General features: G+C 47.2%; 2 protein-coding genes across 4 annotated transcripts in view; both read right to left on the bottom strand.

Moving 5' to 3' along the window:
- The window catches only part of SINHCAF (SIN3-HDAC complex associated factor), a 22,382-nt gene extending 50 nt beyond the window's left edge, over window positions 1-22,332 (bottom strand). The window contains exons 1-6 of the mRNA XM_077266673.1: window positions 22,105-22,332; window positions 13,446-13,602; window positions 11,975-12,074; window positions 3,589-3,709; window positions 3,291-3,444; window positions 1-2,170 (exon numbers count right to left, since the gene is read on the bottom strand). The exon at window positions 1-2,170 is cut by the window's left edge and continues 50 nt beyond it. Of these exons, the coding sequence (XP_077122788.1) occupies window positions 2,053-2,170; window positions 3,291-3,444; window positions 3,589-3,709; window positions 11,975-12,074; window positions 13,446-13,573 (621 nt within the window). The 5' untranslated portion in view covers window positions 13,574-13,602; window positions 22,105-22,332 and the 3' untranslated portion in view covers window positions 1-2,052. The remainder of the gene's footprint in view (window positions 2,171-3,290; window positions 3,445-3,588; window positions 3,710-11,974; window positions 12,075-13,445; window positions 13,603-22,104) is intronic.
- A 24,142-nt stretch (window positions 22,333-46,474) lies between these two features.
- Window positions 46,475-112,452, bottom strand: DENND5B (DENN domain containing 5B). 3 transcript variants are annotated; one of them, XM_077266670.1, is made up of 22 exons: window positions 112,169-112,452; window positions 97,934-97,981; window positions 94,419-94,528; window positions 93,394-94,060; window positions 92,406-92,593; window positions 89,589-90,125; window positions 88,791-89,022; window positions 87,565-87,715; window positions 86,269-86,362; window positions 75,108-75,239; window positions 73,105-73,257; window positions 72,694-72,772; window positions 68,115-68,196; window positions 66,850-66,978; window positions 65,137-65,258; window positions 64,631-64,776; window positions 56,381-56,499; window positions 55,566-55,753; window positions 54,978-55,060; window positions 54,131-54,257; window positions 52,069-52,243; window positions 46,475-49,601 (listed from the first exon to the last, which is right to left on the bottom strand). In XM_077266670.1, exons 1-22 carry the CDS (start codon window positions 112,281-112,283, stop codon window positions 49,418-49,420), a joined length of 3,861 nt encoding a protein of 1,286 aa, XP_077122785.1. In that variant the 5' UTR covers window positions 112,284-112,452; the 3' UTR covers window positions 46,475-49,417. The 3 variants fall into 3 exon arrangements, with proteins under 3 accessions (XP_077122785.1, XP_077122786.1, XP_077122787.1); XM_077266671.1 differs by lacking the exon at window positions 97,934-97,981; XM_077266672.1 differs by lacking the exons at window positions 94,419-94,528; window positions 97,934-97,981; window positions 112,169-112,452 and having other exon boundaries at window positions 93,394-93,836; window positions 93,925-94,002.
- Between the last annotated feature and the right edge of the window lie 31,727 nt (window positions 112,453-144,179).

The following is a 144,179-nucleotide window of genomic DNA, read 5'->3' as shown; positions in this document are numbered from 1 at the left end:
AAAACCACAAATAAATGCTACAGGTATCATAATTATAAATACACAAAGCATCACATTGAAATAGAAATTTTTCCAGTTTGCCCTATTCACAATAGCTGCCCACAAACTATACAGTTTGCTTGAGGTATCCGAGGGATAAAGGGTTAAAGTAGAGTCAGTCTGTCTGAAGGAGCGCGAGGTCAGCCATAAACATTAGGGTACATTGAGACGACCGAGATCGGACCAAAATCCACACAGTGGCCGGCGGGTCTCCCGACAGGAAAGTGACAGCTTCATATACTTTTATGAAGTTATCTCCCTCGTGTCAGGAGACCCGCCGGCTAGGGATGAGCAAACCCGTGGAAGTTCTGCTATCAAAACCAGTGATTTGGGTGGGGCAGGGGAGTCATTCTGCAACACTTTTCCTGGAACTCCGAACATTGCTAATGGACTTCCAGGATACCAACACCGAACTTTTAAATTTAGGTTTACTCGTCTTTAACACTGACCACACCGTGCATTGTGGTCCGATTTTATACGGTTTGCCTGAATGAACCCTAAAATTTCCACCGACAACATGTTAGAGGAGATCACGATCGGGCATGTTGAAAAGCAACATGCGCAATCTTTTATTTCTCAGGTAAGAAAAGCTGATGCCAGAGTAGTCTCTCCCCAAGGAGATAAAACCATTCATGCTCTGATAATATTGACTTCTGCACACCAGAGTCACTTTACATAGCAGAGGCAGCCATGTTTTTTTTTTTTTTTTTAAATAGACGGGCCTGTACAAAATTGGCTGCAGTCACAGCCTACAAGTGACTAAAAATATACAAGTCTGTCAGTAAAGGATAACATTTTTACCATGTAGCTTACTGACCTGAAGCAGGTCAACATATCGTTCCCGCTGAACATCAGGGGGGGGGGGTAAATGGAAAACAAAAACACATATACATATCAGATCTTCATACATACACAGGTCGTTTATGGTTTTATTCAGATAGCCATAATAAAGGCTAGAAAACCCCAAATCCAGCCCCACGGCTCAAATGGACTAAACCTAGATCATCATAAAACCCTATGGTGATCGAAGATCAGTTCACGTGAAGTGTGCGAGGTATTACAGCCATCGGAATGTGTTCTAAGAGAAACTGGTCAGGTATCTGGTTGCTATGGGCAACAATTCAAAACAACTGTGCAGTAAAGCAGTTGGTCTCACATACCACAATACTATAAGGTTTCACATGTGGTAGACTTGTTGAATAAAAATAAAGTTTATATGTCCCCCACTAAAGAAACAAAGTCTAGTCACATGTAAAATAGATTTTTGTCTATGCACCAAATCCGCTGTCTGTGAAAACGGCCTTATAGACCAAAATATTGCATATAGTAATGATTGCTAGAGGTATACCACAGTCCTTGCCTTCTCATCATAATCTGTCGATAGGGGAAATATATAAAATACTGAAATAAAAAAAAAAAAATTTAATCTGTTTATACAGAATTTTTCTTCATTTTAAATCTCATTCTTTTAGGTTTTTTTTTGTTTTTAAACATGGGAAGGGAAGTAAAAAAAAAAAAAAAAATCCACAATTCAGACTTTGGTTGTACAAACAGGTCATCCATAGAGTGTAGTAGGAATAAAAAAAAAAAAAGTTAGGAATGCATAGCCAGTTTAAGGCAACAAGGAAAAGGCACGTCCAATGTCGTCCTGAGTAGTCGTGTCTTTAAGAACGTCATGGGTCCTCACCAAAAGTCACTCTGAAACCTCCAGGAGGATCCCAGTACAAGCTATAGGAGTTGATGGTTTCTATACACCTCATCCAGTTTGGGGTGGGGAATTTGCATCACAGTCCATTTAAAAACAATAAAAGTGGTAACTGGCAGACCATTATATAAAAATAACATAACAGGGGAATGGCCTCAAACACACATTATAAACGTCTTAAATATATATTTTTTTTATATCTACATACACAAAAAACTGCATAAAAATACAACAACAAAATAAAGTGGTGCATTAACAGTTTAGACCCTGCCCCTGAATAGGTAGTGTTACACATCGCGGTAACCTGCTCATCTGTTCTCGCTTTCCTCTGTTTTCTTATTACTGCAGCAAGGTTTGTACTGTTGGGCGTCGATGAGTATTTCACCATAGCGGCCTTTGTAGATTATCCCACAGCAAACTTTTTGCCTGAAATGGAAAGGGGGTAATACTTAAGTTAAAAAAATACATATATATATATATATATACACACACATATATATATATATTATATATATATATATATATATATATATATATATATATATATATATATATATATATATATATATATATATATACACACATACACATACACACACACACATATATACACACACATATATACACACACACACATAATATGCAAAGGCCGATGATTATGACCGTCAGGCAAGCGATAGTGTTAGGCTGTATGCCCACGTTGCGCTTTTTATGCGTTTCGGCCGCAGCGGAAACTCTAAAAAACGCATTCCCATGCAATCCTATGGGATTCCGCAGTTGCTGTGCCCATGCTGCGGATTCTCCCGCTGCGGAATCGCATAGCAGTAAAATCTGCAGCATGTTCATTATTTCTACGGAATCGCCACGATTCCGCCGCCATAGAATGTTGCTATGCCCACCATGCGTAAAGTGAGCGCTTCATGTGCAGATGGGTACCCAGTCTGGAGGAGAGGAGACTCTCCTCCAGGCCCTGGGAACCATATACCTGTAAAAAAAAACAAAAAACAAATTATATATATATATATATATATATATATATATATATATATATACTTACCTTCCGATGGCTCCCGGAGCCCTCCCGGCTCACAGCGGCGGCTTCCGTTCCCAGGGATGCATTGCGCGAATCACATGGGATAAAGTCGCGGTCACGTGTCAGGGAAGTAACAAAGGTCTTTTGCACAAAGCATCCCTAGGAACAGAACGTACCGGGAGCGCCGCTGAGGAGATCGGGGGCCATCGGAAGGTGAGACTAACCATGTTTTTTAAAATTATTTTTAACATGCATAGGCAGCATCAATAGTAAAAAGTTGGTCACACTTGTCAAGCACTACGCTTGACAAATGTGACCAACCTGTCAATCACTTTTCCAAGTGATGCTTCAAATCGCTTGGAAAACGCAAGCATTCTGCAATCTAAAAACGCTTGCAAAACATTCCAATTCCGCATGCGTTTTATCCGCGGCAGGGAGTTGAAGAAATGCTGCAGACATCTCCGCAGCATTTCTGCAACGTGGGCACATAGCCTAAGAATGCAGGCCCGTTACCTTTTCCAGTATGTTGGATCCAGGAAGGAGAATGTGGAGTTCCTGCTGGAAGCGGTGTGGAATTCAGTGTCAGTTTCTGTGTCGGAGTGGTTGCTACAAGAGGAGGAGGAGTGTGAGGGTGACGTACTGGAAGAAATGCTGTGTGCCCCAGAATCTGTGGGGGGGGGGGAACAAAAAAAAAAAACACAAAAAAACAACACTATCGGTCAGACTGCAAAAAAAATGTAGTAAATACAAACTGAAGAATTATAAGGCAATACCCCCCCTCAAAAAAAATAAATAAATAAAAAAATCTTACAAAGGCTTTTCTTCATCTTTAAGACCTTTCTATTCTTCATCCTCTGCGCAGCCAGCATTCGGAGCCGTTTAGGCCTGATCCGCAGAGCTTTTAGGTTGGGACCGCCACGAGCATCTACAACCTGCATGAAAAAAAAAAAGCAAAGCGTGGTCACATGGACAATTCATACTAGGCTACCGTCAATTTCTTTCTATATAAACCCCACCCAAAAGTAAGACGCACAACCCCTATTACAGTCAAAGTGTCATACCTTAAAAACAGCACTAAATATTTACGGTAACATGTTCCTGTTATGCCTCCTGGAACATTATGAATAAATTACCAAATAGGCGTCACCATACTTCTTGTCAAAATGGCGTGCGTGTCAGCAGTAGTTGGAAAGTTTCAGACTGTATGGTCACAACCCCAAAATGGTCAATTTATTCATAAATTTGAAAGGAATATCAAAGAAACGACACAGAATTTAGGCTACTTTCACACTAGCGTTAACTGCATTACGTCTCAAAACGTCTTTTTTCAGAAAAAACGCATCCAGCAAAAGTTTTTGCTGGATGCGTTTTTTCCCCATAGACTTGTATTGGCGACGGATTGCGACGGATTGGCATACGTCGTGTCCGTTTTACGACGGATGCGTCGAAATTTGGCCACACGTCGTCGGCAAAAAACGTTGCTTGTAACGTTTTTTGTCTCCGCCTAAAAAACGTGTCGCGACGCATCCTGCGGCATACGTCGTTGGCTACAATGGAAGCCTATGAGCGACGGATGCGTCGGGACACGTCGTACGACGCAATGCAGCGCTGCAATACGTTTTTTTACACTGAGCATGCTCAGAAGCTGGATTTTGTTGCCAATTGGCCAGACACCCCCAAATCTATATAAACCTGGCCTGGGCCTTCAACCCCACATATGCCAGCAAGACCCAGAGAGAAGACTGCCAGCCACAAGACCCCAGCCAGCCACGTATTTAAGTGCCACGTATTTAAGTGCCACGTATTTAAGTGCCACGTACTATAAATACTATAACTACGTGGATATACGTGGCACTTATATGCGTGGCACTTATATGCGTGGCACTTATATGCGTGGCACTTATATGCGTGGCACTTATATGCGTGGCACTTATATGCGTGGCACTTATATGCGTGGCACTTATATGCGTGGCACTTATATGCGTGGCACTTATATGCGTGGCACTTATATGCGTGGCACTTATATGCGTGGCACTTATATACGTGGCACTTATATACGTGGCACTTATATACGTGGCACTTATATACGTGGCACTTATATACGTGGCACTTATATACGTGGCACTTATATACGTGGCACTTATATACGTGGCACTTATATACGTGGCACTTATATACGTGGCACTTATATACGTGGCACTTATATACGTGGCACTTATATACGTGGCACTTATATACGTGGCACTTATATACGTGGCACTTATATACGTGGCACTTATATACGTGGCACTTATATACGTGGCACTTATATACGTGGCACTTATATACGTGGCACTTATATACGTGGCACTTATATACGTGGCACTTATATACGTGGCACTTATATACGTGGCACTTATATACGTGGCACTTATATACGTGGCACTTATATACGTGGCACTTATATACGTGGCACTTATATACGTGGCACTTATATACGTGGCACTTATATACGTGGCACTTATATACGTGGCACTTATATACGTGGCACTTATATACGTGGCACTTATATACGTGGCACTTATATACGTGGCACTATGACTGTCAGAAAATGTTCATTAAACGGTTAGGGGTGAGGTTAGGGGTAGGGTTAGGGTTTGGATCCCTTTATCATCATCCGTAGTTCATTAATCGGATGTATCCAGAGTCGCCTCCGTCTCCGTTGCTGCAGAAGCATCCTACGTCTTTCCGCTGCCGCCTCCTTCTCCCGCACTATGATATCCAGGCGATTCGTCTCAAAGATAACGTCGGTAACCAAACTAGCAATCCTCCCAAGAACACCTTCCATCGCTGCCACAAAACTAAAACCCTCAAAGATGGGCTGTAAAAACAGTAACTAAGGAGATTTTTGTGTACTCACCGTAAAATCTTTTTCTCCGAGTCATCATTGGGGGACACAGGACGAATGGGTGTTATGCTGCTGCCACCAGGAGGACACTAAGTTAAACACACACAAAAGATTAACTCCTCCCCTGCAGTATACACCCACAGGCTGGACAATCCAGAGCCAGTTCGGTAACAAAGCAGTAGGAGTAAACCAGTTAACAAAAAACAGAAAACATGTCATAGTCAAAACACAGACTGAAAAGAACAGTCGAGCCAACTAGGCTAACAGGGAGGGTGCTGTGTCCCCCAATGATGACTCGGAGAAAAAGATTTTACGGTGAGTACACAAAAATCTCCTTTTCTCCTACGTATCATTGGGGGACACAGGACGAATGGGACGTCCCAAAGCAGTCCCTGGGTGGGTAACCAAAAGTTATAAATGCTGTGCGTGCCTACGAGCTACAGATGAGACACAGCCGCTTGTAGGATTCGCCTACCGACGGAAGCATCTGCCGAGGCCTGAAAATGCACATGGTAGTGTTTCGTGAACGTATGAAGACTGGACCATGTAGCAGCCTTGCAGACCTGTGCTGCCGATGCCTGGTGCCGGATGGCCCAGGACGCGCCGACTGACCGGGTAGAATGAGCCTTGATCCCCGGAGGTGCGGCGTGACCCTTGACACGGTAGGACTCTTGGATGGCGGAACGAATCCACTTGGCAATGGAGGCCTTGGAAGCGGGAAGTCCCTTCCGTGGCCCTTCCGGAAGAACGAACAAGGCGTCTGACCTACGGAGAGACGCAGTCCTGGAGACGTAACGTCTGAGACCCCTCACTAAGTCCAGAGTGTGGAGCGCCCTTTCCGTGCGGTGGGAAGGAGCAGGGCACAGTGAGGGAAGGACAATCTCCTCATTAAGATGGAAGGAGGAAACGACCTTCGGAAGAAAAGTCGGACATGTCCGCAGAACCACCTTGTCCTGGTGGAACACGAGGAAAGGAGGCCGGCACGACAGAGCTGCCAGCTCAGAGACACGTCTAATAGACGTGACAGCCACGAGGAAGGCAATCTTCCAAGACAAGAACAGCAAAGACACTTCATGCAAGGGCTCAAAGGGGGGCTCCTGAAGAGCACAGAGAACTAGGTTCAGGTCCCATGGTTCCAAGGGCATCTTGTACGGCGGAACCATATGAGAAACACCCTGGATGAAGGTCCTGACCTGCAGCCTGTTTGCAATCCTTCTCTGAAAAAGAACCGAGAGAGCAGAAATTTGGCCTTTAAGAGAGCTGAGGGAAAGACCCAAGTCCACTCCTGATTGGAGGAATTCCAAAATGTGAGGGATAGAAAAGCGGAGGGGGAAATGTCCCCGCTTCCTGCACCAGGCGAAGTATGCCTTCCAGGCGCGGTGGTAGATGCGCATAGAGGAAGGCTTGCGTGCGCGGAGCATGGTAGATATCACCGTCTGGGGCAACCGTTTCTGCCTCAGTACCCAGGACTCAACGGCCACGCCGTTAAACACAGGGCCTCTGAGTTCGGGTGGTAAATGGGCCCTTGAGACAGGAGGTCTGCGCGGCTCGGCAGCCTCCAAGGTACGTCTGAGACCAGTTGAACCATCTCGGCATACCATGTCCTGCGCGGCCAGTCCGGAGCGATGAGAATGACTGGAATCCGTTCTGCCTTGATCTTCCTGATCACCTTTGCCAGAAGAGGGATTGGGGGAAAGATGTATGGGAGTCTGAAACCCTGCCATGAGAGAACGAGAGCGTCGGCTCCGAAGGCTGAGGGGTCGTGAGACCTGGCCATGAAGACAGGAACCTGGCAATTGAAGCGAGATGCCATTAGGTCCACGTCCGGGGTCCCCCATCGAGAGCATATCTGGTGAAAGATTGCGGGATGGAGAGACCACTCTCCGGGATCGAGGCTGTGGCGACTTAGAAAGTCCGCTTCCCAGTTTTCCACGCCCGGGATGAAGACTGCTGAGAGTATGGAATAATTCGTCTCGGCCCAGCGGAGAATGAGCGTCACCTCGGCCATGGCCGCTTTGCTGCGAGTGCCCCCTTGGCGGTTGATGTAGGCTACCGCAGTGGCGTTGTCGGACTGGACTCTGACCGCACGGCCGGAGAGGAACGGCTGAAAATGATGGAGAGCCAGTCTGATTGCCCGAATCTCTAGTATGTTGATGGGCAGCTGGGACTCCTGCGGAGACCAGCGACCCTGAGTCGAGTGGCGCTGGAACACTGCACCCCAGCCGAAGAGACTGGCGTCCGTTGTGACAACCAGCCAGTGCACCGGAAGGAAGGACTTCCCCCGAGTCAGGGAGGACCTCTTGGTCCACCACCTGAGGGACTGTCGGATTGGGCGAGAGAGAAGGAGACGGCGGTCGAGCGAGGCAGGATTCCTGTCCCATACTGCCAGAATGGCGTGTTGTAAGGGACGAAGGTGGAAAACCGCAAAGGGCACTGCCTCCATTGCTGCCACCATCCTGCCGAGAACCTTCATGGAGAAGCGTAGGGAGTGAAAGCGAGGTTGAGTAAGCTTCCGGACTTCTCTCTGTAGAGTGGATACCTTTCCCGGAGGTAAAAGTACTAAACCCTGAGAGGAGTCTAGGATCATTCCCAGGTAGGATATGGTTTGGGCCGGGACTAGGGAAGATTTTTTGAAATTGATTTTCCAGCCCAGGCGCAAAAAGGTATTTATCGTGATGTCTACCGCCTCTGAGCAGGACCGGAAAGAGGAGCCTTTTATGAGAATGTCGTCCAAGTAGGGCAACACCACTATGCCTCGAGCATGCAGAATGGCCACGGCAGCTGCCATGACCTTGGTGAACACCCGAGGAGCGGTGGCCAGCCCGAAAGGTAGGGCGACGAACTGAAAATGGTGCCCCTGGACCGCGAAGCGGAGAAAACGCTGATGAGACGGTAGAATGGGGATGTGCAGGTAAGCGTCTTGAACATCTAGAGATGCAAGGAACTCGCCCTCTTCCAGAGAGGCAATTACCGAGCGGAGGGACTCCATACGGAATTGACGTACACGGACGTACTTGTTGAGAAGCTTGAGGTCCAATATTGGACGTACTGAGCCGTCCTTCTTTGGTACAATGAAAAGATTGGAATAGAAACCTTGGTACCTCTCGTTCTGGGGTACCGGAATGATGACCCCGTCTTCCCATAGCGATCTTATGGCCTGAAAATACTGACGGACCCTTGCTCTGGGAGGAGGGGACTGGAAGAAACGAGATGGGGGAAGAGAGACAAACTCTATGTTGTAGCCGAAGGACACCAGATCGCGGACCCATCGGTCGGGAACTACCGAGAGCCACGCGTCCCGAAAGAGGAGTAGGCGGCCGCCAACTCTGTCTGTGTCCTTTGGCGTTTGCCAAAAGTCATTGAGGTGGAGACCTGTTAGGTCTGGGTCCTCGGGATCCCTGTTGTCTGGGTCTGCCTCTCCAAGAGGGAGAAGGTTTGTAAGACGGCTGGGAGGCCCTGTCCCTGCGCTGACCTCTCCCGACGCCGGGAGGCGCGGAGGAAGGATTGGACCAATTGGAGCCGAAACGGAAATATCGGCCTCGGCCCTGTTGGTTGCGAAAGGGACGAAAGGTTCGTTGCTGGGGAAGGAATTTGCTCTTTCCCCCTGTGGAGTCTGCGATTATTTTATCTAGTTTGTCCCCAAAAAGGCGTTCGCCCTGGTATGGAAGGGACGTGAGAGATTTTTTGGAACCTGAGTCCGCTTTCCAGTCCCTGAGCCAAAGGGATCTGCGGATGGTGACAGCATTGGCCGCTGCCTGTGAGGCACAGTTGGCCGCGTCTAAGGAAGCGGAAACTACAAAGTCCCCCACTCTGGCAATCTGGGTGGCCAGGTGTGAAACCTCGGGGGGTAGGTCGGCGTGAAGTGCTGTAGAGGCTAAAGACTCAGCCCAATGGGTCATGGCTTTTGCAACCCATGTGGCGGCAAACGAGGGGAAGAGAGAAGCCGAAGAAGCTTCAAAAGCCGAGCGAGCCATCTGTTCGATTTGTCTATCAGAGGGATGCTTAATGGACGCGCCCTCGGAGGAGGATAGAACCGCCTTAGTGGCTAGCCGCGACACTGGCGGGTCCACGGAGGGTGACTGAGACCACTCCTTAACAAGGTCCTGAGCAAACGGATACTTCAATTGCATAGCCTTTTGCCCTGAGAAGCGTTTATCCGGACGGACTCTATGGAGATCGACAATGTCCTTGAAATGAGGATGCATAGGAAAAAATCTATGAGCCTTAGTAGTTCGCCCGAATGACACGGGATGAACCGCCTTGGACGGGGTTTCCTCCTCTAACTGTAGCGTCTGACTTACAGAGTCTATGAGAGAATCTAGGGTCTCTTGGTCGTGACGATACTCTGGGGAACAGGACACGCTGGATGCGTCGTCCAGAAAGGATTCCCTGCTATGAGCTGGAGATGAGTGACGAGAGACTTCGCTCTCTGAGCCGGAGGGCTGATCACGGACCGGAGATATTACCCTGGACCTCTTTCTAGATGAGTGAGGGCTTCTGGAAACGGTACGACCTCTAGGCCGAGAGGGGTTCTTAGGTCGCGTTGCATCATCCGTGGAAGTGCCCTGGGTAAGGGACGGCTCACGGAGGGACTGTATCGTCCTTTCCAAGGATGCCACAGAACGAGCAAGGGAGGACGCCCATGCGGGGGTACTAGGCTCAGTACATTCCGGGTCAGAGGCCGGAGTATCCTGTGCTGCAGACATTTCGCAGGCGGAGCACAGCGGGGTAGTGTGACCTCGGGGTAGAGATACCTTGCAGGAGGTGCACACAGCAAAAATAACAGAGTGGGTCTTTCCAGTCCGTTTTTGCTTAGACTGTGACATCTTTTCCCTTAAGTGAGTGTACCGGTAGGGGAAGAGACAATCGTAGTGAGTACGTCTCACCAAGTTCAGCGATGCTTGGCAGGGAGATCCTGAGGTCCTGTGCGCTGTGGTGCTGCAGAGCCGCCAGCGCACTTCCTGGTCCAAGATGGCCGCCGAGATGTGGAAAGGGCGCTTCTCGGGAACGAGAAGCGCCCAGAGAGAGAGAGGGGGCGTGTCGTGGGCGGGCGGTGGATTCCCTGCAATGCGCGTCAGAACGCTGCCGTTGTAGCGCCGCCCTCCTTGTATGAAGGAGGGAGAATGATCGCCCGCGTTAGAGTCCGGCCCAGGGCCGGTAAACTGTGCCATCGCTCTAACAGAGCTCCGGATTGCCCGCCATGCTCCCATTATAAGGCTGCCCCGCGGCTGCAGCGCCGGCATAGAAAGGGGATAAGGGATCCCTGAACAGGCGTCCTCTGACAGCTCGTCGGCCCCCGCACTTACCTTGTGCGATAGGGCCGATGCTCCATCCACCTTCACCTTAGTAGGGAGAGGGTGGAGAGCTTCTGCCGCCGTGCAACATCCGCTATCTTCAGTGGTGGTGCAGTGGGCGGCTGCACGGACGCCATATCATTAGTCCGGCTGTGCCCTGGCTCCAGGAGACTTAGGTGGATGATTAGTCCCCGTGGTCGCCTGAAAAGGAGGGAGGGAGATCGGAACGCTGAGGAACCGTCGCCACACTGGAAAGTGAGCCAGGGCTGGCATCCATCGTCGCGGGAAAGGATACAGGAGGAACGCTCCGTGTACTTGCCCGTTGTTGGTTCGGGAGAGATCAGAGCTGAAAATTTGCCTGTCGCTCCCTTCCGTTAAAAATCAAAAAAATTGGTGGGGTCCTGAGGACCCAAGTGCCTCCTGAGACACTAAGTAAGAACTGGCTCTGGATTGTCCAGCCTGTGGGTGTATACTGCAGGGGAGGAGTTAATCTTTTGTGTGTGTTTAACTTAGTGTCCTCCTGGTGGCAGCAGCATAACACCCATTCGTCCTGTGTCCCCCAATGATACGTAGGAGAAATATAGTTTTCCATATTTTCCAGTAGCCAATCAAATTTGGGAGCCTCCCATTTTAAAAACGGATCAGTCGTAAAAACGGATGCAACGGATGGTAAAAACGGATGCAACGTATGCAACGCATCCAGTATTTTCGACGGAAACGTTTAACGGATTTGCGACGGTTCCGTCGAAATGCTGTATGCGTTGCATACGTTTTTCACTTTTTTGACGCATCCGTTTTTTCGGCAAAAAAACGGATTTGCGACGTAATGCAGTTAACGCTAGTGTGAAAGTAGCCTAAGAGAAGAGTTTCAGAATTGTTATTTTATGAGTAAAACTAGTATTTACTCAAACAGACATGGCGGGAGTGGTGAAACATATCTGCCTACGCATCTAGCTCCCCTAGGGGTGGCTAATGCTGAAAAAAAATTAAATAACAAAGAAGACGACAACACATACATGATTCCAGTTTTTCTTGGAGCCAGAGGGAAGTTTCTTCCATCTCTTTACCAATAGGACACAAGCGTTGCAGATATCACCGGTACGCATTTCTCGAAGGCTATAAGGCCGATGGATGGGCAGGACAGAAAGGAGAAAAAAACACAAACAAAAAAAAAAAAAAAAAAAAACACAAAACAAAACACCTGTTAGGTTAAAGTAATATACAGGAAACCTATTTTAAATAACCAATATTTATTAAATTTTACAATCAGAAATAAGACAAAACAATCACAATTTGGCTTACAAATTAGAGGATCAGAAAGAATTTAGTAAAATGAAAATAAACTATTGGGAGACGTTTCCCTCTAGTGGCATCAAAACATACTGTGCAATAGAACAGAAAAAAGAAAGTCCAACAGATGTTATAATTGATGCCACGATAAGGCGACTCCATCCCCATTACGAATCTTATAAAACCACAACACTAAATAAGACTAGACACACATAGGGAAAAAGAAACCTGTTCAAAAACCAACATGAACCCAAAATAGTCCCAGGGAGCCCAGACGGTCTCAAATCTGTCCGATCTCGCATTCAATAAGATTGTCATGTGTTCCATCCTGCGGATGTCAGCTATTCTATCCAATAACTTCTCATAAAAGGGGGAAGTAGTCTGTCTTCAATGAAGGGCAACCAAATGTAACAGCAGCCTGGTCGAATACCTCCTCATTCTTCTAGGAGAAACATTTAGTAGGTATATAGCAGGGTCCAGCTCAACCCCCACATAAAGAACCTTTTGTATTAGGGTTTTCCCAAAATCCAGCAAGCCCAGAAAATGTGGAACTGAGAACCCAAATGCTGAGCAACAACGCCCGCAAACATCTGGGAGCTGATGGTTCAGTCTGTGAAGGAGAGGGATACCAAAACATCAAAATTTCATATTTTCCATACAAAGGGTGCAGATATAGGATTCGGCTGCTCCCATATGTTCTGCCATCTTTGGGGAGACAGCACCCTACCCAGGAGAGATCCACATCTAATCATATAAGGAAGGTTCAAGGAGAGGGCCTGTCCGAGGAAACCCAAGATCCTGTAACTATCAGATATTAACCCCTTTTGTTGACGTGACTTTCTTACAAAGCCTCTCAAATTCCATCAAACTGGAAGAACTCTCTATTAGTTATAGCAAATTTAGATTCTATAGCGTCAAAACGAGAGAACTTCCAATGGGTTTCGATCCACCATCCGCATATCTAAAATAATCCGGCCAAAATCCCGGGTGGACCATTGTCTGTTCAACAACTGAACATTTTGATACGGATAACCAATATATCGTAATTACAAGACCTATCCGACAATATCCATTTATGGAGATAGGAATAAACCTTGAACTATCCAGCTCTTGTTGAACGACACACTGGCCGACGAAGGCACATTTAGTCAAGCACCATTACACCAAACATACAAACCAGCAAAACGATATTCTTACCCAAAACAATTCTGGAATTCGCCCTCATAGCGCTTGCTGTCCGTAAATCGGCTGCTGGAGGATTTGACTTTGCAGATGCAGCAGCCCCTGGAACTTCTGTAGGTCTTTGGTTTGTAAAATCCAATCATTTTATTTCCTTCTCCTGGATTGGGACAAGCTAAAAAGAGTAAGAAAAGGGTTCATTTCAGTCGAATTGAAGACTCTACTACATACATGGCGTTGTCCAGAGGGAAGTGTGTTATGTTCTCTTAGACTACGTGCACACGTCGAGTATTTGTCAGAAAAAAGGAAAAGTATAAAACACGTCACTTCTGTATTTTTTGCCCACTCCTGGTTATGGTTTACAAATACGGAGCTAAAAAAACCTCAATGTGTGCACATGACCTTAATGTGAGGAACTGCCAGAAAGAACCAACAGAGGAAAGAACAGGGCACAACCCCATGAAAACCAATATATAAGACATCTATAATGAGAGATATATACTCCGAGGTTACAGTTCTTTCCAGACCACGAGATATACCAGTTTAATATTGTGTGGTCTTCAGGTTCCTCAATACATATATAATATCTCATAAATGGGTGTGGTTGGGGTGTGGATATGGGTGTGGGGCCATTATACAGTATGGAGCATCATGTGAGGCATTATACAGTATGCATCATCATGCAGGGCCATTATACAGTATGGAGCACTGTGTGGCCATTATACAGTATGGAGCCCTGTGTGGCTATCATATAGTACGAAGCACTGTGTGGCCATCATACAGTATGGAGCATCATGTGTGGCCATTATACTGTATGCAGCATCCTGTGGGGCCATTATACTGTATGCAGCATCATGTGGGGCCATTATACTGTACAAATCATGCAAGGCCATTATACAGTATGCATCATCATGCAGGCCCATTATACAATATAGAGCACTGTGTGGCCATTATACAGTTTGGAGCACTGTGTAGCCATTACACAGTATGGAGAATCATGTGTGGCCATTATAGAGTATGGAGCATGATGTGTGGCCATTATATTGTACGCAGCATCATGTGGGGCCATTATACAGTATGGATCATCATGTGAGGCCATTATTCAGTATGCTGCATCATGTGGGCCCATTATACTGTACAAAGCATCATGCGAGGTCATTATACAGTATGCATCATCATGCAGGGCCATTGTACAATATAGAGCACTGTGTGGCCATTATACAGTATAGAGAACTGTGTGGCCATTATACAGTATGGAGCAGTGTGTGGCCATTATACAGTATGGAGCATGATGTGTAGCCATTATACTATACGCAGCATCATGTGGGGCCATTATACTGTACGCAGCATCATGTGGGGCTATTATACAGTATGGAGCATCATGTGGGGCCATTATACAGTATGCATCATGTGCGGCCATTATACAGTATGGAGCATCATGTGTGACCATTATACTTTCTGCAGCAATGTGTGGCCATTATACTGTACGCATCATCATGTGTGGCCATTACACAGTATGGAGCACTGTGTGGCCATTATACAGTATGGAGCATCATGTGGGGTCATTATACTGTATGCAGCATTGTGTGGCCATATTGTTTTCTGTTTATAATTATTGTTTTTGAAACAGTATGATCCGCAGTGCTAAATGGGTGTGGTTGGGGTGTGGATATGGGTGTGACTAGTTGTGAAATGGGTGTGGTCAGGGGCGTGGTCTAAAAATTGCCGCCGCGTTCTGCTCGCACCGCAACCTTTGTCCCTCTTTGCCTTATTAAAACGTCTTAAAATGTTCTCTTAGATTACGTGCACACGTCGAGTATTTGTCAGAAAAAAGGAAAAGTATAAAACACGTCACTTCGGTATTTTTTGCCCACTCCTGGTTACGGTTTACAAATACGGAGCTAAAAAACCTCAACGTGTGCACATGGCCTTAATGTGAGGAACTGCCAGAAAGAACCAACAGAGGAAAGAACAGGGCACAACCCCATGAAAACCAATATATAAGACATCTATAATGAGAGATATATACTCCGAGGTTACAGTTCTTTCCAGACCACGAGATATACCAGTTTAATATTGTGTGGTCTTCAGGTTCCTCAATACATATATAATATCTCATAAGCCACAGAAGCTTCACATGGCATCATAGGAGGAGATCAAAGCCCTGGATCAGAGGAAAAGTAAGACTGGATGAGCTCCTGAGCCTTCAGGGCTCCATCGGTTTCGAGTTAATGATGTTAATTGAAGATCACAGATGAGAAATGCGTGTAAGAACCTCTAGCACGATCTATGGACCCACAATTTATAAAGAAAGATCTACGGCTACAAGTTCTTGTATCACAGATTTGGACAAGGGCCCCAAATTGCTTTAAGGGAATCTGTCAGTAGGATAAACCCTCCTTAGTTCTCTACGAGCATACAGGTCATAGGAAGATTAATAAAATGAGACCTTGATATCTGCGAGTCAATGTCATCTTTCAGATTTTTCTTAATATGTAAACGAGCTGTTAAGATCTATGGGCTGGACATAGATCTCCCTGTGAATCTGCCTCCAGGGAGCATTACTAGTGTGAGACATGTAGATCAGGAGAGTAGACTGTCAGTCATGTCTGGAACGGCCAATACCCCTTTCAATTAAAATAAGTTCTGGAGGCAGATTCTTAAGGACACCCATGTCCCATCCATAGATCTTAATTTACTTGTTAATGAAAATCTGGATTAAGACACCGGATTACATATATCAAGATACCATTTTATTCAGCTTCTTACGGCCAGCATGCCCATGTAGAGGGTTGATCTTTCTGACAGATTACCTTTAAAGAGAACCTGTCACCATGTCAAAAGTGTGTATTTTATTTATTTATTTATTTTTTTTATTGTTGCTGCTTTACAAAATAGTTCCAGTTATATGGATTTTTTTCCTTTTAATACTACACTAAAATTTGCACTAAATAAGAGGGCCCATATTTCTGGAACAGAGTGTCGGATTAAAAAAATTAATTTGTATAATAAAGAGTAAAATAATACCACGTTTGACCTGGTAACACAAAACCTACTCACTCATTCATAAACAAACATTATTCATTAACATAAACCCCATTATACCAATATCGGTCACCAGGGAGTATTCCCATTATTGCTCCATAGACCACCAGGACGATATTAGCCCTTTCTTCTACTTGGGACCAAAAGGGAATCAAATAATGATGGGGTTGTCTTTGACTAAGATATTGATTAGTTTGAATTATCAATATCAGATCGTTGAGGCTCCGACATGTTATGTTCTGCAGATCAACTCCCATTTGCTTCAATAATAGCCATACTGTTATACTCAAGAACGGCCAATAGATCATGCAGGCGCTGTTGGGTCCCTGCTATGTATTTCATGCAACCACTGGCGCTTCAGGTCTCCACTGATCTGAGGTTGATGAATACAAGGATAATATTTGGTTGTGGACGACTTTCTTTTATCCTAGGCCATAAATGCTGGTGGCTTTTCCACTAACTTAGTCCATGGAGATGTTTTTTTTGTAATGATCCGAGTAAGGTTTACATGTGGTTAGAAGTTGTGAACTAGTTTCGATGTCAATAAGACCACAGCCACCACTTAAATGTGGTGCCTTTTTGTCAGCCTCCTGACACTGAGAATAGTCTATGAGTAAGCTGAGCAGGATAAGTGATTTGTGTGCGGTTTGGGTCATCGCTATGACCACTGACACATACGATGTGACCAACATGACCACAGACGCCATGACCTGACAGCTTGACATGTGGCCAACATCAATCTGACCACAGAAAAAAAAAAGAAAAATCAGTACAAGGAACAAAAGAGCAGCCATCAAGATGTCATCTTACACAAGCAGCAAGGGATAAGCCATTACTAAAGGAATCTGAGCAATGCATCCGTCACCACACAAGAGGACCTTTCCAGAGCAGGCCGGACACAATCGATCAATCAACAGGTTTGGATTTATTTTGTGATGCCCGTGTTGCCATCACAATGCAATCCCATGACGATTGTTAGATGTATGGCGACACTGATCTTCATGCCGACCTAGCCTAACTATGTATTGCCATTTTAAGAAGCAGACCGCAAAGCAGCAAACCAGTGGCTCAGTGGGACTAATAATATATATATATTTTATTTTTTAAGAGGATTTGTGCTAGGTTCACAGTTTGACATTTATTTTAAAGCAGATCCGCTTCAAAAACGGCAAGAACGTAGCATTGGAGGAGTTTGTATTTTGGGCAGCCTTTTGATCTGAGGTGTCAGAATTTGAAGCTAATTCCAGGAGAAACCTGCCTTACAGGGGTCGCAAAGTTATCATCAGGATAGGTGATAATTTGATGATTGAGGGGGAGGGTGTCCTGCACCAATGTGTAAAACGGGACACTTTTCTCCATGTTGGGCCAACGTCACAGGTTCAGTATTTTACAAGTCAAAACCAGGGGTGGGTGAAAAATGCAGAAATGGTGCACTTTTTTTTTTTTTTTAATACTTTTCCTCCGATTGTTCCACTCATGTTTTGGCTTACAAATACTGAACGTGTGAACAGGACCTTAAAATTGAGCGTCAGTGCACATACCCAACTATTTTCCCAACCATTCTCTATGGGGCTGCTAAGTGGTGCACTTTTTCAGCAGCCCCATAGGTAACAAATGGAGAGACGCTGAGGCATCCAACCTACCGTGCCATCTTGTAACGGAGCTAAAAAGCTTCCTGATCAACAGCGTTGAGCCCCTCACCCTCTTCCAACCAATAAGTCACATTATTACGAATGATGAGAGAACGTGCTCGGATAAGGTGTTATCTGAGCATGCTCAGGTGCTAACAGTGTCTTCGGCGTGCTTGAACACTACGTCTGAGTCGCGGCAACTGTCAAACAGCCGAGAGACACGCGGGGACATATTATTCGAGGAAACGGAAGACACTCCATTAGCACCCAAGCATGCTCGGAAAACACCTTTTCGATCACGTTCGCTCATTACTAGTTACAACCCTGCAGATAACTTGTATTAACTGGACAGCCCCTCTAAAGAAATTAAATGCAGCTCCTCCACCAATTGCTTTCCAAAACCAGAAAAAAAAAAAAAAAAGTGGTCAGCAAATTGGATTGAACCGAATAAGAAGTTTTTCAAGTGGTCTTAAAAGCAGAACCACCACCCACCACAAAAAAAAAAAAAAAGTACCTGCCTCTCTCTAAATATTCTGTGGCTTAAGGCTATGTTCACACATAGCGATTTTCTTTCTACAGACAAAACCTGCTCACTATGCAGTGAAGAAGCCGCTTACAAAAATTAAACAGGCTGTGGTACGGATTATGAGTGTCTACAGTACACCGTGGATAAAGTTAGTTTCTGACAGGCCAACAAGTCATTTATGCCAATAGTCAATCCTGCCAATGTGCACAATAACAGTTTTGTATTGGGGGGGGGTAAGGAGGCCCCAATCAATCATTGATGCGTGTCCATTTAAATTCACTTTTGATGGAGTTGCCCAGGGATGCAGGCTCGGATTCTATGGGGGGGTATTTACATGGCTGTCATTACATAGCAGGAATGATATTGGGGGGGGGGGGGGGGTCTGCAGTTACATGGCAGGGTTGACTTGGTGGGGGGGTCTGCAGTTACATGGCAGGGTTGACTTGGTGGGGGGGTCTGCAGTTACACGGCTGGGATGACATGGTGGGGGGGCTGCAGTTACACGGCTGGGATGACATGGTGGGGTGGCTGCAGTTACATAGCAGGAATGACATTGGGGGGGGGGGTCTGCAGTTACATGGCAGGGTTGACTTGGTGGGGGGGTCTGCAGTTACATGGCAGGGTTGACTTGGTGGGGGGGTCTGCAGTTACATGGCAGGGTTGACTTGGTGGGGGGGTCTGCAGTTACATGGCAGGGTTGACTTGGTGGGGGGGTCTGCAGTTACATGGCAGGGTTGACTTGGTGGGGGGGTCTGCAGTTACATGGCAGGGTTGACTTGGTGGGGGGGTCTGCAGTTACATGGCAGGGTTGACTTGGTGGGGGGGTCTGCAGTTACATGGCAGGGTTGACTTGGTGGGGGGGTCTGCAGTTACATGGCAGGGTTGACTTGGTGGGGGGTCTGCAGTTACATGGCAGGGTTGACTTGGTGGGGGGGTCTGCAGTTACATGGCAGGGTTGACTTGGTGGGGGGGTCTGCAGTTACATGGCAGGGTTGACTTGGTGGGGGGGTCTGCAGTTACATGGCAGGGTTGACTTGGTGGGGGGGTCTGCAGTTACATGGCAGGGATGACATGGGGGCTGCAGTTACATGGCAGGGATGACATGGTGGGCTGCAGTTACATGGCAGGGATGACATGGTGGGCTGCAGTTACATGGCAGGGATGACATGGTGGTGGGGGGGCTGCAGTTACATGGCAGGGATGACATGGTGGTGGGGGGCTGCAGTTACACGGCTGGGATGACATGGTGGGGGCGCTTGCAGTTACATGGCAGGGATGACATGGGGGCTGCAGTTACATGGCAGGGTTGACTTGGTGGGGGGGTCTGCAGTTACATGGCAGGGTTGACTTGGTGGGGGGGTCTGCAGTTACATGGCAGGGTTGACTTGGTGGGGGGGTCTGCAGTTACATGGCAGGGTTGACTTGGTGGGGGGGTCTGCAGTTACATGGCAGGGTTGACTTGGTGGGGGGGTCTGCAGTTACATGGCAGGGTTGACTTGGTGGGGGGGTCTGCAGTTACATGGCAGGGTTGACTTGGTGGGGGGGTCTGCAGTTACATGGCAGGGTTGACTTGGTGGGGGGTCTGCAGTTACATGGCAGGGTTGACTTGGTGGGGGGGTCTGCAGTTACATGGCAGGGTTGACTTGGTGGGGGGGTCTGCAGTTACATGGCAGGGTTGACTTGGTGGGGGGGTCTGCAGTTACATGGCAGGGTTGACTTGGTGGGGGGGTCTGCAGTTACATGGCAGGGATGACATGGGGGCTGCAGTTACATGGCAGGGATGACATGGTGGGCTGCAGTTACATGGCAGGGATGACATGGTGGGCTGCAGTTACATGGCAGGGATGACATGGTGGTGGGGGGGCTGCAGTTACATGGCAGGGATGACATGGTGGTGGGGGGCTGCAGTTACACGGCTGGGATGACATGGTGGGGGCGCTTGCAGTTACATGGCAGGGATGACATGGGGGCTGCAGTTACATGGCAGGGATGACATGGTGGGCTGCAGTTACATGGCAGGGATGACATGGTGGGCTGCAGTTACATGGCAGGGATGACATGGTGGGCTGCAGTTACATGGCAGGGATGACATGGTGGGCTGCAGTTACATGGCAGGGATGACATGGTGGGCTGCAGTTACATGGCAGGGATGACATGGTGGGCTGCAGTTACATGGCAGGGATGACATGGTGGGCTGCAGTTACATGGCAGGGATGACATGGTGGGCTGCAGTTACATGGCAGGGATGACATGGTGGGCTGCAGTTACATGGCAGGGATGACATGGTGGGCTGCAGTTACATGGCAGGGATGACATGGTGGGCTGCAGTTACATGGCAGGGATGACATGGTGGGCTGCAGTTACATGGCAGGGATGACATGGTGGGCTGCAGTTACATGGCAGGGATGACATGGTGGGCTGCAGTTACATGGCAGGGATGACATGGTGGGCTGCAGTTACACGGCAGGGATGACATGGTGGTGGGGGGGCTGCAGTTACACGGCTGGGATGACATGGTGGGGGGGCTGCAGTTACACGGCTGGGATGACATGGTGGTGGTGGGGGGCTGCAGTTACACGACAGGGATGACATGGTGGTGGTGGGGGGCTGCAGTTACATGGCTGGGATGACATGGTGGGGGGGCTGCAGTTACACGGCTGGGATGACATGGTGGGGTGGCTGCAGTTACATAGCAGGAATGACATTGGGGGGGGGGGTCTGCAGTTACATGGCAGGGTTGACTTGGTGGGGGGGTCTGCAGTTACACGGCTGGGATGACATGGTGGTGGTGGGGGGCTGCAGTTACATGACAGGGATGACATGGTGGTGGTGGGGGGCTGCAGTTACATGGCTGGGATGACATGGTGGGGGGGCTGCAGTTACACGGCAGGGATGACATGGTGGGGGGGGGGGCTGCAGTTACATGGCAGGGATGACATGGTGGGCTCTGTGCATTCCTTTGTTTTGCCTGTGCAGCAGCCTGGCCACCCACAGGGCTAAATCCCTGCAAAACTACAAGTTGACCCCCTCCCCCCAATGCTAAGCAGTGCATCCTCACTATGAGGGGGTGCACATACTTTCAGATGCAGGCACTTCTTGCCCGGGATGACACGTGTTGCATTGCATGCCTCCCGGGTCTCTGCTGCACTAGGTGTCATGCCGCCCCCCAGCTCGTGCATCACTACAGTCTGCGCCATCTGCACCTCCATGAGGTGAACAATGGAGGAAGCAGCTCGCAGCGCTGACACATGGCACCGACACTGCAGCGTGCACCTCCATCCCCTCCCCCTCCACAGACACTTATAGGCGACTTCTACCCAGTGCGACAATGTTACGTGCGACCATTACAAGTGACAGGAGAAACACGATGCACAAAGGATGCAAACAGCCAAAAACGTGCACAGCTGCCATCGCCAGAGGCCAACACGCGATATATCGCGACAGAAGCCGCGCGCACCGCTTATAACGCACTTACTGGAACTTTGTTTTATCTGTTGCAGCGTCCCGGGTCACAAAGTGGTTGCAGAAAATGAAGAGAAATGATTCCAGCGTCTACTGCGCCTGCGCCGTTCCCACGCTCAGCTACTCTTCAATCAAGCTCATTTGCATGTGGGCGGTGACGTCACTCTTCCCGCTTTCTCTATTGTCCTTTTATGGGAGAGGGTCTGGGCGGGAAAACGTGTGAGGAGGAATTGTCACATCCGTCAGGAGGCGGGCACGGCGGCTTCATAACAAAAGCGGTGGTTGGTCCAAGCTCAGAGCACTGGTTGAACTGGGGCTGCATAAAACAATGGCTGACAGGCCAATACAATCTTATAACATAACAGCAGTGTAACACAAAGTCTCCTGTTTTGATTTTCCTGTCAGAAAGCCATTTTTTTTGTCAAATCTGATCTCTGTCACTTTGTGAGAACGCTTCTACCTTCTACGTATCCCGCTGAAGCTGAGATTTTTTTTTTTTGGGGACGCGTTGTACTTTACATACGATACTTTTGCCTTTATCTATGAAAGTAGCTGAAAAATTTTCAGTTACAAACTTATATCCTTAAAACAGATCATCATACCACACACAAAAAAATCTATAAATAATGGTTTCCGTATGTATGCTTTACGTCAGCGTCATTTTTCAAGCTTTTTTTTATTTTTGAGGTGCTTGAAAATTAGTTTTTAAAGCAAAAAAAAAAACACTTCAGAAAACGCTCCGCTTAAGTTTGTTTTCCGGTTTGAAATAATTGTTGCTTCAAGTCAAGCCAGACATGTCACACAAAGCAAGGATCACCAAGCTACGACTTGCCTGCTTTGGACACGTCCTATGAAGAGAGCAAGCACTGGAGAAGGACATCATGGTTGGAAGAATAGAAGGAACAAGGCGAAGAGGAAGACCAGCAATTCAATGGCTTGAAACTATCAAGATGATGTCAAAGACCCTGATGGACCTATCTAGGGTCGATCTTCCTACAGAGTGTTCATCCATCAAGCCGCCATGGCTCGAGATCAATATGAAGGCCGTTAATAAATAATCATGATTTGACAGTGCTTAGTTTGGAATCAGTAAAGCGCAACATGGTTGGAAGAATAGAAGGAGCAAGGCGTAGAGGAAGACCAGCATCTCGATGGCTTGATATCATCAAGATAACGGTGGAGAAGACCCTAGTGGACTTATCTAGGGTTGCACAAGATCTATCTTCGTAGAAAGCATTCATCCATCAAGCCGCCATGGCTCAAGATCGATCTGAATGCTGATAATAATAATGATAATGAATTGACAGTGCTTAGTTAGGAGACAGTAAAACACAACAAGCTTTCTAGTGAAAACAACTTCAGGAAACGTTCATTCTTTGGGTCTGTACACACAGAGTCTTTTTACTTAGTTTTCGGAGAAGAAACGGAGTGGAAACGCACAAGTTTTTGAGGAGGGTTTCTGCTCCAAAAGAAATGCACAAATCACATGGGGAGTTTTTGGAGGACTTGTGCTTCCTGTAGCAGCATTGAAGAATTTTTCAAGCATTTTTGCTGTTTTTTTCCCCCTCCTTGAAGCTTTTTGATTGTCCAGTGCCTACTTTGGAGCGTTTTATGTCAGGTGCCGCTTCAACGAAGTGACATGCACTTTCATCTCTACAGTCAGACGCTTTTGAAATCCTGAAAGGACAGATTCATCAAAGCTTTTAAACCAGTATTGTGTTGTAAAAAGCGTTGAAAAGTTGCATAATTTTGGCGCAACTGGCAGCTGCGCTAAAATGATGCAAATTTTGTTTTTCTCACACCATTTTCTCCCAGCTCTGCAAAGTGGTCAAAGCTGTAGTGAGATGGGGATGTGACAAGTGGTGGCATTCGCTACACCACAAATCTTAGGCTGGGTTCACATTGCGTTAATAGCAGCCCGTTCAGCACATACGCTAACGGGCTGCTGTTAACACAAGTGCTGACGTTCCATCGCGCTAGCGCAGATGGAGCATCTGCTAGCTCCATCTGCGCTAGCAGTGATGGACCCAGAAACGCTGCAGCCCGCGTCTCGGGTCCGTCACTCAATGACGGCACATCGCTAGCGCACGCCCATTGTGGGCGTGCGCTAGCGATGCGTCTGACATTGCATTCAATGGCGGCGTTAACGGACTACATTATGCCGCGGTGTAACGTCCGTTTAACGCAGTCACTAAACGCAATGTGAACCCAGCCTAACTCCAGCAGGGACTGGAGTAGGATTTGTGGCGAGACGCACACATAGGTGTATGCAGCTTATCTGGTGCTCCTGATTCATGAAGAAGCATAAGCCTCTTCAAGAATCCGGAGTGTCTGACTCCAGCACATCTCATTAATAACGGTGTGAACAACGCTGCTCTTGATGTTTGTGGCTCGAAGTGTTTAAAAGATCAGCAAGTCCTGTTTGAATAGAAATTAATAGGAAGATTTTTTTTAAGCATTTCTTAGCACAATTTATGAGCGGAACCCACTTCAGGAAACAATCCTTCTTTAGCTATGTGCAGACAATGTCTTTTTCAGGTGGATTCCGCCTGAAACAGCGCTGCAAAGCCGCCTCAAAAGATGGACATCATGCACAGCAATGTCAAAACGACTTTGTTGTGCAAGTTTAGTCTTTTGTTACTCCTTTTGACTTCTTTAGGCCTTGTTCACACGATCCTTTTTTCGCTGCGGATTTTTCAGGTCCTGATTTGTGAAAACCGCAGTGCAAAACCTGCGGTGGTTTTCACTGCGGTTTTCAGTCCTTTTTCTACTGCGGATTCCACTGCGGGTTTCCAGCTGCATTTTCCTATTGGTGCAGGTGGAAACCCGCTGCGGAATCCGCAGAAAGATTTGACATGGTACTCCTTTTTTTCCGCAGAAAATCAGCGCGGATTTTCTCGCGGAAAAAAGGAACGTGGGAACAGCGGGGTTTTTTTCCATAGGGTAACATTGTACTGTACCCTGCATGGAAAAAGGATGCGGATCCGCAGCTGCAAATCCGCTGCGGATCCGCAGCAAAAACCGCATCGTGTGAACATAGCCTTAGACTTCAGAAACCCTGGAGCCGTTAAAAAAAAGTAATGTTCATTCTTCATGAGGCATTTGCTCGGAAGCCATCTGCTCTCTTAAAAGAAGATATAAGGTGAAGACACCTCTGTAAAAGTGAGAGCATGAACGACGATGGAGTCGCCCCAGGAAAAAAAACAGCTGGCTTTTTCCTGAAGTGACTTTGTGAAAGTCTATGACATCGTGTGCACATAGAGTTTGAGGAATTTTTTATTTGTTGAGGCATTTCCTAAAGAAGTTTTGAATAGTTTTTTAATAGGTTTGGGGATATTTTTTTCCTGTATCATTTATTTTTTTACAGCCTTCTAGTGTCTAGTTTGGAGTGTTTTCCATCATGAGACGCTTCAAAGAAGTGACATGCATTTTCCTTTTTTTCCCACCAAGTGTTTTTCAACTTACCTGTAGCGTAAAAAAAAAAAAAAAAACCCCTGCTAAAAACATTTTTTTTAACGGATTGGTCAGGAGTTTTTTTTCGAGTGGACCTACACCAAAAAAATCTCAGAAAACTACCATTAGAAGTAACATGAACTTTTAAGGGTCCTAGTAAATCCCCAAACCAGACCCCATTTTAACCCCTTCATGATCAGGCTATTTTCCAAGAACCATAACTTTTTGTAAAAAAAATTTTCCAACAATGTAGCCGTATGAGTTGCTTTTATCTTCATTTTTCTATCATATAGACCCCTCAAAATGACTTCAAATGTGATGTGGTCCCTAAAAAAAAAACGGTGTTGTAAAAATGAGAAATTGCTGGTCAACTTTTAACCCTTATAACTCCCTAACAAAAAAAAAAATTGTTTCCAAAATTGTGCTGATGTAGACATGTGGGAAATATTACTTATTAAGTATTTTTTGTGACATATCTCTGTGATTTAAGGGCATAAAAATTCAAAGTTGGAAAATGCGAAATTTTCAAAATTTTCACCAAATTTCTTTTTTTTTTCACAAATAAACGCAGGTAATATCAAAGAAATGTTACCACTATCATGAAGTACAATATGTCTCGAGAAAACAGTGTCAGAATCACCAGGATCCGTTGAAGCGTTCCAGAGTTATAACCTCATAAAGGGACAGTGGTCAGAATTGTAAAAATTAGCCCGGTCATTAACGTGCAAACCACCCTCGGGGCTTAAGGGGTTAACTATGTGTTGGTCCCTTTAGGAGACTTGAAGATGCAATAATCCGATCGCTTATACTATATAGCAGTGCATCAGCTTCGTTCCCACGATGAGCTTTTGGTGAGTTTTTGATGTTGCAGATTTTCTGCAACTATTATTTAAATTCGGTTACTTGCGTTTCTTTCATTGCATTTTTTGTGTGCGTTTTTATCTTATTTTTGATTCTGCAAGTTTTTGTCTCTTGTTGGTGTCGTGCTTTAAAGAAAAGCTGCTTTGTTTTTGATACTTCCTGGTATTTGGCTTTTACAAAGCTTTATTGATATACTTAGCTGTGGAATACATGCATTTCCGCCACAGAAATTCACTTAAAACACGTGTGTTTTTTTATCTGTGGATGTTCTGCATCTAATGCAAATCTATGGGGAGAATCGACACAGAAAACTCAGCGAATACCCGCAAGAGAAATAGATATGCTGCGGATTTTAAACAAGCACCGCAAGTCAGTTTACGCCGAGTAAAACAGAAGTACAGTGGGCAGGAAATTTCTATAAATCCCATCCATTTTGCTGGAAGTGTAAGACGTTGCGTTTTTGGCACAGCAAAAAATGCACCAAAAGCTCATAATGGGAATGGAGCAAATATTGGGCCCAGCTTGTGCCATTGTAAACAACTTCCAACTTTGAAGGATAAGAAAGCGGGACACATACCACAGCAATTGTTATTCTATGTTAAGCCACTTCCCTTACTTTGCCTAGTTGTCTATCTATATGCGCTCACATAGAAACATTACTTCTAGTGAAGCACACTAGTGTTCCCACTCAGTGTAGTACCAATTTCATGGCCCTCACAGTACATTCCTCTCACACACAGTATAGTGTCCCCCATACAGTATGATGACCACCACAGAACCCATCACAAAGTATGATGCCCCCACAGAGCCCATCAGAAAGTATGATGCCCCCCACAGAGCCCATCAGAAAGTATGATGCCCCCCACAGAGCCCATCAGAAAGTATTGTCGGGGTCGTAACGACAATATACCCTCATTCACCAGTCATTCCAAATTAAACTATAAGCATGTGGTACCAGGTAAGAATGAGTCAGACAGGTAGCTGGTTCAATCTCAGTGCATGCTCATGTGACTATATGTGTCAGCCACTATCATAGCAACTGAACTTTATTTTCCAAATACACGGTACTAAAAAGGAATGCAATAGGCGGGGTTTAAGCAGTATACGTCTAGTGCTCAGTCCTTCTGATTCGTCGGACGTCTCCTGGTGGATTCCTCCTCTTCTTTCTATTTCCAAGTTTCGATTTCAGAAGAAATGAAACTTTAACCTTTCAGATTCTAAACTGAAGTGAAGAATGAACACTGGCAGCCATCTTTAATACAGTTACATTTGCATTAGCAAGTGAAAACTTATTGTTTCACAGTATAAGATATATAAAAGTACAAAAGGTATATAAGAAAATATATTTTCACCTTGACAATCCCCCCTAAACACTAAGTTTTTCCCTTAAAGGGAACCTATCACCCCGATTTTTTTCGGTATGAGATAAAAATACTGTTAAATAGGGCCTGAGCTGAGCATTACAATAGTGTAGTTTGTGGACCCCGATTCCCCACCTATGCTGCCGAAATACGTTACCAAAGTAGTCGTTTTCGCCTGTCAATCAGGCTGGTCAGGTCGGATGGGCGTGGTTTCTTCCCCCAGATATTGCGTAGTTTTCCGTTGGTGGCGTAGTGGTGTGCGCATGTCCAAGGTCCCGAATCCTGCACAGGGGTGTAAAAATAGCAGCGATGTCCGTTAATCCATTAGTGGTCGGTGGGCGCGGCCATCTTCCTTTGGCCGCGCGTGCGCAGAAGCGGCGCTCTGCTGGCCGCGGCTTCAGGAAAATGGCCGCGGGATTCCGCGCGTGCGCAGATGGAGATCGCGGCGGCCATTTTCCTGAAGCCACGGCCAGCAGAGCGCCGCTTCAGCGCACGCGCGGCCAAAGCAAGATGGCCGCGCCCACCGATCACCAATGGAATAACGGACATCGCTGCTATTTTTACTCCCCTGTGCAGGATTCGGGACCTTGGACATGCGCACACCACTACGCCACCAACGGAAAACTACGCAATATCTGGGGGAAGAAACCACGCCCATCCGACCTGACCAGCCTGATTGACAGGCGAAAACGACTACTTTGGTAACGTATTTCGGCAGCATAGGTGGGGAATCGGGGTCCACAAACTACACTATTGTAATGCTCAGCTCAGGCCCTATTTAACAGTATTTTTATCTCATACCGAAAAAAACGGGGTGATAGGTTCCCTTTAAAGAAAGATCCTTCGAGACTGTCCATGTGATGGGAAAAGGGGAGGTGGATTTCTTCATCCAGACGCCTCAGAAACTCTCCCCTAGCGAGAGGCCTCCAGGCAGCTGAACCCTTCACTAACCTCACATGGAGTTCTCCCACTGTCCCTAAACTAAATCTCTTGGCATCATCTGAGAATGGGGGGTTTTGTCTATTCTCTTGAGAGGAATATACTTCGGGATCTCCCCTGGATCAGTACCATTGTACTCTGGTGGGTCTATTTCTTGACTGAGGAAGGTGCCAGTCGGAGTTGCTTTGGCAATAACCTTTTTATACAAGGGAATAACACAACAGAGGATTATCGATCCAACTATAAGGAGGGCAATCAGTACCAAACAAACTTATTGAAGGAATCCCTAGATCCCACCTAACCAACTGGAGAAGAAAGATGTGTCTGCTCCAGCATTCATGACACGTCGTCTTATTGTCCTAATTTGTTCAACTTCTTTAGAAACCTTCAGGTCTTTCGGATCTACATTTCGCCATTTAGGTCTGGCTGTCTATATTTCGTCTCGTAAGTCTTTGGTCATACCGTCAATGAATGTATTTACCAATTCTCTAACATCAAGTGGGTTTATGGGACTGTTCCTCATGTCTTCCCATTTCAGCTGTAACCGTCCAAAGTATAGCTCTACACTCTCTCCTTTGTCACATCTGTAGAAAATCTTAATTTGCGTCCTAGCACGTCACCTGTTTTTGTGCTCACTAACTACCTAGGCCTGCCTAGGTGCACTTATACGTCCATCATATGATCATTATTTGTCTGTAGAATGAGAAAGGTTGGTTCTCAGGGTCAGCCAAATATTTTTGCATAGCTAGCTAGTCAGAGGGCCTCCAGGGATAATACTCCTGTATCTGTCTTACCCTACCTGATGTGGTTGGTTCTCTGGTGGTGGGGGCGACATGACATGCTGTTCTACAGCTCCTTCCCAAAAGAATTACTGTCAGCCTACTCCTAAAAGTTAATGTCCCCACTATCCGCCAACCACAATCCTGTGTCAGCTTCTTATGTCACTACATGTGATCTTGTCTGGACAGGATTCAGTGTAATTCTCTTAGGTCGGGTTGCAGCACGGGTCATACAAGTGTTAGGGCTCAAACCCTCAACTATATCCTGAAAGGCATCTTGGCTAAAATTGACGAACCTTTGTTCCCTGTAATATATATAATTGATCCATTCAACATTTTTATTAATCTGCACCTGTGGGATTATAGAAGCAATGCCGGCATAAATCTGGTTCTGGGCTTTAAATTGGTCAGGCACCCCCCTTGGCACTCCAATGGCATCAATATATACTAATGGATCTTCTTCATAACTCATGTGGAGCTGATTGAGACTTCTCCTCTTTCTGGTAGGTTTATCAGGTACCTCTGGATCCCAAGGTAAAATCTTGAACTGCATAGCCAGTCTAACAAGGGTGCATTGACCTGTCCAGGCATTAGGCAACCTAGGACGGAGCTTACCATCTCCACATAACCAATAAATATCGTACATATATTGTGTATGTTTGATTAGTAAGTCAGTATCTAAAGAACTGTTCTCCTTGCAGTAACCTGTCTCGAAGATGCCTACTGGTGTACCTGTGGTGTCGTGGGAATTATAACAGGTGTAGTTGTCAGCTAATACGGTTACTTCTCCTGGGACCTTTAGTTTGGGTTTCTCATGAATTAGTGGGACGTAATCTGGGCAATCAGTGGGCTTCAAACCTTTCAACAGATTCATGACACAGGCAGTGGTGTTGTCATCAGGGAAAAGCAATGCATGTGTGTAGAGATGTGTATTCGCAGCAGCACAAGCAATACATCCTACAGAGATATTCTGGACTCTTACATTGTATCTCACCCATTCTAACCACAGGTTTTTTTCCTTGGGGCTGTTTGTGTTTCTATGGAGAAAACTTCTTGCCAACTGAGACCTGGAATGGGTATCACTTCATTAACTACATTTTGCAAACGCTCACCTGGGCCTGTTTTAGCTGTACTGGTAACAGGGGCCTTGGTTGGTCTGAAGCTAATATCCTGGAGCTGTATATGGCCTAAATTCCCATGGTATCCACTACTAAATACATAATTATAATGCCTTCCCAATACGAACGTCTGCAGATCAGCAGATTGGGGGTTTTCAAGATTCAGGAAAAGGGGGTGACAACTTCTACCCCATTTACAGCCTCTAGGTGATTGCGGAAAAGCTGTTAGATGCATTCTCCCACGATGACTCCTACCCATCCTATCCTTAGAGAACATGGCTTCGCTAGGTTTATATCCCCAATCATCTCCCATATTCCAGGCATTATCTGACCAATAATAACGGTTATTGTTGTCATTTCTGGTAACACACATATAAAACTGGATGATTCCCTCTACCACCCGTTCAGTCTCAAGGCACTTGACTACATCACAGAAATCAAATCGCCAGATATTCACCAGGGCTGTCAGGTTTACCCAGAGAATAGTGGGACCTTAGTATTTTCATTTACATTGGGGGCCGAAAAGGTAGGGGCGAGGATGGCCCCCAGTTCCAAGGTCAAAAACAACAGCAACATTTCCCTTCAGTCACTACTGTGACTAAACACTGGTTCGGTCTCTTTTACAATGTGAGGCGTGGATCCAGGTGCTCTTTCCTTCAAGTTTTACTGCAGTGGGGGGTGACCAGGATCACCGTGTGGGGTCCTTCAAATCTTGGCTGGAGACAATCTCTGCGCACAAACTTTTTCACATACACCAGGTCTCCTGGCACAAAGGGATGGTGTCCAGGAACCTTGTCTGGGTCTGGAAGAGAACTGAAGACAGTTAAATGCACTTTGGCAAGGTGTCCATGTAAGGCCTGCACATAGCTAGTCAAGTCCTGGTACTTGAGCTGCAACTGTTGTGGAAAGAAACATTCAAGATTGGGGCTCCTGCCAAACAGAATCTCATACGGTGACAGTCCTGTCTTCCTGTTTGGGGTATATCTTACTGAAAACAAAGCTAGAGGAAGGCATTCTGTCCATGGTTTACCAGTCTCTGCCATTGCCTTCTGGATTTTAAGCTTAAGAGTTCCATTTAGTCTCTCCACTCTTCCACTACTCTGCGGATGGAGTATGCAATGCTTGACTTACCCCCAGTGCTGCCATTACCTCTGACATGATCTATCCAGTAAAATGGGAACTCCGATCGCTTTCAATGACCTCAGGAACTCCATACCTGCATATGATCTCAGCCATCAGTTTCTTCACCGTTGTCTTAGCCGTAGCTTTGGCAACTGGGTAGGCTTCTGGCCAACCTGAAAATAAATCAATGCAGACCAACACATACTCATACGTCCCTACCCTGGCAACTGAATATAATCAATCTGCAGTCTCTGGAATTGGTTAAAGGGGCCGGGGAGTGTGTTTGGATGGGGTTTTCACTGTCCTACTCTGATTATGTGTGGCACATATCATGCAGCTCTGTACCTGCCTTTCTGCGCAGGTGGAAAACCCCGGGGGCAATCCATTGTTTCTGTAGAGTGTCACACATGGCCATCTTCGAGTGGTGCACATTCCCGTGCAGAACCTGTGCCATCATTGGGTACAGTACCTGTGGTAGGCAGACCTTTTCACCTCTCCCCCATAGTCCAGTGACGGTATCAGAGCAAGCCCCTATCTTTTGCCACCTATTTTTCTCCTCCTTACTTGCCTGTTCTTGTAACCGGGCTAAGATGTCTTTCAACACAAGTGGAGATGGTGGGGTGTCTAGGTGATGTACTTTAGAGGCTACAGGAGTGCTTGCTGCTTTCTTGGCAGCCTGGTCTGCCAGTGCGTTACCCTTTGTCCGTCCATCAGTGCCTTTGGTATGTGCCTTTACCTTTATGATGCCTGCTTGGGTGGGAAGCTGTAGTGCATTCATAAGTTGCTGGACTGCCTCAGCATGTTTAATGGGGTGGCCATTTGCGGTCAGGAAAGCCCTGGCTCTCCAGATAGGCCCATAACCGTGTGTAATGCCAAAAGCATACCTGGAATCAGTGTAGATATTTACAGTCTTACCTTCTGCTAGTTTGCACGCTTCTATGAGCGCCTTGAGCTCTGCTTCTTGTGCAGACATATGAGCTGGCATTGACTCTGCCTTGATTACCTCATGTTCTGAGACCACAGCATATCTGGTACAGTAGCATCCTCGGTCATCTTGGTGACGGGGTCCATCTACAAAAAGCTCAAAATCAGCATTAGAATAGGCACACTAGAGACCAGCCGTTTCCTGAGACATCAATTCTAGACAATCATATGGTTTGGAAACCTAATCTTGTTCCTCTGGATCCATTCTAGAAAGAAAAAGAGTGTCCTTGCTCATGTCACCTATTCCTCCCCCCTTTGGATCCAGGGGAACTAGGAGAAAAGTAGCGGGGTTCAGGACAGTGCACCTTTTCAAAGTCACATTAGTAGGCATGAGAATAGCACACCAAAGTCGCAGCTGTCCAGCCATGGACATGTGGCTAGGTTGTACCTGGTTAAAGATACTATATACATCGTGTGGGGTGTGGACCATCAGTGGGTAATCCAAAACAATCTCTGAAGATTTGTGTAGCAACAGTTGGACAGACAACACAGTCCAAACACAGGAGGGATTTCCTCTTGCCACCGTATCCAGGCGGCCACTGTAATAAGCAACAGATCTCTATTTGTTTCCATGAAGCTGAGTCAGCACACCTGTAGCATGTCCTGCATAGGTGAGCTCTGTCTGCAAGGCAGTCTGCAATACTGTACGGCAGTGCTCGGGTGTCTTGTAATCATATACGGGGCCTGCAATGTGTAACACTATATCACAGGGCAAATTCCCTCTTTGGGTGGACATAGCATCTCCTGGATGCAAGGGGCCATAAGTGGCAAGGTAGGCCTGACACTCTTGGGCTATGGCTGGGCTTCCCTTGTTGGCTATCTGTTGAGCCAAACCACCTCTATGTGACAGGGTAGAGTTAGCTGGGTTCACTATGGCTCCTATCTGGTGGGTAATTATGTCCCCATACCCTACTGAGAAAAGAACCTGGGATTCCTGAGGTGTGATGTAGTAGCGTGAATGACAGGGGAACCAAACTTCAGATTCCTGGAAAGTCTGGCCTTGTAAGTGTGAAGGTTTCACGGGAAGAGGAGATGTAGGGGCCTTTCCGGGCTGGGGGGTCTGCCATTTACACCGATTAAAGCAAGCCCTTGGTCTGAAAATTGACATAACGAAGCTGGGGAGGGACCATATTATCCAACAGGGAGCCCCCCTGTTGATCTTCAATTTGCTATATATATAAGCAGGTAAATCTTTTACCAATCTTTTAATTACTTACAAGTTTTTCTCTAAGACTAGGCACAGGTCTATTTCACTTCCAATTTCATACAGTACTTATTGCTTTAAACATAAATCTCTCAGCGTGTACTAAACCAAGGACAGAGAAAACTTAGAATGCGATACATGGCCCCCCTTCCCTCTAGCCCACAGCACCGAGGGGAGAAATTTCAAGCAGGTCGCGCAGGGATTCACTCACCCCCTCCCATCTAGTAACACGGAGATAAGAAAAATCACTGCATTCCACAGCGCACAAGGGAGAATACAAAAGCCCAGCTCTTTGCCCCCCTTTCTCTAAGTTCGTAGCACAGATGAGGAAAGAGGAGAAATCTCACAGTGGTCCGCTCCCTCCTCCCCCCTCCTACACAGCACTGATAAGAGTTCCGTATCTTCTACAAAGTAACAAATTGCAGCAGTTTTCAGACTTAATTTCTATAAAACTTTCCTATGATCCTCCGTGGTCTGGGCGGAGCCCCAACGACGGTCCGTACGCACAAACACGGCAGGTTTCCACCCAGGTTGGATTCTGCACAACACAAACAGGACACACCCACGCTTCTGGAGAACTCGTCCCGCCATTACAGGGCGGTGGCTGGGACTGCATTTTCATCATCAGTGGCACGGCGGCCATTTTACAATCTGTAAAATCACAGTTCAAAGGCATTTTATAACCAAACACGGGTTCTACATTGTCTGATCCTTCCTCTCCATCAACCTATTTTCATCCTTTGTTCTTTAAGCTTCGCGCAACTCGCAGATGAGCTTGCGCTTGTTCTAGCAATCCTTTATCTTTCAACATGCCCCTTTTATTTTCTATGAGATTGGGCCACATAGCCGGCTGCAATCTCCCTGACGAGGGCTATCCTACATGCTTATACAATCTCTCAACATTCCTGACTGCCTTCTTTCCCTCCCGTGACTCCACTATTGCCCTGACTTCCACGGCATCCTCATCTAACTTGTGGGGCACGGACTTCTTCTGCTTTAAGAGACGCAACATGACTCACAGAATACTGTGTCCTCCTGCAGTAGGCCACTGGCAGCGATATCAACACTTTGTTCTAATAAACACGGAGCCTCTCGCTCAACGTATAAGGAAAAGAGCCTCGCGCTCAATGTTTCCTGTCCCCTAACCTGAACAACAGTGATTAACAGACTATCCTGCCACCATATTCCAAACCGTTGGGAGGCGGTCTCCTAGTGAGAGCCCTCCACAGAAATACAGGTGGTCCCCCTCCGGGACGTCTTAAATTACCTAGTTGGTACAATATCACAGAGGCTGCGTCTCCTATCCCTTCCTCTAAGCCGCCCCACAATCTACAACTAGCTCAATCTATCACTCCACTTCACTACTAGACAATAGTCACAGGTAGGGTGGTTGAACGGAGTACAATGACCGGTGGAGGAGGTGTGGTGTACACGAGGACGCGCAGGATGCGACGTCTCTAAGTTGCTGGTTCAGAGCGTGGCACAGGATCGCGCTCGGTCTCACCACTCGACCGGTCACTCCCCAGACCCAAGGAGACCACAGACAAACCAATAACGGCTGAGACACTAGCAAGTGTGACACATACAGTGTATATGATCGCCACTTACCGTGTTCAGAGGGTGATCAGTCCTCGAGGTCAGCCACTACGGGTATCATCCACAGACATCCAGGCATGGGTCCAGGGGGTCTCGGATCGCTGGCCACGCCCCCCGTTGGGCTCCAAATTGTCGGGGTCGTAACGACAATATACCCTCATTCACCAGTCATTCCAAATTAAACTATAAGCATGTGGTACCGGGTAAGAATGAGTCAGACAGGTAGCTGGTTCAATCTCAGTGCATGCTCATGTGACTATATGTGTCAGCCACAGTCATACCAACTGAACTTTATTTTCCAAATACACGGTACTAAAAAGGAATGCAATAGGCGGGGTTTAAGCAGTATACGTCTAGTGCTCAGTCCTTCTGATTCGTCGGACGTCTCCTGGTGGATTCCTCCTCTTCTTTCTATTTCCAAGTTTCGATTTCAGAAGAAATGAAACTTTAACCTTTCAGATTCTAAACTGAAGTGAAGAATGAACACTGGCAGCCATCTTTAATACAGTTACATTTGCATTAGCAAGGGAAAACTTATTGTTTCACAGTATAAGATATATAAAAGTACAAAAGGTATATAAGAAAATATATTTTCACCTTGACAGTATGATGCCCCCCACAGAGCCCATCACACAGTATGATACCCCCCACGGAGCCCATGACATAGTATGATGTCCCCCTACAAAGCCCATGACACAGTATGATGCCCCCACAGAGCCCATCACACAGTATGATGCCACCCACAAAGCCATTCACACAGTATGATGCCCCCCCCACAAAGCCCATTCACACAGTATGATGCCCACCCACAAAGCCATTCACACAGTAGGATGCCTCCCACAGAGCCCATCACACAGTATGCCCCCCACAAAGCCAATCACACAGTGTGATGATCCCCCCCACACAGAGCCCATCACACAGTATGATGCCCCCCCACCACAAAGCCCATCACACAGTACGCCCCATTCCTGAGATATTCAAATTTGTTTTTTTTCTGGAACGCACTATGTGAAAGCTTGTAGTGCAACTTGGTGGTTCTTCATAATTTTTTCTGGGTGTGTGCTCTTTCACCCCTCTCAGTTGCTGCCAATCACAGCTCAGCAGTCACAGGCAATACTGAGCTATGATTGGCAGCATCTAGGAGGGAAAGTGCATGTCCCAAGAGAAAACTCTGAAGGAACAGCTCCGTTGCACTACAAGCAAAGATTTCACATAGCGCACTCCAGAAGAAAGAAATGTGAATATCTCTGCAATGGAGCGACATAGAGCAAAGCGGAAAAGAGCAAAAGAATCAGGGGAGCTCAGGGATTTTTTTTACAAGATATTTAAATCATTATATATTTTTAAGACAGCAGTGTTTTTCTTTTCACTTGTTTAATTAGGATGTTGGCCTTGGCTATAGTTTGGCATAAAGCCCAGGCCATTATCTGTAGTTGGCATGCACTCTAGGTACATGATTGGGTTACGACGGTGTAAAATCTCATAGATTCAGGATATGAAGGGTTAAGAAAACCCACAGCAAGGTGGGAGAAACTGGCTATAGCTAGATAGATTGCAGAGAGATGATGGGTTACGATGGCAGTCGAGGCCCCCATCTTGGTACTTAGGCTGAACTTCAAAGAAGACCACAATTTATACTGTGGTATTGCAGTATATAGTATAAGCGAAGAAATGATCACACATTCAAAATCCATAAGGGGACTAAGAAATTTTTTTTTTAAATATATATAAAAACAAACCTAAAGTTTAAATCCCCTCCTTTCCCTGCTTTTAAGAAATAATACAAAAAATTAAACTTAATTGGTGTCACCGCATCTATAAAAAGTCCAGTCTATCAAAATATAAAATTATTTAAAACATGATAAATGGCCCAATTTCAACGGAGACTGTGATTTCTGCTATATACAGCAGTGCTGTGGAATCACTGTATTTAGCACAAGCGATCGGACGATCGCAGCTTCAAGTGAAAAGTAAAAAAGAAAAAAAAAGTATTAAGACATATTACAAAAAACAATAAAAAGTTAAAATCAGCCCCATTTATCCACCATGGAAAATAAAGATATTAAAAAAAACATAAACAATACATGTGTGTGGTATCACCACATTCAGGAAAGTCCAATCAAAATATAAAATGAATTCCCCGATCTGTTAACACCGTAAACGAAACACATTGGAGAACGCCAAAATTACGTTTTTTTGGTTGCCACAATTCCATGAAAAATGCCGTAAGAAGCAAATCAAAAAGTTACATCTATCCCAAATTGGTATTAATAAAAACATTGTCTCGCCCCGCAATAAATAAGTTATCATACAGCTCCATGGCCCGAAAAATAAAAATATAACGGGTCTCTGAAAATGGAAACAAACCCCTCAATTTTAAATTTTTTTGCAAATTCTGATTATTTTTTTTTACCACTAAAATAATAAAAACATTGAACATGTTTGGTATCGCTGTAATCATGTTGATGAAGAGAATCATAATGCAAGGTCAATTTTACCACAAAATGTACACCGTATAAACAATTCCCCAAAAACTTAGATTTTTTTTTTTTCAATCACCTTGCTTGGAATGTTTCCCTTTTTTTTTTTTTCAGTACATTATACAACAAAATGAATGTCGTCATTCGGAATATGTCCTGCAAAATAATAAAAAAACAAACAAAACAAGCCCTCATGCAACTATATTGACAGTAAAAATTAAAAAAAAAAAGTTATGGCTCTTGGTAGAAGGGGAGAAAATCAAATGACGCAGACGGAAAGATTAATATGGCGCGAAGAAAAAACAAGTGCGAAACATTAAAAACGCGACAAAAGAGGAGTATAAAGTCAGAGGAGATGCGTATACTAACCAGTAGATGGAGCTGGAGACCTGTTTAAAAAAACAAACCTGCAGAAACATGCCAACCTTGTACAGGGACTAGGTACAGAATTCTTCCTCTGTGGCAAATTGCAAAAAGAAATAATCCTTCTTGCCAGGATGACGAGTCTGTGAAGAAAATGTTCCACTTGAATTTCACATGAATGAGTGCAGCTCTGGAGTATAATACAGGACAGGTAATATGTGTACTACTGATGATCGAGCGTACTCACTACAGGATAAAGCAGCGGGACGCTTGGGCACGGGTTACTTGAGTATTGTGGGTGCTCGATCACATACTGAAGTCCCAGCTCCACATGTTGTGCAGCTCTTCCAGCAGCCAATAAATATGCGGGCATGGTTTGCCAACCCAACAACACGGTAATTCCATAGCCATTTTCGCTACTAGCATTACTGTGATTGGCTGCCTAATCGAGTCATCGGGTAATGTAATGTATATACACAGTGACTGCACCAGCAGAATAGTGAGTGCAGCTCTGGGGTATAATACAGGATGTAACTCAGGATCAGTAATGTAATGTATGTACACAGTGACTGCACCAGCAGAATAGTGAGTGCAGCTCTGGAGTATAATACAGGATGTAACTCAGGATCAGTAATGTAATGTATGTACACAGTGACTGCACCAGCAGAATAGTGAGTGCAGCTCTGGAGTATAATACAGGATGTAACTCAGGATCAGTAATGTAATGTATGTACACAGTGACTGCACCAGCAGAATAGTGAGTGCAGCTCTGGGGTATAATACAGGATGTAACTCAGGATCAGTAATGTAATGTATGTACACAGTGACTGCACCAGCAGAATAGTGAGTGCAGCTCTGGAGTATAATACAGGATGTAACTCAGGATCAGTAATGTAATGTATGTACACAGTGACTGCACCAGCAGAATAGTGAGTGCAGCTCTGGGGTATAATACAGGATGTAACTCAGGATCAGTAATGTAATGTATGTACACAGTGACTGCACCAGCAGAATAGTGAGTGCAGCTCTGGAGTATAATACAGGATGTAACTCAGGATCAGTAATGTAATGTATGTACACAGTGACTGCACCAGCAGAATAGTGAGTACAGCTCTGGGGTATAATACAGGATGTAACTCAGGATCAGTAATGTAATGTATGTACACAGTTACTGCACCAGCAGAATAGTGAGTGCAGCTCTGGGGTATAATACAGGAGGTAACTCAGGATCAGTAACGTATGTACACAGTGACTGCACCAGCAGAATAGTGAGTGCAGCTCTGGAGTATAATACAGGATGTAACTCAGGATCAGTAATGTAATGTATGCACACAGTGACTGCACCAGCAGAATAGTGAGTGCAGCTCTGGAGTATAATACAGGACTGTAGTTTATCTGGTTTCCCCCAAAACTTACTGCTGGGGTAACTGGATTCTTGGTGTGACTGATTAACAAGGCTAGTTTTCCTTAGCACACATGAGTTTGATACTCATAAAGCTCTGGCAAAAATTAAGAGACCACTGCAAAATGTTCAGTTTGTCTGATTTTTCTCTGTATAGGTATATTTTTGAGTAAAATGTAAATTGTTCTTTTATTCTATAAACTACTGACAACCTGTCTCCGAATTTCCAAGCAATAAATTTTGTATTTATTTTCAGAAAATGAGAAATGGTCAAAAATATGCATTGCTTGCAGACCTCAAATAATGCACAGAAAACAAGTTCATAATCATTTGGAAACAACGATACTAATGTTTTAACTCCGGAAGAGTTCAGAAATCAATATTTTGTGGAATAACCATGATTTTTATTCACAGCTTTCATGCGTCTTGGCAGCTTTCCACCAATCTTTCAGACAGCTTTTGGGTGACCTTATATCACACCTGGTATAAAAATGTAAGCAGTTCCTCTTTGTTTGATGGCTTGTGACTATCCATCTTCCTCTTGATTACATTCCAGTGGTTTTCAATGGGGTTCAGGTCTGGATATTGGGCGGCCATGACAGGGATTTGATGTGGTGGTCCTTCATCTACACCTTGATTGACCTGGCGCATTGTCCTGCTGGAATAACCAGTCCTCAGAGTTGGGAAACATTGCCTGAGGAGAAGGAATCAACTGATTTTCCAGGATAACCTTGATTCATATGTCCTTAACCTGCCCAATTCCAGCCTTGTTGAAGCATACCCAGATCATCACCAATCCTCCACCAAATTTCACAGTGGGTGCAAGACACTGTGGCTTGTACACCTCTCCAGGTCTCCGTCTAACCATTAGACGACCAGGTGTTGGGCAAAGCTGAAAATTAGACTCATCGGAGATTACCTTACTCCAGTCCTCTATGGTCCAATCCTTATGGTCTTTGGCAAACTTCAGCCTGTCTCTCCTTTGCTTCTCATTGATGAAAGCATTTTTTCTAGCTTTACATGACTTGAGCCCTGCCTCTAGGAGCCTGTTACGAACTGTTCTTGCCGTGCACTTCACCCCACCTGCCATTTGCCATTCCTTTTATAGGTCACTTGATGTCATCCTGCGGTTGCTGAATGAAATTTGAAGATGACAGTCATCCCTGTCAGTGGAGAGTCCTCTGCCCTCTGCAGCTTCGTTGTCCCCAATATCTGCTGCTTGACCTTGTTGTAATGGACTGCCGTCTTAGAAATTTTAAGGATGGAGGCAACATGACGCTCACTGTGACCCTCTGCTAGTGAAGCCAGAATTGAGCCCTTTTCCTCACTCAAGACTTTTCAACTCCTTTGGCATGGTTCAAAGTTATGTTTTCATTCCTATTACTTCTGGGATATTACTAGCACTTGTTTTGCCATCCAGCTTGTCCTATTGCAAGAGGATTGTGAACACCACAGACGGTTTTTTTTTTATACTTTCCTTCATTAAATAAGATTTGGTTCAGGTGATCACCTAATCAGAAGCACATTAAGTAGAATGAGGTGAACTCTGGTTGGAATTCAACCGACACTGGAATGGAATGGCTGTCAGACATGGAGAGAAGCGGATTTTTATAAAACTGTGCAGTGGTCTCTTAATTTTTTCCAGAGCTGTAGACCTCTTTTCAGAATAGTGTTTGCTGCTCCAGGTCAGAATTGGATTTTAGTTGATCGAGTAGTTCTCCCTTGTATAAACATACTGTATACTTCTGACAGACTTTGCCACCTAGAAATGATTATGGAACTAAATATAAAACTAGAGCTTCGCTGATGGGAATGATATAAGACGCATCAGGGAAGAAAACATAAACATGGCCACGACACGTAGGAGTCACACTCTTTTCTCACCTGAGTCGCTCCCATTCCCAGACAAGTATGTGAAGAATGCGGCCTCTCGTTACTCGCTGCTCTGGGAGCGGAGGGGCCCCATGACCATATTTTAGAAAAGCCTAAATTCTGTTATACTTGACTTGTGAACTGCTGAAGTGAATATGTACAGGGGTGATGTAGCAGGGGTGTGCGGTCAGCTACTGCCTAAAGCGCCAGGGATGATTTAGGAGCTGGAGTGAATCATTTTCTAATTTAAAAGGGGGGTGTGAATACTTTTATCACGCAGACTGTGGCAGGACATTTATCTAGTGGGGTGTTCCACTCATGATAACTGTGCCCATTTTATTTTGCATTGGAAGAGGGCAGGATACCAGCATGGCGGAGTACATGGCTGACATTACATGGCGGAGTACATGGCTGACATTACATGGCGGCAGCTGCAAACACAAGCTGAATAGTAGGAATGTCATGGTGTCCTGTTCTTTTCTAGTTTGGGAGGGGGGGGGGGGGGGCGGCAACTTCCGGAAGCCTAGCTGCTCAGAAACCACAACTCAATTACTTGGGATTTTTGATGCAGTGTGTGAATGAGATTTAGTTGCATCCACTTTTGCAGTTGGTGCAGTATTCTGTGCCTACTGGACGGGATCGTGCGATTTGCTACCTACCAAGCGGGGTCTGCAGCTCCTCGTGTGTGTGTGTGTGTGTGTGTGTGTGTGTGTGTGTGTGTGTGTGTGTGTGTGTGTGTGTGTGTGTGTGTGTGTGTGTGTGTGTGTGTGTATATATATATATATATATATATATATATATATATATATAAAAAAATATTACATATATATCTGCACCTTATATCTATCTGTCTGTCTATCTAGAAAGTGCAGATTATGGGGTCCTTAAACACTGCATGCCCCAGGGATTTATTTTTTTTTATTTAAAGTTTTCCTGTAAGTATAAAAAATAAATGGTAATAAATAATAATATTTTAAAGTTTTCCTGAAAGTAAAAATATAAAAAAATATATAATATTATTTTATAAGTTTCCTGTAGGCAGTGGCGTAACTACAAAGTTATGGGCCCCGGTGCGAACTTCCAAATGGGGCCCCCCCCCGCCATAAAATTCAATGTAAGCCCCATAGAATACAATGCAGCCCCCCCCTCATAGTATAATGCAGCCCCTCCATACAGGGGCAGTGACAAAGACACGAGCAAATGGTGACGAGGGGGCAGAGGAGAGGGAACAAGGGGGCAAGGAAGACAGGCACTAGGGGACACATGGGGGCTAGGAGGCAGGGGAGAAGGATACAAGGGGTCTAGTGGGCAAGGGAGACTGACACAAGTGGGCAAGGGAGACTGACACAAAGGGCACACGGGGACTAGTGGACAAGAGAGACTGGCACACGGGGACACGGACTAGTGGGCAAGGGAGACTGACACACGGGGAATAGTGGGCAAGGGAGACTGATACAAGGGGACTAGTGGGCAATGGAGACTGACACACGGGGACAAGGGACAAGCACAAGGGGACAAGGGAGACAGGCACAAGGGGACACATAGGGACTAGTGAGCAAGAGACTGACACAAGGGGACAAGGGATACAAGCACAAGGGGACACACAGGGACAAGTGGGAAAGGGAGACTGACACACAGGGACTAGTGGGCAAAGGAGACTGACACAAGCACAAGGGGACAAAGGAGACTGACAGAAGCACAAGGGGACATAGGAGACAGGCACATGGGGACACACAGGGACTAATGGGCAAGGGAGACTGGCACACGGGGACACAAGCATAAGGGAGACAGGCTCAAGGGGACACACAGGGACTAATGGGCAAGGGAGACTGGCACACGGGGACAAGGGACACAAGCATAAGGGGACAAGGGAGACAGGCACATGGGGACACACAGGGACTAATGGGCAAGGGAGACTGGCACATGGGGACACAAGCATAAGGGAGACAGGCTCAAGGGGACTCACGGCCCCCTGACCTGCCAGAGCCGCTTGCAGCTGCGACCGTAGTAGTTACGCCGCTGCCTCACACACACACATACTACAGATATCACACACACACTACAGATATCACACACACACACATCATACTACAGATATCACACACACATCATATTACAGATATCACACACACACACAGACATACTACAGATATCACACACACACACACATCATACTACAGATATCACACACACACACACACACACACACACACTACAGATAACACACACACACACACTACAGATATCACACACACACACACACACACTACAGATATCACACACACACACACATACACACACTACAGATATCACACACACACACATCATACTACAGATATCACACACACACACACACATACACACACTACAGATATCACACACACACACATACACACACTACAGATATCACACACACACACACATCATACTACAGATATCACACACATACTACAGTTATCACACACACACTACAGATACCACACACACACACACACACCAGAGATACCAGCTCATATACACAACTCACAATCTCCTCTCTGGTACAGGGGTGGCTGATGTAAACCGGCTGCAGCTCCTCAGCTTCTCCTGACTAAGGCTAGTTTCACACTAGCGTCGGGAACAACCCGTCGCTGTGCGTCGGGCCGACGTTCCCGACGCTAGTGTGGTCTCCGCCGCACAACGGGGGCAGCGGATGCATTTTTCCCACGCATCCGCTGCCCCATTGTGAGGTGCGGGGAAGTGCGGGGAGGTGGGGGCGGAGTTCCGGCCGCGCATGCGCGGTCGGAAAAAGTGGACCGTCGGGAGCAAAAAACGTTACATGCAAGGTTTTTTTCTCCCGACGGTCCACTACCACACGCCCAAGCGTCGCAAAACGGACGCGACGTTTGGCAATGCGTCGCAAATGCGTCGCTAATGTTAGTCTATGACGAAAAAACGTATCCAGCAAGAACTTTTGCTGGATGCGTATTTTCGGCAAAATGACGCATTTGCGGCGTATTGCAGTTAACGCTAGTGTGAAACTAGCCTAAAGCGGCTCTGTCCCGCACCTCCCCCCTGCTCTCGCCTTCTGTCCCGGGGTTATTTTGGCTTTCTCTTAAAGGGAACCTGTCACCCCGTTTTTTCCGTATGAGATAAAAATACTGTTAAATAGGGCCTGAGCTGTGCATTGCAATAGTGTATTTTGTGGACCCCGATTCCCCACCTATGCTGCCGAAATACGTTACCAAAGTAGTCGTTTTCGCCTGTCAATCAGGCTGGTCTGGTCAGATGGGCGTGGTGTCTTCCCCCAGATCTTGCTTAGTTTTCCGTTGGTGGCGTAGTGGTGTGCGCATGCCCAAGGTCCCGAATCCACTGCACAGGGGAGTGAAAATAGCGTGATGTGCGACATTTCATTGGTGATCGGTGGGGGCGGCCATCTTCCTTTGGCCGCGCGTGCGCAGAAGCGGCGCTCTGCTGGCCGCGGCTTCAGGAAAATGGCCGCAGGATGCCGCGCGTGCCTAGATGGAGATCGCGGCGGCCATTTTCCTGAAGCAGAGATGCGACACCTCGTACACACCCGACTCCGCTCCGTACACCCCCGACTCCGCTCCGTACACCTCGTACACACACGGCTCCGCTCCGTACACCTCGTACACACACGGCTCCGCTCCGTACACCTCGTACACACACGGCTCCGCTCCGTACACCTCGTACACACCCGGCTCCGCTCCGTACACCTCATACACACCCAGCTCTGCTCCGTACACCTCATACACACCCGGCTCCGCTCCGTACACCTCATACACACCCGGCTCTGCTCCGTACACCTCATGCACACCCGGCTCTGCTCCGTACACCTCATGCACACCCGGCTCCGCTCCGTACACCTCATACACACCCGGCTCTGCTCCGTACACCTCATGCACACCCAGCTCTGCTCCGTACACCTCATACACACCCGGCTCCGCTCCGTACACCTCATGCACACCTGGCTCTGCTCCGTTCACCTCATGCACACCCGGCTCTGCTCCGTACACCTCATGCACACCCAGCTCTGCTCCGTACACCTCATACACACCCGGCTCCGCTCCGTACACCTCATGCACACCTGGCTCTGCTCCGTTCACCTCATGCACACCCGGCTCTGCTCCGTACACCTCATGCACACCCGGCTCTGCTCCGTACACCTCATACACACCCGGCTCCGCTCCGTACACCTCATACACACCCGGCTCCGCTCCGTACACCTCATGCACACCCAGCTCTGCTCCGTACACCTCATACACACCCGGCTCCGCTCCGTACACCTCATACACACACTGCTCTGCTACATCCACCCAAACCCCTCCTGACCTCACACAAAAGCTTACCCTCCTCCAGCATGATGACAAACAGCACTGCACTACTGTCCTGCACTACACGGAAGCCCTTGATCATGTGACTCCAACTCCTCCCCTCCTGTGACCTCATCACAGGTCCTGTGCGCACAGAGCAGTGGCAGCTATAGTAGTGGTGTGCGGCTCTCTGCGGTGGAGGGGCAGTAAGGAAGAATTATTTAAAGGGCCGGCGGCCCATTTTGTAGCTTAGAGTTCTTAGGAGCCCGCCCAGTCTGCTGGACTGGGTGGGCCCCTAAGCACTGCGGGCCCCGTCGCAATTGCGACCCCTGCGACCGCGGTAGTTACGCCCCTGCCTGTAGGTATTAAAATATATTTATGTTTTCCTGTAAGAGAGAGAGAGAGATATATATATATATATATATATATATATATATATTTTATGTTATTTGTTTACGTAAAAGGATAAAAAATATATATATTTTTTTATAAGTTTTACCGTAAGAGTATAAGAAATGTAAAAATATTTCTTTTAAAAAATGAAAAATACAAAAAGCTAAAAATGTTTAAAGTTTTCCTGCATGAGTATAAAAAATAAAATACCAATATATAAAATAAATTAAATAAAATTTACATCAGAAGCAGTTACATAAAACAGCACGACAATTTTGAGATAAAACACATTTTAATACTGAAAAAAAAAACAAAAAAAAAAACAAGAAAAACAAAAACCAGTGTCAAATTCATACAGTACAGGAAAGTTAATACTGATGTGGAAACAAAAGCAGCATTACCCAAAGCAACTTTTCCTGGTTACAGAGGAGACAGTAAAACCAAACATTTCCATGATACAGATACATTTAATCAATTAATGGATTAAAGAAAAAAAAATATATCAAAGACAAAAAATAAAAAACTTTCCTGGGTGTTGAAGTACATGTAATGCACTAAAACCGTGAAGGTACAGCAAATGTATTATTGTATTGCTCGGGCAAAAAAAATTGCCGATGCTTCAAAAGAAGTATCCAGCATGTGTGTCTATTACAAACACACAAACGTCGAGGTGTTAATGAACCACAAGTCCCAGTGACGGCTCATCAGCCTATAAGAGTATCTGAATACAAGATAAAGCATTTCACAATACAATAAAAGAGCAAAAAAACACACAAAAAAAAAAAAAAAAAAAACACTCCTGGCAAATGTTACAAAATGCAACAACGCATTTCAGGTTTTCAACGGAAGACGGGAGAAATTAAATAAAAATAACGTAAAAAAGGTGCAAACAAAAAAAAAAAAAAAAAAAAGTGGATCAACATATACAGTTAGTGGAAGTCTTACTTTTAGACAGTACAACCCCCTTATCAAATGTAACAAGTAGTGCAAAATATCTCTTATTCAACCCCCTCGCCTCCCCAAAATCCCAGTGTATGAGAATAAATAGGTAGATTTACAGTAAAATTAACGGTTTACGGATTAAAAAAAACAAAAACCTCAAAATAATACCTATAAGTATCATTTGATTGACAGATAGTCCCCTTAAAGTGAACACACCAGAAAAAAAAAAATAATAAAATAAAAAAAAATAAAAAAAAAATCACACCATGAGACTTGGAAAATCACAATTAGTTGCTATAGAATAAGTAATCTATGCAATAAATGCATAATATCACAGCTTCATGATTCTTCCAATGTAAAAACTGGAAAGTTACCACCCGTCATCCCCTAGCCCCGTTTACATGTATATTGAGATATGATTGACAAAAAACGCACAAATCCGGACAAGGGAATCGGGAATGTTCTGGGCCCCACGGACAGCGATTATTACATTCACAGACTAGGGATGGCCACGTCTTAATACTTGCACTGGTTTCTTGAGATATAACATAGGAAAATAATTATTTTTTAGGATTCTCCAGGTATTTACAACTTGCACCATTATCTCCAGGCATGCTTATCGGGTTGGGATGACATAACGGGGCACCGGAAATGTGTATGCGGTAGCTGCAGCCATTTTTTGGCGAGTTGGACTTAAAGAGATAATTGTGAAAATATATGAGTGATATGCTAAAAAAAGAGCCAATACAATATGTCTATGCAATGACAGTGCTGGGTAGAATGATAAGCCGCACGCTCAGCGACATCACTGGAATGAATGCAGGATAGGCCGCGCGCTCAGTGACATCACTGGAATGAATGCGGGATAGGCCGTGCGCTCAGTGACATCACTGGAATGAATGCGGGATAGGCTGTGCGCTCAGTGACATCACTGGAATGAATGCGGGATAGGCCGCGCGCTCAGTGACATCACTGGAATGAATGCGGGATAGGCCGCGCGCTCAGTGACATCACTGGAATGAATGCGGGATAGGCCGTGCGCTCAGTGACATCACTGGAATGAATGCGGGATAGGCTGTGCGCTCAGTGACATCACTGGAATGAATGCGGGATAGGCCGCACGCTCAGCGACATCACTGGAATGAATGCAGGATAGGCCGCGCGCTCAGTGACATCACTGGAATGAATGCGGGATAGGCCGTGCGCTCAGTGACATCACTGGAATGAATGCGGGATAGGCTGTGCGCTCAGTGACATCACTGGAATGAATGCGGGATAGGCCGCGCGCTCAGTGACATCACTGGAATGAATGCGGGATAGGCCGCGCGCTCAGTGATATCACTGGAATGAATGCGGGATAGGCATGATGGGATAAGCAGCAAGTTCAGTGATGTCACAGATTCTCATTATGGGATAGGCAGCAGGTTCAGTGAGGTCATCGATTCTGGTAAAGATGAATACCGCATGATAATCGACATCACCGGCACTAGTGAAGCCATTGGCTGCATGATCAATGATGTCATCTATTTTAGTGACCGGATAGGCTGCGCGCTCAGTGATGTCATCCGTTCTCGGGGATCTCACCAGCTCCAAGTAAGAAAATAAAAAGCTGAAGAAGAAGAGTCTGAGTAAAATGGACGTTTCTACCGCACACAGGCGCCTGTCATTTCACGGCTCAGAATATTTCTACACAACGGAAAAACAAATGAGCGTCTGGCGAACAAATAATAATCGAAGCACCGAGTTGGGGAGAAGAAGTTCTTGCAGTAATTCCACCATCCAGGAGGAAATTCAGGAATTAGAAAGGAGTAGAAGAGAAATCCGCCTGGAATATACTCCTCCTCTTTATAAAACTACAGCCGTATATACAGACACAGCGGGAAAATACTCTATTGTACTAAATATCTGATTCAAATATACTAACAGTGTGAAGACACCAGTGGCAGCGGCGGCAGCGCGGCTACGTACGGTGGAGCCGCCGGCTCAGCGCTCCCAGTGACTTGCTACTATTCAGTGTATTGCAGCACAGAACTCTGCAGCGCGGTATAAAGGTTCAGAGAAAACTCTGAAACGGAAAAAAATAAGATCCAGAAAAAAAAAAAAAGAAGTGGAATCTAATACTGTACAGCGTCCCGGACGCGTTCCTACACGTCTACGCCTTTAGTAAGCGACCCCTCCAGGACGATGTTAAAGTCTTGTAGAGTCTGCAGGACCCGGACGAGAGAATTAACCATCATGTTGTCCCTCAGCAGAGCGGTCTCCTCGTACATCCGAGTGATGGCCGGACACTCGGCCAGAAGGGGGATCCACTGGGCCAGCAAGTGATCCCTGGAAAGAAGGAAGATCGAAAATATCAGAAGTGTAAGATAAAAAAAATAACCTCATGATTAAAAAAAATAAATAAGGTCGGTGCCCTCCCTCCCTAACTAACTAAATTTGTAGTCTGTAGCTATGGAGATGCATAGTTTTTGTATAGGAGCTGTATACTCAAAACCGTAGGTGGTTTTTAACCCATTTAAAGAGGTTGTCTGGACACAACATATTAAACACCTATCCATAAGTCAGTGACCGATTAGTGGGTGATCACCTGTTGATAGGGTATCAATAAGCTGTGCCGTGACAATCCCTTTAAAGACGTAGGCACCTCTCATTATTTTGCACACCTTATAAGATGAGAGAATATTTATTTAATTAGTTTGAGCAATTACACATGCATGTATACCAAATGTGATTTTTATTCCTACACTTTTACATGAGGAAATAGGCAATTTAAACAATTTTTTTTTGTAAAAAAAAATAATATATAAATCAATATATATATTGCTCAAAAAGATAAGGGGAACACTAAAATCCCACATACTAGATATCTCTGAACTAAATATTCCAGTAGCAAATCTTTATTCATTGCATAGTGTGTGAATGTGTTCAGAACAATAAAACATAATTATCAATGTAAATTAAAATGAATATCCCATGGAGGTCTGAATTTGGAAAGATACTCAAAGTCAAGTGGAAAATCAAATTACAGGCTGATCCAACTTCAGTGGAAATGCCTCAAGACAAGGAAAAGATGCTCAGTTGTGTGTGTGGCCTCCACGTGCCTGTATGACCTCCCTACTGTACAACGCCTGGGCATGCTCCTGATGAGACAGCGGATGGTCTCCTGAGGGATCTCCTCCCAGACCTGGACTAAAGCATCCGCCAACTCCTGGACAGTCTGTGGTGCAACGTGATGTTGGTGGATGGAGCGAGACATGATGTCCCAGATGTGTTCAATCGGATTCAGGTCTGGGGAACGGGCAGGCCAGTCCATAGCTTCAATGCCTTCATCTTGCAGGAACTGCTGACACACTCCAGCCACATGAGGTCTGGGATTGTCCTGCATTAGGAGGAACCCAAGGCCAACCACACCAGCATATGGTCTCACAAGGGGTCTGAGGATCTCATCTCGGTACCCAATGGCAGTCAGGCTACCTCTACGGCCCTCCAAAGAAATGCCACCCCACACTATTACTGACCCACTGCCAAACCGGTCATGCTGAAGGATGTTGCAGGCAGCAGATCGCTCTCCACGGCGTCTCCAGACTCTGTCACGTCTGTCACATGTGCTCAGTGTGAACCTGCTTTCATCTGTGAAGAGCACAGGGCGCCAGTGGAGAATTTGCCAATCAGGGTGTTCTGTGGCAAATGCCAAGCGTCCTGCACGGTGTTGGGCTGTGAGCACAACCCCCATTCTGTGGACGTCGGGCACTCAGACCATCCTCATGGAGTCTGTTTCTAACCGTTTGTGCAGACACATGCACATTTGTGGCCTTCTGGAGGTCATTTTGCAGGGCTCTGGCAGTGCTCCTCCTGTTCCTCCTTGCACAAAGGCTGAGGTAGCGGTCCTGCTGCTGGGTTGTTGCCCTCCTACGGCCCCCTCCACATCTCCTGGTGCACTGGCCTGTCTGGACACTACGCTGACAGACACAGCAAACCTTCTTGCCACAGTTCGCATTGATGTGCCATCCTGGATGAGCTGCACTACCTGAGCCACTTGTGTGGGTTGTAAAGTCCGTCTCCTGCTACAATGAGTGTGAAAGCACAACCAACATTCAAAAGTGACCAAAACATCAGCCAGAAAGCATTGGTACTGAGATGTGGTCTGTGGTCCCCACCTGCAGAACCACTCCTTTATTGAGTGTGTCCTGATAATTGCCAATAATTTCCATCTGTTGTCTATTCCATTTGCACAACAGCATGTGAAATTGATCGTCAATCAGTGTTGCTTCCTAAGTGGACAGTTTGATTTCACAGAAGTTTGATTTACTTGGAGTTATATTCTGTTGTTTAAGTGTTCCCTTTAATTTTTTGAGCAGTGTATAATTAGTTTATCCATTTACTACACAAACACTACGGTATTACAATGTATTGCGAGATCACAGCTGTAGCTGGCCTGCTTGTGTATGGCGGTCGTTACTAAGGGGTTAAATCAAAACTTTTCTGAACTGTTACTATTCGATATGCATGAAAGCCATGAAATCCATCTCATGGATTCCTTTCGAGGACATTTATTGTCTACCAAGGAAAATGCTATAAATGGGGGCGATAGATGTGGATCCTACCCATCTGTCTCGAGAAAGGGGGTCTCCTGACCTCTGCCACTTCCCCGTCTCTTGGTTAACGTTTATAGGAGATCCGAAAATAGGCAAATACGTGGACTCTGCCTTTACTTGTATCTGACCCTCCCTATTGAAGGAGCGTAGAAGGGTCTGCGGCCATCGCGGCCCCCTCCCGACGTCGCGCAGCATCTCACCTTGCTCCGAGGCAGACGAGGAGCTGGAACTTGCCGTCTTTGCCGATGTTCCTGGGAGCCGTGACTATGGTGTTGACGTAATGGCAGAAGGTTTTGCAGGACGATCTCTGCAGCAGCTGGTCTTCCTCGCCGTCTCCAATCTGATCGGTCGCTTCAAAGAAAACCACGGCTTTCTCTACAGAAGGGAAGACGGCACATCGATCAGAGCATGTACATAGGAATACAAGTCACGTTCTGAATGCAGCTTTGGATGTGATTGGAGTAACATCGAGCTAAATAAATACAATGAGGTTTAGACGGCGGAGTTACACTTTAAGGATTTGCATCAGGTCTACGTGCAGCGTCTAAGGGCTGAAAACATACAGCGGTACCGGGATGCAAAAAAGCGCATTGCTTTCAAGGCGATTTGGGGGGGAATGTGACATTTAATAAAATGTCAGGCTGGAACTTGGCGTCCGTGATCAGCAATAACCAGACACTGACATAAGCTGACATTTTAGCTCTTAAAGGGGAAGTTGGAAACAGCGTGATGGCAAGCGTCAGCCTGCAGGTGGCAGCACTCAGTCACATGGATGGCGGTGATCAGATAAGAGCTGCCGTATATACAGGTCTGATGCTCCTCGTCATTGTATTCAGGATTTCTATATAGTGGCAGAAAGACACCTTCAATGTGTGTTACTTTACCCCTTCATTTTTTTCTGCTTTGTTTTTCCCTTCCCTTCTTGTAAGAGCAATTCTTAAAATAAATAAATAATAATTCGGTCCATGTAGCCGTTTTAGGACGACTTCATTATTTGCGGGACAAGTTGTTGTATTAAATGACGACATTTTTTACTATAATATAGTAGAAAAAAAAGGGTACAAAAAAATAATTCCAAGTGGGGTGAAGTGGTGAAAGAAATAGCACATTGCCACTATTTTTTTTTTTTTTTTTATAACAGAAAAAAAAAAATGAACTGGTATAAGGACTCTCACCAGGATTACGGGTAGATATATATATGTATATATATATATATATATATATAATCTATATATATATATATATATATATATATATATATATATATATATATATAATCTATATATATATATATATATATAATCTATATATATATATATAATCTATATATATATATATATATATATATATATATATATATATATATATATATATATATATATAGTACTTTTACAGAAGTTCTGAATATTTTTCAGTACTTTGGGGTAAGGTACATTCATCCTATTGCATATTTTCGGCGGGGGTGCTGTGACCAAAAACAACCCCCCAAAAACGGCAATTATCGAGGACTGATTTTTTTTCCCTCCTCATCTTTACTATTTCAAATTTAGTAATTTAATTTTATATTTTCATAGATCAGACTTTTATGGATGCAGCAGTAGCAAATATGCTTCATTTATTTTTTAATTTTTATTTTTTGCATTTTTTCTATTATTTTTCAACAGGGAAGGGAGGAGGAAGTGCGATTAAAATTGATATATATTTAGTTACAGTATCTCTCTCTCTCTCTCTCTCTCTATATATATATCCATATTTATTTTTTTCAGGGGATTGATTTTCGTTTTTTTCTATTTATATTTCTATATTGAAGTATATAGAAGAAATGACAATCTCTTTCCTTTAGTAAACCCCCATCTGCCACAATGACCCATATAAATAGTGAAATAGTTGCACCACTTAAATGTTGCGTTCAGAGATGCCAGCAGCATTTTAGTCACACAGCAGTGGTCAGAGTTGGCTTTGACGGCTGTATAACACAGGCAGCACCCGCTGTGTATGGACAGAGCTCAGTTCCTGCACCCAACAATGGGGAAGGGGCCAATATCCACCCTTGAATTTAACTCCATGTCTCTTATTAATTACTGGTACTTGGTATTAGTTTTCCGGCAATATCGTCTTCTTATCTCGGCCTCCACAGGCGTCAGAAAGCGATTATGGATGACCGCCTAACTCCCTACTCCAATCACCTTGTCCACGCAAGATTACAGCAGAAACACAAGCAATAGACTGAAACAGCGGTGTCCCTTTATTATTATTTTTTACCTATGAAGTCCCAGATGAAGACGCTCTTGTGGAAGATGCGGGCAGACTTAAATCCGTGATGAAAGACTTGCTCCAGGGCTGAGACGAGGCCGCTTTCTCCGCAGAGCAGGATGGTTAAACTGCCTCTCTGCGGGGAGACGAATTGTGGATTAGCCGCTAAGGTGGATTAGTGCTGAAAACCTGCGCTGCTTAACAAGATCCGGAGAGGAACCCGAGGGGATCAGCAATGACAGAGTAAAGACACAGCCGGGAGGACCGGGGTCCCCTCCTCTATGCACAGGACAAATACATGCTAACATTTATAGATTTCCAATAGCTTCACAGCCACAGGTTGGGGAGATCTCCTGAGCCGATGGAACCAAAATCTGATATTCTACATTTGTGTGACAAAGGGGTGTTGACTAGCGGAAAAGGGGAGTGGCTTTTCCAGAAAGAGGTGTGGCCTGAAATCACACAATGTGCTCTGAACTTTGCTCAAACTGGACGGTCCTCAGCATAAGCCACTTTGATAACTGTTATGCTGTCCAAAAGATTAGGTCGCCCCCTTAAAGGGTTCCTAAAGTACCGTCCATATACCCTTCAGAGGCTTCATGGTGGACTAAGGGTCTATGGCTCCTTGTTATCAGCCCTTGCAGACTGAGGGATGATTAAGAACATGTAGCGTTACGGCTATAAAGGATCATGTGGAAAGTAGGTTAATCCTGCTAAAGTAAGATGGCATTTTCAGGTCAGAGAGAGAAAGAAAGCTGCCACTGTGACTGGGGAATTGCTGCAGAAGGCGTCACCTCTCCGGCTTCATATCGATGCAGAATATACATCAGAATAGAATATGGAGGGGGGTTTTTACCTCTTTTTCCGGCTTATGAAAATGTTTTACGATATTGTTCACCGCTTCTCCGATTCCTTCCTGGATCTGTCCGGCATTTGGTTCTGTAAAGAAATACGAAAGTCAATATCTATCTATCAAACCTGCACATGCATATGTCAAGGCTAAAACATAGAATGGGGCTCTGAAGTGCACCATATATAGGACCCAGACAGCTGAGTCCAGCGATCATTCTCCTACCAGCTTCATTCAACAGGGCATATCAAAGGCCCCATGGCGGTCCCAGCTGTCGGACCCCACCAATCAGAAAGTTACCAGCTACCGAGCAGATAGGTGCCATCTTTGAATGTTGATTGAAAAAACAAACAAACCCTTAACTGTTTATATCTGGTACTAGCAGATATAGACTTAGTAGAATTCTTCCCCATTAGTGAGGTAATGTTCAGTCTTCATTCAACAGAGCATGTCAGAGGCCCCATGGCGGTCCCAGCTGTAAGACCCCGACTAATCAGAAAGTTATCAGCTACCTAGTGGATTGGTGCCATCTTTAACTGTTAGTTAAAATAACCCTTAAATGTTGATATCTGGCACCAGCCGATATGTACTTACTGGAATTCTTCCCTGACAGAGAGGTAATGCTCAGCCTACGGGCCACAGTGGGGGATTTCTGCAGCGGCGGGGTCCGACTTTGCTTCCCGAGATCATCGTCAGACACCGGTGTTATGAGCTCTCCGATTAGGACTCTCTCCAGGCTTCCATCGTCAACTCCTTTTCCCAACCAACGTCCACACGGGAATCTAGAACAAATAAGTAAAAGGTCTTCTATATTAAAGCAAGGCTCATTACCTCCTGCAAAAGCTGGCAATGCATTTTGAGTATTCCCCCCTCCACCTTTTGCCTGGAGAAAGAAAACGCTTCATCTTCCTAAATGCAACACATCACTGCCTTCTCTGCAGAGCGACCATACAAGTTATTTTACTGATAGATTGGATCAAATCCATGAACGAGGGAATTTTCATGATTCTCCACACTTTATTGCAACTTTGCCACCGATGCAATGGCATGAGTGAAGTGCCCGTTAAAAGTCCTGCAGGGCCTGTATCCGGATTCTCCTAAGCAAAACTCAAAGTAGCCCAGTGATCGTCTGTGAGTAACGAGATCTCGTTTTGTTACATAATTACAGGGTACGAAATGGACAGAACTTCAAGCTGACCTCCCCAAAGGGCTGGGAAAAGCAGCGATAAAAACTCAGAGAAGTGTGTAAAGGGCTATCACAATGACAGCGTCCAACAATGGGGACAACATCAAGGACAGCTACAGCTTGGAAGACGTGACTCATCAATTGAAAAACATTAATTCAGTCTTATAGAATTTTATAACTCCATAATAACCCACACAAAATTCCAATTCCACAAATGGCTTACTTGTACGTGTGCCCGGTTATTTCGTTCCTGACCATGACGCAGTCGACAAGCCATTTGGCCAAAAGTCCTGAGTTGTCGTGCCCCAGCTGGGCTGTAGTGAGTTTGCCCAGATTCTGACACTGATGAAAAAGAAAAGAAATAAAAAAGTCAGAACAATATAATAAAACCCCTTCTAAATCTCGTCAGGAATAGCGCAATTTATCATTATTATTTATTTTTTTATTACTCCCCAAAAAAGAAATGAAACCAAAATGTTAAATAGGGATTTTTGTGTGTACTCACCGTAAAATCCTTTTCTCCGAGCCACTCATTGGGGGACACAGGACCATGGGTTATGCTGCTGTCACTAGGAGGCTGACACTAAGCTGAGACAAAAAAAGGTTAGCTCCTCCCCTGCAGTATACACCCTCGTACTGGCTTCCAGACACCCAGTTCAGTGCAAAAGCAGTAGGATAGAAACAATATAACCAGTAACATTAGAATATAACATGTCAAACAAACAGTCAAGAACAAAAAAACAAGATCACGAGCCGAAAAAGGCTACCAGGGTGGGTGCTGTGTCCCCCAATGAGTGGCTCGGAGAAAAGGATTTTACGGTGAGTACACACAAAAATCCCTATTTCTCCTTCGCCTCATTGGGGGACACAGGACCATGGGACGTCCCAAAGCAGTCCCTGGGAGGGAAACAATACAACCAAATACCTCCATGTACCAACTGACTACAGGTGCGCAACGGCCGCTTGCAGGATACGCCTGCCAAGGGCCGCGTCCGCAGAGGAGTGGATGTGGACATTGTAATGCTTTGTGAAGGTATGCAGGCTAGACCACGTTGCGGCCTTGCAAACCTGCTCCGCTGTTGCCTGGTGCCGGATGGCCCAGGAAGCACCCATCGACCCAGTGGAATGAGCTCTAATCCCCGCCGGGATAGGACTGCCTCTGACTCGATAGGATTCCTGGATAGCAGATCGAATCCATCTGGCTATCGTGGATTTAGACGCAGCCAAACCCTTTCTGTGACCCTCCGGGAGCACGAAAAGGGCGTCCGATTTTCTGAAGTGAGCCGTTCTGGAGATGTACCTCCTGAGGGCCCTAACCATGTCCAGAGTATGGAGAGCCTTCTCGACTCTATGTTTGGGCTGTGGGCAAAAGGAGGGAAGAATGATGTCCTCATTGAGGTGGAAAGAAGAGACCACCTTTGGAAGAAACGCCGGAGAAGGACGAAGGACTACCTTGTCCTGATGAAAGGCAAGGAAAGGAGCCCGGCAGGATAAAGCGGCGAGCTCTGAAACCCTTCTGATGGACGTCACCGCTACCAGGAAGGCAACCTTCCAAGAGAGGACCGAGAGCGGAACGTCTTCCAGGGGTTCGAACGGAGGTTCCTGAAGGACCCCTAGGACCAAGTTGAGATCCCAGGTCTCCAGCGGTATCCTGTAGGGAGGAACCACATGGGAGACTCCCTGGATGAAAGTCTTGACCTGAAGGTTGGTGGCGATCCTACGCTGGAAAAGCACGGATAACGCTGAGATCTGACCTTTGAGGGAACTCAGGGCCAAACCGGAGTCCAGACCAGCCTGAAGGAAATTCAAGATGCAAGGGATAGAGAAAACGAGAGGAGGGAGACCCCGGAGCCTACACCATGAGAAGAAGGATTTCCAGACGCGGTGGTAGATGGAGGCGGAAGACGCCTTGCGAGCACTTAACATGGTGGGGATGACCTGCTGAGAGAAACCGGCACGAGTTAGAACCCAGGTTTCAACAGCCACGCCGTTAAACGTAGGGCCCCTGAGCTCTGATGGTAAATCGGTCCCTGGCGAAGCAGGTCTGGGCGGTCTGGCAACTGCAAGGGAACGTCGGCTACGAGCTGAACGAGCTCCGCGTACCAAGCGCGACGAGGCCAGTCTGGGGCGACCAGAATGACTGGAACTCCCTCCATCTTGATCTTTCGGATCACCTTCGGCAGTAAGGGAAGGGGAGGGAACACGTATGGGAGCTGAAAATGATGCCACGGAGAAATCAGCGCGTCCACTCCTATGGCCTGGGGATCCCGAGATCGAGCAATGAAGTTGTGGACCTTGGCGTTCAATCTGGACGCCATCAGATCCACGTCCGGGGTCCCCCAGCGAAGACAGATCTGGTGAAAAACCTCTGGGTGGAGTTCCCACTCCCCCGAGGCAAGGCCCTGGCGGCTCAGGAAGTCCGCCGCCCAATTCTCGACTCCCGGAATGTACACCGCGGAGATGATGGAATGGTTGGTTTCGGCCCAACGAAGGATGAGGGAGACTTCCTGCATCGCGGCCCTGCTGCGGGTACCCCCCTGGTGGTTGATGTAAGCCACCGCCGTGACGTTGTCGGATTGGACTCGTACAGGGTGACCCGCGAGCAGGGGGTGAAAGCGACTCAGAGCAAGTCTGATAGCACGAATCTCCAGGATGTTGATGGGAAGTTTGGATTCCCGAACTGTCCAGAGGCCCTGGGCAGAGTGGTGGAGGAACACCGCCCCCCAGCCAAGAAGACTGGCGTCGGTAGTCACCACTAACCAGCGGATCGGGAGGAAGGACTTCCCCCGGAGGAGAGATGGGCCCAGGGTCCACCATACGAGAGATTGTCTGACCCGCGGGGACAGGGGACAAGGGCGGTCGAGAGAAGAGATGCTCCTGTCCCAGTTGTCTAGCAAAGCCTGTTGCAAGGGACGGAGATGGAGTTGAGCAAAAGGAACTGCTTCGATTGCTGCAACCATCTTTCCCAGGATCTTCATGGCGAACCGAATGGTTCGCGGGCGAGGATGACAGAGCGTTTGGGCTCCTTGCTGAAGTGCTTGGGCCTTGGACCGAGGAAGCAAGACCAGCCCCCTCGAAGTGTCCAGGATCATTCCCAGAAAGGAGATCCGACGGGCAGGAACGGGAGAGGACTTGCCCCAGTTGATCAACCAACCTAGGCGCGAAAGAGAATCCAGGGTAATGTGGACGCTTGACTCGCAGGCCTGAAAAGACGGGCCCTTTATGAGGAGATCGTCTAAGTAAGGTAACACGACGACTCCTCGAGAATGAAGGATGGCCATGACAGCCGCCATGACCTTGGTAAATACCCTGGGCGCCGTGGCGAGACCGAAGGGTAAGGCCGTGAACTGGAAGTGATCCTTCAGAATGGCAAAGCGGAGGAACCTCTGATGAGACGGGAAAATCGGGATGTGAAGATAGGCATCCTTGATGTCTATCGAGGCCAGAAATTCCCCTCTTTCCTTCGAAGAGATGACCGATCTGAGCGATTCCATCCTGAAGTGCCGGACTCTTACGCACTTGTTCAGGAGCTTCAGATCCAGAATGGGCCGCACTTTTCCGTCTTTCTTTGGCACAACGAAGAGGTTTGAGTAGAAACCTTTGAACCTCTCGTGTTCCGGGACCGGGACAATGACCCCGCTCTGGCGGAGGATGTGAATGGCGCAAAGAAGGGCGCGAGTCTGAGTTGCCGAACTGGGGAGACGAGAGGGGAAAAACCGAGTTGGAGGAGGAGAGGAGAACTCTATCTTGTAGCCGGACGATACCAGATCCCTGACCCATTCGTCGTGCACGACGGAGAGCCAGGCTTGCTGAAAAAAAAGAGTAGGCGTCCGCCTATTCTGATGGTATCGACTGGCACCGTTCCCGAGTCATTGAGACGGGAATCTGGGAGGTCTGGAACCTCGGGTTCTGGGCTGCCTTGGTTTCCCGCGCCAGGAAGGATTCGGCCTGAAGGAGGGACGAGAGTCTCTGTCATTGCGAGAGGAACGGTCTGATCTGGAAAGCCCGGAGGGATTGGACCAGGCTGGGCTGGTACGAAAAGGCCGAAAACGAAAGAAAGGCTGGCGCTGGAAAGCCGCCTTGGGCCTCTGTTGGGGAAGGAACTTGCTCTTTCCCCCTGTGGCGTCGGAAATAAGCTGGTCAAGCTTTTCGCCGAAAAGACGCCCGCTTTGAAAAGGGAGGGAGATCAGAGATTTCTTAGAGGAGGCGTCTGCGCACCACTCCCTGAGCCAAAGAGCCCTTCTGATAGCAATGGCGTTGGAAGCCGCCGATGCTGCGCAATTCGCCGCGTCGAGGGAAGCGAACATCACGTAATCGCTAGCCATGGCTAACTGCTTGGCTAGGTCTGCCATCTCAGACGGGAGGTCCTGTTCATTAATGGATTTCGCTAGAGCATCCGCCCAGGAAACCATAGCCTTGGTCACCCAAGCCGCGGCGAAGGAGGGGGCCAGGGAAGAGCCAGAGGCCTCATACACTGAACGAGCTAGAGAGTCTAGCTGGCGTTCAGTGGGACTCTTAATTGAAGCGCCCTCCGGAACTGAAAGAAGCGTTTTAGAAGCTAGGCGTGAGACCGGCGGATCTACTAAAGGGGGATCCGTCCAGTCCTTCACGAGATCCGCTGAAAAGGGATACTTAGATGCCAGGTCCTTCTTACCCGTGAAACGCTTATCTGGATGCTCCCTGTGACGCCTGACTATATCCAGAAAAGCTGGATGAGAGGCAAAAGATTTATGAAAACGTTTGGATCTGGTAAAAGAGACCGCGTGTTCCGGAGCGGAATTAACGTCATCATCCACCTTAAGAGTGTGATTGACAGCTACAATGAGGGAGTCAACCGTAGCTCTGAACTCCGGAGCCTCCGGGTCCAATGATACCTCGGACTCATGTTCAGAGTCGTGAACGCTGTGAGCCCCCAAAGAGGGTGAGCGAGAGGTGGAGCTGGCAGAGTCTGAGCGGCGAGGAGAGCGCTCAGGAGAGGTAGTGCGGATCCGTTTTCTGGATGACCGAGCCTCTCTAAGTGGAGAGCGGCCCCTGCTGGCCGACGATTCCCCTGCTGTGAAGGGATCTCTTAACGCCTGAAGCGGATTACCCTGAACCCCGGGAGGATTTTGAATGGATTTGATGGCGTTGGCTAAAAAATCCACGGACTGTGTGAGTGAAGCGACCCACGGGGGAAGACTAGGTACGCCAGAGTCGGTGGCGGTGGAGGGCTCCTGGGCACATGGGGCATCGCAGGCAGAGCAGAGGGGAGAACTTTGAGGCTTAGGAAGTGGGGCCTGGCAGGTGGTACATGCAGAAAAAAAGGTCGTATGTACTTTAGGTAGTTTTTTAGACCTTGACTGCGACATGATTCTAATGCAGAAAGAGGCCACAGGGACTATAAACTGGACTGGGAAGCAGAGGGAGACGCTGCAGGGGAGAAGCTGACGATGTCTCCTTACCCCGGTCCTGTGTCCCGCTGTCTTGGGAAGCTGAGAAGCCTGAGAGGAGACTGGCTGCACGTGGGCACAGTGACACCGAGGTGCTTCCGAGCAGGAGCTGCGGCATGTGGAGTGAAGATGGCCGCCGAGATCAGGAAGGAGATCTCGACGGCTGTGAGAAGCGCCAGGAACCAGGGGCGGCGCCGCCGATGACGCGCAGGAGTGGGCGGAGCCTAACGGCAGCGACCAGCGGCTAGGCCGAAGCCGGGGGCTAAATTTGCGGCCTGGGCCCGGCGCGCGGCCGCAAAGTGCCGACGTTACAGAGCTACAGCCCCTAATGTGCCCTGCTTAAGAAGGAGCCCTCCGGACCGCCGGCGACCCCCCCCATCCTCCACGAGACACCTACCCGAGGAGGTGAGAGGAGCCTAAGGATGGCTGGGACGGTGCAGGGGATGGGAAGCCTCCATCCACCAGCCCCAGAGGGGAGTGGAGAGGAACCGTCCACCACCTGAGTAACACAGAGCATTGGTGATGCAGTGTGATCTGCACGGACGCCACGGGTTAGGGGGCCACTGTACAGCCGAGGGTAAAACCTGGTGGACAGGGCAAATGTCCGGCAATAAAAAGGCCTGGCTGCAGAGGAGGATACTGGAGGAAAACACCAGTGCTCCTCTGTACAACATGGGGAGATCGGCGTCCCTTTTAGGGAAAAAACCGTCGCCCAAAAATGGTCAGCTCAGGCAGTGGCTCCCACGTCGCAGGAGAGGATACGGAGAGGTGAAACTCCCGTGCTCGCCTGTTGTTGGTTCGGGGGAGATCGGACCACTAAAGAATCCGTTGCCCCCTTCGTCCGGAATGGATTAAAAAGAAAAAATCCGTGAAAATAAAAATCAGTGTGCCTCCTACGGACACTAAGCTTGAACTGGGTGTCTGGAAGCCAGTACGAGGGTGTATACTGCAGGGGAGGAGCTAACCTTTTTTTGTCTCAGCTTAGTGTCAGCCTCCTAGTGACAGCAGCATAACCCATGGTCCTGTGTCCCCCAATGAGGCGAAGGAGAAAAACAGGAGTGAGCAATTATATTGCTAGAGAAAAATAAATAAATCTGGAAATAGAAGGTCCTTCAACAGCAGTGTGACAACGGTCTCTACATCGCAAACAATCGAAAACAGTAATAAGGAAAAGTAAATAAAATCTATCACGACACTGGTAATATTCAAGGTGGAGTCTCAACCAGACCTAAAAAGATTACATAGGAGATTAGATAGATAGATAGATAGATAGATAGATAGATCTAAAGGTACCTTCACACGAAACGACTTTGTAACGACATCGCTAGCGATCCGTGACGTTGCAGCGTCCTGGATAGCGATATCGTTTAGTTTGACAGGCAGCAGCGATCAGGATCCTGCTGTGATGTCGCTGGTCGCTGAATAAAGTCTAGAACTTTATTTGGTCGTCCGATCGCCGTGTATCGTTGTGTTTGAAAGCAAAAGCAACGATACCAGCGATGTTTTACACTGGTAACCAGGGTAAACATCGGGTTACCAAGCGCAGGGCCGCGCTTAGTAACCCGATGTTTACCCTGGTTACCAGCGTAAAAGTAAAAAAAAACAAACAGTACATACTCACCTGCGCGTCCCCCAGCGTCTGCTTCCTGACACTGACTGAGCGCCGGCCCTAAAGTGAAAGTGAAAGCACAGCGGTGACGTCACCGCTGTGCTGTTAGGGCCGGAGCTCAGTCAGTGTCAGGAAGCGGACGCTGGGGGACGCGCAGGTGAGTATGTACTGTTTGGTTTTTTTTACATTTACACTGGTAACCAGGGTAAACATCGGGTTACTAAGCGCGGCCCTGCGCTTAGCAACCCGATGTTTACCCTGGTTACCCGGGGACCTCGGCATCGTTGGTCGCTGGAGAGCGGTCTGTGTGACAGCTCCCCAGCGATCAAACAGCGACGCTGCAGCGATCGGCATCGTTGTCGCTATCGCTGCAGCGTCGCTTCGTGTGAAGGTACCTTTAGTTATGCCAACAGCAGTTTGCGGATGGTTGGATGGATGGCAAAGAGCAATAGAAAAAAATATGAAAAACCAAAATATACAGCAACTCAAATAGATAATATACAAGGTGGTAAAGATATTTTGGGGCAGAGAGAGGATGTAGGTAAATAAGAAAAATATAAGGTCAGTCATCAGCATTTTTTTGATAGTTTCTACTCTGCAAATAGTAAAAGGAAAACTAAACATATACGGTAGCTCTATGACAAAACGATTAAAGGTAAAGGTTGTATTCAAGACAGAGCGTCACTATGATGTTCTTGAACTAGATGAAGACTAGTGATTATATATTTAGTACTTTTAATCTTTAAATTTTCGCTTTGCAAATAGAAACCATCAACAAGCAGTTGTGTGATGGACATTCTATGTTGCAGGGTATAAGAAAAGGGAAAAAGGGCCAGGAAAGGTAATATTTAAGGAGGAATGTCGCTTTAAGATGTTTTTGAGAAAAGCTATTTCATAGGTCTAAAATTAACTAAAAAAAAGGTCCGTCAGAAGCCTGCTGATTGTTTCTATGCTGCAAATTGTAAAAAGAAAATGAAAAATACCTACAAGAAAAAAAATGAACATATCACATCACCATGAAAGGTGAAGGTTACATTCAAGATGGATCAGTCAGTTATGCTATGCCTAGTAGTCATCATTAAATATTTATTTTGCAAATACAAGATCTGTCAACAGCAGTTTGTTTTTCTATGTTGCGAATAGGAAAAATAAAGGAAAAATAAAAATATGCGACACCACCATTAAAAGAAAAAAAGAGTATTAAAGGTGGAGTACAGTTTTACAAAAAGATTATAGGTGTAAAAGGTCCGTCAACAGCAGTTGGTTGATGGTTTTTCATCTTAAAATGATGAATTAGGGAAGGAATATTAAGACATCCTGCATGATCTACAGAGAAGAAACCAACAAAAGTGCAGCCAAATGTCACCGCGGATCCCTCGAGCCGTAACGTGACGACTACTGACAAGGACGCGAGACCTTTCCGATGGCGACAAACCTCAAATGTCATCTCCAGCAGGTTCTTGGGGATCTGCATGACTCCGGTGTCCCCCAGCTCTCCGGAGACGCACACCCACGGATTGGACGTGGTGATGGCATTGCTCAGCTTCTTGATGGGGATAATCAGTGCTCGGTACGGAATCACTGGAGACAGAAAAAGAAAAATAATTATGTGACGTGAAGACCTCAGACTTCTTTCTGACCCACTTTTTATACAGAGTCCTGACACGTAAATTGGGTCTAGAGCAGCGAGATTGCACAATAAAGCCTTTCATCAAGTCGTTACCGGCCTAATGTGCCCAGGATATGAGAACGGAGGGGTTATCGGAGGACAACGAACATCAGGGACAGGGAAAAAAAAAAAAAGATTTTAATGGTGAATTTTAAGGGGTACTCCACTTTATAGCTCCTGTAGGGACTGCAGAAGTGATGCAGGTATCCGCCTTGTCGAGTGTTCCTCTTACTGATCAGAAACTGAGAATAGGGAAACCAGACGTCACTTACGGATGGTGGTGAAAACGCTGGTGAAGCAGAAGTAGTCCACAGCGTTGAGAGAGAGGAGGTGGTAAAGAAACTGCTCCTTCTCCTCCTCGCAGCGTAGGAAGGCGTAGCGCTTGTATAACTTCCTGCGAGAAAAACAGTAATCAGCACATCTAGGAGCATATGTCCTGCAGCGATCTAGAGGAGAATCAGCGCCCCCAGAACTGCACAACCTGCTGCAAAACTAGAGAACAATCACCTCCTGCCAGCCGGACATCAGTCTGCATCGGTCCGGGCAGATGGCAAAGCTAGAACCAGGTGACATCAGTCCAGGCAGGCAGCACCGATTGAACCATAAGAGTCCAGACATGCAGCGCCGCTAGAACCACGTGATATGGGTCCAGGCAGGCAGCACAGTCCTGAAATACATGACGTCGCTCCAGGCAGGCAGCACAGCTAGTCCTGAACTACATGGCATCACTCCAGGCAGGCAGCACAGCTGGTCCTGAACTACATGACATCGCTCCAGGCAGGCAGCGCAGCTAGTCCTGAACTACATGACCTCACTCCAGGCAGGCAGCACAGCTAGTCCTGAACTACATGACGTCGCTCCAGGCAGGCAGCACAGCTAGTCCTGAACTACATGACATCGCTCCAGGCAGGCAGCACGGCTGGTCCTGAAATACATGACGTCGCTCCAGGCAGGCAGCACAGCTAGTCCTGAACTACATGACATCGCTCCAGGCAGGCAGCACGGCTGGTCCTGAAATACATGACGTCGCTCCAGGCAGGCAGCGCAGCTAGTCCTGAACTACATGACCTCACTCCAGGCAGGCAGCACAGCTAGTCCTGAACTACATGACGTCGCTCCAGGCAGGCAGCACAGCTAGTCCTGAACTACATGACATCGCTCCAGGCAGGCAGCACGGCTGGTCCTGAAATACATGACGTCGCTCCAGGCAGGCAGCACAGCTAGTCCTGAACTACATTACATCGCTCCAGGCAGGCAGCACAGCTAGTCCTAAACTACATGGCATCACTCCAGGCAGGCAGCACAGCTAGTCCTGAACTACATTACATCGCTCCAGGCAGGCAGCACAGCTAGTCCTAAACTACATGGCATCACTCCAGGCAGGCAGCACAGCTAGTCCTGAACTACATGGCATCACTCCAGGCAGGCAGCACAGCTAGTCCTGAACTACATGACGTCACTCCAGGCAGGCAGCACAGCTAGTCCTGAACTACATTACATCGCTCCAGGCAGGCAGCACAGCTAGTCCTAAACTACATGGCATCACTCCAGGCAGGCAGCACAGCTAGTCCTGAACTACATGACGTCGCTCCAGGCAGGCAGCGCAGCTAGTCCTGAACTACATGGCATCACTCCAGGCAGGCAGCACAGCTAGTCCTGAACTACATGACGTCACTCCAGGCAGGCAGCACAGCTAGTCCTGAACTACATGACGTCGCTCCAGGCAGGCAGCGCAGCTAGTCCTGAACTACATGATGTCACTCCAGGCAGGCAGCACAGCTAGTCCTGAACTACATGACGTCGCTCCAGGCAGGCAGCGCAGTTAGAACCATATGACTTCACAGCAGGTAGGACTGCTACAAATACAATATGAGCCCCAGGCAGGTAGCGCCGCTAGAACCATGTGACACGGGTCCAGGCAGGCGGCAAACCAGCCATCACAGTCCCCACAGATTTGTTGGCACGTTCGGGACAGTCGCACTCACTTCGTGAGCATCTGGTTGGTGAGAAGCTGCTTGAGATGCTGGGACAGTAACTTCTTCTCCAGGGAAAGTCGTATCCAGCCCCGCGCTCTGCCCACATCAGTCTTTATAACACTTAAGTTCTGGATATGTCTAGAAAAAGAATATATATATAACATCATGTTAATACATATGGATGCATTTTTGTTTCTTCAGCAGTCCTCCTATCCACTAGAGGGGGCTCTGCTAATATTGCTTTGTAATGGAATTTCTGTAAAAACTTATACAAAGAGCTCCATCTAGTGGTTGCTGCAGGTAGACAGAATGTTATTCTTTTTTGGCTTTGTGGTAAAAGCAGAAGATCTGGAGCTTTGTATCAGAAAAATGAATGTGTGATCTTTCCTACAACATAAAAGGCCCCAATTCATCAGACACTTTGAAAAGTTGCAAAAAAAAAAAGCCTTGGAGTATAACATTTCCCATCTTATGTAATCAGGAACTCTGCCACCTTGCAGTAAATGTCAGATACGTGACAGTTCTCTTCAATAGTGTGTTTTCCCCTTTAAGAAAAACATGCTGCAGGCTACAGAAACGAGAATAAAAAAGGAAGCAAAAATCCTATAAATCCCCCTGACTTGTCAGCTTGGTGATCAATGTCCAATAGCAACACTATAAATATTTGATGCCTGAAAGAGTGGGAAAGTAAATTATTTATACTCCGATTTCTTAGCCTGTGATGTGAACATCTAGTAAAAAAAATTAGAAGACCAGAGGTAGGGAGGGAGCATTACAGAAGCAACTTTGCCTCTGCTGTGATTACTCCGGTAACCACTAGGGGGAGTCTGACAATGGATCACTGTGTTCATTGTCAGCTGTAGAAATGAATGGGTTCTCAGTGGGCTCCCCCTAGTGGTGACCGGAGCAGCTAAATTTATCTGTTACATGTTATGAGCACCTTTTTATTTGCTCTTTGGTGGTCGCATCTTTATTCGCTCCTGTGATCTCCCGAACGATCTTCTAAGCTCACTTATGATCAACATGCTGCCTCGATAATCACCATTAGAGGGAGCTCAACATCAAGATAGTTTGCAGTGAGCTCCCTCTAGTGGTGGCTTCCGGCAGTCATTTACATCCACCTTTCTGAAGTGGACTCGGTGCTCTGTATCGGTAGAATTGAACTTCATCCATTATCAGGAAACGTTTAACATACTGCCAAAAGTATTGGCTAATGGATGTTTACAGTTCTAGCAATGCACTCTCCCATACCAGGCTTATGTCCACCTACGTACCTCATGTCCTGGGTAAGTGACACTCGCAAGGACGGCATGGGAGCGCTAGTGTCAGATCTTCTCCGTTCGGGGCCCAGCCCAACTGTTCATTTAGAGAAAAAAAAAACAATGATAAATCTCATGTAGAATATCTACTTTCCAAAAGTATGAGTAGGGGGGAAAAGAATATCAGAAATTTGTATTATTTATATTATAATTGTTGTATTATTTTTAGATAAAAGAACATAAAACGAATTATATACACACACACACACACACACACACACACTAAATATATATATTAAAATATATGTTAAAATATAAAAAATATATATTAAATATTAAAATGTATATCTATAAATAAATATTATATTCCATATTCATAAATACAATACTAATTTTATACAGGAGTTAAAGGGGGTATGCTGTAAAACAATGGTGGCTCTTAAGGGCAGAGTAATGGTGGCCAATAGTGACTCACACCCAGGGGCGGATTATCAGAGGGTCAATATGGGCGGTAGCCCAGGGCCAAGTGGTGAGGGTGGCCCTGGGCTACCGCACAGATTGACCCTCTGATAATCCGCCCGAGTACTGTGAATGCCCGCCGGCGCCGGCATTTATGTGCCCCCGGACCCGGTGGGCAGAGAGAGGGGGCCCGCATCGGGCCCCTTCTCATCTGCTCACCGGGCCCCTTCCGGCGCTGCGGCGGTTTCCTATTGACGTGTGGGCGCGCGCCCGCACGTCAATAGTTAACAACATCCGCCAGCAGCTGAAGTCAGACGCCCGCAGCGCACACGTCGCCGGCGTCTGACGTCATTGTCAGTCGCCGGTGAGTGTGCGCTGCTGGAGTGAGCTCGCCGCCTGGATCGCTGGTCAGCTAAGGAGATGGGTTTTTTTTGTTTTTTTTATAAGCTAACGGTGGACACACTGGGGGCAGATTGCTGGACACACTGGGGGCAGATTGCTGGACACACTGGGGGCAGATTGCTGGACACACTGGGGGCAGATTGCTGGACACACTGGGGGCAGATTGCTGGACACACTGGGGGCAGATTGCTGGACACACTGGGGGCAGATTGCTGGACACACTGGGGGCAGATTGCTGGACACACTGGGGGCAGATTGCTGGACACACTGGGGGCAGATTGCTGGACACACTGGGGGCAGATTGCTGGACACACTGGGGGCAGATTGCTGGACACACTGGGGGCAGATTGCTGGACACACTGGGGGCAGATTGCTGGACACACTGGGGGCAGATTGCTGGACACACTGGGGGCAGATTGCTGGACACACTGGGGGCAGATTGCTGGACACACTGGGGGCAGATTGCTGGACACACTGGGGGCAGATTGCTGGACACACTGGGGGCAGATTGCTGGACACACTGGGGGCAGATTGCTGGACACACTGGGGGCAGATTGCTGGACACACTGGGGGCAGATTGCTGGACACACTGGGGGCAGATTGCTGGACACACTGGGGGCAGATTGCTGGACACACTGGGGGCAGATTGCTGGACACACTGGGGGCAGATTGCTGGACACACTGGGGGCAGATTGCTGGACACACTGGGGGCAGATTGCTGGACACACTGGGGGCAGATTGCTGGACACACTGGGGGCAGATTGCTGGACACACTGGGGGCAGATTGCTGGACACACTGGGGGCAGATTGCTGGACACACTGGGGGCAGATTGCTGGACACACTGGGGGCAGATTGCTGGACACACTGGGGGCAGATTGCTGGACACACTGGGGGCAGATTGCTGGACACACTGGGGGCAGATTGCTGGACACACTGGGGGCAGATTGCTGGACACACTGGGGGCAGATTGCTGGACACACTGGGGGCAGATTGCTGGACACACTGGGGGCAGATTGCTGGACACACTGGGGGCAGATTGCTGGACACACTGGGGGCAGATTGCTGGACACACTGGGGGCAGATTGCTGGACACACTGGGGGCAGATTGCTGGACACACTGGGGGCAGATTGCTGGACACACTGGGGGCAGATTGCTGGACACACTGGGGGCAGATTGCTGGACACACTGGGGGCAGATTGCTGGACACACTGGGGGCAGATTGCTGGACACACTGGGGGCAGATTGCTGGACACACTGGGGGCAGATTGCTGGACACACTGGGGGCAGATTGCTGGACACACTGGGGCAGATTGCTGGACACACTGGGGCAGATTGCTGGACACACTGGGGCAGATTGCTGGACACACTGGGGCAGATTGCTGGACACACTGGGGCAGATTGCTGGACACACTGGGGCAGATTGCTGGACACACTGGGGGTAATATGCTGGACACACTGGGGCAGATTGCTGGACACACTGGGGCAGATTGCTGGACACACTGGGGCAGATTGCTGGACACACTGGGGCAGATTGCTGGACACACTGGGGGTAATATGCTGGACACACTGGGGGTAATATGCTGGACACACTGGGGCAGATTGCTGGACACACTGGGGCAGATTGCTGGACACACTGGGGCAGATTGCTGGACACACTGGGGCAGATTGCTGGACACACTGGGGCAGATTGCTGGACACACTGGGGCAGATTGCTGGACACACTGGGGCAGATTGCTGGACACACTGGGGCAGATTGCTGGACACACTGGGGCAGATTGCTGGACACACTGGGGCAGATTGCTGGACACACTGGGGCAGATTGCTGGACACACTGGGGCAGATTGCTGGACACACTGGGGCAGATTGCTGGACACACTGGGGCAGATTGCTGGACACACTGGGGCAGATTGCTGGACACACTGGGGCAGATTGCTGGACACACTGGGGCAGATTGCTGGACACACTGGGGCAGATTGCTGGACACACTGGGGCAGATTGCTGGACACACTGGGGCAGATTGCTGGACACACTGGGGCAGATTGCTGGACACACTGGGGCAGATTGCTGGACACACTGGGGCAGATTGCTGGACACACTGGGGCAGATTGCTGGACACACTGGGGCAGATTGCTGGACACACTGGGGCAGATTGCTGGACACACTGGGGCAGATTGCTGGACACACTGGGGCAGATTGCTGGACACACTGGGGCAGATTGCTGGACACACTGGGGCAGATTGCTGGACACACTGGGGCAGATTGCTGGACACACTGGGGCAGATTGCTGGACACACTGGGGCAGATTGCTGGACACACTGGGGCAGATTGCTGGACACACTGGGGCAGATTGCTGGACACACTGGGGCAGATTGCTGGACACACTGGGGCAGATTGCTGGACACACTGGGGCAGATTGCTGGACACACTGGGGGTAATATGCTGGACACACTGGGGGTAATATGCTGGACACACTGGGGGTAATATGCTGGACACACTGGGGCAGATTGCTGGACACACTGGGGCAGATTGCTGGACACACTGGGGCAGATTGCTGGACACACTGGGGGCAGGACTGGAGGCATGGGCAGAATGTAGACATGGGGCATGATTGGAGACACGGGGCAGAATGAAAGACATGGGGCAGGATTGGATCATGGGGCAGGATGGATACGATGGAGACAGATGGGGCAGGATGGGGAGATAACATGGGGTAGAATGGATACTCATGAGTGCAGGATGGGAGAACATATGGCTGGAGCCAGGAATGAGACACACGGGGCCAGAGTGTGGGAAATTATTACCATAGGGGCCAATTAAGGGATATTATTACTGCAGTGATGTATTTATTTTATTTTTTGAGTATACTGTTTTAAATGGGGGGGGAGCGGTCCTGTTACTGTGCAGAGTGACACTATGTCGCCTCTTTTTCTTCATGTGTAATGTAGAAGTTGTGAAAAATTAAGTAATGTGTTCTGCAAGCGGAGCTCGAGATAACTGTGTTATTTCCTGCAGAGACGAGTCCTGGCTGGAAGAAATGATGGCGGTTTGTGCTGGATGAAAGATGAAGGACTTCACCCAGAGACGTCACTGGTGAGTCGGTGTTACCTATACACTGACACTATACACTATACTATATACAGAGGTCCTGTGTACAATGTCACCGGTGATCACTGTATTACCTCTACACAGACACTGCATACTAAGTACAGATCTCCTGTGAATACTGGCACTTATGGTAATAGTAATAGTATTGTGTTTGTTTTTTTTAATTACTGATCAGTATTGTAGTATTCAGTCACTATGTGGTGGTAATATGTGGTCTGGAAATGGTGTTGTGGTATTTGTCCCTTGTATGTGCTATTTGGTCACCAAGTGGTGGTAATATGTGGTCTTGATATGGTGCGGTGGTATTTGTTCCTTGTATGTGATATTATTCGATCACTGTGGTTGTAATTTCTGGTCTGGTCATGGCGCTGTGGTATTTGTTCCTTGTATGTGATATTATTGGTCAAAATATACCTAAATTGTATTGCAGATTTTAACAAATATTTAATAGGTTACAGTAGAGTAGGGCCCGGCCATTTTTCTGGAATAATCTGGTTTTGGTATAACATGACCCCCGTCACATGACCGGGGGGGGAGCCCACAGTGTCTGAACAGCCCGGGGCCCTGGCTACCCTTAATCCACCCCTGCTCACACCCTTTTGGATTTGGAGTCGACGGTGACTTACTTGGTGATTCCAGATTATGCTCATGCCGCTCCTCCCTTTCTTGATACTGGAGCAAATGAGACCATAAGGCAGATTTTCCCTGAAACGATCATAAAAATATATAAAGCCAAATCTGTCACTTTTAAAGGAAAAGTCCGATTCCCTGTTGTGCTATACAGACACAGGATGTAATTCACACCGCCTCCGGTGGCCACTAGGGGGAGCTCACTGAAGACCGGCCCTCTAAGAAGTACAGTAAGGGTGTGAGGAGTCAGACTGGGGCGAGCCATGTAATGGTTAATCTGCAGTAATGGCCTTTTCACGTGGTGGAAGATGCGGGCAGATAGGCGGCGTCACTGGTACATTACAGGCACCCCCTGCCTGTATGAAGCATTTTGGTGCGGAGGGTTACGCACGCTCCCGCTAGATTACCTGTTTGACCTGCAGGCCGTGACTCCAGATCCTCTCCAGGAGGTCGCACAGGCTGGCGATCAGCGTGTTCTCTTCTAGTCCTGTAATATTGGCGTCCGCGTGTCCCAGCTCCACAGCTTCGTGCCCCATCTTCTCTACCAGCATGCGCTTCGTCTGATCAAACAGAAGAGAACATCAGCGTCACCCGTTACCGGGAGCCCGGCAGCCGTTATACAAATGCTTGACCTCTTCAGGCCCACCAGACCCAGCGCTCGCTGAGCCGGCCATTACTCTCCAGCCTGGAACCAGTCTGACAGCCATTTAGTTTGCATCATCGTTAATTAGTCTGGCTGTAAGTGCCACATTCACCACATCGCCGCCCTCCTGCCCCTCCACAGTCAGACGGAAGGCGGCTTTTAATTTTGAGGAAGTCGTTTAATCATTTGTGGAAAGTGATGCTTTGCAGGACGTATCGGGGCAGATCTATTTAGATTGAAAAGGAGACAGCTGAGAACTAGATCAGGTGAAGTCTCGTTATCAAGCTGTAAGATACATGTATGCCACCTCCAGGTTATTAGCTCACTTTAATCATCTTTTTGCACTCTGTGGCGCGCTGTATGCCACGTCCTACCCACTAATTCACGCAGCTTTGTGTCTCGGGCTTCGCAGCTATTGTTGTGCCGTAGATTCCCCTCCCCACATCTGTAGAGCGCGCTCATGTTTTCTCTGCATCTGTAGTGACAATCGCTCTACTTTTAGATTGCTCTTTCTGTATTTAGCAAGCGCCTCATCTCCCACCGTGCACACCTACAGCGCAAGTGCTCAGTCCCTCCCCTCCACCGTGTGCATCTACAGCATTAGTGCTCAATCCCTCTCTCCCACTGTGCTCATCTACAGCGCACCCTATCCCTCTCTCCCACTGAGCTCATCTACAGCGCACTCAATCCCCCTTTCCCACCGTGCTCATCTACAGCGCACCCAATCCCCCTCTACCACCGTACTCATCTACAGCGCACTTAATCCCTCTATTCCACCGTGCTCATCTACAGCGCACCCAATCCCCCTCTCCCACCATGCTCATCTACAGCGCACCTAATCCCTAGGGACTCTCCCACTGTGCTCATCTACAGCGCACCCTATCCCTCTCTCCCACTGAGCTCATCTACAGCGCACCGAATCCCCCTCTCCCACTGTGCTCATCTACAGCGCACCGAATCCCTCTCCCACTGTGCTCATCTACAGCGCACCGAATCCCCCTCTCCCACTGTGCTCATCTACAGCGCACTCAATCCCCCTCTCCCACCGTGCTCATCAACAGCGCACCCAATCCCCCTCTCCCACCGTGCTCATCAACAGCGCACCCAATCCCCCTCTCCCACCGTGCTCATCTACAGCGCACCCAATCCCTCTCCCACTGTGCTCATCTACAGCGCACTCAATCCCCCTCTCCCACTGTGCTCATCTACAGCGCACTCAATCCCTCTCTCCCACTGTGCTCATCTACAGCACACTTAATCCCTCTATTCCACCGTGCTCATCTACAGCGCGCTCCATCGTGTGCACCTACAGTGCGCTCAATCCCTCTCCTCCATCGTGTGCACCTACAGTGCGCTCAATCCCTCTCCTCCACTTTGTGCATCTACGGCGTGCTCAATCCCTCTCCCCCACCGTGAACATCTACAGCATCAGCATTCAGCCCACCCTGCACACATCAGCAGCGCGCACGCATGTTCTTTCTACATCTAGCTTGCCATCACTGGCTTTCCTTCTGCTTTCTTACTACTCTTTCTGCATTTATAGCGCCATGTCTTGCTCACTCACACGCTCTGCGTTAATAGCACGCTCACAGTCTCGCTCTCACAGTCTGTACCTTACGCTTTCTGCAGCCATCCTACGTGCTCCCTCCGCACCTTTAGCGCTCTCTTTCTAGACTTTATGATTCTTAGCGCACAGAGAACGAGCTATAGAAGTTCTCTCCAGATTTCTGTTCCCAAAGACGACGACGGGGGACACGAGCGTCTCACCTTCATTCGGCATTCCTTCAGTAATCCTTCCACAAACTTTGAATTAGTCTGCGCGATCACCGCTGGGGACAGATCTGACAATTTGGGCTGTCGAACGGTTTTCCCCAAGCTCCGCGCCTCCTGCATGTATTTCTGCAATTTTTAGAAGACAAAAGCGATGAGTAACGAGAGCGATTATTGGAATTCATTATTTTCTCCTGAATCCGAAACTTAAAGGGGGTCGGTCATTCCGAATCTGTATAGCGGTTACATTTTGGATCTACCGTAATTATTGATCCGGGATAGTCTGTGACTAATAATACCGCAGTGATCCCGGCATATAGATCGCGGTATTTAGATCACGGCAGTAGTTTTGACCGCCAATGTCCTATATATCTTTATTTGCATAGAAAAAGGGGGCGACAGAGGAGAACGCAGGATGGTTTTCGGCGGCCATTCACCAAGGAACAATAGAGCAGAAGGCAGCGCTATTATCTCCTAATGAAAGCAGATGAAAATAAAAAAGGATCAGGCGCCTTTATTCATCTGGCTTTTATTTCCGTTCTTAAAGGGACAGTACAAAAGCAGCATTTACCCAAATGACAATTAAAAAAAAAAAAAAAAAAAAAGCTTCCAAATCCATGGACGAAAAAAGGGTTAAAAACCATATCCATTAATGGCAGGCATATTTTGCTATAATTAATAATTAGGCACGCTTTAGACTGGCAAATAATGGTGCTGTGCGAGATCCTCACAAATCATAAGGGTAGGTTGAGATTATATATATATATATATATATATATATATATATATATATATATATATATATATATATATATATATATATATATATATATATATATATACATACACATACACACACTCACTGGCCACTTTATTAGGTACACCTGTCCAACTTCTCGTTAACACTTAATTTCTAATCAGCCAATCACATGGCGGCAACTCAGTGCATTTAGGCATGTAGACATGGTCAAGACAATCTCCTGCAGTTCAAACCGAGCATCAGTATGGGGAAGAAAGGTGATTTGAGTGCCTTTGAACGTGGCATGGTTGTTGGTGCCAGAAGGGCTGGTCTGAGTATTTCAGAAACTGCTGATCTACTGGGATTTTCACGCACAACCATCTCTAGGGTTTACAGAGAATGGTCCGAAAAAGGAAAAAAATCCAGTGAGCGGCAGTTCTGTGGGCGGAAATGCCTTGTTGATGCCAGAGGTCAGAGGAGAATGGGCAGACTGGTTCGAGCTGATAGAAAGGCAACAGTGACTCAAATCGCCACCCGTTACAACCAAGGTAGGCCTAAGAGCATCTCTGAACGCACAGTGCGTCGAACTTTGAGGCAGATGGGCTACAGCAGCAGAAGACCACACCGGGTACCACTCCTTTCAGCTAAGAACAGGAAACTGAGGCTACAATTTGTACAAGCTCATCGAAATTGGACAGTAGAAGATTGGAAAAACGTTGCTTGGTCTGATGAGTCTCGATTTCTGCTGCGACATTCGGATGGTAGGGTCAGAATTTGGCGTAAACAACATGAAAGCATGGATCCATCCTGCCTTGTATGGAGCATCTTTGGGATGTGCAGCCGACAAATCTGCGGCAACTGTGTGATGCCATCATGTCAATATGGACCAAAATCTCTGAGGAATGCTTCCAGCACCTTGTTGAATCTATGCCACGAAGAATTGAGGCAGTTCTGAAGGCAAAAGGGGGTCCAACCCGTTACTAGCATGGTGTACCTAATAAAGTGGCCAGTGAGTGTGTGTGTGTGTGTGTGTGTGTGTGTGTGTGTGTGTGTGTGTGTGTGTGTATAAATAATTTATTTATTTATATAGTAGAGAAAACCCTTTAAAGTCCGAAAAAAAATGAGTGTTAACAGCTCTAATGTAGACTTATGCGTCTCCATGGTTACAGACTACAAACAAATCCTGTGTAGTCAGGACCCTTCTTTCTAAGCTAAACAGCAAAACAAAAAAAAACAAAAAATCGGAAGAGGTACGGGAATGGGATTGGAGGATACATTTGTAACTGGTTACCTTGGAGACGCATAGGAATGCAGAACAGTTGGAAAAAAAAAATAATTTTAGCATTTTTTTTTTTTTTTTTAAACTGAAGTTAGACACAGTTAATAATTTATCATATTTGTCTTTTATTTCAATGGGTAGTGTAGAGAAAGCTGCTGCCAATCCCTTCTGACAGAGGCTCACTTTCTTGAAAATAAAAAAAGATTGGGCATGCTGAAATGCAACATGCCCCATCCAATTTTTCCAATACATTTTGCAGTTAGTATAGAGTTGGGGCACCCCCATAAACATTGGAAAAAGCTTTGGTTTAGCCAACTTCCATGTTTATGACCGACAAACTCATCTATAGGATCAGTAGATCACAAATGTAGCTAAATCTGCCAAAAATCCCCTTTTTTTTTTTGCACGCAATGATCAGTTTTGTGCGTGTGAACATAAAAAAAGGACAAAAATGACAAGAGATAGTAAAATAAACACTGCACACACAATGGCGGCAAAAGCTCAGCTGTGATCAAAAAGCGCATCAAAGCGTGGGGGGTGCGGGAGGCCAAGCGATGGGATGAGAAGCGGCGGGGATCAAAGTGACCGACACTACAAAGCCCATCTACGAGTCGTGAGGTTTCGAAAAAGGTGCAAAGCGGCTGTAAACGTGAGCAAATAACACAGACGTACCAGGCAGCACTCTGAGAAGGATTTTTTGGGAGGCCGTACGGGAGCGGGGAAGCCCTTATCCCACTCCCAGAATGCCATAGAGTTCTGGCGGAGTAAGTTCTCCTCTGACGGCTTAATGAGGAGCACAACCCCCCGCGAGAGGGAGGACAGAACATAAAGAGAGGACGCAGGCAGGCATGCACATGACCCGGAGCAAAGGAAAAAAAGAAGACAAAGTAAATACAGAATAGCAACATAAAAAAGGCACAAAACAAACAATGGCTGCAACCAAAAAATGACATCGAAAAAAAAGTCACCTTAAAGGGCAACGCCACCTAAAATAACTGTTTCATAGTTTTTAGATGGATGTACAGGTTATATCCTATTACCAGCTTCATGTTCAGCTTTTCAACATGGCCGAATGGAAATTTTGACGAAGACGACAAATCAAGGACTTGTCTTTCCTGGTGAGAATATTACATATATTATGTATTTATATATTCTAAATGGGTTCTTCAATAATTTGGTGAGGTCCCAATGGTTTAAACACTAATTTAACTCTGATATAAAGAGATTGCAGCACGCAGTAAAGCAATGTTTTGGTTTTATTTGGGAAAACAGCACCACTGTGGTTGAAAATGGAATTGCAGCCACTTTACTACATACTGACGAGAGACGAAGACGACTTGCGTCATCGAGTTTAAAGGGAGAAAGGTTGTAAATTTAGGACTGATTAAAAGGATCTGATGCACCCTGGATTTGCCACCATGTCAGTAGTTTGTGAACCTTACAAAAAAAAAATATATATAGGAAAAGGTTAGAGGGTAACCCTGAAATTGGTCTTGATAAGAACCTATATTTTATTCAATGTGGCTGCCAAAGTGATCAAAGAGCCGTTTGATCTGCTGGTAAGGTCTGGCACGATCGGACTGATCAAATCGATTGATCATCTGCATTCCTGTATTGAAAAAAAATGTATATGAATGACCAAGCCTTAACCTATAGCTATGAATGAGGTGGCTCAGTGAGACCGGATGTGGCTCAGTGAGGCAAAACTCTATCAAGGTGTTATTAGTCTGCCGGGTATTGTGAGACACCTCTGCCTCCATACAGATACGATTCAATAATCTATTCCTGCGGCGTCCGGCTGTCTCAGGCAGCAATTTCCTAGCAGATCCCCCGTGGCAATCACAAAGGATTTGGCAATTTTAATATTCCAGGCACGCCTGTCGAGTGTCTGAGGACAGCGCTGGAAACAGATGTACACCGCCGAATAGTTCTTCCACAATAAATTTGATAGTATATGTCTGATCAGTAGTGTTCCAACCATTTGGACCCCACCAAAGTCTGAACAAGACAGATTTACAGCATGCAGTAAAGCACACTGTTTGGGGGGTAAAACAGCACCACACTGGTCAGAGTTGGAATTGCAGCCACAAGCTGTAATGGAGGCCATGTTTATGACCACTTGAGGACAGGTAGTTTTGGTATTGAGGGGAGTTGCCCTTTAAATTTCATGTAGTTAGTCTCCGTATTAGGTTGGCAGGAAACCTGCGCAGTGATGACATAGCCCAGCTGATGACAAGAGGAAGGAAATGGAAGGTGAACATGAAATGTGAAGACCGGGAGGAAAGAAATGTCACCAGCTGAGAGGGCGGATTATATGGAATCTGGGAAACTATTCTAAGAATGAAGCATGCCCACTGTCTGCTACAATGGAAGCCATTCATGCATGGCATGTGGCCCAGAGGGAACGAGCCATCACTAAAATGGAAGCAAATCAAGGAGTTCCAGGGGGGCAGGAAAGATCCATCGTCAGGCGCTGATACTTATTCCAATATTATACGTAGAGCAGTCGGAGGTCCTGTTTTTCCGGATACAGAGCTCCAAATCCCCTGCTGGATAAATGCGAATATTCTGCAGCCACCACTAGAGGGAGCTCACTGCATAGCAAGGATACACGAGTATGCAGCGAGCTCCCTCTAGGGGCGGCTGCAGGGAAATAGAATTGGAGCACATTGGTCTAGGACTTATACCGCCAAGGGGACTATTCTGTGGGGGACGCACGGAGTGTAGGATATTAGATCGAATCCAAAGCATTTCATAGAAGCATTAAAAAAAAAAAAAAGTGACCTGTGCCTTTAAGAGCCATTTAAACTGTATTCATCTCGTTAAACGCGGTGCTTTCATTAGTGATCAGGCCTAAATTACATGACGTGCCGGCTATGCTGTGAGCAGAATTAATATCGGAGCAGAAGAGCTGCATTAATCATTCACTCGGCCGGCCGTGATCAGGAGCAGGCGCCAGACTGTGACCTCAACCAACCCAGACACAAGGGGACAAGCCTGCTGATCATCAGCAAGGCAACAAAAAAAAAAAACAGATTACAGATTATCAGATGCCAAACTAATAGAATTTAGTTATTTAAATAAGCTTTTCCCTTTTTTTTTTTTTTTTTTTTTTAAATACTGAAAAAAAAAAAAATTCTGGATGATCAGATTGGAAAATAAAGGATTTGTGTCATATAGTGTTCAAAGGGACTAAGGACGGGTAATCAACAGCAGATCAGCGAGGGATCCACCATGAGCCGCCGATGGAAAAGGCAGCGGGGCAGCGGAAATGACTCATGACATGGTGCAGTGGTCATGACTGGTACTGCAAGCAATCTCCCTTCATTTATATAGGACTACGCTTGCAGTACCAGTCACGGCCACAACACAATGTACGGCGCTGTTCAGGGCCGCCATGGCTCCTTCAATCAGATGATCGGAAGGTGCCATGAATCTGATTTCCCCCGTCGATCATCTATCCTAATATTAGTTCACCTCGCTAACAGCATTTTAAAAAATTTCTAGACTATCAGATGCCGGACTAAAGAAATTCTACAATATTTCATTTTCTCTTTTAAATTTATTTTTTTTTCTTTTAATACAATAAATTATTTTGTAATATCTGTCATGATTCCTTATCGCCAGATTAAAAGTACATTTCTTTATCGCTTCATTGGGGGACACAGATAACCGTGGGTGTTTGCTGCTGCTTCTAGGAGGCTGACACTATGCAAAAAAGGAAAAGAACGAAAGCCCCTCCCCGGCAGTATACACCCACCGACAGGCACTGAGCCCCTCAGTTTGTGCTTCGTGTCTGTAGGAGGCGGACCTGGATCTCCCAGATCCGCAGCTAATCATTTTTTGCTTTCGCAGGTTTGTTGTGTTTAACTGTACGGTAGCCTTTCATACATACCCTAGCAACCCTCCCCTGCAGTATATCATACTCCGGAGGCAGCGCTGCAGTAGTTTAGACTTACACAGGCAGAGCTTTCCAACCCTTTTTTTCTTACTATAAGCTCACAGCCTACATATGTCCAATTCTATTGGGGCTTCTGTTTCCAAATCCACCATCATTCATTACGCTTGCTCACGCTGCAAGAAAAAATGGTCAGCAGGTCAGTCGTCACCCTTCTGCCAATCCTGCAGTCCGCCTACCATGTCTGCTCCGCAGAAGCTTCCGAATCTCGGGATGAGTGCACTCCCCCTCCCCCAGAGTGGGCAGTTGCTATGTCTCAGTCAGTCTCTGACTTGACTAAAGTATCCCAATCTCTGGTCCAGGCACTTGAACGACTTCCGCATCTAGCTATAGCCACCAGTGCTCCGACCGTCTCTCATGGCGGAGTCGCACGCACCTGTTATCGACCCTCAGAAGAACGCTCCGGCCAGCCGTTCTAGAAAGAGGTCCCTGTCTGGCTCCTCTTCCAGCTCTCCGGGTCTCTCAGCAGTTCCCAAGCTGCTCACCTCTTCCCAATTCCCCTCTTCGGAGGAGGACCTTGGGTCGGACATAGATTCCCAGTCCGGGTCTGACTCTGACCAGACGTCTGGAATACAGGCTATTGTGGATAGTCTCATCTTGGCTAACTCCCAAACTCTTAAGCTTAAACAGGACGAGGTTCCCTCACAGGATCCTTCTGTCTCCTTCAAACAGGTCAAGCGTCCTTATCGCTCCTTTCCCAATCACGAGGAATTTGAGTCTACCCTGTCTAAGCACTGGGAACATCCTGAGAAGCGCTTCCCAGGTAGAAAACACCTGGACGTATTATACTCGTTTAGTGCTGACAAATGGGCAAAATCTCCAAAGGTGGACCCGCCGGTTTCCCATCTTTCATCCAAGACGGTCCTGTCCTTACCTGACGGTGCGTCGCTTAAAGACGCTACGGACAGACAGATTGAGACTCTAGCCAAATCAGCTTTCGAGGCATCAGGAGCTTCCCTCTGCCCCAGTTTCGCCTCCACCTGGGTGGCAAAGGCCATTTCCGCCTGGGCCAAGATTCTTCGACGAGGCATTTTGGCTTCGGCTTCCCCACAGGAACTGGCTGATTTGGCGGACCAGATTGGCCACGCGGGCAAATACGTTTTGGCTGCATCCTTGGATGCAGCGGCCTGTTCCGCAAGGGCAAGTAGCAACATCATTGCTATACACCGCATTCTTTGGCTCAAAGCATGGAGCGCAGATACAACTTCTAAGAAGTCTCTCACCAACCTAGCCTTTCAGGGTTCCAGACTCTTTGGCTCTCGCTTAGACCAGATCATTTCTGATGCCACGGGAGGAAAAAGTACTTCCCTCCCTCAGTCTAGACCAAAACGTTTCTTCAATAAAAAGGGCCCTAGGCCTTTTAGGCACTTTCGTCAATTTCGGACCTCTGACTCCTCTTCCCAGCAGGAGCAACCTTTCGCTTCAGGAGAGCGGAGGAGACCCTCTTACAAGCCTGCCCCCAGATGGAGAACTAAGCGCCAACCTTTCAGGTCCTCTGGCTCCCGTTCCGATAGATTTCGTTCCAAGTGATGGGTCGCCCCCACCTGGAATGACTTCCAGGGTGGGAGGCAGACTTCTTTCCTTCCGGGACGCCTGGCTGTCTGTACTCAGCGACGCCTGGGTCAGAGAGGTAGTTACCTCCAGTTACAAGATCGAATTTTCTTCCCTTCCGGAAAATCGTTTCTTCCTCTCGTCCACCAATGCAACCGTCTCAACTGCCCGGGTCTCTTCAGGCTGTCTCTTCCCTGGTCACAGCTGGCGTAGTCGTTCCTGTCCCTTAAAACGAGCTTTTTTCGGGGTTCTACTCGAACCTCTTTGTAGTCCCCAAGAAGAACGGTTCCCTTCGCCCAATTCTGGATCTCAAGTTTTTGAACCGCCATGTTCGACTCCGCCACTTTCAGGATGGAGTCCTTGCGGTCTGTGATTGCCGCCATGGAGCCCGGGGACTTCCTGTGTTCGGTGGACATTCAGGATGCGTACCTTCACGTTCCTATTTGCGTACGGCACCAGAGGTACCTTCGGTTTGCTATCCAGGAAGAGCACTACTAATTCACGGCCCTCCCGTTCGGCCTGGCGTCGGCCCCCAGCGTCTTCACCAAGATCATGGCGGCGGTCATGGCCATCCTTCGTTCCAAGGGGATACTCATCATCCCCTACCTGGACATCTTTTGATCAGGGGTTGATCTCATCGAGACTGTGCGCGAAGCCTCCAGATCTCTGGACACTCTGACTCGCCTCGGGTGGATCATCAACCGGGACAAGTCCTCTCTGATTCCCTGCCAGCGTCTGTCCTTCCTGGGCATGGAATTCGACACGAAATTGGCTCAGGTCTTCCTCCCACTGGACAAGTTCTCCGGTCTCCGCAAGGCAGCCCGATCTCTCAAACACCCAGCTCCTTGCTCGCTTCGGTTCTGCATGGCAGTCCTGGGAAAGATGGTTGCCTCCATGGAGGCTGTTCCCTTTGACCAATTCCACACATGTCCCCTCCAACTGTTTCTTCTCTCCACTTGGAACAGATCCACGACCTCACTGGACCACCCCGTTCGTCTGCCTCGGCAGGTTCGGCAGTCACTGACCTGGTGGACCCTATCTTCATCGCTCCTCAGAGGGAGGTCTTTCCTTCCGCTTCAGTGGCAGGTCATCACCACAGATGCCAGCCTGCTCGGTTGGGGAGCGGTCTTCCGACATCTCACAGCGCAGGGTCGCTGGACCCACCAACTTACTGGAGATCAGAGCAATCTTCCTTGCCCTACTCCACTGGCAATCACTCCTGGCCGGTCGTCCCGTGCGCATCCAGTCGGACAACGCCACGGCCGTGGTGTACTTAAACCACCAGGGCGGGACGCGCAGCAGTCAGGTAATGGCAGAGGCAGCAAGGATACTTCATTGGGCGGAACGTCACGTTCCGGTCATTTCAGCTGTCCACATTCCGGGGGTCGAAAATTGGACAGCCGACTTCCTCAGCCGCCAGGGCCTGGCAGCAGGCGAGTGGTCTCTCCATCCCTCAGTATTCGACCAGATTTGTCTTCGTTGGGGCATCCCAGACGTCGACCTCATGGCGTCTCGGATGAACCACAAGGTTCCTCAGTTTGTCGCCAGATCCCGGGACCCTCTGGCCATCAGCCACGACGCCCTGGTAATCCCATGGACGCAGTTTCCCCCACTCCCCTTGATCCCAAGGGTACTAAAAAAGATAAAGTTAGAGGGGATTCCGGTCATACTCATAGCTCCAGACTGGCCAAGGTGCCCCTGGTACACGGAGCTGGTCAACATGCTCGCGGATACCCCTTGGAGACTCCCAGACCGCTCAGATCTTCTCTCACAGGGCCCACTCTTCCAGAGTTCTCAGTCCCTGCATTTAACGGCAAGGCTGTTGAGGCCGCGGTTCTGAGGGAGTCTGGTTTTTCTAATCAGGTCGTACAGACCATGATCAGAGCCAGGAAGCCAGCTTCTTGTCGCATTTACCACAGGTACTGGAAGGCTTTCTTCCGGTGGTGCGAGACACACGACGAAATTCCGATGACTTTCTCCCTACCGGACTTTCTGGGCTTCCTGCAGTCGGGTCTCGCCTCGGGTTTGTCCCTCAGTATCCTAAAAGGTCAAGTTTCCGCCTTGTCCATTCTTTTCCAAAGGGACTTGGCTTCCGTCTCTCAAGTGAAGACTTTTCTGCAAGGAGTTGCTCATCTTGCTCCTCCTTTTCGTCCTCCGCTGGAACCTTGGGACCTCAATTTGGTTCTCAGTGCCCTTCAGACAGTTCCTTTTGAACCGCTTCAGGACGTCTCTTTTTCCTTTCTTTCCTGGAAGGTGGCCTTCCTCATTGCCATCACTTCAATTAGACGAGTTTCCGAGTTGGCAGCATTATCCTGCCGCTCCCCCTTCCTGATTCTTTATCAGGACAAGGTCGTTCTAAGACCAGTCCCCGAATTTCTTCCCAAGGTGGTTTCCACTTTCCACATCAATGAGGATATCATTCTTTCTTCTTTTTGCCCTTCTCCTGTTCACCCCTTGGAGAAGTCTCTTCACAAGCTTGACGTTGTCAGGGCTGTTCGGATCTAGCTTTCTAGAACTGCCCATTTTTGCAAATCCAACTCTCTGTTTGTCATTGCTGAGGGTCGCCGGAAAGGCCTTCAAGCATCCAAATCCACTGTTTCTCGCTGGATTCGTTCTGCTATAACGGAATCCTACCGTGTTCGAGAGACACAGCCCCCTCCTGGGGTACAGGCCCACTCCACCAGAGCTGTCGGTGCTTCCTGGGCTGTTCGTCACCAGGCCTCCGCTTTGCAGGTTTGCAAGGCTGCCACCTGGTCGTCTTTACATACGTTCATGAGGTTCTACAGGGTACATACCCAGACCTCACCAGATGCAGGTTTTGGTAGGAAGGTACTGCAGGCGGCGGTCGCACACCGGCCGACCTGAGCCCTTTTCTCACTTCCTTTCTACCCACCCTTTTCCGGGACTGCTTTTGGACGTCCCACGGTTATCTGTGTCCCCCAATGAAGCAATAAAGAAAGAGGGATTTTTGGTACTCACCGTAAAATCTCTTTCTTGGAGCCTCCATTGGGGGACACAGCACCCTCCCTGGTTATTTGTTCTTGGTACCGTGTTTGGGCCTACAAGTCCTGATTGAGTTGGTACTCATGTGTTCTCAGTTATGGTTGTTTCTCCTACTACTTTTTTCACCAACTGAGGTGCTCAGTGCCTGTAGGTGGGTGTATAATGCCGGGGAGGGGGCTATTGTTTTTTCCTTTTTTGCATAGTGTCAGCCTCCTAGCAGCCGCAGCATACACCCACGGTTATCTGTGTCCCCCAATGAAGGCTCCAAGAAAGAGATTTTACGGTGAGTACCAAAAATCCCTCTTTTCCCAATTTTTTTTATTTTTTTTTAATTAAGGCCCCATAGGCTAGAACAACCCAAAGTTATGTTATGGGATGCTGCACAGCTCTGCCCCTTATGTTAAATCTATAGTACCGCAGCTCAGCCCTATTAACCACAATACCAGACATGACCTGCGGACGAGAGGGGGCGCCGATCACAGAGCAGGAAAGCTGAAGGTAAGAGGTTAATTCAAGACGTGCGCAAATAATTAGCGAGGGCAAAGCGATTAAGCCATAAAATAGATGAGAGCAGAGCAATTAGCCATCTTTTGCATGGGGCTGGCGGTCACATGCCGCGACGACGTACCTCCCTCAAGTCGTTGTCCAATCCGAGGTGTTCCGAGTGCTGCCGCTGGCGATCCTTCCTCCGTTGCGCCGTGGCGTTCCGGCTGACCCACCGACTGTAGATACAAGACAGAGGATAAAGGGCGGAAGCGCTCATCCACATAATGTGCTGCTATACAGAAATAATACCGCACAATACCACAAATACACTGCTCCGCACGCACATCACGGCCCGGGGCTCATCACAAATTCTTACAAATATTAATATTCATGAGGCTGCAACTCATTTATATACAAAGTGACTCATAGATGCCTCAAGATTATGTGAACTCATTTCTTTTATTATCAGAAAACTCAATTTATCTACATAGAGTCGTATTTTATAGGATGAGTATTATAGTAGTTATTTTCTTGTACAAAGGAGCAGTATTATAGTAGTTATATTCTTGTACATAGGGGCAGTATTATAGTAGTTATATTCTTGTACATAGGAGCAGTATTATAGTAGTTATATTCTTGTACATAGGAGCAGTATTATAGTAGTTATATTCTTGTACATAGGGAGCAGTATTATAGTAGTTATATTCTTGTACATAGGGAGCAGTATTATAGTAGTTATATTCTTGTACATAGGGGCAGTATTATAGTAGTTATATTCTTGTACATAGGGGACAGTATTATAGTAGTTATATTCTTGTATATAGGAGCAGTATTATAGTAGTTATATTCTTGTACATAGGGAGCAGTATTATAGTAGTTATATTCTTGTACATAGGGAGCAGTATTATAGTAGTTATATTCTTGTACATAGGGGCAGTATTATAGTAGTTATATTCTTGTACATAGGGGCAGTATTATAGTAGTTATATTCTTGTACATAGGGGGCAGTATTATAGTAGTTATATTCTTGTATATAGGAGCAGTATTATAGTAGTTATATTCTTGTACATAGGGGCAGTATTATAGTAGTTATATTCTTGTACATAGGGGCAGTATTATAGTAGTTATATTCTTGTACATAGGGGCAGTATTATAGTAGTTATATTCTTGTACATAGGGGACAGTATTATAGTAGTTATATTCTTGTATATAGGAGCAGTATTATAGTAGTTATATTCTTGTACATAGGAGCAGTATTATAGTAGTTATATTCTTGTACACAGGGGGAGTATTATAGCAGTTTTCCCTGTGGCTATAAGTAGTATTATATAAGTGGCTGCTGCAGGAGATGACATAACAGGACTCGGAGGATAATCCGGACATGAAGCATTGCAGGAATTTTCGCTCTGAATCCTTCGTGTGCAGAACAGGTTCTTACTTGTTGCTGATCGGCCCATTCAGCAGAACGTCTGACTGCAGTTTGGGGAAGAACCCCTGCTCGTATTTCCCTTGTCCGATCTTCATGTCCAGCAGGTGAGGGTGGATGGCCGTGTGATCCATCTTTGTCAGACGCTGCTCGATGGACACAGCTGGAATAATGAATACATCAGTCAGGGGCACCGAAGAACTGATAACTGCATTGTTCCTCAAATAAAGTTAGGGCATAACTCCACCGCCAATATAATACAATATTCGGGAACTGCTAATTAAAACAGATCAATCGTAGAACCCTTTATACTGTACATTAATATGAAAACAGTTTTCTGATACCTTATTTCTACGCTGAGATATAATAATTTGAAGCTAAAGGCCCAAAGCCTGAGGCTGCACTACTGAGAGATCCGGATATTGCCTCTTCTGATGTGCCTGATGAAGTCCTTCCATGGCATCCAAATATATATATTGTATAAATATATACATTCACAACATTGTATTCCACACTACGTCCCACAGAAGAGACTGTAGTCATGAGATTGCCTCAGTAGTGCAGCCTCAGGCTTTAGGCCTGTAACTTTAAACGCTCGTAGCTCAGGTTAGAATTAAGATATCGAAAAACAGTTTTCACATTTTTGATGTATAGATAAAGGGCTTTGCTTTAGAGTTCCTTCCTTTATGCAAATCCCCAATAAAGTCCTGACGGGAGGTGAGGACATTGCACATACACTCGTTGTTATAAGTGAGTAAAGCCTGCAACAAAGTGAAGGTGGGAACAAAAAACAAGAAAAGGTGAGTTTAGGACATATAAAAATAAAATAAAAAATGTAAAAACACATTTACAATCCATCTGATTCCCTCCTGTGCACAATGTATGTGGCTTTGGGGCTTCAATGTGAACAGTCGGTAATTGCTGGAGGACCAGGAAACCTAAAAGTAGGAATTAGGAGTAACGTTAAGAGGCCGGTGCGTTAATGCCGGCGACAGGCAAGTTACTGCACAAAGATGGTGAGGACGAGGATACGCGGCCCCCGCAGCACAGAGGATTCCAGGCCGGCGAAGGCTTCACTGCGACTCCACGTCTCAACGAGTCCACAATCTGCTGAGGGAAGGGACGACATCCGGACCGTACTCCGATCAGCGGAGCGTGAGAAATAATGCAAGGAACAAAGGAGAAATCAACCCATGAAACAACCCCCCCAAAAATGCAATACTGCCCACAAGACGTACCGGCCTCCTTCAAGGTGGTACACGACTGGTACGTGGAGGTCCGAATGGCTGGTGCCCGGACGTTGTAAAGCCGGATTTTCTCAATGCGAGAATCAAACACTCGGAGCAGAGGTTCCTTCTCTTCCCAGAGAGACATGATCTTATTATCAATGAACGTGGCGAACATCTGCGTCTCGATGAATCGGGAGAGGAACGGGAGGTACGGCTCAGGCTGATCGGAGAGGAACGAGGCCTGCAGAAGAGAAGCTGTCACTGACGGTTACATCCTGTATTATACCCCAGAGCTGCACTCACTATTCTGCTGGTGCAGTCACTGTGTACATACATTACATTACTGATCCTGAGTTACATCCTGTATTATACTCCAGAGCTGCACTCACTATTCTGCTGGTGCAGTCACTGTGTACATACATTACATTACTGTTCCTGAGTTACATCCTGTATTATACGCCAGAGCTGCACTCACTATTCTGCTGGTGCAGTCACTGTGTACATACATTACATTACTGATCCTGAGTTACATCCTGTATTATACGCCAGAGCTGCACTCACTATTCTGCTGGTGCAGTCACTGTGTACATACATTACATTACTGTTCCTGAGTTACATCCTGTATTATACGCCAGAGCTGCACTCACTATTCTGCTGGTGCAGTCACTGTGTACATACGTTATGTTACTGATCCTGAGTTACATCAGGTTTCGTACAGGATCAGTAATGTATGTACACAGTGAATTCCCCAGCAGAATAGTGAGTGCAGCTCTGGAGGATAACAATATGATCTGTATCAGCCTTCACCTTATCGAAGTTCTGCATCTGCTCGCGGTTTGTGAGCCAGGACTCCATATCGTGTGCGGCTTGTATAACGAAGGCCTCGTAGTCGGCAAACATCTGCGTGAAGCGATTAGCGAACACTTCCCGGATCTGCACGTTGAGTTTGTAGTCCTTCAGCTCGCTCTCCGCGCACTTGAGCTTGTGGTCGTCCTCCGCGTCCGTCAGAGGAACGCTGATGCTGATCTTGTCCATGTTGATCCCTGTCCTTTTGGTGAGCGCCTCCAGTCGGGCCATGGTCTCGTTCCCCTTCAGTAGCTCGTACATGTTGATGTTGTGACCTGACAGGTTCCCGTTCTTTTTGTCGTTCGCCAAGTCGTCCAGCATCAGGCTTTTCAGTTTGGTGGCGCTCTCGCTGCAGTGTAAATTTCCCTCCGGGGGTATCCCATAATTCAGGAGAACTTCAGAGATTTCTTGGATAAATTCCAGTTTGTTTGGGAACTGGGGGAATTCTTCCGGGAGCTCGATAAAGTGGTTATCAATATCCACAAAGCAGAGGTTAGCCTGCGACCAGAAGAGAAAAACCAGTGGTCAAAACAAATACATAGCAAAACCTCATTAATTTTCCTGAATGGGAGGGATCTAAACAAGCCTGCATCATGAGGAGAGGCAGTCTACTGTATAGAATATTTTTGCATATTTGCAAACAGTCCTGAATTTGGCAGGATAATCCTGTGACTATAGCTCACTATTTGTAAAACCCCGCACTCCGGGGAGGAGTTTAAAGGTTTTCGGGGGGGGAAGAATATCGATGAGAAAAAGAAAAAAAAAAATACTCATTCGCACCAATACAGGACGATGTCCAACTCAGCAGGCTTAAAAAATGGCGAGAAGTTCCTTCTCAGCCAATTACAGGATGAGGCGGGGCCACCAATGTGGACAATGATTGGAAATCACTGGTCAGCCAATCACTAGCTACATTGGCGGCCCGCCTTGGCATATGATAGCTGCTCAGCCAATCACCAGCTACATTGGTGGCCCGCCTTGGCATGTGATAGCTGCTCAGCCAATCACTAGCTACATTGGCGACCCGCCTCGGCAGCTATCTTCGGCGTGTCAAAAATGGGATCGGAAAGCACAGAGCAGCGAGGATCGGGTAAGAGTTGGGACGGGACGTGTTATTTCTTGTTCTGAGGACTACAGGCAATTATTATTTTTATTCCGCAGAAAACCCCTTTAAAAATGTCCAGATTTTTCTGCAATTTACATGTCGGCAAATTTAGAAATGGTGGTCACCCAGGAAAGAAACAAGAGGGAAGGGGGGGAAATGGAGCTGCAGAAATGAACATGTTTTAGTAATGGGGTCAGACCTTCCTCCAAACACCTAAAAACAGAGACATGGTTATAATTATCAGTTCGCCTATGAAATCATGGATTTAGGAGTGTAGGAAGAAGAGATATTGGCTGCTGTATGTTGGGTTTATCGTTTACGACCCTCATCTATTAGCCAGCTAAGATTCAATAAGCTTTTCTTTTTGGAGGATCCAACGGTGTAATACCCTATATCTCCTCTGGAGGTGCTGTAGGGGAAATCACTACTTTATCCCTGCAAATTAGTAGAAAATCCTTGTTTTCTTTCCCTAAACACTGAAATCTGTGCTACCGCGCTGCAAACGCCAGTCTAAATCTCAGCTCTGGAAGAGAGCGGAGATTTAATTCTGAACTGTAACCTCTAGGATCGAGCATTCACTTAACGGTGCTAATTGAATTACAGCCACTTTCAGCGAGTCCATCTGTTGTCCTCCGAGCAGACGGCGGCTCCATCTTGTGCATGTTCGGCTCATGGCGTCATCTCTCCCCAGACAGCGGCCCTCGTGGTCATTAGTCGCCATCTGCTGACTGCGTAAATAATGTATCCAGCATCAGGAGCCCAATTCCAGCGCGCTCATTAATGGCTGCGTCCGTGTACCCGAAAACTGTTTTGTTTTTTGTTTTTTAGTTTTAATTGGATTTTTTTTTTTTTTTTTTAATATCAAGATCTGTTCGCTGTCGGACTCATGGAGGAGGGTCCGGAACCACCATATATGAATGACAGGGGACAACCCCTTTAAGGAGCCATTTTCCCTGACCTTATAGCTAGAATCCCTGAAAGTGGTATTTACGCCACAGGTGCGGGCCATGGAGACCAGAGAACGGGGGTCCCGTGACTCCTGTAGATTCCTCATAGTGGAATGGATGAAATCGTGCTACTGTCCCTTTAAGATGGCCTGGCACTGGCAGCGGAGCGGAGCTGGCAGCCGTTCAGAGCGGCTGAGTCACTTTATTTTGCATCTGCACGCGAATACAAATCAATCTTTTTTTTTTTTTTTTTTTACATAATCTGCATATTATCCCACCAGACAGAGGTGGGCGACGTGACTCACGGGCGACTGTGCCCACGCGAGATGCGGTGCCCAAACCCACGACAAGAGATGAAGGCTATGCCACCTCTCCTGACCACTAACCCTGAGGGTCCATAAAGGGGGAATCCTTACTTGTGACCCTTTAATGAGCCAGAAGGAACAGATGGCATCTCCCCGGTGGTCGCCAATAACTACTGCCACTTCCCAGTCTGCAAATAAGGTGGCCTTCCCCTTTAAGAGACAGAGCCTCGGCAGTAATCTGATCAGTGTATTAGGTAAGAGCTTCCACTGTGGGTTCAACGTCCACCGAGGAGGGTGGAGGGCACAGCCGGTGGCGGCCGTCACGAAACGATGCCTGTGATGTCATCATTACTCAGCAGCACCAGTCACCCAGCTTTTCCACACTCCAGAAATTCAGAAAGCTGGCGGCGAGGTAACCCACCTCCTGCGGGAGCTCCAGCTTGGAGCGGTCGGTGCCTTCTTTTGACTGCAACCCCATTAAGTACGGCACAGGGGCGTCGAGGAAGTGCAGCAGGGAGGCGGGCAGGATGGGCACGTACACGTGCTGCCACTGGAAGGGGAAAAGGAGCGAGGTTATCCCCTCCGCCACCGTCATCAGCCGCTGGTAATCTACAAGGAAAAGAAGAAGGGGTTAAAAAAAAAATAAATAATATGGCAGCGGAGGTGCGCATAACAAGGCGACGCAGCAGCGGAGGTGCGCATAACAAGGCGACGCAGCAGCGGAGGTGCGCATAACAAGGCGACGCAGCAGCGGAGGTGCGCATAACAAGGCGACGCAGCAGCGGAGGTGCGCATAACAAGGCGACGCAGCAGCGGAGGTGCGCATAACAAGGCGACGCAGCAGCGGAGGTGCGCATAATGAGGCGATGCAGCAGCGGAGGTGCGCATAACAAGGCGACGCAGCAGCGGAGGTGCGCATAACAAGGCGACGCAGCAGCGGAGGTGCGCATAACAAGGCGACGCAGCAGCGGAGGTGCGCATAACAAGGCGACGCAGCAGCGGAGGTGTGCATAACAAGGCGACGCAGCAGCGGAGGTGCGCATAATGAGGCGATGCAGCAGCGGAAGTGCATATAAGGCGATGCAGCAGCAGAGGGGCGCATAGTGAGGTTCCGCAGGAGCTCAGTACTATACAATATACACTGCAGCTGCAGAAGAACCTCTTCTTAAAGACAGGGCATGTCAGTCAGAGAAGAAACTTCCTGCTACACTGATCTGCTTGTCCTTGGGAAATCAGCGGTTCTCACATAGCACCGCTGATCTCCGTCTACTCATCAGGGTCTGAGATGACAATCACCTTATTTACAGGCACACCAGGAGGCTCGTGTTGTCGGCCTGTCCCACATGCTTTACACTGCAGCCATGACCCGGCGGGCGCTCGCACCAGCGGGGGGATAAGCGGCGTCTTACCTTGTGAGTAAAGCAGGATCTGCATCTCCAGTAAGAGACAAGTGAAGAGCTGGACGAGGTTCTCCAGCCCCAGCAGCTCGAAGGTCTCCCTCAGGGGGTAGTCGGACAGGGGCAGCTCGTTGGGCCCCGGCCGCTGACACACGATGGGCTCGTACACGCCGTAAAACTTCAGCGAGCGGCCGGGCGGCGGCAGCGGCACCTCGTACAGGATGTTGTGGATGTAGCTCTCCAGAGGCAGCGGCGGCGGCTGCGGGGAGGTGACGGCTTTGTAAAGCTGAGACAGGAACTTCTTGCACGACTGCATGAACGGCAGCGGGGTGATCAGACAGATGCACTTGGAGACGTAGAGCGTGTCCCGGGAGATGTCGTAGGAGTTGTAGCGCTGGAGCTTGGCGAGGGACGTGGCGTCCCCGTCGTCTACGCTGCTGGCCAAGGAGTCCATGCTGCAGGAGGACGAGGCGTAGACGCTGTTACACTGCTCCGCGTTGTGCATCTGGTACAGCGTCTGCATGGCCGTACAGATCTGCTTACTCGTCACCTCCTCGAAGAACGTCAGGACGAAGCCGTACGTCCGGGAGCCGTCTTCCCTGGTGATGATGAAGGAGTGGAACTGGGGGTCCCGGTTGTCGGCCTGCGTCCTGAAGGACAGGCCTTTGGGCATGCAGAGCTGTGGAAAGACCAGGGCAGAGTGAGAGGTGGACGCTCGTGTGCAGATAACTTCTTAAAGAGGCAAGGAGACCCCCAATGATCACCAATAGGAGCTATGAAGATAAACCCAAATCAGACCAGGCTGCCGAGACCTCCACAATCCTGAGAACGGGAGGCCCAAAATCTTCTGTCAGCATGAAGCGGTACTGAGCATGTGCAACCACCATTATAGTCAAAACAGCGGTGGTTGCACATGCTCATTGTTCCTCCTTTCGCACAGGGACCCTTGTTCTCATGATTACCGGTGGTCCCAGTTGTCTGAACCCTACTTGTATCACCTCCTATGAATCGTTGGTCCGCCGTCCTTTAGTCCTTACCATGTTGACGGCATCCTGATCGAAAGGGTTCCACTCCACGTTCTGCGGGTAGTGGGCCAGGACTTTGGACTTGAAGGTTCTTCTCACCGGACTCTGGTCAAAGTTTTCACCTAAATTTAAAAAAACAACGATATAAAAGTGCGGAACGAGGCAGAATCCTCCATCGGTCGCCCCTTTCCAAATCTGTAAAAAAAAACAAAAACAAACGAAAACCTTCCTGATCGTGCAAACTAAAAACAACCGTAACCATCTGCAGTTCGAATAAAGAAGTCATACTTAAAGGGGAGATCCACCCAAGTTTTTTTTTTTTTTTTTTTTTTTTAAATCGGTGCACGGGCTGCTCCATGGAGTAGAGACCAAGATCACAAAGTGTCACTTTCCACCTGCCCTCAAAAAAAAAAAAAAAAAAAAAATCAAATTGCGTTGGAGTTCCCCATTAATAGTGGACCATGAAAATCCCCACTGGAGTCTGACAAGGCTCCTCAGGAGCGGAGATCACACAGCTGCCTGTCCGTACATGCGCTGCCGTCACGTAGTTCACTTCCAGGCAGAGCGCCAGGGCTGACAAGAGGACAAACGACACCTCGAACAAGTGATCTGCACACAGGAGCTTGTGTTCCGTATTAATGAAGGGGATTAATTGTAAAAGAGAAAAAAAATAAAAAAAAATAAAGTAAAAAACAAATTAAATGTAACAAATAAAATAAGATTAAAGTTAATCCAATAAATAGAAAAAAAAATAACTCAACAAAAAGGAAAATAAATAAGATAAACATTAAAGAAAAAATATATAAAAACTAGAAAAAAAAAATATCAGGAAAAAAGTGAAAATTAATTAATAAAGCCACAATAAATAAAAAAACGAATAAATTAATTCAGCAAAATGCAAAAAAAATAGTAAGTGGGGAAATAAAAACACTACATTTTTGCTGAATTTATTGGTATTTTTTTGTTTTTCCCCCTCACTTACTATTGTATGTGTGGATTTTTTGTATTAATTTTGATTTGCTGAATTCACTTATTCGTATTTTATTTTTTTCATTTATTTTATTAATTTTGATAACATTTTGGTGAATTTTTGCTCTACTTACTATTGTATTTGTTGTTTTTTTTTTTGCTTTAATTTTCATCTTATTTAATTTGCATTTTGCTGAATTAATTTATTATTATTTCATTTATTTTCGCATTAATTGTGCAGATTTTTCTTTAGTATTTACATTATTTTTTTTCCCTTGCATTAATTTTGATCCTATTTACTTAGCATTTTTGCAGAATTTATTAGCAAGGGAATAAGAAAAAAAATTTGAAAAAAAAAAACACCTAAAACAAAATAAAACCAAAACAAATGTAAAGTAAACTAAATCAATGGAGAGAAAAATTTGAAAAAAAATTGGAATAAAAATACTAGCGAATTAGAAAACATCAAAAATAATATTTAAAAAAAAAAAAGGCAAATATCCATAAGTAAAATTAAGCATCATTCCTCTCCAGCTTGTAGTTCATCCATCCTCTCGGAGTGGGTGCCCCTTAATAGGAGGAGTTACTCAGAACTCCGCCTCCAACCCCCCGGAATGCCCTATCGATGCCAAGGATAGGGCAGATTTAAATTCAATATGTCTGATCCCTCTCTGCCCTGATATCTGCGGTTGGCAGAAGGTCAGTCTAATCTACCACAACACATTAGTTTGGCTCTGACTGTTCTCTAACATGTATAGTCACCCTTAGGTGTCATGTCCGACAAGGGGGTGGAGCTAAACTTGTTTCCAAAGAGAAAAAGACCTAAAACACCTAAAATAGAATAATATTAATAATAATAAAAAAAAATTATGTAGATTTGAACTATGAAAGTGTGGGCGGGATTTAATACAGCTAATTTGCATACCTAAACCAGCAATGATCACTGATTTTAAAGAAATAGTACAGCAGACAAAAAGCAAAAAGAAAGGAGACAGGAAAGCTATCAAAAATAACAATACTTACCATAGAAAAATAATATCAAACCTCTATACACCACTGACATCTGCTCCTAACTGGAAACCGTCAGCAAGCAGGCCAACATATCTATTAATATTCACAACACTCAGGACACCAGCCGGGAATCGGATTTTAAGATAAACCCATAATAAGAGGAGATGGCAGTTCACATGCTCGCTGATGGTTTCCAGTTATGGGGAGAATTTTTAGTTGTTTTTTTTTTACTGCACAGACTGAAAGAAAAAAATGTAAAGATCTTAACCGATTTGGTAAAGAAAATGATTGGCAACTATGATTGAATTTAGCAACGTGCATTGCCCAACGAGGTGAGAGGTTCATCGATTGCTTCCAAATTAACGACTACGACCATCTAAAAATCACCACCACCAACTACAACGACCACCACCACCAGATTACTAGTAATGATAGCCACACATAAATGGATTGTGTTAATAGCTTGATGTGACTCCACCCATGAACTTAAGCTCCACCCAGTTCATTTTAAACCCCACCCACGAGGAGCCTAAGGTTCTACTTTTTAAAAATGGAGCAGCAACTTTAGCGCTTCCAAAACTTTTAAATGTGTGGCTATCATGAGAACGGCGCATAAAAGGGAAAAAAAGTCAACGGCTACCAAATAACAGCAAACGCAAGAAGAAAGAGGAAGGAGGAGATTATCTTAACTTTATTTAAAACCCACAGGAAACAAGTGAGCAAAACATCTTGACACATTAAAGAGGAGGATCTGCAAGTTACAAAAGGTTTCCAGGTGGGGGAACTAGAAGTCTCAGCACATTCTGCCTGCCAAATAAGGGAGTGTGGCAATTTCCTACCAACAGTCACCCAGATGCGACACCATATTTCGTATCATGTGGACAAAAAAAAAAACCTACAATTTTTCAGTTTTGCCGTATGAGACTGGCTTACCTCCTTTAAAGGGATTGTTCCAAAATTATTAATTTTTTTTTTTACGGCTGCTTTTTTTCCCCCAGTGAGTGATAACCCATACAGCAGCCATCATGCGAGGACGCCATATTGTAGTTTTCCCAAAACAGACAGCAACGAGGGTGTCCAAGAAGAAAGTGGCTTTGTTCCGCGTAGCAGCCAATCAGAGCTCAGCTCAGGAAATCGAAGCTTTACTGTGATTGGCTCAGGACATCAGGAGTCATTGTGATTGGTTGGTCCGGGTTTTGAATTTTATAATTATAACAACGTAATATTCATAAAACATTGTGAAGTTCGAAAAAAAATCCAATCCGTTGTCATTATTCTTCAGATGGAAAATTCCTTTAAATGCTCGAGACAATGTTTACAAGATGCTTTTAACTCATTTCTACCACAACAGCGGCAATTACGCCGGACGAGAGTGAGAGTCGCGGATACGTGGGGGGGGGGGAAAAAAAGCTTTAAGGGTGGGGAGGAGGGACGTGAAGCAAGCGACAGATCAAAAGGTGAGCAATCATTGTGATTCTGAGGGATTTAAAGTGGGTGAAGTGCAGAGAGGACTTATGGTGGGGAGCCTAGGTTACCTGTCTTCTTACCATCTTGGCTTCTGCCATGTCGATCTGCTTCTAGCCATTGGTATAAAACTAAGTGAACAAAAAAAACAAAATGGCGGTGTGAATACAATAATGAGGGTCCTGAATGGAAAGCAAAATGGCAAGGTTAGTACAGACAACATAAAAATGAAAATATTACACATACGGACGGATAATGTGCAAAAAAACTGCAGCAAAGGGGGACCGCTGATCAATCCCTTTAAGGCGAGGTTTCCATGGTAACTTAAAAGGGACATCTAGGGAATCTGGCATGCTTCGAGCACTGCCTTCCTACCCTCTCTCAAATTGTGCTTGACGTGCCGACTCTAAAAAATTCCTCACATATCGCAGATCGTCACGCGCCATTACGGGAATGTGACAGAAAAAAAAAAAAAGACACAATCTTCACGACGCAACCAACAAATAGCGGATTGTGACCTTGCCGAGAAGGAATCTTATCTGTGGTGTAATTTTAGAAGCCGCCGCCGACCGTGTCAGCGCCTTTAAATAGCCGCGCGCTCAGCAGCGGCGGATAATTGGTACGGCATCTGCATACGATTAACACAAAGAAAATAAGGAGGATTATAGATGGCGGATAAAGGGTCAATGTCTCCTGCGGGAGAGAAATCAAAATTCACCACGAGGGGGGAAATGATGGAAATAGACGATGAGTCTCCGGCTGCGGCGGGCGGCGAAACACGCGCGATGAATTATTCATTGCGTAAGTAAAATAAAACCAGAGGCTATTTTCATTCATCGGTCGTTGTTTGGGGACGGGAGGCCATAAAGGCTTTATAAAAGAGGAGGGAGATGAAAAATCAATATGGCCGCCAATACAACTGGCACAGAGAAAAAGCACTTTTTTCCAAGAAGTCTGGGAAAAGACGACAGCGACCCAGCTTTTCCAAGTGACTGACTGGAAAATGATTAGAGTTCCGATGCATTTCCACATATTTAGTCACATTTTCCTGTCAGGAGTCTTGGAAAGCTGAATGAAAAGCCATCTATAATAATGGTTACCGTCACGTTAACCCTCAAAAAAACATTTCCATATTCCTGACTGGAAAATAAACAGAGCCGGGATGTATTTCCACATCTTAAGTCACATTTTCCTGTCAGGAATCTCGAAAAGCTGGATGAAAACCATGATAGGGACTGTTACTGCAGTAATAAGTACGGTAGCCATCAAGCTTTTTCATGTACCTGAATGGAAAATGAAGAGCGCTGGGATCTACATTTCCATATATTTAGATAACAAAATGTATCAGGAGTCTGGAAAAGCTGGATGACAACCTCTATGGACCAGTTTTTTACACAGTATGTGTTCATGCATGGGAATAGCCTGGCCGACGTCGACTTTTGCGACTCAAGCATGGATCGTGTTACATGGACTTGTCAAACCAGAGCAGCCATATTTAGTAGTCATCCAACTTTCCAGAGTTCCTGAATAGAAATTTTTCAATTATGTACTTAAACGGCACAGTGACTCATTCCTATACAAGTTGAATGATTTTTCCATTCAGGAATCTAGAAAGGCTGGATGACTATGAGGATTTGATTATATGGATTTATTTATATACTATAACAACCCCGTTTTCTATTCAGAAGCTGAGAAAAGCTGGATGATAACATCTACAGGAACCGTTATTGCAGCCATATTAGCCTTCACCCACCTTTTCCAAGATCCTGAATAGAAAATTTACAGAGCTGGGATGTATTTCCACTTATCTCGACACATTTTTCCTGTCAGAAGTCTCCATGAAAGCCTCTGTATGGACCGTTACCGCAGACATATTAGTGATCACCTAGCTTTTCCACGTTTCTGACAGGAAAATCTTCAGATATGTATTTCAACACAAATGGAAAGTCTTTAGGAAAGCTGGATGATAGTGCATATGTGGCCTATAATGTTATATCTGTGGTCACCCAGCTTTCCCAGGAACAGATAATGGTTTTATCAGTAATATCAGCTGTTTATGTTCTTCATCGTACAGGTGCGCTGTAACATTAGCTGCCTGGTAATAATCAGATGCCGGCCTCCCCCCGCCTGACACAAATGACTTACAGCTGGTTTGTTGGTATAACGTGGGCGATGCGTAGGTGACAGCTCCAGCAGTGAAATTATGGGGCGAATTACAAGCGCAGATAAAAGACGTCCGGTGTGTGACATTGGTGGCAAGAACACAAACGTTTAGGTCATCGGTAGCGGCCATCAATCGCACCCTAGACATTACAGGGGTCTTAAACGTGAACACCAGTGAAAAGCTGAAACCTCCTCAGGCATTACTCCACTTCATCTCAACAGCCCACTACTTTCATGTCACCCTCACAGAGTTTCAAGAAGCTGAGATATGAGATGTTTGTCCTCACACTGAGGAGATGCAGTAGCTTCTCCATGATACCACCTGGGGTCCTCACACTGCAGAGATGCAGTAGCTTCTCCATGATACCACCTGGGGTCCTCACACTGCAGAGATGCAGTAGCTTCTCCATTATGCCACCCGGGGTCCTCACACTGTGGAGATGCAGTAGCTTCTCCATGATGCCACCTGGGGTCCTCACACTGTGGAGATGCAGTAGCTTCTCCATGATGCCACCCGGGGTCCTCACACTGCAGAGATGCAGTAGCTTCTCCATGATACCACCTGGGGTCCTCACACTGTGGAGATACAGTAGCTTCTCCATTATGCCACCCGGGGTCCTCACACTGCAGAGATGCAATAGCTTCTCCATGATACCACCTGGGGTCCTCACACTGTGGAGATACAGTAGCTTCTCCATTATGCCACCCGGGATCCTCACACTGCAGAGATGCAATAGCTTCTCCATGATGCCACCTGGGGTCCTCACACTGTGGAGATGCAGTAGCTTCTCCATGATGCCACCCGGGGTCCTCACACTGCAGAGATGCAGTAGCTTCTCCATGATACCACCTGGGGTCCTCACACTGTGGAGATACAGTAGCTTCTCCATTATGCCACCCGGGATCCTCACACTGCAGAGATGCAATAGCTTCTCCCTGATGCCACCTGGGGTCCCCACACTGTGGAGATGCAGTAGCTTCTCCATGATACCACCTGGGGTCCTCACACTGTGGAGATGCAGTAGCTTCTCCATTATGCCACCCAGGGTCCTCACACTACAGAGATGCAGTAGCTTCTCCCTGATACCACCTGGGATCCTCACACTGTGGAGATGCAGTAGCTTCTCCCTGATACCACCTGGGGTCCCCACACTGTGGAGATGCAATAGCTTCTCCCTGCCGCCACCTGGGATCCTCACACTGTGGAGATGCAGTAGCTTCTCCCTGATACCACCTGGGGTCCCCACACTGTGGAGATGCAGTAGCTTCTCCATGATACCACCTGGGGTCCTCACACTGTGGAGATGCAGTAGCTTCTCCATGATGCCACCTGGGATCCTCACACTGTGGAGATGCAGTAGTGTAAAGGGAAGGGTTCATGCAGTGCCCTGCTTATTGACAATACCGTGACAAACGAGATGTGAGCAACCCAAATCGTTTGTAGCCTCAATTACACTGTCCACATTTATCGTGCTTCCTATTGTCAGAGTCGGAAGGGTTTTAGAACAAGTCTGTGCAGCAAAAGAGGCAGTCTACAGCATAGCAAGTAACTTTCAGTCACCCAACTATCCAAAATCCACAAAAATCTAAAAGTAAAGCTATGGCTACATATCATGTGACCCAAGATAGCGCCGTGCTGCGACTACATAGCAGTAAAGTGTTCCGGTCAGCAAAGTTGGAGAGGTCTAAAACAAGTCTGTGTAGCAAACAGATGTATAGCAGTACACGTAGAATATATTATATTTTGTGGTCACCAAAGCAGAAAAATGAGATGTTACAACATTAAGTAACTCCTCCGACACCGAGCTCTCCACTCCATGCGGGCGTTAACCCCCGAAACTCCACGTTACAGGAGATCCGATGCTGATCGTCAGCTTTTATTCAGGTTGAGGTCGGACAAGAAATGAAGAAGTGAAAAATGCAAATCCTCATCTGCCACAAACCGCAGCGATCCTTCCAGACACGAGGCGAGCAGCAGCTTCTGGGGTTTTTTTTCACATTTTTAATTGGATATTTAACATTTCTGACTCGGTAAAGTAGGTCAGGTCTTTAGAAAAGCTAACAAGTCTCTTCCTCCGCTAAACATTGCAGATATTGGGAATCGTCTGACGAGAGGAGAAGTCTTCTAATATTCACCATTCAACTAGTGCTTAATAGGTTTGGGTTGCAAAACTCCCTTTAAATTCTTAAAGGGATTCTCTGGGAATATATTACCAATGGTCGGACCTCTAGGAGCCAAATGAAAGGGTCGCACCATGTCCCCTTAATTGTCCATAGGAGCACCTAAGCAGGGACTACAGCTTCTTGAATGAGAGGAGCCAAGTAACAAGGTTCTTGAAAACAACTTAAAGGGATTGTCCTATGAACCACATGCGTCACCAATCCAGAGAATAGGTGACAAATGTTTGGTTGTGGAGTTGGGGATGAGTGGTCTGAAGACTAGGACCCTCAACAATTCTGGGCAGGATGGTCCTAAAAATTGTCTGGGTGAATGGAGCTGGCAGTGAGCATGTGCGACCACTCCTATAGACAGTGAATGGAGCAGTGGTCGCACATGCTCAGTAGTGCTCCATTCATAGGGATGTAGATTATTAAACACCCAAGTGAACGATTTATGACTTAACACTGATCAAGGTTCACACGAGAAGCATCAGCGGGACAACCTGCCATGTATTTACATCCGTGTCCGCCGCAGTCTCTGCTGCTGCTGCCGCCGCCGCAGGGCAGGGTTCTGCAGCGTCTTCATGGCAGCTTATGGCTGATCACTCCTGACAATTCCAGCTTAGTAGGATGAGCGAGATGAATGCGACCACGGGGGCGAGAACACGCGCAGGGAGGCTCAAATTTTTCCTCTTGTTTCCCGAGATTAGGCCAAATTATCCCAGCGTGGGCCAGGGATGGAGAGAACGCAATTTCTATGCTAATGCCCTCATCCTGCGGGACGTCTGCGAATCAGGAGAACATGATATAAAATACACGTTGTGTCAAAGGGATTATCTCCGGCCAAAAATAATGAATCCTGGAGTCGTTATACAAATTATTCTTTATAAACTTCATGCTGTCCCTCTGTCACTCCTCCTGGAAATTAGTAGTTACCATTTTCCCTTCACAACAGGATGCACACACTGTCTGTCACTAACAGTGCTGACTCTATACACCAAACAGAAATGATCCTGAGTTACATCCTGTATTATACTCCAGAGCTGCACTCACTATTCTGCTGGTGCAGTCACTGTGTACATACATCACATTACTGATCCTGAGTTACCTCCTGTATTATACTCCAGAGCTGCACTCACTATTCTGCTGGTGCAGTCACTGTGTACATACATTACTGATCCTGAGTTACATCCTGTATTATATCCCAGAGCTGCGCTCACTATTCTGCTGGTGCAGTCACTGTGTACATACATTACATTACTGATCCTGAGGTACATCCTGTATTATACCCCAGAGCTGCACTCACTATTCTGCTGGTGCAGTCACTGTGTACATTACATTACTGATCCTGAGGTACATCCTGTATTATACCCCAGAGCTGCACTCACTATTCTGCTGGTGCAGTCACTGTGTACATACATTACATTACTGATCCTGAGGTACATCCTGTATTATACCCCAGAGCTGCACTCACTATTCTGCTGGTGCAGTCACTGTGTACATACATTACATTACTGATCCTGAGGTACATCCTGTATTATACCCCAGAGCTGCACTCACTATTCTGCTGGTGCAGTCACTGTGTACATACATTACATTACTGATCCTGTACTGATCCTGAGTTACATCCTGTATTATACCCCAGAGCTGCACTCACTATTCTGCTGGTGCAGTCACTGTGTACATACATTACATTACTGATCCTGAGGTACATCCTGTATTATACCCCAGAGCTGCACTCACTATTCTGCTGGTGCAGTCACTGTGTACATACATTACATTACTGATCCTGAGTTACATCCTGTATTATACCCCAGAGCTGCACTCACTATTCTGCTGGTGCAGTCACTGTGTACACACATACGAGCTGCGGACAATATATGGAGAGTGCCGCTTCCCACCTGAATTATTAATGGCAGTAACGATCATCTCCTGCGGGGGCTAAAAATGCCGGAGTGGGAGAATATCAAATTCTGGGATTGCAGCAGGAAGTAAAACAAAGGATCAGTGGAGACTGATATAAAACTGAGACAAGTCCATAAAAACAAAATCCTCAAATCAGAAAAAAGTCTAAACCAACAAATCCAGAGGAAACACTGGAATAGGCAGTGAAACAATCTATCGCCTCCGGATTATGACCTTTGCAGATTATACTGTATTTACAGACAGCAGATGGTGACGGGGAGCTCCCATGTCATGGAGTGATGGGACACAGCACCGAGGAAAGAAGCAGTGCACAGCCAGAAAGCTTAATATTTATTATATATATAATTAGTTTTTCTTATCTAGTGAATGAACAAAAGAGAAAAGTAACAGTCATTAACTGAGACAGAAACAGCCGTGCTGGAGGCTTAACACTGGGTGAGGAACAGCCAAATACAGAAAGGTGAGGTTCTGGAAGACGTTTTCATGTCACAGATTTACATCATGGCAAAACTAAGCCACAAGGTAGTTATACTGCATCAGCCAGGTATCTCCCAGGTAATAAATTTAAAGGCAGACTGTGGGACCAAGATCTTTTATAGAAGCACCAAGAAATGGGCAACGCTGAGGACCGTAGACGCAGTGGTCGGCCAAGAACGCTTGAAGGACACATCATGCTTCCTTTTAAAATCAGAAGATGTCCAGCAGTGCCATCAATTCAGGACTGATAGTAACCAGCGAGACCCTCTAATGTTCGGAGGAGTCACAGGAGGATTGTGTCCCACAGCCCACACCTCCTACATGGAACCAAGGTGAAGAGACTCAAGAAGCCGGGGGATCAGAGAAATGGCAGCAGGTGCTCAAAACGTGAGATATTTGGCTGTAACAGAGGCCATTTGTGAAGCATATCGTCCTTGCTATTGGCTATGGCCCCTTTAAGATGGCATGCCTGCTCAGTGCCTGGCCGCCAGATCTCAAGGGGCCACCAGTTTCCTGTAGATTAAGTTTCTCGGCGGCACCTGTAAGTTTCTGGTGACCTCAGGCCACACTCGCTGGTTGCTGCTGTCAGTCTCGTGGCGCCGCTGATCATGCGCAGAGCCAAGTGTGCGGAGGTCAGAGCCAAGTCTCTGCTTTCAGAGTCATCTGTCTCTTCACATTACACAGCCGGCACGTGAGGCTCTGCGGAGAGCAGAGGGCACAGCAAAAAGAAGCAAAACACGGTGCTGCAATGCGGATGGAGAGGATGGAAAGCTGGATCATGAAATAGATGTGAACTCAGCTTTTCTAAAATCCTGAATGGCAAATCTGCCCAGTTCCAGGTGTACTCTTATCCTTACAGCCCTATGGATATATAAAGTGCACAGACATCCCCCAGGGAGAGCTGTATCAGTAGCGATATCGGACGTCACTCAGCTTTTCCAGGTTCCTGAACGACAATTTATTCACTTTTCAGCATTGCATGTTAGCTTCTGTATCGTTGCAAGGACTTGCCGTTCAGGATTGTTAGAAAGTAGACTGACAACTTCCTGTGGGTGCTGTAATCGCAACCATATGGAAAAAAAAATTAAAAATGACTCCGCTTTTCCAGCTTCCTGAATGGCAAATCTAATAACGCAGAGATACACGTCTACTCCCACATTACTAGATTAACGTGTTCATTCCATAGTTTAAGAAAATGAACCGACAACCTCATATAGAAGCTGTAATCACAGCCATAAAGGGTTGTCACCCAGCTTATCTGGCATCCTGAATGGCACATCTGCCTAGTTATGCACACGTTTATCTACTCTATATATCCATAATGCTGTACAACTTTGCCATTCGGGAGTCTGAGAATGCGGACTGACAACCCTATATCCGTACCCACATTGATTATCACTCAGCTTTTCCAGATTCCTGAAAAGCAAATGATCTGTTTTGTAGCATTATATGAATACTTCCATAAGGGCTTGCCATTCAAGAGCCTAAGAAAGTAGTGGACTGACAACTTCCAGTCAAGGTCATCACAATTATATGGGTTGTCACCATATGGCTTGTCACCAAGCTTTTCCAGGTTCCTGAATGGCATATGAATTGTCTTGATGCATTACAGGTCTACTTCCACATAATTGTAAGGACTTGTCTAGGCAAAAAAGATACACAACCTCCTGTACGAATGGAAATTACAGCCATACAAGTTGTCACTCAGCTTTTCTAGATTCCTGAATGGCAAATCTAGCCTTGTAATTCACTTTTTATATGTCTACTTCCATATTCCTAGATAAAATGTGCTATTCAGGAGTCTAAAGAAAGTAGTGAACTGACAACCTTGTAGAATCACCGTCATATAAAAGGTTCACTCAGCTTTTCCAGTTTCCTCAATGGCAAATGACTAGTCTAATTGGAATAAGGAAGTAGATATGCAATGCTAGGACTTGCCATTCAGGAGTCTTGGAAAGTTGACCGACAACCACATGTGGAAATGATAAATAGCAGCCATATAGGTTGTCACTCGGCTTTTCTAGATTCCTGCATTCCACATCTGCCTATCACACAGTTACACATATACTCCCGGCAGCTTTATCATTCAGAAGTCTAAGAAAGCGCACTGACAACCCCCATGGAGGGCTATATCAGTAGCCACATGGGTTGTCACTCAGCTTTCCCAGATTCCTGAACGGCAAATGACTAGTTTAGGTCTACTTCCGTATCATTATCATTTTCAAGTGTAAAAGACAGAACCGACAAACTCCTTTGAGAGCTGTGAGTGCAACCATATTCTGCAGGTGGTCACCCAGCTTTTCTAGCACCCTGAATGGCAAATTTAACTAGTTATAAAATGTTATGTGTGTACGCGAATAAGAAAGTGGCCTGTCAACCCTTCTACGGCAGTTATAAGAGAAGCCCTATGGATTGTCACCCAGCTTTCCTAGATTCCTGATTGTCAAATCTTCCTACTTTCTCTATTCCAGCACGACTAGCACAATCTCCTACGAGGTTATTAAATATTGGGGAATATTTGATCTCTAACAAAATAATTATAAAATATTTTAATAAATATTTAAAATAAAATTATAGAAAAAATAATAATAAAATAATTATAAATTTGCCAAAATAATAAAAAAAATAAATAAAAAAAAAAAAAAAAAAAAAAAAAAAAGAGAAGGTTGTTGTGAACAGGCAGCTATCACACGGCGGCACATCTGCTTCTAGAAACAGATGGTCACTTGTGAGGCCTGCGCTGCCATTGTGGGAGATGCCCGTCACTGTCAGCTGGCTCTTTGTGATGCGCTGACCCGCGCACGTCCATTATCCTCTCGCTTCTTTTACGCAGGAGAACGAAAAAAAAAAAAAAAATTATATATATAGCCCGGGAAATCCTGCAACATCTGTTCCTTTCTGATGCAATTTTTTTTTTGTCTACAGCTCCTATACAGATCTATGCGTCACCATGGTAACAGACTACAGAAACACTCTGTAGTCTGAAAGCTAAAAATCTGAGTCTGACTACAGCATCAGGGTTTTTTTTGTTATTTTCAGTCTATGGAAACACAAATCTGTTGTAAAAAAATAATGCAAATCTAAAGTTTGTTAAAAAATTATTATCCCCTCCCCCGCCCGATTTCTGTCTCAGATCTGCATGGGAGCTGTATACCTAAAACGGAATTTTTTTTTTTTTTTTTTAATTAATTACGTTATTTTTTCTTACTCATACAATTATTTTGTTTTCAGAAAAACTGGAGCAACAAATATAAACTCATAAAATGGCTGATAACAGGGAGCAACAGATGTCATCATTTTTTTCTCCCCTTTATTTTATTTTTTTTGCTTTATTAGCTTCTATACAATTGGGAAGAATCGAGTTTTTGCTTAAAAAAAAAAAAAAGGAGGAGGAAGGAAACTCCATACAATTACGGGATATAAATAGCCGCCAACCTGGAGTTACTAGATTACTACTGTGTCGCTGAGCCGCTACCATTTAAAGGGACGGGTATCTGTTTATTCTGATGAATCACAGTCCTTCTGGGTTGGAGATAAAGGAAATAAGACTAGATTTTGTACCAGGATAGGTCAGTTTTCCCCTATAAACGCAAACTTTATGGTTAAGCATAGAGCAGTCGGCTTATATCCCCTGAGAACAAAGGATTGGGCATGTCGAAACCCAACATGCCCTATCATCTTCATCCGACATCTTTAGAGCTGTCACACCACGATGTTGAAGTTGGTTTCTTATTCAGCAATTTATTTTCTCATTAAAGAAACGAAACATTCACGATGCAGGAAGAAGAAGACGGATGAAGTGACGGAGCAGATCGAGATCCAATCAATCGTCCTTTTAAAGAACTCCCCCCCTCCATCTATCCAGACCCCTTTAACAAACAACCCACAGAGTGTTCTGAAAGAGACCACTGGAGTGGGGTTGGGGGGCACAAATAGCTGAAGAGCCGACCTAACCGGAGGCAGATGCCCCCCCATCCCGGCACATTCCTCCCATCTGTGTCTATTAATCAGTCAGCACCCCATAAATCAGGGAATAACGAGGGGGCAGAGGGCCGAGGACCCACAATGGTCAGCTAGGCGAGGCCCGGGGGGGCTCCAGGAATGTCTATTACATTCACAGGGGATAAAACAAGGGGCCGCCACGGCTATAAAGGCCTATTACATTCCAGATCTGGAGCGTAAAACTCCTCAAAATGCACAAAAGTCAATAAAGAACAAGTCAATAAAAAGGGAAAAGGGCAAAAAAACGGCGAGGATAAAAACTTCTCTCTATTCGCCCAGTTCTAATGTTACAGAGTATCAGAAAAGCTCCAAATTGATGTGAGGTGAAAGCCGGATTCTTTCCATCTCAAGTGAAGTTAACAGGAGTCAGGGCCACAACCCGCCCACCGGAAAAAGGGTCCCAGGAGCAGCAACCGGCCCCCCTTTCCCCCCACCTGAGAAAAGGGCGACGCAACCTGCCCCTCCGGGTAAAGGGCGACGCAACCTGCCCCTCCGGGTAAAGGGCGACGCAACCTGCCCCTCCGGGTAAAGGGCGACGCAACCTGCCCCTCCGGGTAAAGGGCGACGCAACCTGCCCCTCCGGGTAAAGGGCGACGCAACCTGCCCCTCCGGGTAAAGGGGGCCAGAGCTCTCGCCATAGTTTTACACGACCTCCTCCATTAATCCTACATTTGATATCTCCACCTTGCTCTTGGGGAACCATAACTTCCTTACAGTCACGGTAAGGGAGGGAACACCTTCCATACTTCTACACCCCACATTGACCTACATCCTCAACACCAGGCGGGTAACATCCAGCCTCTTACCAGGATGGGGCACGGGCATTAGTCATGAAACAGGAGGGCTCAGGATGAGCAGTGCTATATAGTAGCAGTCCATAGGGACGTGTTGCTATACGTGGCACATATAGCCACATACACCCGGCCTCCTGCCATGTAGGAGTCTGTTTTCAGCCCGAAACCACGGTCAGGCCTCACTGAGCAGGTTTCGGTCGCAGTCCTTGGCGCTTCCTCTGCACCTGGCGCCACAGCTCTGCGCTACATCATCCCGACCACCCCGTACTCAGTGCCAGGGGCCCAGACGCTGGGCTATAGGCGATCTCCTATAGACAGAATCCTGGATAGCCGCAAAGTACAAAGGTGACGGAGTGGACTATGTGACCTGGCGGCATCACGATGTGGACACAGTGGTGTTTGCGACTCCTTTCTATGTTTGTAGATGCGCGACCTCGTCTTTGTAAAGTAAACAGCAGCGAGAAATCACGTACAACAACACAAGAAAGATCATCCTCATGTCAATCATTAAAAGAAATAACTTGTTTTTATAACTTTTGTTGAACAGGATTAGAAAAACACAGCTCCTTTTTTTCCCCAAGAAACAGCGCCCCCACTGTGGACAGGATGTATGTAGTATTACATCTCATCCTCCATTCTTTTTTTTAACGACCAGGCACGACCCAAGGCACAGGAATAGCCATGTTTCCAGAGCAAAGACAGCTGTTTTTTTTTAATCCAATACTATCCCCTTAATTGTATTTAAAGGGGGACCTGACCTAAAATGAATCTGGCCAGGCGATAAGAAAAATCGAACAAACATTGTAAAATATTGGCCACTATACATGTACTGCCCAAGTCACCATTGTTATCTTAGTGTAGAGACAGCATAACGGCATGAGCTCGCTTTATGGCAGCTGCAGTGAATGTAGTTTAACAACTTCACCGAATCACTCCTGAGCCTCCAGATAAGGGAAAGAAAGAAGGGGAGCTGCATACATTCATCTCCCTCGGGAAAAAAAAAAAAGCAAAAAAAATAAAATAAAGTGAGGCAGACTGTGTATACAGCCTATCAGTGTGTGCCCTGCCTAGCTAGTCTCCAGCAGCGCAGCAGATCTTAGTGATAACATGGTGACCCTTCTTCTACCCTAGGAGCCCGATCCTCGCAGTTCTGTTCAGGTCCGATCCCATTTCTGGCAAGACATGATGCGGCTCTGCCGGAATAGATCTCATCATTATTCATTTAGCGCTTAATTAATCTTCCTTTCTGGAGCAAACGATGCGAATGACATATTAAGTGGCAGAAGAAGGACGACCTCGGAGGGAAGACGGCGGCCGACAGAAAGCCTTGACGAGCCTGTGATGGAGCACCGGAGTGATAATAATACAGGAGCCGGGGGGCCGAGATTAAAAAATGGGAATTATAGACTTGACATAATTGCATACCCCCCCCTTAAGTTTTCAATTAAAGGGGTATTCCCACATTATACAGAGATGACTGACCGCTAGGATAGGCCACCACCTGTGATGGCTGGAGGGCTGACCTCCGGGATCGGCACAGATGGAGAAGAGCCACAAACCCGGAGACGTCGCCCGCGGCCGATTCCACTATCATCAACCGGGCAAATGCCCAACGGACCGGCACCATGGATGGAGGCCCAGAAGGGTCATGTGGCCACCAGAAAGCAGCCACCTCATTGGTTACTAGAGAAGCTGCACCTGAAGTTACAGGAGGCCGCAGCCTCATCTCACCGTCTGCCTCATCACAAAACACCTACTGGGGAGTCTGTATGGTCGCCCCAAAAATCACCAAAAATCAAGGAGGTAGAGGGTCCGAATACAGTATAGAGGTCAGCGGCAAAGGGAAGACGAATGGCGGACAAGAGGCGCCCCCATAGCGAGAAGAGGTCCCCCATATAGAGCCATAACAGGCCCCCCATATACAGCCATAACAGCCCCCCCCGTATACAGCCATAACAGCCCCCCCCCGTATACAGCCATAACAGCCCCCCCAGTATACAGCCATAACAGCCCCCCCGTATACAGCGATAACAGCCCCCCCGTATACAGCCATAACAGCCCCCCCGTATACAGCCATAACAGGCCCCCCGTATACAGCCATAACAGGCCCCCCGTATACAGCCATAACAGGCCCCCCATATACAGCCATAACAGGCCCCCCATATACAGCCATAACAGGCCCCCCATATACAGCCATAACAGGCCCCCCATATACAGCCATAACAGGCCCCCCATATACAGCCATAACAGGCCCCCCATATACAGCCATAACAGGCCCCCCATATACAGCCATAACAGCCCCCCCATATACAGCCATAACAGGCCCCCCATATACAGCCATAACAGCCCCCCCATATACAGCCATAACAGGCCCCCCATATACAGCCATAACAGCCCCTTTAGTGGAGATGAATCTGTGCTGCACTTTATGCACATGCTCAGTAGTGACCAGTGCTGGGGAGTCGGAGGTTTGGCTACTGACCCCACAGCCCCGCCAGTCACCCCCCCATTCTGATCCGGCTCCATCCACTCTCATCCCAGTTGCCCCCCACTCTCACCAGTTGCCCCCCGATCTGATGCCGGCTCCTTCCCAGTTGCCCCCACTCTCACCCCAGTTGCCCCCTGACGCAGACTCCATCCCGGTCGCCCCCTGATCTGATTCCAGCGCCCCCCGCTCTCACCTCAGCGCCCCCCGCTCTCACCCCGGCTCCATCCCGGTCGCCCCCGCACACAATGCCCCGGTCTCTCCCGCTGCCTCCCCCGCCATCTCCCCGTCCCCAGCGCTCCTCATCTTACCGGCCAGCTCATCCGGCTCCAGCCCGCTGTCCGCATCTGTCCCACAGATCACGAAGTAATGGGCCAGGCGGCAAGGAGGGGCTGCCGAGCCCGAAGCGGAGCTGCCGCCGCTCATCCTGGCGGCCCCTTACAACCAGTGTGTATGTCCCGGCCGGACCCGCGCGCTCAGCACCGGCCCCGTCCGCAGCCCATGTCCTCCGGCACCGAGCCCCGGGCAGCTGAATGAGAGCGATACAGAGAGCGCGTCCCCGGGAGCCCGCCAGGTGGCGCTGCTACAGAACAACACCGCCCACCACTGGGAGCAAAGGATAAGACAAAACCACGCCCACCGACAGCAGCAACAGCCCCGCCCACAACAAGACGCAAATGATAAGAACCTGCCAATTACCGTGCTTATCCCCCGCCCATATAGCGGGACCGCCCACAATCAGGTTTAGGAAACCACGCCCATACAGCGGTGTACCACATAACCCCGCCCACCAGCAGAGATTGACAGCCTCAATAGATAAGGGTTTCTCCACGGGAAGAGCAGCTACAATGGAAACTGACTTGTTGTCCGTAGCAACCAATTACAGCGCAGCTTTCATTTTATAAGTGCAGCATAAGAAATGAAAGCTGAACTATGATTGGTTGCTATAGGGAACAGATATGGTTTTTCTCCCTTAGTTCACACTTTGTGGCAATGGTAGCAAAACATCCAATAGTGCTGTCCCCCAACAATCGCATGATCGTATCCAATAGGTGGCGCTGTAGAGTTTAAGTCCTCTTTTTCTCAGAAGAGGCAATTTGCATATTTAAATTCCCAGAGGAGCATTGTACGGCAAATAAGCCTCCTTACCTTGACAAGCCAGAGATGGTATGTCACTCTCCATAAGGAGAAACGATACCCCTTAGACCCCATGATCGTATCGGACATTTTGACGGCTTTTTGTTGTATTTTTGGGGGAGGGAGGTGCAGTGACTGAATACTGGGAAATCTATTGTTAGCGGAGTACAAAGATGGCGGTCATGGGGTCCGTGTCAATTCATCGATAATCTGCGATTATGGTGTGGTGGGAGCGGCCCAGGGATCCGGTCACTTAAAGGGATTGTTCATTGAAAACATGTCATCACCTATCTGCAGGTCTGGTCATAAATGATTGATCAGCGGGGTCCAGCTGCTGCGAACCCACAAAATTCGGGGATCCTGAAGCCCCGTTTTATGAGAGCGCTGCACTCGGCAGCCCGATAGACAGTTAAGGAGCAGAGACTGAGCATCTGAAGCTTTGCCCCTTTTAGGTCGGGACTGCAGGATCGCGGGGGGCCCAGCGGTCGGGCCCCCAGAAATCAGCAAGTTATTCCTTGTACTGTAAATGAGGGATAACCCCTCAGACGCTGCAGTCAGCAGCATTTCAGCGGTTTTATAGCAGCGATCTGAGCTGCTGATAGTGGCGAGTCCTGGTGGCGTAACACAGCCGGCACCCGCTGAGTGTGGAGAGGTCACATCCCTTCAGATTCTCTCCATACACATAGAAGACCTACTTAAAGGGGTTGTCCACTACTTTTTCATTATCTTTAGGGTATGTCATCAATGTCTGGTCGGCTGGGGTCCAACACCCAGCACCAACGCAGATGTCGGCGGCTGCCAGTGCTCACTTTCCAAGTTGAGCCGCCTTCTGATAGTGGCCGCCGCCGGGTACTACACATCAGCCTCTTATTGATTTAAATAGGAGGCGTATGCGCAGCACAAGCCCCAGCCACTACTATTAGAAGGAGCAGCGCTGCAAGCGAGCACTTTTAGCCGCCGGCTGCGGCAGGCTACACTGATAGCAGGTGATTGACACTGATAGCAGGTGATTGACGATGGTGCAGGTTGTCGGACTACTGCCGATCAGACATTGATGACCTATCATAAGGATAGGCCATCAATGAAAAAGTAGTGGACAACCTTTTTAAAGTTTTAATAACATCCTGGAAACCACAGACAAGCAGGTGGGATTATGGAAACCGCAGGCAAGCTGGAGACATCTAGGAGACCACAGGCAAGATCGTCTGATGCTGGAAACTGCAGGCAGATGGGAGCCATCCAAGAGACCACAGGCAAGCAGGGGGGTTGCTGGAAACCGCAGGCAAGCTGGAGACATCTAGGAGACCCCAGGCAAGGTGGTCTGATGCTGGAAACTGCCGGCAGGTGGGAGACATCCAAGAGACCACAGGCAAGCAGGGGGGTTGCTGGAAACCTCAAGCGAGCAGGAAACATTCAAGAGACCCCAGGCAAGGTGGTCCGATGCTGGAAACTGCAGGCAGGTGGGAGACATCAAAAAGACCACAGGCGAGCAGGGGGTTGTTGGAAACCACAGACAAGCAGGTGGGATTCTGGAAACCGCAGGCAAGAGGGAGACATCTAGGAGACCACAGGCAAGCAGGTCTGATGCTGGAAACTGCAGGCAGGTGGGAGACATCCAAGAGACAAGCAAGGGGGTTGCTGGAAATATCAGGCAAGCAGGAAACATCCAGGAGAACTCAGGCAAGCTGGTGGAATCGTGGATATCGCAGGCAAGCGGGAAACATCTAGGAGACTACAGGCAAGCAGGCGGGATGCTGGAAATGCAGTCGTGAGACATCTAGGTAGGAGACCACAGGCAGGATGCTGGAAAACGCAGGCAGGCCGGAAACATCTAGGAGACCAAGGGCAAGCAGGAGGGTTGCTGGAAACCGCTGGCAGGTGCTCCCTCAAACTCTGTGCCGGAATTCCCCAATCAAACCGTAATCCCATCTCATCCATACAAGCGTTAGCCCACCTCCTCCTCCTCTGTACTGCTTTAAGAATGAAATTAGTGGACAGCAAAATGGTCCAATGAAAAGTGTCCTAATATACAAAGATGGCGGATCATAGTAACCATAATAACCATGAGCTAAAAGAAGAGATAAGCGGCCGCCAGACATCAGTGTTCTGCTTATCTCAGCAGAAACAAAAGGGTCAGAGGGTCTGGGACCCCCACAGTGATGTGATGAGCAATGTCTATGGACGGCCTCATTGTCCTGGAGCCATAGTGGTATCAGACCAAGATAACCGCCATTGTGTGCACAAGACAAACACTGCAGATTAGTTTAGTTTGTGGCGAAGGGGAAATTAAACTAAAAAAAAAAGTTACGGCTCTCGGAGGAGGAGAGGGGAAAAAAAAGAAGGAAAGAGCAAAGCTGGAAAATGTCCGGGTCCCGAAGGGGTTAAAAAAGTTCTGATTCCTTGATAATGTGTGCAGACTGTAAAGCGCTGCGGAATATGTTGGCGCTATATAAATAAAAAGATTATTATTATTATTTGGTCGAAAGCTTTACATGAGGCTTTATCACTAAGGATCGGTGAGATCCTACAGATACAGATCGCTTGTTATGATCCAGCGCCCACTAGTGGTAAAGAGGTGAACTGCAGGTTGTATTTGGGGTTATTGAAAGAGGCATTCTCCAATATTCAAGATCAGAAACTAGTAATTATACTGGATATTTCCCAGCATGCACTGCAACTCATCTTCTCTGATGTCACTGTACAAATTACATCACTGGTAGTTCTCAGGTCCAGTGTTTCTCTGATAACACTGACATAATACAGTGAGTGCAGCTCTGGGGTATAATACAGGATGTAACTCAGGATCAGTAATGTAATGTATGTACACAGTGACTGCACCAGCAGAATAGTGAGTGCAGCTCTGGAGTATAATACAGGATGTAACTCAGGATCAGTAATGTAATGTATGTACACAGTGACTCCACCAGGAGAATAGTGAGTGCAGCTCTGGAGTATAATACATGATGCAACTCAGGATCAGTAATGTATGTACACAGTGACTGCACCAGCAGAATAGTGAGTGCAGCTCTGGGGTATAATACAGGATGTAACTCAGGATCAGTAATGTAATGTATGTACACAGTGACTGCACCAGCAGAATAGTGAGTGCAGCTCTGCAGTATAATACAGGATGTAACTCAGGACCAGTAATGTAATGTATGTACACAGTGACTCCACCAGGAGAATAGTGAGTGCAGCTCTGCAGTATAATACAGGATGTAACTCAGGACCAGTAATGTAATGTATGTACATAGTGACTGCACCGGCAGAATAGTGAGTGCAGCTCTGGAGTATAATACAGGATGTAACTCAGGATCAGTAACGTAATGTATGTACACAGTGACTGCACCAGCAGAATAGTGAGTGCAGCTCTGGAGTATAATACAGGATGTAACTCAGGATCAGTAATGTAATGTATGTACACAGTGACTGCACCAGCAGAATAGTGAGTTCAGCTCTGGGGTGTAATACAGGAAGTAACTCAGGATCAGTATTGTAATGTATGTACACAGTGACTGCACCAGCAGAATAGTGAGTGCAGCTCTGGAGTATAATACAGGATGTAACTCAGGATCAGTAATGTAATGTATGTACACAGTGACTGCACCAGCAGAATAGTGAGTGCAGCTCTGGAGTATAATACGGGATGTAACTCAGGATCAGTAATGTATGTACACAGTGACTGCACCAGCAGAATAGTGAGTGCAGCTCTGGAGTATAATACGGGATGTAACTCAGGATCAGTAATGTAATGTATGTACACAGTGACTGCACCAGCAGAATAGTGAGTGCAGCTCTGGAGTATAATACAGGAGGTAACTCAGGATCAGTAATGTAATGTATGTACACAGTGACTGCACCAGCAGAATAGTGAGTGCAGCTCGGGGGTATAATATAGGATGTAACTCAGGATCAGTAATGTAATGTATGTACACAGTGAGTGCACCAGCAGAATAGTGTGTGCAGCTCTGGGGTATAATACAGGATGTAATTCAGGATCAGTAATGTAATGTATGTACACAGTGACTGCACCAGCAGAATAGTGAGTGCAGCTCTGGGGTATAATACAGGATGTAACTCAGGATCAGTAATGTAATGTATGTACACAGTGACTGCACCAGCAGAATAGTGAGTGCAGCTCTGGGGTATAATACAGGATGTAACTCAGGATCAGTAATGTAATGTACACAGTGACTACACCAGCAGAATAGTGAGTGCAGCTCTGGAGTATAATACAGGATGTAACTCAGGATCAGTAATGTAATGTATGTACACAGTGACTGCACCAGCAGAATAGTGAGTGCAGCTCTGGGGTATAATACAGGATGTAACTCAGGATCAGTAATGTACACAGTGACTGCACCAGCAGAATAGTGAGTGCAGCTCTGAAGTATAATACAGGATGTAACTGTCATGTCGGACGCTGTTCAGACCAGGTTGTCCGACAGACAGCGGTAATTCTGCTTTTGTCCACTATGCGCTCATTGGCGTCGGCTAGATTTTATCTAGCTGGTCCGGGGTTAATTTAGCTGGTGATCAGATTGGAAGCTGGGCCATGCCCACTGCCTTTAAATAGTTCTCCTGAACATTGGGCGTTGCCGATTATAGCTTCTGTCTTGCGCGTTGTTATCTTGGTCTGGAGTGGAGAGCTAGGAGTTGGAGTATCGTTGCTGGTGGTGTATTTCCTTCTGTCTTATTTTCTCCTTCCCATATTTGTATTTGTGTTGCCCTTTGCACTTTAGTGTTTTCCTGACTGCGGCGTGGTGCTTATTTTTCCTTTATCCTTGTCTGTGCTAACTGTGGGTATTGCAGTGTTATCTCTTCACTGGGTGGTAGTTTCAGCCTAGGGTTGAAACAGGAGATAGGGCGAGGGTGGAGGCCCAGACATGCACACCATCAGTGTAAACTCTGGGTAGAGGGTCAGTCAGGGTTTCCCTAGTCTGAGGGAAATCACAGGGACCCGGGTTATTAGCTCTATCCTACCTAGGTCTCCCGTGACATTATAATCGGCCAACATTATTTCCATGGATCCCATGACTTCCATAACCCGCCAGTTGGAGGCGCTGTTCCTACAGGTCACTGAGTTGAGGGGGGCAGTGCAGCAACAGGGACTAGCAGTATCTAATGTGCAAGCCGGTGTTACAGACAAAGTTGCTGAGCCTAAGTTTCCTTTGCCTGAAAAATTTGCTGGGGAACGCAGTAAGTCTACGTTCACATTTGCGGTCTGCGCCGCAGCGTCGGGCGCCGCAGCGTTGCCGCATGCGTCATGCGCCCCTATATTTAACATGGGGGCGCATGGACATGCGTCGCACTTGCGTTTTGCGCCGCATGCGTCCCTGCGGCGCCCGCGTCCGGGCGCAGAGGTTGCATTTTTGCTGCGTCCAAAATCAATGAAAAAAAGGACGCATGCGGCGCAAAACGCAGCGTTGTGCATGCGTTTTGCTGCGTTTTTGTTTGCGTTGTGCGTTGCGGCGCCGACGCTGCGGTGCACAACGCAAATGTGAACGTAGCCTAAATTTGTTACTTTTCGTGAAGCTTGCAAACTATATTTCCGTATGTGCCCGATCTCCTCCGGTAATGAGGCTCAGCGTGTGGGCCTGGTGTTTCATTATTAAGCGGGGATCCCCATGCATGGGCGTTTTCTTTGCCATCTGATTCTGCTGCATTTGACTCTGTGGAGAGTTTTTTTTCCTTTCTTGGAAATATTTACGATGAGCCTGACAGAATGGCTCTAGCAGAATCTAAGATACGCACTATTCGCCAGGGGGAGCATGTTGCAGAGGATTACTGTTCTGAATTTCGCCGCTGGGCGGTCGACACTCAGCGGAATGATCCCGCGCTGCGGTATCAGTTTATTCATGGGGTTTCTGGAAGGGTTAAAAAAGCCCTCCTGATGTACGAGACTCCTACTTCACTAGATTCCGCTACGAGTCTTGTTATCCGTATTGATCGCCGTTTGCGTCAGGGGAATCATGAGACGCCGCCTGTGGGAGGAGGTTTAGGTTCACGTGAGGTTGCTGCAGGTGAGCCCACGGAGCCTATGCAAATCGCAGGGGTATCACATGTTAAGCGTCGAGCCCCTGAGCTCAGGAAGCAGGGAGCCTGTTTTTACTGCAGTAAAACTGGTCATTTTATTAATATCTGTCCTCTGCTGTCTAAGAAAAACGCAGCGGCGGAAAAACCTCTAAGCTCAGAGGGTGTGGAGGAGTCCAATCTGAGCTTATGTATATCCTCCATGGTGGTTTCTCAATGTATGCTCCCTGCTAAGGTTATTATCGCTGGCAGTGAGCTACCAATTACTGCTTTTGTGGATAGTGGTTCTGCCACAAATCTCATTGATGAGGAGTTTGCGCGCACTGCTGGTTTTAGGATCGAAAAACTGCCTCATCCTATCCGCGTGGTCGCTATCAATTCTGCTCCTCTCCCACAGGGGGAGATTACTGAGTTTGTGGCTGAGGTGAAACTCCACATTGGGGTTCTTCATTTCGAGCAGGTTACATGTAAGGTGCTCAAGAGTCTTCCGGCACAATTGGTTCTGGGTTTTCCATGGTTGTCTACACACAACCCGGTGATTGACTGGAAAACTCAGGACATAATTCGGTGGAGCGAGTTCTTCCAGGAGAATTGCCTGGCCACATGTGTGGCTGCGGTGACTTCAAGCGTTCCGGAGTCACTTCTGGATTTTGTGGATGTGTTCTCTGAGAAGGGTTGCTCAGAATTGCCACCACATCTCCCCTATGACTGTACTATCAGGTTTAAACCAGGGGCCAAGTTGCCTAAAGCAAAGATGTTTAACATCTCCGGTCCGGAGAGACAAGCGCTAAAAGATTACATTGCTGAAAGTTTGAGCAAAGGGCACATCAGGCCGTCGTCCTCGCCGGTGGCAGCAGGGTTCTTCTTCATTAAGAAGAAAGATGGTGGACTACGGCCGTGTCTGGATTTCAGGGAGTTAAACCAGATTACGGTTCGTGATCCATACCCTATGCCACTGATACCTGACTTGTTCAACCAGGTGGCAGGTGCTAAGTGGTTTACCAAGCTTGACCTCAGGGGGGCGTACAACCTCATAAGAGTCCGTCAAGGTGATGAGTGGAAGACGGCTTTTAATACCCCTGAGGGTCATTTTGAAAATTTGGTGATGCCATTTGGGTGACAAACGCACCTGCAGTGTTCCAACATTTCATAAATGATGTGTTCTCTCATGTTTTGGGGAAATTCGTTATTGTGTACCTAGATGACATCCTCATATATTCTTGCGACCGTGATGCTCATTTAGAGCATACAAAAAAGGTTGCACTCGATCGTGCCAAAGCATGTCTAATATGAAATACATGAAATATGAATAGCAAAATGGCTTTTGAACATTAGAAAAATATTTAAGAGACGCTTTGCACAGAATTTGATATACCGTATTTCGCGGACTATAAGACGCACCGGACCATAAGACGCACCCCAAATTTGGGGTGAAAATTGCAGAAAAAATGATTTTTTATAAGATGGGGGTCCGTCTTATTGTCCGAATTTACAGTATCTTACCTGTGGGCTGGTGGTGGCAGAGCAGGGTCACAGGAGGCATGGTGTCGGCAGAGGTGGGGTGAGGCGGTACGGCGTGCACCTGAGCAGGGTCCCTTCCTGCTTAGGTGGGCGACGCCACGGCCTGGTGTCCATGGGAGGGTGGCAGCAGTGGTTACCGGCAGAGGTGTTGGGATGAGGAGGCACAGTGAGAGGTATGGCGTTAGAGGGGTCCCTTTCCCCTTTCCTGTTGTTACCGTGGTGGCAGAGGTGTGGAGATGAGGAGGCGCAGTGAGCGGGGTCCCTTTCCCCGGTGAGGTGATGCAGCAGCCCCGGTAATGCAGCAGGGCCGGGTGAATCCTGTTGTTATCGGTGCGCGCGGCCATCTTCCTGAGGACGCGCGTTCGCAGATGGAGCTCTGCTGCCCGGGGCTTCAGGAAAATGGCCGCCGCGATCCCCATCTGCGCACGCGCGGCATCCCGCGGCCATTTTCCTGAAGCCCCGGGCAGCAGAGCTCCATCTGCGAACGCGCGGCCTCAGGAAGATGGCCACGCGCACCGATAACAACAGGATTCACCCGGCCCTGCTGCATTACCGGGGCTGCTGCATCACCTCACCGGGGAAAGGGACCCCGCTCACTGCGCCTCCTCATCTCCACACCTCTGCCACCACACCTCTGCCGCCGCACCTCTGCAGCCACGGTCCACGGTAAGCCTGCATTGCGAATATAAGACGCACCCCCCATTTTCCCCCCTTTTTTTGGGGGGGAAAAGTGCGTCTTATATGCCAAAAAATACGGTAATCAAATAGTGTGAGCCCATTGGAGCGCCCCCACTGCCGCAGGGCTGAGGGGTACCCGGTACCAGGCCTCTGAGTCTCTGTTCTGGGGTTGTCACGGTGGCTAGACCCGGTCCGTGACCCTGCTGAGGGGCGTCTAATGAAAGGTGTGGGCGGTGATGATGTTGTGGTGCGGTGCAGGTCGCGGTGAATAACGAGGACACCAGGTTGCAGTCTCTTTACCTCTTTACTGAAGGCCTCGAGGTGTCCAATCCAGAGCACTGTTAACCGGGCTGTCTGAGACCGGCCAGTCCAACGGCACATCAGGAGTCCCCTTAACAGGTGGGAATCAGCGTCTACCTTCTAGCGCCTACGTGTTGTAGTCCTTCCCTGCTGAGCACCCCGGGATAGTCCTCACAACTGATTCTGTCTATCTCTGATGTTCGTTCTCTCCGTCCCCCAGATGATATGGTCAGGACGCACCCGTATGACGGGGTAGGCCTGGAGTTCTTCCGGGACCTTAGAGTCGCCCCTCTCCCACAGCTGCCTCCGTTGTCTGCCTAGGTGTTTTGGGTGAGACAGCCAACCTATAATTAGCTGTCCTGCCGTGGTTTGCAGTAATGCTTAGAGTCTCTTACTTGCTCGGCGTTCCGGCCACCGACTGTTTGCGCCTCAGAAGGATGTTGCCTCGATCTTACAGCACGACTCCTTCTGGTCCTATCGCCTCTTTGCTGTATTCCCGTTTTCTCACTTTTTGTCCTTTCTTAGGAATCTGTCAGGATCCCATCCCTGACAGGTCCTCTCTCTAGCTCTTCCCAGCTACTTCTCCCTGTCTTGTTGTCCAACCCCCAGTTTTTTCCAGAGTGTGAGGAGTGGCCTACTAGATAGAACTGTTGAGGAGAGCCATAAGATCAAATACTTAATTAACCTCAACACATAAGGTAATTGAGAGAAGCAACCTATAACATGTATTGTTTAACCTTACATAAGTATTCCTCAGACAAAGTGAGACACTGAAGATGGCCGCCATCTCCTCTACCAGAGCCGTGTGGTCTGGTATCCAAGATGAACAATGAAGACACTGAAGATGGCCGCCATTTCCTGTTTCAGCAGACCGTGTGGTCTGGTATCCAAGATGACGCCCACCCTGATGACCTCATGGATCCACCCACAGCGACGCCCACTCTGATGACCTCACGGACCAACCCACCCTGATGACCTCATGGATCCGCCCATGGACTTGCTCATGCCCAACCCACTAACCAATGGAATACATCCGATCACTCCCATTTTAGAGCTAACCGAGCCCCCTTACAGGAGATATATAACATTGTGTTTGACTAATAAACTTCCCTTCTTGGAGCTGAGCCACACATTGATCAAGGAGAGTTACAGCTGACTGTGTCTGGTGTATTTCTTTAGTGCACATGATCAATATCCATTAGGCCAGGAGTAGGCAACTAGAGAATTGAACATTATATTAATTGTTCAACCCTAATATTTGGCCGCCCAACCTGGGGCCAGCAGAGGAGAGCCCTGAACCCTGAAAACCGGCGAGTGGAACGGCTGGATGCACTGAGTACCCCGAACCTGGAGACTGATCAACTCCTTAACAGAACACGGTAAGTCTGCTGATTTTTTATAATCTGTAGTCTTTACCTGTGTCCTTCGGGGTATCCTGTGCAGATTGCCTGACCGTGTCCGGTTTTCTTGGTATCTGTAAGACGGCAGAAAGGGTATCTCCGCTGCTGGTCATTTAATTGCAAGAACCGTCACATGTTTTAGTTGCCTACTGCCTGTTACATGTTGTGAAGAGGGGAGATGACTAGTAGGTTAAAAGATGCAAGTTTTTTTTTTCTCTACAGAGGGCTAGAGGCAAGTGATAAAACATGAAAAACAGGTTTTTACAGAAGGAGATGACTGGTAGTTAGGAAAAGCATTGTGTTTGGAGCAGGAAGAACAGGTTTCTAGGAAAGAAAAGAAGCAAGTGTTTACAGAAGGAAAAGCATGTGGAGAACGGGATAAGCAGGTTTTTTTTTTAGAGAAGGATAAGCAAGTGTAGAAAATATATAAATAATTTTTGTCTGTGGTATACGGTTGTCGCCTGTGATAAGATTTTCAGTTCTGTACAAGAGAGACTAGGACCTGGAGTGAATTGACTCGGCCTAGGGGGGCCCGGTAAAGCTTAGAGCGAATTGGCTCAGTTCGGGCATAATAAATTGTGTAGCGGCTCATTGAAACTTGGAGCGAGTTGGCTCAGTTCGAGCCAATTAAATTTATAGTTTTTCTTTTTTTTGCCCCGTGACATCGAGTGAGTTGACTCTGCACGGGGACCGGTAAGTTAGGGAGCAATTTGACAAAGTGGGGAAAATTGGTTTGTAAAGTACGGAGCACGGAAGTCAGACAGGGACCACGTGACAAGAAGCAATAGGAACTGAGTACTGCAGACTCAGTTCCCTTTAGAATCTAAGGTTTGAGTCATCTCCCCCGTCTTATTGTTTGTTTGGTGTTTGTTATCTTGATAGATAGATATACTGTATATCTATAGAAAGATGGAGAAATTAATGCAGTTCTGCCGTATGGGCACTAAGCCAAATTCAGATGGCAAGTTAGACTCATGCACATTAGTGGAAATTGTGTGGAATGCCAGAAGGGGGGATGGTTACAACCCCTGGAGTGGAAGATTGTCTTAGAGAAAAAAAAAAAAAAAAAAGAAAGAAAGAAAAGGTATCCTACAAGATAATGGATTTTTGTCTATTGCTAGGGCAGGAGAAAGAGTCTCTGAAAGTCTGTATTAAAAAAAAAAAAAAAAAAAAAAAATAAAAATTGGAAATTGGGTAGAAGAGAAAAGGAATAGAAAGAATAGAGTTTTGAGTTGTGTATTACAAAAATATATCCTGTGAGCGGCCACCACCGTATAATGGTGGCCCAGAGCCATGTGCTAAATGTAATGGTGGCCATTTTGTTGATGGCGAATGTGTTAAATGTAATAGCAGCCAAAATGGTGGCCCAGAGCCATGTGCTAAATGTAATGGTGGCCATTTTGTTGATGGCGAATGTGTTAAATGTAATAGCAGCCAAAATGGTGGCCCAGAGCCATGTGCTAAATGTAATGGCGGCCATTTTGTTGGTGGTAAATATAATTGTGACGGCGGCCATTTTGTTGGTGGTAAATATAATTGTGACGGCGGCCATTTTGTTGGTGGTAAATATAATTCTGACGGCGGCCATTTTGTTGGTGGTAAATATAATTCTGACGGCGGCCATTTTGTTGGTGGCAAATATAATTCTGACGGCGGCCATTTTGTTGGTGGCAAATGTAATTCTGACGGCAGCCATGTTGTGGATGGCGAATGTGCTGCTCCTGCGAATGTGTTAAATGTAATAGCAGCCAAAATGGTGGCCCAGAGCCAAATGTAATTCTGACGGCAGCCATGTTGTGGATGGCGAATGTGCTGCTCCTGCGAATGTGTTAAATGTAATAGCAGCCAAAATGGTGGCCCAGAGCCATGTGCTAAATGTAATGGTGGCCATTTTGTTGGTGGTAAATATAATTGTGACGGCGGCCATTTTGTTGGTGGTAAATATAATTGTGACGGCGGCCATTTTGTTGGTGGTAAATATAATTCTGACGGCGGCCATTTTGTTGGTGGTAAATATAATTCTGACGGCGGCCATTTTGTTGGTGGTAAATATAATTCTGACGGCGGCCATTTTGTTGGTGGCAAATATAATTCTGACGGCGGCCATTTTGTTGGTGGCAAATGTAATTCTGACGGCAGCCATGTTGTGGATGGCGAATGTGCTGCTCCTGGTGGTGAACATCTCAGATTAAGGCTACACACCACATCACCAAATCCTTGTTACCCAGTAATGACCACTAACGGCCAATACTATATTCCTTCGGGAAGTGAACAGGCTTTACCCATGTTTCCTATCTCAGTTGTTTCCAATGGGGCACCAACCCTTTCCCCTATCACTCCTGTTGTGAATCCAGCAGTCCTCCCACCTGGATCGTCCCCAGCACCTACCCTTTCTACTGTCACTTCCACTGCCAATTTAGCCTTACACCCACATGAGATGCTCCAAGCAGCGGCCTCTCCTCCCAATGCTTCCACAACAGCACTCTCATGCAGTCTACCTAACCCTATACCTGGTACCTCACAGGCTGTCTCGCAGCCAAGCGCACACCTGTATGGGACGGTGGCAACTGTAACAAGGGGGGCTCAATCTGGGAGGGGGATACCAATAGCATAGGAAGCACAAAGGGGAGGGAATGTTGGCAACCTATTTTTGAAAAAGAACTTTCTGAGGGACCCTTGTTAGTGGTGGGAAAGGGTGACATAACAACAATGGAGACAGACGCTATTGTTAATCCTGCCAATTCTCGGTCAGAGTACAATGGAGGTGTAGCTAGAGCTATAGTGGAAGCAGGAGGGGCGACTATTCAAGCTGACAGTCAAATCATTGTTGAGTCACGTGGTCAGATAGCTGTTGGGGACATAGCGGTGACTAAATCTGACAATCTTCCCGTGTAGAATGATCATACACGCTGTGACCCCTACTTATGACCCTATTCATCCAGACGTTAGTGCTCAACAACTTCATGCAGCAATAACTCGCATTAATGAGGACAGGACTGTTAAAGCTTTTAAGACTGCCTGCGTCACCTGGAGCCCACACCATGATACTGGAGCTGCCCAAATAGAGCCCCTCATTCCAGGACTGTTACCTCCTCCGGCTCCTCATACACAAGGGACTACATCTGCACTCCCGGTGCCATCTCTACTCCCGCCTCAGGTGCCACCACCAACAGTGCCAATGCTCATGTCTGAGGAGCCCACCATCTATGTCAAGTTTACACCCCAGCAAGCTGCTACTCTGTTGAACCAAGTTCTAGATCCAGAAAAACAGCCGATGCCTTTCTACAGGAGCATGACGAGACATGGGACTCAGGTGTTGAGTTCTGCCAAGAACCTAAGACATGGGCCTCGGATGAGCTGGCTGACCTATTACTGTCGCCAATCTATTCCAGATGCCTCCAAGTTGATGCAGCCATTGTACGATGACCTCAAGACGTCAGCGTTTCCACTATGTACCAAATCCGTGGAAGCTTTCTACGCTCTTAAACAGGCCATACAGTCTGCACCAGCTCTTTGAATCCCAAATCCTGATATCATCTGAGGACATCCAGTTCTCTTAATGGCTCCACATGACATAATTGCTATTGTTGGAACCTAAACATCTGTTGGTGCACATCATATGAGACTCCAATGTTGGCTCTTGGTTCCGGATAATGTCACTCTTGTCCGCTGCAGCATCTTCAAACTGTCCACGCTGCTTCCTCTTTCCAGGGGGGATGTGGATGATACTGATGCTCTCGGAGAAGATGCCTCTACACACTCAGAGGATTATGACTGTCTTGAACAAATGCATGAAGAAGGAGCCTCCCAGAAAAACGTGTCTGAAGACCCACTCCCACATGCTGACCTGACGTTCTTCACTGATGGTTCCAGATTTGCAGATAAAACAGGAAGGTTCCATACGGGATATGCCGTGGTTACACATGACCTGATCATCTCAGCTGGATCGCTACCACCGCACATGTCTGCACAAGAAGCGGAACTTAAAGCTTTGACGCTGGCTTGTCAGGAAGCGACGGAGAAGGTGGTCAACATCTACACGGATTCAAGATACGTTTTTGGAGTGGCTCATGACTTCGGCAGTATCTGGGCAGCCAGAGGATACCTAACGTCCAGTGGAACTCCTGTAAAACATGCTGCTACCATGCAAGAACTTGTGGTCACTCTGAATCTACCTTCAAGAGGTTGCAGTGATCGAGATCAAAGCTCACGGGAGACTGGATTCTCCAGAAGCAAGGGGAAACTACTTATTTGCTGACAAAACAGCAAAAACCTATGCTGTGGATCCATTTGGGAAAGAGAAAGCAGCGGTGTACGTGACACAAGACACTGAAGAAGGGACTAAAGGCTCTCTTATGAGGCTCATCCATCTACATCAAGACAAGACATCAGATGATGAAAAGAACTCATGGCAGAAAGGAGGAGCTAAAAAAGGATGAAGATGGAGTCTGGAGGATGAACAAAAAGGTCTGTCTACCCCGTAATCTGTACCCCTCAGTGACAGAATGGGCACACGGTATCACCCACAGAGGCAAGAATCGGATGAATGACCTGATTTGGAAGATTTATATGGCACCTGGGATCTCTACTATCACCCAAAATTATTTCAAGTCCTGCCTTGTGTGTGCAGCATGCAATCCAGCACCACCTCAGAAAGTTACTCAGAAACATTTGGCTAAACCACTTTATCCCTTTCAGAGAATTCAGATTGACCACATTCAAATGCCAAAAGTAGGGAAGTACGAGTATGTACTGGTAGTGACTGACATGTTCTCAGGATGGCCCGAAGCCTATCCAGTAACCAACATGACAGCCAGAGTGACTGTTAAGAGACTGATGCATGAAGTAGGAAGCAGATATGGGGTCCCAGAGGTAATTGAGAGTGACCAAGGACCTGCGTTCACTGCAGCACTGACTAAGGAACTATGGACATTGGTGGGAGCTGATTTGGGTTTACATACTCCATATCACCCACAGAGCAGTGGGAAAGTAGAAAGACTGAATGACGCCTTCAAAAATAAAATACTGAAAGCCAGTTAGGAGGTCAGACTTGGACGGACATTTTGCCCGTTGCCTTATACTCAGTCAGAAACACTCCAAGGGGTTCTACTAAACTCACACCATTCGAGATTCTTTTTGGGGGGCCTCCAAGATTGGGTCAATATTTTCCAAAACAGCTAGCCTTGGGAAGTGATGCTCTTGTAAATTATGTAATTGTTGTTACTAAAGAACTGTCAGTAACACATGTACAAGTTTTATTATCCATTCCAGGTCCAGATTCCAGTGACGGTACCCATACTTTCTAACCTGGTGACTACATGCTGGTAAAGACGTTCATCAGAAAGACATTCCTGGAGTCGAGATTTGAGGGTCCCTACCAAGTGCTCCTGACTACTCCTACTTCAGTCAGGGTTGCTGAGCGCCTCCTGGATCCATCTCTCACATTATAAACTTGTTAGACAGTTAGGGACAGAGTAGGATCTGACCTGCTTGTCAAAGTCCAGCTACAAAGGGAGGTTTTCCACAAGGGAAAACTTGTCTCAAACTGGTGAAAACTCCAATTCCCCCTCCCGGGCAAGACGGTCAGATCTAGGATGTGTACATCAGGGTTAGTCACATGTGTATTTTACTGTAAGTAACCATGGAGATGGGAGATTGGAGAGTAATAGATCCAGCAGGTAGGGAAGTCCCGAGGACATGGGTAACGCGCTCCGATATACCTCCGCACTATACCCATAATTAGTCACACATTATCTGGTGTCAATAGCATCCATATTGTCATGAAGCTTCTGATGTCATAATAACACTTAACATTGGTGGGTTAGGGAACCACGGTGGGATCAAGATAAAAGAAAAGGTTAATAAAGTATTTAGGGGGGACTGTTGAGGAGAGCCATAAGATCAAATACTTAATTAACCTCAACACATAAGGTAATTGAGAGAAGCAACCTATAACATGTATTGTTTAACCTTACATAAGTATTCCTCAGACAAAGTGAGACACTGAAGATGGCCGCCATCTCCTCTACCAGAGCCGTGTGGTCTGGTATCCAAGATGAACAATGAAGACACTGAAGATGGCCGCCATTTCCTGTTTCAGCAGACCGTGTGGTCTGGTATCCAAGATGACGCCCACCCTGATGACCTCATGGATCCACCCACAGCGACGCCCACTCTGATGACCTCACGGACCAACCCACCCTGATGACCTCATGGATCCGCCCATGGACTTGCTCATGCCCAACCCACTAACCAATGGAATACATCCGATCACTCCCATTTTAGAGCTAACCGAGCCCCCTTACAGGAGATATATAACATTGTGTTTGACTAATAAACTTCCCTTCTTGGAGCTGAGCCACACATTGATCAAGGAGAGTTACAGCTGACTGTGTCTGGTGTATTTCTTTAGTGCACATGATCAATATCCATTAGGCCAGGAGTAGGCAACTAGAGAATTGAACATTATATTAATTGTTCAACCCTAATAGAACCACTCCCCCTGGTGGCCGGAGTGTGAAGTGTAGTGGGTGTGATACCTGGTCAGGTGAACTCCTTTAGTGCAGTCAGATGTAACATCACTTCCCTTAGTGGCAGAGCGACATTACTGCAACGACCAGGACTCTGGGGCGCTGCACCATCAACCATCGTCAAGGTGGTCTCATAAAACTGATGGGTCCCTGACCTCCCTGTCCAAATGTGAACACTTACCGAAGGCCAATGTTTGTATGCCTGGGTGAATGTGGACACCTCTGTTCAGCAAAGCCTACATATGAGTTGGCCGGGACCAAGTGTGATGAGATGCAATTAAAAACCACATGGTGATGGGAGGAGTGCTCAGTCAGCTAACATAGAAATGACAGAAAAAACACTCACACATCCAAACTAGTGTGAATAGGTGCATACCAGGAGCAGCTACCTCCATACATAAATGTACAAATATTTTTGGACCCGTTGAAGCACATTTGCGTGCGAAACGGCCGTCGTGCGTACTCCAATACTGCACCCTCCTATATGCCTGTATTTCTGATGTCCTGACGGACGTGCAGCGCCCCAGAGTCCTGGTCGTTGCAGTACTGTGGCTCCGCCACTAAGGGGAGCCATGGTGCGTTCGATGGCACTGAAGGAGTTCCTCCAATCAGGTATCACAGACACCAATATGTTTCACAGCTGGGCCTCCGGGGGGAGCTAAGGGTGCTATTCATTAGGCCACTCCCCACCATAGTGGGTAAACTGGGGGTCAGGCAGGAAGTTAGTAGAGAAAGCTGACTGGATCGAACGAAGCAACACCTAGTGAGAGAGGGTGTTGTGGAGGAAGAGACAGTAGGGTCTCTGCCAGGGGTGGGATCCTGGCAGAGGCTTGGCATTGAAAGAACGTAACGGGACCGTGCCTGCTCAGAATAGCGGCGGTGCCCTAAGAAAGGATTAGAAGCGAGATAGATTGTGCTGAGTGAGAAACGAAATCAAGCAGAAGGAGAATACCAGCAGGGGTTTTGTTGAAAGAGGCAGCACCTTGCTGAGGCGCATTACCGGTGGCCGGAACGCCGAGGGAGTGGAATAAGATACAGCTTTAAGCCATACTCCAAACAGCGGCAGGACAGTCAGTCTCAGGCGGGCTGTCTACCACATATCACCTATGAAGTCTTGGGGGGCAATTGCGGGAGAGGGGCGTCTCTAGGGTCCCGGAAGAACTCCAGGCCTACCTGACAAACGGGTGCCGTTCTTACTGTAACATCAGGAAGGGACGGAAGATTAGCAGAAGATCAGTTAATCGAGTTGTGAGGGAACTTAAGAAACAGACACAACAGTTGTGGGGTACTTTCCGTAAGCACAGCAGGGAAGGACTACAACACAAAGCGCTAAGAAGGAAGGCACTGATTTCCACTTGTGAGGAGAACTCTGGAAGTGCCATTGGACCGGCCGGACTTGCGCAGCCTGGTGGACCGGATTCTGGACTGAGGACCGAGAGATCTCCAGTAAAGAGGTAAAGAGACTGCAACCTGGTGTCCTCGTTATTTACCGCGACCTGCACCCCACAACTGCACCGCTATACCACCGTTAACAGTACCTATTTGCAACGGACGTCCCCCACTGACAGACAGGGCCACGGACCGGGTCTAGCCACCATGACAACCCCAGGACTGAGATCCCAGAGGCCCGGCTCCGGGTACCCCTCAGCCCTGCGGCGGTGTGGGGGCGCTCCAAAATCTTGGCGTCACGAACAGGATCTACTTAAGCCTGAAGAATCAGGTCATGTGTGCCTAGAGACTGTGATTTACTGTACTTGAACCGTACTTTATTGAAAAGACTGTGTGTTGTGCCATTTGCCGCCAAAATCCGCCGCCATTGCAGCGCTGAGGAGAGCGCAGGAAGAGAAGAGGGGCGTGGAGTGGGCGTAGACAAGTTGGAGAGCGCGAACAGCAATGGCCGCCCAGTCTAAATATTTCTGCACGGTGAGGACGTGTCCGTCAGCAGCAGAGATCCGCCTCCTAATTCTTAATGGGGGGCGGAGGCAGAGAAAACGAAACCGCTCCCGAAGGAGAGAGCGGGAAAAAGACCAGGAAGTGACCCGCGTGGAGGACGCTATGGCCAGCAGCTCCGAACCCGACAGTGGGGTTGAAGTGGAAGTCTCCCCCGACTACCCGGATGAGCCCAGTAGCCCGTCCTCCGTGGATAACACCAGATTCCTGAGAGCTGAGATGGAGGACTTATATAACCAGCTCCTCCAACTGAATGTGAGAGTCCAGGCTCCGCACCCGGTGGAGCCGGTAGAGGGTTCCCGGACATCGGAGTTCTCACCGGAAGAACCAGCGGGACCTGCTACGGAAAGTGAACTCGTACCAGTTGGTGAGTCCGCCGATCCTGCCCCGCCAGACGAGGGTGTGTTAGTGGGTCCTGTAGCGGCACCACCTCTCCCGGGAACCCATAGACTCCAACGCCTGCTACCATGGGAGGAAGCCACGGGCATGGAACACCGTATGCGAGCCCCAATAACCCCTACTCCCTTGCTGTGTGAGGTCCACGCGGAGCGCACGGTGTGCCGCTGGGTGAACCCCGGATCCAATCTTATGGGGTTCCCCGGGGTGGAGACCCAGAAGGGGGAGATGGTACAGGCCCTAAGCTGGGAGGAATACCAAATCCAGCTAGAACATCGGTGGCGAGAGGAGGAGAAAGTACATCAGGCTGGGCGGGAGGCTCACCATCAAAAGGATTTGGCGGTCAAGGATCGGGCCCGCAAGGACCCCACCACTCACCAGGCCCCGCGCAGGCAGGGCATCGTCACCACCTTTAAGCTCCGAGGAGGCTGGGGCTTTATTAAGGAACCGGGGCTATATGCGGAGATCTTTGTCAACCGACGGGATGTTGAGTCACACCTTAGAGAGGGCCACCCCGATCGGGACCTCTACCCGGGGGACAGCGTTACTTACACCCGGCATTTTGGGGAAAAGGGGTGGTTTGCTCTGAACGTCTACAAGAAAGAGAAACCAGCCCCTGTAGCCAAGGTGCCACCGTGTGATCGATCCGTAACCACCCCGGTCGCCCCCACCTGTCTGATCACAGAACCTGCGATCTGCCGCATGACCCCCGCAACCACCGTAGTGGCCAAGGAAGTGCCTTTCCAAGTGACCGATGTTCCTGATGTACCAGCGCAGAAAGACGTGGGAACGCAGACCCTCATCACCGCACACGATCTGGTTGTGCAACAGACCCGCACCCATGGGGTGTACCTGGCCGCGGGAGTGAATCTGGAACCTGACCTGCCTGTATTGCAGGGGTTCCCCCGCCAGGTGGCGCCTCGTGGGGGATTCTGAATTGAATGCTCTTTTATGAAAATGTAAATAGTTACTGTTTGTTCTTTAAGTTGCTGCTAAACCCGTCCAGGGTAAACTTTAAAAAGGTGACCCCTTTGTTGACCCGGGGTCACTATTGTTGTTTTCTTGAAGTTTTGCACAAAGTTACACAAACTGCGAAATCATGGACTGTGCATGATTTGAACTTTCTTGTAAATAGTTTGCACCTTCTTAAAGGTGCTTCCTACTGGTTTTGTTTAAAGACATTTTGCGAAGATACCATTCCGGAGCCTTTGCATGGACTGGTAGGCTGAGAAGACGAGCTACCTCAGAAAGACTTGATCTCCTCTTAAAGGGGAGGTTAGAATTGAACTTGAAAGTGATACTGTTTTAGAACAGTAATGTCAAGATAATGCTTTGAAGGAAATGTAACTGTTTTTCATGGAAAAGTTATGTGTGTTTAATTTGTTTAAAATGTGAAACCTAGATAATGTTCTTTGAAGAGAAAGATGTAGAAAGCCCGTAGGGGTAGATGTAGAGTTCCGTTTAACTGAAAGTAAAGAAGTAATAACGAAGGTGAGGATAGAAGGTAAACCCTGCGTCCCCATAGAAAGTTAGTTCGTTACTAAGGACAGAAAGTAGACCCGTAGGGGTTAGTGAGTGAGTCCTTATAAGAGCCAAGCAGAGTGTGCTCCATGCTCTCAAATTGAAAGGAATGTTATGTCTATACTATGTATAGTAGAGAAAGGCAGTAGGCCCTGGCTGAACGGGGCGGTCCTGTAAAAGAAAGGAGAGGCAGTAGGTCTGGTGCCATAGGGACAGGCGGTCCTGCAGGTTCAAAGTAGGAGAATGTGAAGTTACCTTGCCCTGTAATGTGATTATAGGAAGGCCTTTGATAAACTAAGAGTGTATGTTTCTTAAAGGCAATGTTAATTTATTGTTCCAGCATTTGCACTTAGTAGAATACCCGGTTGGGTAATGAGAGTTAATTGTAGCCTGTTGCTATGATATTTGATTATGTTTTGTAACGTTCAAGTGTCCTCACCTCCCATAAAGGGAAGCCTGTTCAAGTATGCTTATTGTTTTGCACTCAACAAATTTGTATGTCTTTTTGCTAACCTGTATTGTTGTTTTCTTCCCAGTCCCAGAGTACTGTGTTTAACCAGGGGGGAGTGCAGCGCCCCAGAGTCCTGGTCGTTGCAGTACTGTGGCTCCGCCACTATGGGGAGCCATGGTGCGTTCGATGGCACTGAAGGAGTTCCTCCAATCAGGTATCACAGACACCAATATGTTTCACAGCTGGGCCTCCGGGGGGAGCTAAGGGTGCTATTCATTAGGCCACTCCCCACCATAGTGGGTAAACTGGGGGTCAGGCAGGAAGTTAGTAGAGAAAGCTGACTGGATCGAACGAAGCAACACCTAGTGAGAGAGGGTGTTGTGGAGGAAGAGACAGTAGGGTCTCTGCCAGGGGTGGGATCCTGGCAGAGGCTTGGCATTGAAAGAACATAACGGGACCGTGCCTGCTCAGAATAGCGGCGGTGCCCTAAGAAAGGATTAGAAGCGAGATAGATTGTGCTGAGTGAGAAACGAAATCAAGCAGAAGGAGAATACCAGCAGGGGTTTTGTTGAAAGAGGCAGCACCTTGCTGAGGCGCATTACCGGTGGCCGGAACGCCGAGGGAGTGGAATAAGATACAGCTTTAAGCCATACTCCAAACAGCGGCAGGACAGTCAGTCTCAGGCGGGCTGTCTACCACATATCACCTATGAAGTCTTGGGGGGCAATTGCGGGAGAGGGGCGTCTCTAGGGTCCCGGAAGAACTCCAGGCCTACCTGACAAACGGGTGCCGTTCTTACTGTAACATCAGGAAGGGACGGAAGATTAGCAGAAGATCAGTTAATCGAGTTGTGAGGGAACTTAAGAAACAGACACAACAGTTGTGGGGTACTTTCCGTAAGCACAGCAGGGAAGGACTACAACACAAAGCGCTAAGAAGGAAGGCACTGATTTCCACTTGTGAGGAGAACTCTGGAAGTGCCATTGGACCGGCCGGACTTGCGCAGCCTGGTGGACCGGATTCTGGACTGAGGACCGAGAGATCTCCAGTAAAGAGGTAAAGAGACTGCAACCTGGTGTCCTCGTTATTTACCGCGACCTGCACCCCACAACTGCACCGCTATACCACCGTTAACAGTACCTATTTGCAACGGACGTCCCCCACTGACAGACAGGGCCACGGACCGGGTCTAGCCACCGTGACAACCCCAGGACTGAGATCACAGAGGCCCGGCTCCGGGTACCCCTCGGCCCTGCGGCGGTGTGGGGGCGCTCCAGACGCATCTCACAGATTCCTCCAATAAAGTTCACGATGTTCGCTGCTATCCTGGGGTGAGTGCCGCATATTCTTTTTTCTTTGCATATGAGTTTTATGAGACCACCTTGACGATGGTTGATGGGCTCACACTATTTGATTACCGTATATACTCGAGTATAAGCCGACCCGAGTATAAGCCGACCCCCCTAATTTTGCCACAAAAAACTGGGAAAACTTATTGACTCGAGTATAAGCCTAGGGTGGAAAATGCAGCAGCTACCGGTGAATTTCAAAAATAAAAATAGATGCTCCATACCGTTCATTATGGCCCCATAGCTGTGCCATATAGTGTTCTGCACCGTTCATAATTGACCCATAGCTGTGCCATATAGTGCTCTGCACCGTTCATTATTGCCCCATAGCTGTGCCATATAGTGCTCTGCACCGTTCATTATTGCCCCATAGCTGTGCCATATAGTGCTCTGCACCGTTCATTATTGCCCCATAGCTGTGCCATATAGTGCTCTGCACCGTTCATTATTGCCCCATAGCTGTGCCATATAGTGCTCTGCACCATTATTGCCCCATAGCTGTGCCATATAGTGCTCTGCACCGTTCATTATTGCCCCATAGCTGTGCCATATAGTGCTCTGCACCGTCCATTATTGCCCCATAGCTGTGCCATATAGTGCTCTGCACCATTATTGCCCCATAGCTGTGCCATACAGTGCTCTGCACCGTCCATTATTGCCCCATAGCTGTGCCATATAGTGCTCTGCACCATTATTGCCCCATAGCTGTGCCATATAGTGCTCTGCACCATTATTGCCCCATAGCTGTGCCATATAGTGCTCTGCACCATTATTGCCCCATAGCTGTGCCATATAGTGCTCTGCACCATTATTGCCCCATAGCTGTGCCATACAGTGCTCTGAACCATTATTGCCCCATAGCTGTGCCATACAGTGCTCTGCACCATTATTGCCCCATAGCTGTGCCATATAGTGCTCTGCACCATTATTGCCCCATAGCTGTGCCATACAGTGCTCTGAACCATTATTGCCCCATAGCTGTGCCATATAGTGCTCTGCACCGTCCATTATTGCCCCATAGCTGTGCCATACAGTGCTCTGCACCATTATTGCCCCATAGCTGTGCCATATAGTGCTCTGCACCGTCCATTATTGCCCCATAGCTGTGCCATATAGTGCTCTGCACCATTATTGCCCCATAGCTGTGCCATACAGTGCTCTGCACCGTCCATTATTGCCCCATAGCTGTGCCATATAGTGCTCTGCACCGTCCATTATTGCCCCATAGCTGTGCCATATAGTGCTCTGCACCATTATTGCCCCATAGCTGTGCCATACAGTGCTCTGCACCGTCCATTATTGCCCCATAGCTGTGCCATACAGTGCTCTGCACCATTATTGCCCCATAGCTGTGCCATATAGTGCTCTGCACCGTCCATTATTGCCCCATAGCTGTGCCATATAGTGCTCTGCACCATTATTGCCCCATAGCTGTGCCATATAGTGCTCTGCACCATTATTGCCCCATAGCTGTGCCATACAGTGCTCTGCACCATTATTGCCCCATAGCTGTGCCATACAGTGCTCTGCACCGTCCATTATTGCCCCATAGCTGTGCTGCTGCTGCAATAAAAATAATAAAACACATACTGACCTCTCTTGCTTGCAGCTCCCCAGCGTCCCGTCTCGGCGTCTCTCTGCACTGACTGATCAGGCAGAGGGCGGCGCGCACACTATATGCGTCATCGCGCCCTCTGACCTGCACAGTCAGTGCGGAGAGACGCCGGGAAGATGGCGCGACGCCCGGCGTGTGGAACGAGGACAGGTGACTATGTAATACTTACCTGCTGCCGGCGTCCCGCTCCTTCCCCCGGACAGCTGGTCTTCGGTGCCGCAGCCTCTTCCTCTGTCAGCGGTCACCGGCACCGCTGATTAGAGAAATGAATTATGCGGCTCCGCCCCTATGGGAGTGGAGTCCATATTCATTTCTCTAATGAGCGGTCCCATGTGACCGCTCAGGGGAAGAGCTGCGGCACCCGGAGACCGTGGGACGGGCAGGGGGAGCGTCAGGATCGCCGGGACTAGGTAAGCATGCCTCGGCGCCCTCTCCCCCTCACCCGCCGACCGTGACTCGAGTATAAGCCGAGAGGGGCACTTTCAGCCCAAAAATTTGGGCTGAAAATCTCGGCTTATACTCGAGTATATATGGTATATCAAATTCTGTGCAAAGCGTCTCTTAAATATTTTTCTAATGTTCAAAAGCCATTTTGCTATTCATATTTCATGTATTTCATATTAAACATGCTTTGGCACGATCGAGTGCAACCTTTTTTGTATATTTATGTATGGAGGTAGCTGCTCCTGGTATGCACCTATTCACACTAGTTTGGATGTGCGAGTCTTTTTTCTGTCAACTCATTTAGAGCATGTCAGGCAGGTGTTACAGCTCCTCAGAGAGAATAAGCTATATGCAAAACTGGAGAAATGTGTGTTTTTGGTACAGGAGTTGCCTTTCTTGGGTTATATTGTGTCCGCTTCTGGTTTTAAAATGGACGCCGCTAAGGTGCAGGCGGTGCTGCATTGGGAACGGCCTGATAACCTGAAAGCACTTCAGCGGTTCCTTGGGTTTTCTAACTACTATAGGAAATTTATCAAGGATTTTTCCATCATTGCTAAACCGCTAACTGACATGACTAAAAAGGGTACCAATTTCTCCGTTTGGCCTGAGGCCGCTGTGCGCGCATTCGAATTTCTCAAGAACAGTTTTGTTTCGGCCCCCATTCTTGTGCAGCCAGATGTATCGAAACCTTTTGTCGTGGAAATCGATGCGTCTGAGGTTGGTGTGGGGGCGGTGTTGTCACAAGGCTCATCCTTGAGCGGTTTGCGTCCATGCGCCTACTTTTCCAAGAAACTGTCGCCCGCCGAACGTAACTACGATATCGGCAACAGGGAGTTGTTGGCAATCAAGTTGGCCTTTGAGGAATGGCGACACTTCCTGGAGGGGTCGGCTCATCAGGTTACTGTCATTACCGATCATAAGAATCTGCTGTATTTGGAGTCTGCCAATCGTCTGTCCCCCAGGCAGGCTCGCTGGGCATTGTTTTTCACGCGGTTCAATTTTGTGGTCACTTACAGACCGGGGTCTAAAAACACTAAGGCAGATGTCCTGTCCAGGTGTTTTCCGGGGGGAGAGCCTCGGGAAGATCCAGTACCCATCCTCCAAAAGGGTGTTGTGGTTTCGGCTCTCACTACCGAGGTTGAGGCTGAGATTGCCGAGGCTCAGGAGGAGGTACCATCTGAGCTTCCCATCAACAAAAAGTTTGTACCGCTTCATCTCCACTTAAAGGTTTTGGCGGAGCATCATGATACCGACCTGGCTGGCCACCCAGGGGTTAGAGGTACCTTTGGAGTTGGTGTCACGTCGGTTTGGTGGCCCAAGATCCGACAGGACGTGGTCTCATACGTGTCAGCTTGTACCACGTGCGCTAGGACTATGACGCCCGCTCCCGTCCTGTTGGCACACTACTTCCTCTTGAGGTACCTAGTAAGCCATGGACGGAAATCTCCATGGATTTTATCACTGACTTACCTCCCTCAGCTGGGAACACGGTCATTTTGGGGATTGTTGATCGATTCTCAAAAATGTCGCATTTTGTGTCTTTGCCTTCGTTGCCTAACGCTAAGACTCTGGCTCAGGTATTTGTGCAGGAGGTGGTCAGACTTCATAGGGTTCCGTCTGACATCGTTTCTGATAGGGGTCTCAGTTTGTGGCAAAATTTTGGAAAGCATTTTGCTCACGGCTGGGGATCAAGTTGTCTCATTCTTCGGCGTTTCATCCTCAGTCAAATGGTCAGACTGAGCGTATGAACCAAAATTTGGAGCAGTACTTACGCTGCTTTGTTTCTGATAACCAGGAGGAGTGGTCGAAGTTCCTTCCTTTGGCTGAGTTTGCCATCAATAATCACCGCCAGGAGTCATCTGGGGAGTCTCCGTTTTTTTGTGTTTACGGGCTAAATCCTCAATTTTGTACTTTGAGTCAGAGGGGCTCTTCCAGCGTTCCGGAGGAGGACCAGTTAGGAGCACAATTGTCATCAGTCTGGAGGAGAGTTAAACAGCGCCTGTTGAGTGTGGGTGCTAGGTACAAACGTGTGGCTGACAGTAGGCGTGTGCCAGGTCCGGACCTGAGTGTGGATGACTGGGTGTGGTTATCCACAAAAAACATAAGACTCAAAATACCATCCCTTAAATTGGATCCACGGTTTATTGGTCCATTTAGGGTCACCGCCGTCATTAACCCAGTAGCGTACCGGTTGGAGCTTCCTACGGTGTATAAAATACACGTGTTCCACAGATCGTTGTTAAAGAAGCTGGTGGGTTCTGTGGACGCGACACCAATGCCTTCTCCAGTCTTGGTGGATGGCAATTTGAAATTCGAAGTCTCCAAGGTGGTTGACTCTCGTTTAGTGTGCCGCACTTTACAGTACTTGGTACACTGGCGTGGTTATGGGCCTGAGGAGAGGTCCTGGGTACCAGCCTCGGACGTTCATGCGGAACGGCTGGTCAGATTGTTTTACCGCCGCCATCTGGACAAGCCGGGTCCTATAAGCCGTGAGGGCCTTGGGGTCCCTCGTAGAAGGCGGGGTACTGTCATGTCGGACGCTGTTCAGACCAGGTCATCCGACAGACAGCGGTAATTCCGCTTTTCTCCACTATGCGCTCATTGGCGTCGGCTAGATTTTATCTAGCTGGTCCGGGGTTAATTTACCTGGTGATCGGATTGGAAGCTGGGCCATGCCCATTGCCTTTAAATAGTTCTCCTGAACATTGGGCGTCACCGATTTATAGCTTCTGTCTTGTGCGTTGTTATCTTGGTCTGGAGTGGAGAGCTAGGAGTTGGAGAATCGTTGCTGGTGGTGTATTTCCTTCTGTCTTATTTTCTCCTTCCTATATTTGTATTTGTGTTGCCCTTTGCACTTTAGTGTATTCCTGAGTGACTGCGGCGTGGTGCTTATTTTTCCTTTATCCTTGTCTGTGCTAACTGTGGGCATTGGAGTGTTATCTCTTCACTGGGTGGTGGTTTCAGCCTAGGGTTGAAACAGGAGACAGGGTGAGGGTGGAGGCCCAGACATGCACACCATCAGTGTAAACTCTGGGTAGAGGGTCAGTCAGGGTTTCCCTAGTCTGAGGGAAATCGCAGGGGCCCAGGTTATTAGCTCTATCCTACCTAGACAGTAACTCAGGATCAGTAATGTAATGTATGTACACAGTGACTGCACCAGCAGAATAGTGAGTGCAGCTCTGGGGTATAATACAGGATGTAACTCAGGATCAGTAATGTAATGTACACAGTGACTGCACCAGCAGAATAGTGAGTGCAGCTCTGGGGTATAATACAGGATGTAACTCAGGATCAGTAATGTAATGTATGTACACAGTGACTGCACCAGCAGAATAGTGAGTGCAGCTCTGGGGTATAATACAGGATGTCTCAGGATCAGTAATGTAATGTATGTACACAGTGACTGCACCAGCAGAATAGTGAGTGCAGCTCTGGAGTATAATACAGGATGTAACTCAGGATCAGTAATGTATGTACAAAGTGACTGCACCAGCAGAATAGTGAGTGCAGCTCTGGAGTATAATACAGGAGGTAACTCAGGATCAGTAATGTAATGTATATACACAGTGACTGCACCAGCAGAATAGTGAGTGCAGCTCTGGAGTATAATACAGGATGTAACTCCGGATCAGTAATGTAATGTATATACATAGTGACTGCACCAGCAGAATAGTGAGTGCAGCTCTGGGGTATAATACAGGATGTAACTCAGGATCAGTAATGTAATGTATATACACAGTGACTGCACCAGCAGAATAGTGAGTGCAGCTCTGGAGTATAAAACAGGATGTAACTCAGGATCAGTAATGTAATGTATGTACACAGTGACTGCACCAGCAGAATAATGAGTGCAGCTCTGGGGTATAATACAGGAGGTAACTCAGGATCAGTAATGTAATGTATGTACACAGTGACTGCACCAGCAGAATAGTGAGTGCAGCTCTGGGGTATAATACAGGATGTAACTCAGGATCAGTAATGTAATGTATGTACACAGTGACTGCACCAGCAGAATAGTGAGTGCAGCTCTGGAGTATAATACAAGATGTAACTCAGGATCAGTAATGTAATGTATGTACACAGTGACTGCACCAGCAGAATAGTGAGTGCAGCTCTGGGGTATAATACAGGAGGTAACTCAGGATCAGTAATGTAATGTATGTACACAGTGACTGCACCAGCAGAATAGTGAGTGCAGCTCTGGGGTATAATACAGGATGTAACTCAGGATCAGTAATGTAATGTACACAGTGACTGCACCAGCAGAATAGTGAGTGCAGCTCTGGGGTATAATACAGGATGTAACTCAGGATCAGTAATGTATGTACAAAGTGACTGCACCAGCAGAATAGTGAGTGCAGCTCTGGAGTATAATACAGGAGGTAACTCAGGATCAGTAATGTAATGTATATACATAGTGACTGCACCAGCAGAATAGTGAGTGCAGCTCTGGGGTATAATACAGGATGTAACTCAGGATCAGTAATGTAATGTATATACACAGTGACTGCACCAGCAGAATAGTGAGTGCAGCTCTGGAGTATAATACAGGATGTAACTCCGGATCAGTAATGTAATGTATGTACACAGTGACTGCACCAGCAGAATAGTGAGTGCAGCTCTGGGGTATAATACAGGAGGTAACTCAGGATCAGTAATGTAATGTATGTACACAGTGACTGCACCAGCAGAATAGTGAGTGCAGCTCTGGGGTATAATACAGGATGTAACTCAGGATCAGTAATGTAATGTATGTACACAGTGACTGCACCAGCAGAATAGTGAGTGCAGCACTGGAGTATAATACAGGATGTAACTCAGGATCAGTAATCTAATGTATGTACACAGTGACTGCACCAGCAGAATAGTGAGTGCAGCTCTGGAGTATAATACAGGATGTAACTCAGGATCAGTAATGTAATGTATGTACACAGTGACTGCACCAGCAGAATAGTGAGTGCAGCTCTGGGGTATAATACAGGAGGTAACTCAGGATCAGTAATGTAATGTATGTACACAGTGACTGCACCAGCAGAATAGTGAGTGCAGCTCTGGGGTATAATACAGGATGTAACTCAGGATCAGTAATGTAATGTACACAGTGACTGCACCAGCAGAATAGTGAGTGCAGCTCTGGGGTATAATACAGGATGTAACTCAGGATCAGTAATGTATGTACAAAGTGACTGCACCAGCAGAATAGTGAGTGCAGCTCTGGAGTATAATACAGGAGGTAACTCAGGATCAGTAATGTAATGTATATACATAGTGACTGCACCAGCAGAATAGTGAGTGCAGCTCTGGGGTATAATACAGGATGTAACTCAGGATCAGTAATGTAATGTATATACACAGTGACTGCACCAGCAGAATAGTGAGTGCAGCTCTGGAGTATAATACAGGATGTAACTCCGGATCAGTAATGTAATGTATGTACACAGTGACTGCACCAGCAGAATAGTGAGTGCAGCTCTGGGGTATAATACAGGAGGTAACTCAGGATCAGTAATGTAATGTATGTACACAGTGACTGCACCAGCAGAATAGTGAGTGCAGCTCTGGGGTATAATACAGGATGTAACTCAGGATCAGTAATGTAATGTATGTACACAGTGACTGCACCAGCAGAATAGTGAGTGCAGCTCTGGGGTATAATACAGGATGTAACTCAGGATCAGTAATGTAATGTATGTACACAGTGACTGCACCAGCAGAATAGTGAGTGCAGCTCTGGAGTATAATACAGGATGTAACTCAGGATCAGTAATGTAATGTATGTACACAGTGACTGCACCAGCAGAATAGTGAGTGCAGCTCTGGAGTATAATACAGGATGTAACTCAGGATCAGTAATGTAATGTATGTACACAGTGACTGCACCAGCAGAATAGTGAGTGCAGCTCTGGGGTATAATACAGGAGGTAACTCAGGATCAGTAATGTAATGTATGTACACAGTGACTGCACCAGCAGAATAGTGAGTGCAGCTCTGGAGTATAATACAGGATGTAACTCAGGATCAGTAATGTAATGTATGTACACAGTGACTGCACCAGCAGAATAGTGAGTGCAGCTCTGGGGTATAATACAGGATGTAACTCAGGATCAGTAATGTAATGTATGTACACAGTGACTGCACCAGCAGAATAGTGAGTGCAGCTCTGGGGTATAATACAGGATGTAACTCAGGATCAGTAATGTAATGTACACAGTGACTGCACCAGCAGAATAGTGAGTGCAGCTCTGGGGTATAATACAGGATGTAACTCAGGATCAGTGATGTAATGTATGTACACAGTGACTGCACCAGCAGAATAGTGAGTGCAGCTCTGGGGTATAATACAGGATGTAACTCAGGATCAGTAATGTAATGTATGTACACAGTGACTGCACCAGCAGAATAGTGAGTGCAGCTCTGGAGTATAATACAGGATGTAACTCAGGATCAGTAATGTATGTACAAAGTGACTGCACCAGCAGAATAGTGAGTGCAGCTCTGGAGTATAATACAGGAGGTAACTCAGGATCAGTAATGTAATGTATATACACAGTGACTGCACCAGCAGAATAGTGAGTGCAGCTCTGGAGTATAATACAGGATGTAACTCCGGATCAGTAATGTAATGTATGTACACAGTGACTGCACCAGCAGAATAGTGAGTGCAGCTCTGGAGTATAATACAGGATGTAACTCAGGATCAGTAATGTAATGTATGTACACAGTGACTGCTCCAGCAGGATAGTGGGTGCAGCTCTGCTCAGCTGCTGCTCATTGTCCTAATTGTAGGTGCGGTCGCTGCTGAACCTGCTGTGTGCTCCTGAGCTCCTGGGAACCACCACCTCTCCACCCGGGGACCTGCTCTCTCTCTTACCCAGGGAGTGGGTGGGTTTCCTGGGATGAATGAGGGGGCCAAGTCCCAGGCTTCTGCTTCCCGGACCAGGCTAGCGGGGGGCAGAAGGAACCAGCAACCAGCCTGCACATCAGAAGATTCGGGGGT

This window comes from Ranitomeya variabilis, chromosome 5, assembly GCF_051348905.1.
Source record: "Ranitomeya variabilis isolate aRanVar5 chromosome 5, aRanVar5.hap1, whole genome shotgun sequence".
Lineage (NCBI taxonomy): Eukaryota > Metazoa > Chordata > Amphibia > Anura > Dendrobatidae > Ranitomeya > Ranitomeya variabilis.
Note: the sequence above shows the minus strand (reverse complement) of the source record. Positions and strands in the feature narration are given on the sequence as shown.

What these genes read in the sequence shown, in the direction of transcription:
- DENND5B (XM_077266670.1), bottom strand. Translation starts at nt 112,283, where the DNA reads ATGAGCGGCGGCAGCTCCGCTTCGGGCTCGGCAGCCCCTCCTTGCCGC. An exon ending in CAGCGTTTTCACCACCATCC is followed by an intron (nt 64,777 to 65,136) that starts GTAAGTGACGTC and finishes TTCTGTCTCCAG; the next exon opens with TGATTCCGTACCGAGCACTG. An exon ending in TGCTGGAGATGACATTTGAG is followed by an intron (nt 56,500 to 64,630) that starts GTTTGTCGCCAT and finishes CTTTTTCATCAG; the next exon opens with TGTCAGAATCTGGGCAAACT.